The sequence below is a fragment of the Carettochelys insculpta genome, chromosome 9, assembly GCF_033958435.1.
Source record: "Carettochelys insculpta isolate YL-2023 chromosome 9, ASM3395843v1, whole genome shotgun sequence".
In the NCBI taxonomy this organism is placed as follows: domain Eukaryota; kingdom Metazoa; phylum Chordata; order Testudines; family Carettochelyidae; genus Carettochelys; species Carettochelys insculpta.
Genome location: NC_134145.1, coordinates 32,754,312 through 32,898,490, shown reverse-complemented (window position 1 = coordinate 32,898,490; position 144,179 = coordinate 32,754,312). Strand labels below are relative to the sequence as shown.

General features: G+C 43.0%; 2 protein-coding genes across 2 annotated transcripts; both read left to right on the top strand.

Annotated features, from left to right (window-relative positions):
- Positions 1-28,450: 28,450 nt before the first annotated feature.
- On the top strand, positions 28,451-125,726 carry LOC142017927 (putative ATP-dependent DNA helicase HFM1). Its single transcript, XM_075003283.1, has 34 exons — positions 28,451-28,535; positions 30,682-30,783; positions 31,189-31,301; positions 40,260-40,307; positions 41,660-41,730; positions 49,784-49,916; positions 52,463-52,614; positions 53,012-53,089; positions 53,235-53,396; positions 53,995-54,195; positions 54,281-54,369; positions 55,516-55,559; positions 55,637-55,738; positions 58,255-58,400; positions 71,510-71,604; positions 79,948-80,081; positions 86,490-86,537; positions 90,906-90,986; positions 91,481-91,572; positions 92,440-92,546; positions 92,637-92,684; positions 93,534-93,631; positions 93,714-93,845; positions 100,183-100,268; positions 101,760-101,843; positions 110,661-110,818; positions 111,717-111,820; positions 113,328-113,480; positions 114,058-114,153; positions 114,575-114,693; positions 115,769-115,854; positions 115,991-116,100; positions 121,963-122,205; positions 125,368-125,726. The coding sequence occupies exons 2-34, from the start codon at positions 30,713-30,715 to the stop codon at positions 125,724-125,726; spliced, it is 3,843 nt and encodes a 1,280-aa protein (XP_074859384.1). The 5' UTR covers positions 28,451-28,535; positions 30,682-30,712.
- A 3,345-nt stretch (positions 125,727-129,071) lies between these two features.
- LOC142017454 (putative ATP-dependent DNA helicase HFM1) lies at positions 129,072-131,075 on the top strand. Its single transcript, XM_075002320.1, has 3 exons — positions 129,072-129,159; positions 130,541-130,698; positions 130,995-131,075. Exons 1-3 carry the CDS (start codon positions 129,124-129,126, stop codon positions 131,059-131,061), a joined length of 261 nt encoding a protein of 86 aa, XP_074858421.1. The 5' UTR covers positions 129,072-129,123; the 3' UTR covers positions 131,062-131,075.
- Positions 131,076-144,179: the final 13,104 nt, after the last annotated feature.

The window sequence follows — 144,179 nt, the reverse complement described above, 5'->3', positions numbered from 1 at the left end:
ACACAAATGGGCTATAAGTAGCACAACCTCATGATGTTGATCAGAACAGAATTTAGTCCTGAATGTGTGTAAGGTAGTGCACAGTTCATTGTCAGATGTTTAGAACCATGAAGTTTTTCAAAAACAGCAATTCTTGTGTTTTCCTGTATAATTACTTGTTTTGAATTTATGCTCATTTTAAAGTATGTCTACTCATCACACTCTTTTTCAAGTACCAGCCTTATTTTACTGGGTTTAACAATCACTTTTAAAATTTAATTAAACTTTTAAAAAATAAAGGTTTTGGTGCTGCAAGCTTGTTTCTGGAAGGAATCTTGAAACTTACATCTGAGGACTGTTAGCTGAAATCCTTGGACAAAAGTGGAGCGCTATTGTTACCCTGAGTCTGTGCTTGGTCCTCGCACTGGATCTTGTCCTTGGCAGCCATGCTGCCTTCTGGGCCTCCTCCGAGCTCAGTGAGCATTCCTCCGGTGAGTGCTCTGTGTGTCACATGCCCGAGGGTGTGGGAGGCAGATGCAGATGGGGTGAGCTGTGGGTGTGGCTTGGCTGGCTCAGGTGAGAACCACATGCAGAGGTAATGTGTGCCAGCCACAACTAGCAGACAGCCCCAGGGCACAGGTGGCATCCTGCTGCCAGAATCATGAGAAGCCAGATGAATGTCAGGCCCTGAGGGGGGGTGCTTCCCTCCCAGCACTTGCCATGGCTGGAAGGGTGCCGGCCGGACCCCAGAGACACCAAGGAGGGCGGCACATGGCACACAGGCATGCCTGCAGGTGTGAGGCAACACCTGCTTCTGTGGCAAGCATTGCGATCTGTAGGTGTGTGAGTGAGCCCCGGGGAGGGCCAAGCTGCTCCCAGCACACCCACCACCCATGAGGGGACCCCCTCTGTGGCCAGATACTCCCCTTGGCCGCTAGCCTGTCAAGCAAGGGTGGGGCACAATGGTCAGCACAGTCCCGGAGGCACTGTGGAGACCCCATGAGGCAGGGCCCACTGTGAAGCTTTGCACGGCTTTGCTCCTGGGACATCCCTCTCGCTTGGCCTGGGGGGTGTTGGTCATAGTGTGGGGCACAGCCTGAGAGGCTGTGTTGCATGAATGACTCACCATCTCTCCCTCCTTATGTTCCATATTGCTGGACTTGTACCTACTGAAGGCGGGGCCATACCGAGCACACCACCAGGCAGCCCCTAGAGCTGCAGGACATGATGGAGGGTCCAGGAGGACATCATGCGGCAGCATGTTGATGTCCTCAAAGATATACGGAGAGCCCTCGAGTACACCCGCATGGCCCTCAAGAGAGCAGCCTCAAGGGTCCCAGGGTCCACACCGTGGGCACGTAGAGTAGTGGTCACATGTGTAGGACCAGTGAATGTCCTACTGTGATGCTGTCAGAAGCATCTGGCAGGACATGCTGGCTGAGTTGCTCACTGCTGCCCCTGCTGCCCTACACCCGCCAGCCCTCCCACAAGGTGCCTGGACCTCCCACCTGCTCCCTTGGGTGATGGCCATGCCCCCACCCCTTTTCCCCTCTGCCTCCCCTGTCCACCAAGCCTCCCATGCCAACCCAGACCCTGCTGCAGCTCCTCCTCATCCATACCTCCCCCTGGTCCTGGCCCCAGGCCACCCTGATGGGGGCTCTGAACCCACAGTGGGAGGGGATTCTGAGGCCAACGCCTCTCAGAGTCCCACTCTGCCTTGGGTTTGTGGCCCCCCACCCCTCCCATGTTCTAAGGCCCCCCCCACGTCCATGTTGCAAGGCCTCCCAACAAGCCACAGTCCCAGCCACCATCCCCAACGCACTGTAAAGAGTTCGCACATGACCACTTGAATCTTTCACATCACTTTTTTGTTAATGTTTTTCACAGTAAAAGCCAGTTAATTGGTCTCTACGAGAACATCTGTCTTCATTGTGCTGGGACGAAGCGGGGGTCATGGTGTGGATGGGCTAGGGCTGTGGGTCCAAGGCCCCCACTGGGGGATGCTCTGAAGAGGGTTACTGAGGTCCCTGGGAGAAGATCTCCCTCAGGGCCTTCAGGATCTGCATCCCATTCTGGTAGATGCTGGCTGCGTTTGGCTGCTCGCAGGCATGCCTGTCTCGCCCAGCATCTGCTCCCCAGTCCTGGGAGGAAGTCCTCCCTCTTCTACTCCACAATGTCGTGCAGGATACAAGTGCCCATAACCTGGGGGGGTGTTGCATTCCCCCATGTTGATCCGTGACTTGAGGCAGCTGAAGATGCTCTCAGCCTGCATCCCAGCGCGGTTCAGTTGCTTGTTGAATTGTTTGCTGCTTGGGTCCAGTTGTCCAGTATACAGCTTTATCAACCATGACATGAGGGGGTAAGCTGTGTCCCCCATGATACAGACCAGCATCTCCATATCCCCAACTGCCAGCTCACGGTGGGGGACGAATGGACTTGCCTCTAGCTTCCAGCATAGGCTGGAATTGTGGAACATGCAGGCATCACGCACCCTCCCAACCACACGATTGTAAATGTCTGTGAGCTGTCCACAGTGGTCGACCAGGGCCTGCAGCACAATGGAGAAGTAGCCCTTCCTGTTGGTGAACTTAGCTGTATGATACTCTGGAACGTAGATTGGGATGTGGGTCCCATCAATAGCTCCAGCACAGTTTGGGAACCCCAGGGCAACGAATCTGGCCATTACCTGGTCAGGGTCTCCTAGGCGGATGACCGTCCACAGTAGGATTAAGTTGATGGCCCTCACAACTTGCCGAGGGAGGCAAACAAAACATATGACAGGTACTGAGGGAGGGAGTACCTGGGCCCTTGGGGAGTCCCTGGCCCCAACCCGTCCATTCCCCCCTCAAGCTCTCCGAGAGCCCCCGTTGTGAGGCTACACCCCCCAACAGCAGGGGCTGTGTCAGGGTGGGATCGCACAATCTCCCTGGAGATGGAGATCCCCCCCTCCACCCCTCAAACACCCAACCCCACTTCCAGATGGTCACTCTTTAGAGGGATGCCTCCCCCCACCCAGTGTGGGGACTGCAACCCAAGGGCATGTTACCTCCATGAGGAGGGCCCCAATGGTGGACTTCCCCATGCCAAATTGGTTGCACACTGACTGGTAGCTGTCAGGGACAGTGAGCTTCAAGAGGGTGATTGCAACCTACTTCTCCACAGAGATGGCTAGATGTGATGTCTCCAGAGGGCAAGGGTGAGCCAGGCACAAAGCTCCAAGAAGATGGTCTTCCGCAAGCAGAAATTTTGGAGCCACTGCTGGTCATCCCACTGCTCTGTGACCAGCCAGTCCCACCAATCTGAGCTGTGCTTTGCGGGGGGGTGCAGGTATGTAGCTCCTCCAGCCGGGATGACAGTCCCAAAGATGATCTCGGGGTTGACCTTGCTGAAGAACAGGAAGGAAGGTGCCAAAAAGGTCAGCACAATCTGCAGCATGTCCATGTGGGGCCATCGCAAGCCCAGGGGCGGCTCTGGTAACATGGCACCCAGAGATCAGCTGTGTTGCCCACAAATGCAGGGCAAGCACATTGGGCACTGAGAGAGCTCTGCTGTCCCTCATAGGGGTAGGCAAGCTCGCAGCAAGAGCAGGGCATGGCTGTGCGGAGGGGTCCCTTTAAGCACGCATCTCTGCAGGGCTCCAGCACTGGCTCTCAGAAGGAGCTGGTGACCTGCAACCCTTGCTGACGTTGTGCTGGGTGTCTGGTTTGCCAAAAGAGTGGCTGGCCTGTCTGCCCAATCTCTGCTGACAGAGCAGATGGCTCTTTCTGTGCGCCTTGGTGTCTGGATGCACTCTGGCAACCGTTCTGTTGCAAGATATCTTCCAACACAAACTTCTGTCAACAAAACCCGGCAGCCTAGACATGGCCTGAGAGTAGGTAACTGTTATATAGCTTATTTGCAAGATGTGATCAAAACATAAAACAGAGCAACTGTAACACCTATTTATGATGCCTTTGACGGCATCTCACTGCAGATTGGCCATTTTTGCCATGGCATGAAAATTCTGTTTGCAAATGTACTCAAATGTTGACTCTTAGGAGAACTGTGGTGCCTTGTTTGGATAAAAGAGACACTGATATTGTGGTTTATAAGGAGAGGAGTACATGCTGAACATCTCTAATCTGGAATTCTCTTGTCCAGCAAACACCATAATCTGGCATTAGTTTAGTTAGTTGGATGACCACTTACTGTGGGTGTGGCCAAGTTGCCTGTGGTCTCATAGGCTATGGCTACACAACACACATACATCTCCTAGAACTGGAAGGGACCTCTAGAGGTCATCTAGTCCAGTCCCCTGCCCTCTTGGCAGGACCAAGCACCATCCCTGACCTCTATTTGCCCCAATCCCTAAATGGCCTCCTCAAGGATTGAGTTCACAACTGTGGGTTTAACAGGCTAATGCTCAAACCACTGAGCTATCCTCCCCCACTAGAAGCATCTGCCTACAGAAGCTACTGTCAGAAGAGATGTTCCAACAAAGCTGTCGACAGAGCCCATCTATACATAAAAGCAGATCGATCTTTTGATCTGCTCTGTCAACAAAAAGGCCTGTGTGCTGAACAATGTTTGATACATCACCTCCATATTGGTGCACATACCACAAGTCATTTCACACGTGGACACAAAAAAATTAGAGGGAACGCTGTCTGGTATATCAAGAAAGGAAAAGCCAGAAACTGTAGGAAGAAATCCAGAAAAAGAGCAACAGGGTCTGAGGGAAAGAGGATCACATTTGCTAGGTACAGGATGTCTGGACTGAAACTCAGAGTGGTGGGCAGATCTGGATTCCTCTCCCAGTCATGGGGAAGGGGCATAGAGCAGGCAGTGCAGTGTAGACAGATGGCCAGTGGGACTTTGGAACCTGGGAAGGGGAGGACTATAGCAACATGGCTGGAAGGCTAATCTTGGCGGTATATAGGCCTGTTTGGTGGCCTGGGATAGAATTTGAGATTGATTTTTGATACGTTTATTTTCTTGCTAATACGGGTGAATAAAGACAGTGTATGTTGCTTCTGCCTAGCCAGAGAGGACTGTTAGTATAATGGAAACAAGTAAGAACAGGTAAAATGTTACTGAGTCTGGTGAAAGTCTAATATATAAGCACGTGGTGAAATGCTGCCTGATTCTTCTCTCAAGCCAAAGTCAAGCAGCCAATCAGGAGGGGCAAGAGGAAAAAGGGAGGCATAAGAAACACTAAAAGCCAAAGAAATGCCTGCCCCGACCAGTACTCAACTTCACGCTTTATCCCTCCAGGGTATACAGAAAAGGTGGTACCTAGACCCCAGACTCAAAATGAAACATAAGTTGTAAAATGTGGGACCAGGGCAGGCACTACAGTTATATTTGGGTCTGCAAAGAAAGAGTAGGTGGGAATAGTGAATGAGTGACACACGTAAAGGCTCTATGGCATCAGAGCTGGAAACAGGAACACTAGGAAATAGGCTTTGGGGTGTCAGAACTCTGGATATGCTTGCTTGAAACTAAACCCAATAAACAAAGGCAATGTGTGGGGGGGGGTGTTCACAAGGGTCACATGAAACACCCTGTGACATTAACTCCGCCCCCACTGCTTCTGGTGAGTGTGGGGGCAGTCTCAGACAGACTGAGAGCAGCAGGAGCTTCTTAGATTGCACTGCTCTCGGACTGTGCTGGGGAGGGAGTGGATCATGCAAGAGGCATAGGTGGAGCAGAGGTGTGGGATGAGCATGGGCAGGAAGAGGTAGGGTGGAGCATAGGTGGGGAGGGGAAGGGAAGGGGCACGTGTTCAGCATGTCCCCCCTGTCCCCTGCCCCCCCGTAGAATCCCTGCTCTGTTTGCCTCTGCCAATAAACCTCACATTAGCAACACTTCCACATTCTGGTCTTTTGCTTGTTGTCTTTGTGACAAGAATTAGGGGAGAGGGTGACGTGAAAGTCCCCTAACATACCCTGAGTACCAGAGAGAAAGAGACCAATGGGCAGCAGGGTTGCCAACCTTCCTGGCTTTGTCTTCAAGAAGCAGCCCCTATCTCCCAAAGGCTACTTCAGCCACACTGGGAGATTTTGAGCTCATGACACTGCTCAGGCAGGCCCCCATACCTGCCTTGGCTCTGTGAGATGCCCAGAAGTGGCTGGCATGTTCCTGAAGCCCCTGGGGAAAGGAGGGGGGTCTCCCTATGTTGCTCCCAACCTGAAGGCCAAATCCATTGCTCCTATTGGCCAGGGGGCAGTGTCTGCAAGCAGTGGCACATGGAGATCCCCCTGGTTCTCTTTCCTAGGAGCGGTTGTCAGAGGGACATGCCAGTCGCTTTTGGGAAGTACCTGAAGTGAGCAACACATTCCTGATTCCCTGCCCTACCCACATGCAAACTCCCTTCCAGAGCCCAACAGCTCCTCGCCTCCTGCAACCAAACTCTTTTGCAGAGTGTGCTCATCCCAACATGCAAACGCCCTCCTGGAGCCCGCAACCCCTCCTGCACCCGTTCTTTCAGACACATGAAAGTGTGTGGGGGGGGGCGAAGAGTGAGCAAAGAAGGGGGGCATGGAGTGAGCAGGGATGGGGCCTTGAAGGAGTAGGACAGGGGCATGTCCTGAGGGAAGGGAGGAGACAAGGGTCTTTGGATTTGTGGGATTAAACATTTGGCAACCAAACTGGGCAGGGAAAGGGAAGTCAGACCAGAGGGGAACTAATGCCCAGGAGGCACCCTAGTAATGAATGTACCCTTTGTAGGGAGGGCAGGAGGCTGGGAGTGTGGGAGGTACAGGACTCAAGGCTTGGGGCTGAGGAGGGACACAAGGCAGGGGGTGGGGATACAGAAGTCACGGCAGGGGGTTGCGAGGTATGGGAGAAGCCAGAGGCCATGCTGACCAGCCACCAGCTGCTCCCCATTGCCAGCCCAGCTATGCTGTCTGACTGCTGGCTGCCCCTCTGGGTCGGCTGAGGTGGCAGGAACTGTACTGCCCAGCTGCTGGCTGCTCTGCCACTAGCCTTGCTTGCTTCCTGCCCCCTATGATCATTTTAGAATATTGTAAGGTCCCGACATTCATGAGTTTAACGTTTGTGAATTCAATTATTCGCGAGTGGATGCCGCTTCCCCAGGGTTCCAGGGCTGGAAGTGCTGGCAGATGCCGCTTCCCAGGGTTCCAGGCGGGGAGCGCCGGCAGCTGCTGCTTTCCCAGGGCTCTGAGCAAATGATATTCAACATTTGTGAGGGTTCTCAACATGGAACCCTTGTGAATATTGTGACCCTACTGTACAGCTGTCCCCTGTGCTTGATGGCCCCATGTGGTCATTCTGGAGTATAATTCTCCCTGCTATCAGAGCCTTCCTATTTTGTCTGATGAGAAACAATCACGTTCTGTGCACATCCCACTGTTCTGGAACAACCAAACTCTTTTCTTGCTTTTAGTTGTGAACAGAGGAAGCTGCATACCAAATTTGGTGATCCTAGCTCTTACCATTTAGGAGGCATTCTTGAACAAACAGATTCACAAATGGATAGACAGACATGCACAAACTCTTCCAAATATATAGGAGATAGTGTTTTGTGTCTGCATACTTATCTTATTTCCACTTCTATAACATTGCTCAGTTAAATACATTCTATGCTCCAAGTTATAAGTTGTTATTGATTGCATTAATTTATACAATATTATTTGGACAATGTGATATTTTACAAATTTATTTGTGCAAGGGATTATATGAATTATGACAATATTTGCATATTTACCACGCATTTTAAAATAGGTACTTTTTTTCAACGTGTTTCTATATTTCAATATTTTTTCTTCCATGGCATAAAAAGGTTCAATGGTGTGAAGAATCAGGTCTCTAATATCAATAAGCAGCAAAACTGACTACTAGAAACCTGTCTTTTACAGTATTTCTTAAACTTACAGGTTCCACGTTGTTTTCTTTAAAATAGGTCATCTCCACAATGAAATTATTTTTAAAAAACTGAATTTTTGCATAGCAGGTTCTACACATTACTGTCATAGCATATAATATGTGCTAAGTTTTTTTATCGTTAGATCTGGAGGAAGGTAGGCATATGTGATTGAAATGCTAACTGTTTTTCCCCTCACATTTGGCATGGCATGTAGCATCAAGATGCAAAATACACCACAAACCATTTTATAAATAAACGACTATAATAATAAACATTTAACCTACTGTATATTCTGCAAAACATTAAAATGACTGGAGTGGTTACAATCTACTCTTCCCTACTATCGCCCAGGAAAAAACTATTACCCTCATTTATGAACAGTACAAAAAATGTGATATTCCACTAAAAGCTTTTGTAGAAATACTGAGTTTGATTCACCTCTTATTTACATGAATTTTACCTTGGTTTAACTGCATTGACTTCTGTGGCATTTCTCCTGATTTATACCTGTTTAACTGAAAGCAGTATCAGACTCCTTGTTGGCTGATTATGAGACAGATACAGCAGAGTGCAACAAAGAGATGATGTCTATTTTCTGTTTGTGTGCCATACTTTCACTTCTAAAGAGCTAACAAAAGAACAAAGAATTACAGTTCATAAGAAAACTGTTTCATGCCCCTACACAAAAGAACAAAGACATATATACAAAGAAAACTGTGTCTTACCCCCAACTCTAACAGGCCTGACTGAGGTGTGCCGAAGTCCCAGCAGGCAGAGTGAACCAGTTATGGTGCCCCCAGCAGACAGCAGTGTTGGGGCCGTGAGACGAAATAATTCCATCAAAGAAAGAAATTTTGTACTGAAAGGAAAGTAATACATATATCACTTAAGGCAGCTGGCTTAAATATTAAAATAGTGCCACAGAAAGGGCCTTCCTTTTAGAAAACTGCCTGTTGCCTGTATTTTAGTGTTCAGGAGCCTCTCCCTGAAGCTATTTTAAACAATACCCAGTTTTCTCCAGTTTCAGAAGTACTAATGAGTCAGTGGCTGCAGAATCACATAAAGGTTCTAGACTCTGCTTATGCTCCCTCCACATGCCTGAAGCCCTGTTCTCAGTAAATGTTTCAGAACTATATAGCATTGTGCATATGTCCACATACACACAAACACACACACATGCATTAATGCTTCCCTGTTTTGAAAGTAGATGGCTCTGGGGGGCTCTATGTGGACAGTTTGCTGAGCTTCTCATTGGACATTCTGCCGAGAGAGCAGCCGGGCAGTCTGGCCGCTTTCTGTCGACAGAGTGGATTGCTCTTTTGATCTGCTTTTAGATGTTGTCTGTTGACAGAAGTTTTGCCAGAAGATCTCTTCTGCCAGTAACTGCTGTCGACAGATCTCTGTAGTATACACATAGCCTATGAGTAAGCACCTGAAGAAGAAATCTCATTTCACTTCCCTGTTCTCTCCGAAAGCCTGTTCAACTATCCTCATTGGCAGCACGCCCAAGAGGTGCAAAAATACCATGGTTAGTTACCTGTCTGATTTTCAAAAATGCTGAATGCTCAGCTGCTCACAGTATGTGCATGAGGATTGCGTTAGATTTCCAGAAGTGCTGAGAACCCAAGAAGTGCCTAAATAAGGACTTTGGGACTTGTTAGATTCCACTTGTAGAGAATAGCCAGTGAGGCTGGTGCAGATGCACAGGAGCCCAAACAATTTAGAGGGGTCTGGATGGTTTAAAAGCATGTATCATTAAGACGGCAGATTTGTCACAGCATGAAACAGAGTGATGGGTAGTATGTTTTTCCCATTTGTCTGGGTCTTTTTTCTGTCTGTTACTCATCCGGCTACAGTCGCTCCAGCAGCTCCTGTGCCCTGTGGGGCTGAGCTGGGCACACATGGTCACAGCACTGCTTAGGTTTGGCTCACCTGACCCTAATGAAGCAGGTCTTTGCCCACGAAAGCTTATGCCAAAATGTCTATAAGGTGCTACAGGCTTCTTGTTGTTTTTGCAGATACAGACTAACATGGCTACCCCTCTGATACTTGTTACCAACTTTTTAGTTGGGGGCTGCAACCCCTGCTCACTACACTCACGAACCCCCATGTTAACAGAGATCATGTTACTCTTGCACTGATTATTTAGAGAAGTGACGAAACAATGCTGTATGAAAAACTGTTTATTGATGTATTCCTGTCATCATGCATGCTATAATACTTCCTTAAATATTATGATTGAGATTTCTCGACTACCAGTAGTTAATATTTTTATATCCTGCTGGTTTCTACACTGAGAGAGCTTTGTAAAGCTGTCCATGTCCAAAGAGTCCCTGGCCACCAATGCGATTGAGGCTCTGTCCCTGTGACTTGTTAACTGTCCTGGCAAAAGCCAACCATGCTGAGAACTCAATCCTCCACAAGACAAATGGAATGTCAACATTGCTATGGATATCCAACTGCATACATGGGATATACCTGATTGCCCTGGGGCCCAGCTCCACCCCTGCTCCCTTACTGCCCTACTGGAGCCACCCACAGCAAAGCCCGCCCCCCCCACCCCACAAGCCTTCCCAGGTGGCAGACAGATGTCATTCTGTCACCTGGGAGGAAAAATTTTGTATAGAGAGGTAATAGATTTTACTCTTCAGGTGAAGATTAAAACAAACCTTTTAACCTTGTTCTCCTTTAGATATATACAATCCCAAATTTATTCTGGAAACAGACTCCAGTCTAATAACTTTTAGATAAACATTTCCTGTCCAAGGATTTTTCCTGCTTAAGCCCCACCCTAAAGGAAGATGTCAACAGTACTACTTTAAAACAATCTCATGCATGATTTGGTTACCTAGTATTATAGGGTAGATAGGCTAGAAAAAGGTTTCTAAACTTAATTTCAACATAGTAAATCTAGTCTATATAGACCATACAAATCATGCTTAATGTGAGTTAGCCTGATACATGTTTAAACTGAATTTTACAAGAGTCCACCTAACATGACTAAAGGCTTAAAGTAACTAGCCCTAAGACTTACTCTTCTTATAGAGATAATTCAGATAAATTTTAGGCTCCTATTCATGAAGATAGCATTAGTTTTATTCTGTTGGTCTTGTGCAGTGTAGCTGTGCTATGACTTGCAAGATAAATAAACATCATGCCAATTAAATTTTTGTGCGCTGTGTGATCAGACTATCATACAGATTCCCAGCTTTTTTCAAAGTACACCCATGTATACAGACTTTGTTTGATCTCTGGCTCACGTCAGCCTAGTTTTGAAACATTCTGTAACTAGAGAATATTTCTTTACAATATATGGAAGAGGAAGAAGATTTCTCCTGATGGTACATCAGCAGAGATTAAGTTCTTTCTCATCTTATTATAACACAAAAATTGTGAATATCTGAAATTTACATTTTTAACTTATTTAAGAACTATAGTTTCTATGAACACCAAAAACATTCAAAGTGTCATAGAAACTTCAGGAGGCCATCAAGTCCAACCAGATACTCAAAGCAGGACCAATCCCAACTAATCATCCCAGTCAGAGCTTTGTCTTTCTCTTTTTGACCAACATATTTGTAAACATATTTTCTAATTACATATTTTACTCTTTTATGATTGTTTTAATTTTTAAAGAAGGTTGTCTTTTGGGTAGATACTATGTCTTTCTAGGTACTGAGCTTAGTACAATACAGATCAGTCCTGATTGGGACCTTTGGGTATTAGAACTGTAAAAATATTACAAAAAGATTGGTGAAAGAAATACTTCATATATGAGGGGAAGACTGTAGAATATTGTAATATGCAACTCTCATGATTTTATACCAGATATCAGAAGAAATGATTAATTTATGTATAATAATACATTTTACTTAATTGTAGTAATACAGCAATCTACTGTGATGTGAGCCTCTTAAAGGAGCTAGGAAACTGGAACTCGGTACTTTCTGGTTACTGTGTGCATTTAGACTGTTTTTCATCCAGCTGGAGGGAGAGCAAGTACTAACTGGGAAAGTGGACATGCATCTTCTGAGTGGATACCTGACTATGAGATTTTATTTGATTTTATGCCAGGTCCACCTGTGGCATAAAACTCATTCAAAATAGGGGGATGAATCAAATCACTGTATCCTCCAGACATCCTCCCCTAGATGTCTTCTCTATGTGCCATAACTATAAGATAAAGCTATTCTGTAACAAAATGCAGAGGGAGGTTGGCAATATAAACACTATGTCTTGTTTCATAAAGATGAAATCCTATAGTAGGGCTCCAGTAACACCTGCAGATGCAGTTTGCCTCTCTGCACCAGTTGGGATTTATCTAGTTTATGATGTTATGGAAAATGCTAAATTTGTGAAGTACTGAAACAAGACACTGTAACCTCATACTGGTAATTACACTCATCCCTCGCTATATGAGCACAACTGGTTCCCAAATTTCTGCTCATAGGCGAAAACTCATGAGCAACCCTGAATTCCCATTAAATACATGTAAGTTTCCAATTCATTCCAAGTGCTTATAATTTGACATAACCCAGTTGAGTTTAGGTACTTTTCTGATGTATTTTAAATAGTTTGGCACCGGAAATAGGATGTAATGGTGTATGTAGAGCAGGGATTCCCAGCCTATGGGTTAGGACCCAAACATGGGCCCCATTAGATTTGTTAAAGGTCACCAGCTGGGCAATGCCCAGCTGCACCTGGCTGTTAAAGAAGCCACATGCAGTTTCTTAACACTGCTTCCGCAGGGAGATATCTATCAATAGAGATAGCTGTTGGAGATGACAGCTATCTCTTATCACTAAGGATAGCAATTACCTTATGCCTAGGTGCTGAAACCATAACACTTGAGTTAACTGCTGGGAGCAGGAGGGCTGGGGGAGCCACCCAGCCTAGCAGCCCCAGTGAAGAGGCTGCGGCAGGAGGAGGAATGTCTAAGACTGGGGCTGTTGAGGGATGCAGTGGGGGGGAGTCTAAGACTGGGGGAAGTTTGGAGCTGCAGGGGGTGTGTTGTAAGGCTGGGGGCAGTTTGGGGCTGCTAGGGGGAGCTCTAAGGCTGGGAGCAGTTTGGGGCTGTTGTAGGGGGTTAAAACCTGGCCAGGAGTGAGGTCTGTGCAGTGGGGGTGGGGGGGGTCTAATACAGTAAACCCTGCAGTTACCCAGTGGTTGTTCCTGCAACCCCTGCATAACTTGAATTTTCCTGCAAGGGGAGAGGAGCCAGGAACCACCAGGGCTGGTCAGTTTCCTGGCTTGCAGAATGACAGGAGCTTGGAACCAGGGGCAGGCTGGTTCCAGTCTCCCCATGGCTTGCAGGGCCGGGAAACTGATCAGCTAATGGCTGGTCATTTTTCCGTTCCCGCCATTGCAGGGGAGGGAACCAAGCTAAGAGCCTTCTCTGTTTCTTCCCCCAGCTGCAGGGCTATCAGACAGCTGCATGTCTGAGGGAAGGGAGGGAGAAGGCTACAGCTGCAGGGCTGCAGGTCTCCCTGCCCCCGACCAGGGACCCCATGGCTGAAGTGGAGCCAGCTGCAGGTCTCCCAGCCTCCTGGGACCCCACAGCTGGCTCCGCTCCAGCCATGGGGCTGTGGGTCTCCCCACCCCTGGCCAGGGACCCTGCTCATATAAGCGGGGGAAGTTCACTCATATAGTGAATAAAGGTAAGTATAAATGTTTCTCATTTTAGCAAGTGCTGATTTGTAAAGTACTTGTTAAATGAAGGATGAGTGTACAAGTTGTGATATTTAACTCTAATCTATTACTAAAGTGTGGCCAGCAAGCTGACGTTTTAGAAATCCATTTTCAGTTTCAACAATCTGTTTACATTATAACATGGACAAGAATGAGTTGTCCTTATCAACACGCACAAAGCAAAGTGATTCTACTGTGCAACTAATGGAAGCATGTGTGCAAAATATTTCTTTCTACCTTAGCTAAACTGGTATCAGTGTAATGCTAACATATGGTTGTATTTCAGATCCGCAAACCCTTAAGAAACAAGTGTAACTGAAAATTGAAAATAGTCATTTGTTGTATCTTGGATTGGCTGATGCCTCAAACATGTTCAGATGTTAGATGGGACACCTGGGCACTGCACAAGTTCCTACATGTAGACATCTGCAAGTAAACATAGAGAAATACAAAAAGAGCAGTGGAATACACAGCACTGAAACCCATACATTTAAGAAATTGTCTATCACCAGATGTGCAAGTTTCCAACAAGCAGTGGACTTCTGAACATGCTCAGGAAAATTCCAGATTAGAAGACAAAGGCAATAAAAAAATAGGGACTTCTCACTACACAGAAACATTTGAGTTCAAATTGCAGCTATGCCTTTAGCACAAAATGCTAAGGTTGTTTACACACAGACAGTCAATGTATCCTCAAAGTAGCACAACTGTCAGTGTGACAGCAAAGAACCTGAAATATCAACATGTTGCAAAGAAGCAGAGAAACTTCCATCACACTAAATTTTTGATAAAAATGGAAGAAAAAACAGCAGAGAACATAGCTAAAGAATGTGGTACCTCGACACACTACCAAAAGAAACAGAGTTGGAAACGAAACACTTTTATAACAAGCTGACTGCTGACAACCCTACAGAAAGTAGGTGACAGCATTTCAAAGTCAAGACATTCTACATACTTGTTGATGTGTTTACAACACAGATGAAAGAGCAGTTTCACAATTTCACAGAGAAATGCTGGCTGACACCTTTGACATTGATAAAGTTAGGAAAACACTTTCTAGTAGAAAACCATGCAGAAAAACTTTGTAATTTGCATACTCAGCCCAATACAGTTATTTATCAATCAACTCTTTAACTCCTTCACTTACTGAGCAAGGACTATTACATCAGTCTATGCTGCTTAATTAATAAGGATACTAAATAGAAGATTTTATATAATATTTTCCAAATATATTAAGAGAGATTATGTGGTCTCCAGTGGGCTGAGTAATCTCGGGAATTCTAATCGTGCAGCTGACTATGTAGCCTGGGCCAAATGATGTATGATCTCTGGATTAAATTCTGGCACCACCAAAAACAATGGCAAATCTCTTAGGCTATGTGTAGACTGGAGGGTTTTGTCAACAAAATGGCCCTTTTGTGGACAAAACCTGCAGAGCATCCAGATTCCCAAAGGTATTCTGTTGACAGTAAGTTGAAAGAATGCAGCACTTTTCTCGACAGCTGTACCCCACTCACCACGAGGCAGAACGCCTCTGCCGACAGAGATCTGTCAACAAAAAGCCGGTTTGGACATTCCGGGGGCCCTTTTGTTGACCGATAGGGCTTCCAGGACACCAGGCAACCCCGTCTGCTGTGCTTTCAGTTGACCATTTTGCCAACAGAGCATCCGGGCAGTCACGCTACTTTGTCAACAGAGCAGCTTGCTCTTTCGATTCACTTTGGCAGCCTGAATGCAATCTGTTGACAGAAGTTTTGTTGTAAAATACCTTCCAACAAAAACTTCAAACAAATTGCCCTAGTCTAGACATAGCCTTACTGATTTTAGTGCCACCAGATTTTCATCATACATCTCTTTATGGGCACAATGTTACATTCAATATGTGAACATATTACTGGGATGTTATGAGGTTTACTTAAGTAATGTTGGTATAGCTCTTTGAAAATGTAAATGCTATACAATTACTGATTATTATTATCTTTAAATCCACTATGTAAATAGTACCTCATATTTGAAGACTGCACATCCCAAATATGAAATCAACATACCATTTGTCTAAATATATGTTATGTTTAGGCAAATTAGGACACAATGAATAATATGTAACTGATCAGTACCACTTCTGTATACATGCCAAATTGAAAGACTTCTTGTCTCATGTCAGAAAATTTATTCTATTGTTTCATAGGGATATACATTCCAAATGCCTATGGCGGTCATATTGGCAAAACATCTGCCTTTTTAGAATCCTTGCGGCTGCCATCAATAAATGCGCTCAATGAGTGTGGGTCCCAATTCCACTCCCAAGGAAATCAATGAAAATTGTGTTACTAAAACTAGTAGGAGCTGGAACAAGTTGTTTGGCAACAAAAATAAATACCCTCTAAAGAAATTTGGTTCAAAATAATAATTAAAAATAAGAATTGAACCATTTATTATCTTTGTTAGATTGAAAAAGTATGTAAAGTACTATCATTGAGATATCTTTTATAGTATCAATAGTAGGCTTATTATTATGCATAGTTTATACTACTACAGTTAAGCTGTTTATTCTATACATCAGATTTCTTTTTGTTGCTGTTTAAATAATAATATATTCTCTTTATATTTACTATGAAAGGGCTCAGTCCTCCATCCATGTCTCCCTTAGATACACAATTCCTCTGAAGTTAGTAGGCAAAATTCAGACTTGCTGTGTGCAGGGATAACTACATTGATTTGGTCTGTGCATCCAATCAGACTCCCACTTCAATAGAAGTCTTTCTTCTGACTTCAGTGAAATTTGGATTAGACACAAAATGAGAGCCAAAAAGTGGAAAACATATTTTATTCATGCTCAAACAACTCACACTTGGACTTTAACATGGAACTAAGCATGAAAAATTATGGCTTTACCGGAATGTTTCTGTAAACGATATTAAAAATAGGAAGCTAAAAAGAATTGTTAGCTCAATCTAAATTATAGCATCACTGCACGATCTCCAACATATTGCATAGAAAATATATTTATTATTGCAGCTGAATGTGTTTACTAGATTCTTTACTCGTTATTTCCATTAATTTAAATGGTTGTCCGAATGCTTATATAAATTGCTTTCTAATTCTAGAATTTCGTCGTCTAATCCAGGGTCTCCCTCTCTATTCCTCTTGAAGTGATGACAAAATATATAACCTGAAAACACAATTGGTTTATATTTTGAGATGCTTTCTGATTGATAAACAATATTCTCTGTCTTATCTCTGCTACTGAGACAGACTTTTTTGTTAATATATATAACATCTCCTGTCATCTTTCCCCACTCTTGCTTTTCTGTTGTTCTTTTCCTTCATAGAGTCACAGTTCAAGAACAGAAGGCTCCATTAAATATTACATTCTGACTGCCTGTTTTTCACAGGCCATTACAACTCACCATCATCCTTAAATTGAGCCCAATAACTTGTCCTCTTCTTCCACTCTCTCTCCTTTTATCCTAAGAGTGACCTTTAGCCTATATTGTGAAGAAGCTTCAGTGACAGATGGATGTAAGACATCACCATCTCATTCGGCCATAGAAGGAGAAACAGGGAAAACACATTTGATTAAATTTCTTCTGAGAAATCATGACATCAGATGGTTCCTCCTAGCTTCTACATGTGTATCAAGAATATTTAATCATTGGTGAATGAGGTAGAGAATAAAGTTCATATACATATTGATCATAAGTGTTGTAGATAGAGTTTTCTCCATTTATTTCTTTGGAATAAAAATGTAAGGAAGTATAAGAATTTCAGAAAATAAATGTCAAGCCATTAAACCCAATGTCCATGCACTTTTATAGCACTTATTTATGGGTCTCCCAATCTGTGTACCTCACCTAGAAGCTTTGCTCCTCAGTTTGGGCACTACAATACTATTTTAAAAGGGAGAACAAAAAGAGGCATGGCAATGGCTGAGTTGAAGCTGTCCAATCCATCATCACAACTGGATTATCATATGCAACAGTGGTCATCAGTTCAGGGAGATAGAGCTTGCCGAAAAAAAAGCAGAAACATCACAGACAACATAAAAACTATCATCGTAGTTACATAGGCCCTCAGAGAGTGCAATCCAGAAATGATTGTACCAGACAATTCTGCCCTTTTAAAAATGTGACAGCACCCACATGAGCCAATACCCATGGAAGATCCTGATTCCAAGACTCGTATTAGATCAAAGGTGTTATGTATGTCAAAAGTAGAAGATAAGCTATTCCTTAGACTGCTTACTACTCTGGAAATTGTAAAGGTGATTAATACATTTAGTAACGTGTTCCAAAAAGGTAGATAGAGCATTACATTAGCAGTAATTTACAAAGAAGTATTTTTGTTAACTTATTTGAAAGTTGAAGGTCTAGCAAACACATGGCATCTGACGAAGAGCTCATGAGACATGCTTCTAGGTACAAATACAGACACAAAAGCATAGCAGATTACATAGTGGTGGAGGACACCAACTCTGTAGCAGACATCTTTGCACCCTTGGTACCTCATGCATTGCCTTTCTGCTAATAAAGACAATCAGTGAGACCAAAAAAAAATTGTGATCTACCCTGGCTGCTTTAGCTCCTCTGACTAAGACTATGTCTCCACTATTTGATAAAGTCAAATTTAAGGCAATTAACTCGATTTTACATCACTGTCTTCACTGATTTTAAGGAGCGCTAAATTTGATATTATAAAACTGTGAGAAGTGACTCGATGTAGCATTAAGTTCAAATTTAAAAGTTTGAATTAAGGCTAGTGTGGACATGTTCTGTCTTTTAATCAACTTTATTATCTTCCAGAGATGTCCCATATAGACCTCACAATGCTGCATGATTGTCCGCTCTGGCCGCTTCTATCTCCTCTGCTTTCCAGGTGCACAGGAAGTTGATAACAGGAAGCCCACAAATTTGAATTCATCACCAGCAACCCCAGGAAATTTAAAGGGTGCCCAGAAGCCTGAATTTCTTTTAGCCATCACATCACTAGCCATCACATCACCTCGATACTCATTACATTGCATCACATCAGTAGCCATCTTGCCCTCTTGGGTACTCAGGTTTGCGGTCTGAGTTCTTTGGGTCGCAAGAGAGCTCCAGCATAGACCCATCAGGAGATCATGGATCTCCTTGCTGTCTAAGAAGAGGAGTCAGTGGCAGGCAGACTTCGAGTGTCAAAGCAAAATGCGGACATTTATGAAAAGATTTCACGTGGCATGATCAACAGAGGTTAAGTCCCAGGATGTTCAGCAATGGCGTGTGAAGGTGAAAGAACTCCGGCAGGCTTATCAGAAAGTCTGAGAAGTCAACGGGTGGTCCGGGTCATCTCCAAAGACGTGCCAGTATTATGAACAGCTGGGTGCGATTCTTGGGGGGACCTGACCAGGTTCCACAATCTTAATTGGGACTCTTCAAGAGGCCCCATTCCGCAGTCAGGAGTGAGCTGAGAGGAGATGAGCCTATGTGGGGGAGGCGGGACAGGAGGAAGAGCCCAAGGGAGAGGAGGATGTGGGCAACCAGCAGGGGCCCAAGGAAGCTGCTCCCAACAGCCCGGAGCTCTTCACTCTCAACCTTGAGCCGGTCATCTCTAATGTGATCCCTGAAACATTGGGGCCCAGCTGTCCTGGTGAGTATTTTTTTCTGAATGGTACAAGCGGGTTGCAGGTGAATATAGGTATAGGTTTTCTATGAATCTATGCCCCTCAGAATAGCATGTTAACATTTCTGGGGATGTAGTGCTTATCCTTTTTGGAGATCTCCAGGCAGGCCTCATCCAGGTACTCATTTTTTGCATGATGTTTTTGGGCAGGCCTGACTTATTGCAGCTTCTATGATAGCACACTTTGCCATGCCAGGCAACAAGATAGCAATCTGGTGTCATGGTGCCACACAGGATTTTGACAAATTTTCCAGGCTTGAGCTCACTCAGGATGAGCATCTCTTCTTTTTTGCAATCTGTTATTCTTACAAGGGTGATTTCTTCTTTGGCAACCTAAAGAAGCATGGTTATTTGGTTTGGATTTCTCTGCAATGATCCCCGCCCTTTGACATTTCCCTGAACCGCGTTGCCACACCACGTAGCTGGCAGGCACTCTGTTTTCCCCGCTCTGCGTAGCTTGCAGGCTCTCCTGGTCTTTTCCCTTCCCACCATGATGCCGGCTTAATTGGGAGACAAGAAGAAATGTTTTTGCCTTGCCATGCAGCTGGAAAACTTTCTCCCTGCATTTCTTTGCACTTTACAGGGATCCCTCTCTACCAGCCATTCAGAAGGCTGCAATCAAACCTTTCCCTTTTGCCATGTGGCTGCTGGGTTCTGTGGACCCTGCTCGCAGACACTGGCATGCCCAGTACACGCAGGTTTTCCTTGTGGAGGATTGCATCAGGGAACAGCCAAAAAAACTTTTTCCCCTGCTCCCAGACACTGGCTGGCTTTCCCTGCTTTGCACCCCTCTCCCCTGCCCCTAATTAAGTGGACAATCGCTTACCATGTCCACAATTAAATGGTCTGGATAAGTGATGGGTTGTGCAATGCAGAGTTTGATTCCTTGTCATACTTAAGAAGCCAAAAGTGGCCTTGCAAAAAGAAAGTTTCACTGATTGTAAAGACAGAGACCCATTCATTCTATGGGTAAGTGCTTTGTGTGAATTGTATCTCAGTTTTGACCTTATCCTGCAGCACCTGGAGCAGGCTGAAACAACATCCACTGCCAGCCAGAGGGACACAGCACAGTGTTGGCAGACAGTCCTGAAGTTCAGGAAAGAGCATCGTTTCCCAAACTGGGGGTGTGCCCCACTGGGGGTGTGTGAAGAAATTCCAGGGAGGCGTGAGGTGACACAGTCCCCCATCATTCCCCCCAACCAAAGAAAGAGCCAGCCTTTGCTTCTGTCTCTCAGCCCCTGCCATTTTATGCAGGTGACCTGGTGCAGCCACTATAAAAAGCAGGCAGCCAGCAAAGACCCATTTGGAGCTAGCTGCCTCCTGCAAAGGTGAGTAAGTGTGGGTTTGGGGGGGTGGGTAGGAGGAGGAGGATGGGGTTAGATATGGGGCTGGGGGTGCCGGGCTCTCTGGGAGGGGAAAGACTTAGGCAGGCGGCTCGCAGGGCTTGCATGGCTCTGGCAGCCGGACAGCTTGCGGGACACGTGGGACTTGGGCAGCTGGCTCCAGCATCATAGGGCTCGGGTGGTCAGGGGCTTGGGTGGCTGTCTGCAGCAGTGCAGGGCTTGGGTGGCTGGCTCCAGCAGCGTGGGTGGCTGGTCCCAGCAGCATAGGGTGCAGGCTGGCAGGTGAGTGGCTTGACCCAGCAGTGTGGGGCTCAGGATGGTGGGCAGGTGGCTGGGCCTGGCAGCGTGGGGCTCAGGTGGCTTGGGATGGTGGGCGGGCGGCTGGCCCTGGCAGCACGGGGCTTGGGCAGGTGGCTCAGGCAGCTGGCCTGTAGCTGGGGCAGGTGGCTGGTGGGTGGGTGGGCAGCTGGTCCCAGTAGTGTGGGACTTGGGTGACCAGTGGGCATGCAGGTGGCTGACCCTAGTGGCTGGCAGGAAGGCAGGTGGCTGGCTGCAGTGGCACAGGGCTCAGGCAGGCAGCTCTGGCAGTACAGATCTCAGGTGGGCAGGCAGCTGGCGTGGGCAGCTCTGGCAACTGTCATGGGGCTCAGGCAGCTGGCCAGCTGGGGATGCACCACACACCGCAAGGGGCCAAGAAGAACTGTTTGTGCTTATTTTTAATTTTAAATAACATTTTATATCAAGTTTTTGTGTTTGTTTTAAATTATGAGTTGAATTTTTTGTCAAAATGGGAGTTGGATGATGGTAAAGAAGAGGTGAGGGGGCACGAGTGTTTCTCAAAAAATCAAAAGGGGGGCATGATGCCGAAAACTTTGGGAACCACTGGGAAAGAGCAATCTATGCACCTGAGAGAGGACACAGCACAGCTCATCATGGCTGTGACAGACCAAACTGAGGTCCTGCACTCCATGCTGGAGTTGCAGAGGGACTCCCTATGTAGCTTTCAATTTGTGGGCTCTGCTCCCTGCTGCCTGGACTCCCCTGAATCCAGGTCCCCAAATGTGGGGAGGGAAGGCAAGGACAGTCTGCTGCTCCACCCTCAAGACCCAGTGCAAAATGTCATTCCACCTCCCTTGACACATCTTCTTTTCCCAGCCCCTCAACCCTCTCCCCACCAAATAAACATATTCTTTTGAAGACAACCGTGGTTTGATTTATTGGTTCACATGCATGGTGGGGTGCACAAATCGCTACGGACACTTGTGGCAGAGGGAACTGGGCGAGAGTGGAGGGGGCTGATAGTCCTGCTGTCCACTGCTACGCCAAGGTCCACAGAGGGCTTGTGGCAGAGGGAACCGGGAGTGGGTGAGGGTTACAAAAGCTGATGGGGCTGATGAGACCCCAGAGGCAATGCCCAGAGTGCCAAACCTGGCTTATTTCATGTATGTGTGCACCTGAGCTAAAAAATAACATTAGCCTTTCCACGCCCCACAAAATACAAATATTCTTATTTTGAAAACAACCCTCACTTTACATCCAGTCTTTTTCCTGCACCTTATCCCCTTCCCCCAAATAAAAGTATTTTTTCTGTGAAAGCCATGCTCTGATTTATTGGTCATTGTGGGATGCACAAATCATTTTGGAGAGTGGGGTGGATGGTGGTATTATAATAGTGAAATACAGCAGAATCATGTGGCCGCCTGATCATTCATGGAGCTATTTTTCAAAGCCTCCCTGATTGCCATAGCCTCTGCATTCTCATTGGAGAATGCCCTTGTGGGCAGCTGTGAATAAGCCCTGTTCATAGCATAAGCCTGTGCACTCCAGGTGCTCATGAAATTCTCTCACCTGGATTCACAAATGTTGTGCAGCTACAGTGCACACTGTAACCACGGTAGGGACATTAGTTTCTGAAAGGTCTAAATGGGTCAATAGGCACCTGAACCTCACTTTTATACAACAAAGGTGCATTCCATCACTGTTCTGCACTTGCTGAATCTGAAATTGAAGTAATCCTCACTGTGGTCCAGGGCACCTGTGTATGGCTTCATGAGGCAAGGAAGCAGTGAGTAAGCAGGGTCACCCAGTGATACTACAGGCATCTCCATGTTGCCAATCTTGATTTCTTAGTCTGGGAAAAAAGTCCCATCCAGGAACTTTCTGTACAGCCCAGAATTTCTGAAGATGCACATGTTGTGACCCTTTCCTGACCATCCCATGTTGATGTCGGTGAAACAACCTTTGTGATCTACCAATGCCTGCAACACCATCGAAAAACATCCTTTTCTGTTTATATATTCAGAGGCCAGGTGTTCCCGGGCCATGATGGGGGTGTGTGTGTGACCTTTTTTGTCCCACTGCAGGTAGCAAATGCCCTGGCAGCAAAGTCATCCATTATGGCCTTTACATCTCCCAGGGTCACAATATTCCTCAAGAGATGCCAACAGATTGCATTGGCTACCTGCACTACTGCAGCCCCCACTGTAGATCTGCCCACACTGAACTGATTTGCCGTTTATCGGCAACTGTTGGGCATTGCAAATTTCCATGGAGTAATTGCCACTCATCTGTGAACCATTATAGCTGGTCTCATCCTTGTATTGCTGCACTTCAGGATGGGGGGGCCAGCAAATCACAAAGTTCCATAGAAGTGGACTTGTGCACCCACCTCTGGTCATCCCAGGACTCCAAAACTATGTGGTTCCACCAGTGTGTGCTGGTTTCACGTGTTCAAAACTGCCACTTCACTGTAAGCACTGCATCCAGGGTGGCCAACAATTCTAAGTTCTTGGCCTGCAGTTGAGCAATTTCCTCTCCAACATCTTCAGCATGATCTTCAATCATCATCTCAGCCCAGTGCCTTTGTAGTTGAAAGATAAACTGCACGACATTCCAGGAAGTTGCTGTAATAGTCTATGCAATGACTAGAAGCATTTGAGTATCTATGTTTGCGCTAGCACTGTGTTGGAGAAAATGGTGCGATTGCCCATTCGTTTTTCATGCAGTTAGTGGGTGCTCTGAATTCTGGGAGAGTGCTTTGCATTTTGGGATAGTGACATCAAACACTCACAAGTAACTGCAGCAGTTTTTTTCCCCACAACCCAGTGGTACAAAACCCCCAGAATGCAACAGGGCTAAGGCACTGTGGGATAGGTACCCACAATTCACTGCTTATGCAGTCAAACGTGGATAAGACAATGGAGCTGCAGTAAGTTGACACAGAGAAACGGTAGGTTAACTTACCAAAACATTTGTGGACAATTTGAATTTATGAGATCGAGATTAAAAAGTTGAATTTATTAAAAGTCTATTTTCTTTTGTAGTGTAGACATACCCTAAGAAGAACCAGAGAAGGTATTTCTTCCCCATCCATAGAGAAGGCTAAGCAAAGGAGACTGAGGCTACGTCTACACGTGCAGCCAACATCGAAATAGTCTATTTCGATGAATAACGTCTACACGTCCTCCAGGGCCGGCAACGTCGATGTTCAACTTCGACGTTGCTCAGCCCAACATCGAAATAGGCGCAGCGAGGGAACGTCTACACGTCAAAGTAGCACACATCGAAATAGGGATGCCAGGCACAGCTGCAGACAGGGTCACAGGGCGGACTCAACAGCCAGCCGCTCCCTTAAAGGGCCCCTCCCAGACACAGTTGCACTAAACAACACAAGATACACAGAGCTGACAACTGGTTGCAGACCCTGTGCCTGCAGCATAGATCCCCAGCTGCCGCAGAAGCAGCCAGAAGCCCTGGGCTAAGGGCTGCTGCCCACGGTGACCATAGAGCCCCGCAGGGGCTGGAGAGAGAGCATCTCTCAACCCCCCAGCTGATGGCCGCCATGGAGGACCCAGCAATTTCGACGTTGCGGGACGCGGATCGTCTACACGGTCCCTACTTCGACGTTCAACGTCGAAGTAGGGCGCTATTCCTATCTCCTCATGAGGTTAGCGACTTCGACGTCTCGCCGCCTAACGTCGAAGTTAACTTTGAAATAGCGCCCGACGCGTGTAGACGCGACGGGCGCTATTTCGAAGTTGGTGCCGCTACTTCGAAGTAGCGTGCACGTGTAGATGCAGCTTGAGAGAACAATATCACATACGTATCTCTCCACCTGGTTCAGTCTTGAGGTTTTTCTGCATCTAAAAACTTCTTATGTTGCTTTGCTCAATTTGTAACTTCCACAGAACTTATAGGCTATGTCTAAACTACAATGATCCTTCAAAAGAAGTTCTTCTGAAAGATCTCGTCTGAAAAAGCTTCTTTTGAAAAAGCATGTCCACACACAAAAAAGTGGATCAAAAAATCAAGCCGCTCTTTCAACAGAGAGTATCCATACAGCCCCTGCTCTTTTGAAAGAACGGGCCAAAAATTGAACAATCGGTGTCACCATGAGGACAGACTTGTATATGGCTGGGACATGTATAATTTTATTGTTGTTTGGGTCGCTGACCCCTGACATTTTTATGTTTGTGAGTTTTTAGTCAGATTTCTCCAGAATATGCAAGTTTATGACTTAGCAGGTGATCTCTATGAGCTGGAAAGACTCAAAACATATGGCAGATCAGATGTTATCCTTGGGGGAAATCAAAAATTAAACTCTCTTGGAGCTGTTGGGAGGCTGCTTTGCTATATATTTTATGTGATTTGTGTGTTTGTGTATTTCGGAGAGATGCCACCTAGGGAAGGGAATCTAAATAGAAGGCTTTAAAATGAGCTGTTTGTATTGTTGCTTTAAACTTTTAAGTCTGGTCAGCTACAAGCAGATGTTGCAAACTAAGATGGAAACTTGCCTGAGGCCAGCAGAATTGGAGATGCTTTCTAATAGTAAAAAGGAAAAATGCTTTCTGGACTCAAAATGCATTACATATATAAAATGGACATGAACTTTCTTCCTCTTTTTTGGACAGATTAGTGTACAATGGTAATAGTTTCCTAATTTGATTTCCATTCATCTTAAATTATGACAGGATTCTAAGTAGTCTACTGTGAAATCCTTCATTGTAAGAGTGTGAGAGGAAGGCCGGGCCTGTTGGTTCAATCAGCCTCCACCCCTGTTCACCTGCAGCCAGCGTCAGGCCTGGAGGTGTATAAAGGGAGGGAAGCTAGCCCAGTTTGGGGCTGACTAGCCAAGAGGCAGGATCTGGCTCTGAGGCAGCAGGGCCTGAGCTAAAGCTGCCACCCAATTGACCACCAGAGGGCATGGCCTCAGGACCTCCCCTAGGCACAGAGGTTAGTGGGGAGCCTCTCCCAGGGAACCTCTCTCCCATCAAAGGGGGAACTAGACTCTCAGGACCATGCCCCAAACTTATCCCCTAGACTCTCAAGTGGGGCTGAAGACCCAGGCCCCAGCCAGGGGGCCTAGCCAGTAGGCCACCCTGTCCCAGGTGGGAACTGCTCACATTTATTTTATTCTGCACTGACAAGCAAAGATTCAATTATCCTACTGGAATAGGAAATATGACCGAGCTTATAGCTTACCTCTGGCTGGCTGTCCAGTACTCAGATACAAGAGGGCTAGAAACTGTGAATACGTGAGTGTGGGTCTTGGCATAACTTCACACAACATATAGGTTTGATTCTGAGTCCTTCCAGGACAGACATTTCTGTGATGGTGACAACTGAAAAATGTATATGCCTATGTGGAAGAGTATTACCTTTACTGTATGTTTTTATCATGACCTGATCCTGTACAGTGTTCTGAGGATATACTTAAAATTATATAAATACACTCTAAGTCCTTGAAATGGAATGTAAAGTATTAAAGAATATTTTCAAGAAAGGGGAACCAAAATTTTGTTTGTAAATAAAAGAGAAAATACAGAAAGATCATAAATCTGTATTTGAGAAAAAAATCTTTTTCATCTACATGTTGAACCTCCCTAATCTGGAAATCTCTTGTGCAGCAAACTCCACAATCTGAAATTATTTTAGCTAGCTGGATGACCACTTATCATGCATGTGGCCAAGTTTCCTATGGTCCTATGAAGTTTGTTTCCAGCTATCAGTCCAGCTGTTGGTGTTCTGTGCTGTTATTTAGCTGTAATTTACCCCTAAATGTCTTCTATGAGCCCAGTAAGCAGGGGAAGTGTTGGTATAACTGCTAAACAATATGACCTCTTGTGGTCCAGCAAATTCTCTCATCCTGCACCCATCAAGTCCCAAGGGTGTCAATTAGAGAGGTTCAATTTATATTTCTGTATGAGAAAACACATTTTACAGTAGTTCCTACTGTAATATATTATTTGTTGGATGTCAAATATTTGAACCAGTTTATAATTTAGTTTGACAGGGACTATATAGCAATTAATTGTTATTTAAAAGGATTTAATGGTGAGGCAAGTGCAGTCTACAATATTTGCTAAAATGCCCAACTTTTGCGATTAAAGTATTTTACCTAATACTGTATCATTTTGTCAATTTTAATAAGAGATTCAGTGGTTAATTTGTTCAAGTTCAGCAACAGGAATAAATAAATAAAACCCTTCTTGGGTTAAATGAAAATATATTAGATCTTTGCGCACATCTCCCACAGACAAGCTATAGGTCAACCTATTGAATTTAATTTACTTTTTTTCCTAATGCAGCTAATACTATAGTGTCCAGGAATTTTTTGCTAATGCAAACATTCACAATGAAAAACATAGACTAAATTCTGCTTTCATGCACACCACTGTCAAAAAGGAGTTATTCAAGAATAGTTTCTGAATAATTCCATGTATAGACAAACCCTAAATCTACTCACATCAATTGAATTACTCCAAATTCACAGATTCGTAACTTTAAGCAGAATTTGTCCTTTCTTTGCATCCCCCTCTTATTTCATTGTTAGCACAATGTGCATATAGGTCTGGTTTTCAAAGCCTGTCCTAGGGACGGGTGATCTAGGCCATCACCTGGGGCTGCCAACGTCAAGGGGCTGCCAAAATGGACTGGTCCATGTGGGGCTAGAGCCAGTGGACACTTGCTGCGTGGGGACTGGAGAGGGGCAGGGATGCAGCTGAGTGGCCTGGTGGCTTGGGTTGCAGCATGGCCTGGTGGGAGGGCACAGCAGCCAGGAGGACACACCTGCCCCACAACCCCCATTTCCCCAGGGCCCATTAGGACCAGCTGTGCTGGTTGTGCTCTTCAGTTACATACCTCAGGGCGAATAGTCACAGAGATGTAGCCATGTTAGTCTGTATCTTCACGAAACAAAAAAGCAGTCCTGTGGCACTTTAAAGACTAACAGTGATTTACTAAGTGATGTGCTTTGATGGAACAGACCTACTTCTTCCGATCCAGCAATTCTGAACAATTGTTCAGGCCGTGAACTTGTGTGAAGGCTTTGAAAAGAGCCATATTTTCCATTTTGCCCTTAGGAGGATTGGAGTGGCTGGCCATTGTGATTTCTGGTGAAAAGGAATGGTAATAAGGGAGAGTTGATTATACAGCTGGGCCACCAGAGCTTTATGACTGGCTCCACTGGATGAGCACCTGACATACAAAGGTGTAAAAAAGCCCCCTTTGCCCCACTCCTGTCAATGTCCTCCATATCCCTGAAACCCACATCCGTGCTGCAGTTTCCAAGAGTGCCTGGTTATCCTCAGGCCTAGCAGAGCTAAAAGGAGGAAACAAGCCACCATTTAACTCCTCCTAATCTAAACATCCCACGAGTGATTTTAAAGGCGACACAGGACAAGAGCTCTGACCGTGATCTGCTGCGGGGCAAGTCAGACGCTATTAGAGGCTGAGTGGCCCCTCCGTTGCTCAGCCATTGCGAGGGCGCCCCCGATAGGGCCAAGCCCGAGCAACAGCCCACGAGGCTCTGACGCGCGTTCCTGAGGGGAGTGGAAGGCGAGTTTATCAATCGGTCATTCGGCTGGTCTGGGAGCCGGAGAGGGGAGTGCGATCGCTCGACCGATCGGCGCTCTCCGGGAGCCCCTTCGCGCGCTCTGCACTTGCTCTCGGTTCTCAGGTGCCGCCATTTTGTGCATGGGCGGGAGAAGCGGCCGGATAAGGTGTGATTTCGCTTCCCTTCGTAACCGGGGTCCGACGATGGCTTCGTTGTCAGGCCGTGGCCCGAGTGACGTCGTCGGAGCCCTGGGGGCATAGAGAGTCCAGGCTCCTTCCACCCTTCAGAGCAGCAGCCTCCCAAGGCTCTTGGTCTCCCCTCTCCGGCTGCAGCGGCGAGCGCCGCTTGTGCAGGGGGTGGGAGCCTGTGGTGTGTGACCGTGTGAGGATTGCGCTGGGGTGGGGTGGGGTGGAGCGGAGCGAGTGCCCCAAGTGCGCCGCTTTGGAGGGTTAATACGGCCACCTGCCCCTCGTTCAGGCTAAGCCGCATTGGCGCCGGCTCCTCTGTGGAGCTAAGTGCTAAGCTGTGGCAGGCGGCTGCGTGGGTAGAGCCAAATTGAGTGTCTGATGTTGATCCTACAGAACTAGGAGGGCAAAGGGAATGATTACTCCTCAGTCCCTTTCATTGCTGATTAGCGAAGCTCTTCGCACCTGAGATAAACTCGGCTAAGCCGTATTCCTGGAGTGGCACTAGGGAGGGTCCTTGGGTGTCACAGCCTAAGCCTAACAGAAGAACGTGTTTGTGTGTTGAAAAGGGAGGAGGGTTTAGGGGGAATCATAGTTCTGATAGTTTTAAAAAGCTGTGGTGTTGTGTATTAGCGGGAAGGAACAGTTCTTAAAACGTCATCAAGGTGTGTTGGCTCAAGCTCTGGTGAGAGAAGCTCTTGACTTACTCTGAGTTCTTCTGAGATCTCATCTAAATTGCCGAGAATTGTCAACAAAATATATGCAAATTGCACAGTGCATTTGTGTTATCTTCTGCCCCCAGTTCTGTTGGGAGAGAGTTTCCCAACATTTGGCCCATCCACATGGGGCCAAATGTCAGGAAAATCCCCTCTGCCAACACAACCCATCTTCCTTGTGGAATGAGGAAGGCCATGATGTCGGCAGAAGACTCCTCACGCAATCTAGACATAGCCTGAGTAAAGATACATGAACATTATTTTCTGACATAAAACATTTTTAAGATCAAACTTTTGAGACAACTGTCTCAAATTGAGGTGTCATCAGGGCTATATCTACACTAGCAGCTCCCTTTCAAAAGTGGAATGCTAATGAGACACTTTGGGATATTCATTGCAGCACCTGATTAGCATAAGGGCAGCGGCGGCGCTTCGACTGGGCCGCTTTTGATTGTGCGCAGCTTGTCTACATGGGGTCCTTTTCAGAAGGATCCCACACACTTTGAAATTTTCTTATTCCTATTTGATTATAGGCATAAGAGGGTTTTGAAGAATGCAGGGTCCTTTTGGAAAGGACCCTGTGTAGATAAGCTGCACGCGGTTGAAAGCGGCACTTTCAAAGTGCTGCAGTCTCCATTATGCTAATGAGGCACAGCATAGTCATTGCAATTCAGTTAATTTTTATTACTAGGTACAGATGCAAATTTGATCTTGCAGACATTGGCTGTGTCTACACGTGCCCCAGACTTCGAAATGGCCATGCAAATAGCCATTTTGAAGTTTACTAATGAAGCGCTGAAATGCATATTCAGCGCTTCATTAGCATGCGGGCGGCAGCCGCGCTTCGAAATTGACGCTCCTTGACGCCGCGCGGCGCGTCCAGACGGGGCTCCTTTTCGAAAGGACCCCGCCTACTTCGAAGTCCCCTTATTCCCATGAGCTCATGGGAATAAGGGGACTTCGAAGTAGGCAGCATCCTTTCGAAAAGGAGCCCCGTCTGGACGCGCCGCGCGGCGGCAAGGAGCGTCAATTTCGAAGCGCGGCTGCCGCCCGCATGCTAATGAAGCGCTGAATATGCATTTCAGCGCTTCATTAGTAAACTTCAAAATGGCCATTTGCATGGCCATTTCGAAGTCTGGGGCACGTGTAGACACAGCCATTCAGTGCATGCTTAACTTCAAGAACATGCATGAATGGTTAGAGTTTGGGCACATTGCATTACTGATAATAAATGATCATGAAATTTTGTCAAGAAATAGGTGGTTTCTGTTCACGCTAAGAGTGAATTTATTTTCAGAAACAAGGATGATAACCTAGAGATGAAAAGGTATGTGTACATACACTTTATTTTATTAAAACTGTTATGTCATCTTTGCATATGTATCTATACATCTATGTGCTGTTTTTACAGTGTAACAAGAATTCGTATCTGATACTGAGCAATGCTGAACCCTACAGCCACTGTCTTTTCATTGGATAATTTATTTTTTGAAAGACCAGATGCAAGTCAAAAGTGAGTTTGTTGAATAATCACTGATTCTCAACCGTTTCTATATCATGACCTCATGTTACAACACTTAAAGGTTTTGGGATTTCTCCCTCTCTAGCTGTACATAAAAAAGACAGAGAGGGTATAATCTCAATGAGGGTTGTTAGTTTCAAGTTGGGAACCCATAATATTCTGTAATGTGGGTTAAAGTGCACTGATCAGTGTTACTTTGTGTTTGTTTATGCTATATACAGTATGTGCTTCTGAATCATTGATTAATAGAAGTTCTGTTTTAAATTTATGATGTTTTAAAAATAATCTATAGGGGAAGGAACAATAAATATGTTACTTGTAAATAATAGTGTTGACATAAATTTGGTGGAAATGGTTAAGAAATACTTTTATGTAATTAACCTGTGTTATAAGCAGATATTTGAAGCATGAAGAGCCAAAAAATTGGTATCTTGCACCTGCTCCATCAGTTACTGGAATTCCAGCCACTCAGGAGTTACAGAAGGAATTGGAAAAAAATGACTGTCTTGGTAAAATGTTTAACTTTGTTTTTTTTTTCTAATTTGAAATACACTGGTGTTCATGTGAAGTATTTTAAACATGTTATTTAGAAAAATAATAGCTCGATTTCTGGGGAATGAGGCTGTGTCTACACGAGTCCCCTCCTTTCGGAAGGGGCATGTTAATGAGGGAGTTTGAAAGATGCTAATGAGGCATTGGCATGATTATGCAGTGCTTCATTAGCATAAAGGCAGCCATGGTGATTTGAAAGTGCTGCTTTCAAATTAGGCACCTCCTGTGTAGCTGGGGACCTTTTGAAATGACCCACCAGTCTTTGAAAGCCCCTTCTACCCAAAACAAATGGGAAGAAGGTGCTTTCAGAGTCCTGGGGGTTGATTTGAAACTCCCCCAGCTACGTGGGCGGCGTGTGATTCGAAAGCACCACTGTCGAATTGCCGCGGCCGCCATTCTGCTAATGAAGTGCTACATATTCATGGCAACACCTCATTAACATGCCCCTTCCGAAAGGAGGGGGCTCATGTAGACACAGCCTGAGTGTGCTTTTTGTGTTGTTTTGATGGTACCCGGGGGAGGGGGGGGAAGGCCGGGCTTATTCTCTCTGCTTGGAATTCAGAGGATTTGCTTGATAGATTTTGTGATTGTCATGCACAGCCCCAATGTAGAGATGTGCCAAGGTGTAAGGTTGAGTTTTGGAAGAGATGAACACATGACCATATTCTGTTTACTTAGGTTTGTGTTAAGGTGTTTTGGTAAGTAACTGTAACAGTATTAAAACAAAAAGCAGTCCAGTAGTACTTTAAAGACTAACAAAATAATTTATTAGGTGATGAGCTTTCGTGGGACAGACCCACTTCTTCAGATCATAGCCATACCAGAACAGACTCAATATTGAAGGCACAGAGAATAAAAAATAGTAATCAAGGTTGACAAATCAGAAAAATATTATCAAGGTGAGCAAATCAGAGAGTAGAGGGATGGGGGCGGAGGAGTCAAGAATTAGATTAAGCCAAGTATGCAAAAGAGCCCCAATAATGACCTAGAAAATTCACATCCTGGTTCAAACCATGTGTTAATGTGTTGAATTTGAATATAAAAGAGAGTTCAGCAGCCTCATTTCAATCTGTTGTGAAAATTCCTCTTCAGTGAGACGCAAACCTTCAGGTCATTAACAGAATGGCCCATTCCATTAAAATGCTGACTGAGCGGTTTGTGGATCAGGAGTGTTTTTATGTCTGTTTTGTGCCCATTAATTCTTTGTCTAAGAGAGTTTGAAGTCTGTTCAATATACAGAGAATCTGGGCATTGTTGTTTCATTATGGCATATATGATGTTAGCTGAAGAACATGAGAATGTGCCTGTGATTCTGTGAATAACCTGGTTAGGTCCAGTGATGGTATCTCCAGAAAAGATATGTGGACAAAGTTGGCAACGGGCTTTGTTGCAAGGAAAAGTTCCAGGGCTGGTGTTTCTGCGATATAGACTGTGATTGTTGGTGAGAATCCTCATAAGGTTGGGAGGTTGTCTGTAGGAGAGAACAGGCCTGTCACCTAGGGCCTTCTGGAGTGTGGCATCCTGATTAGGGGTAGGTTGTAGGTCTTTAATAATGCGTGACAGTGGTTTGAGTTGGGGGCTGTAGGTAGTGAACAGTGGTGTTCTGTTCTTAGCTTTTTTGGGCTATCTGGGAGTAGCTGGTTTCTGGGTATTCATCTGGCCCTGTCGATTTGTTGTTTTTTTTTTATTTCTCCTGGTGGGTAATTCATGTTTATGAATCTTTGGTAATGGTCTTGTCGTTTTCGGTCTCTGTCAGTAAGACCAGAGCAAATGCGATTGTACCTAAGGGCTTGACTGTAAACAATGGATCTAGTTATGTGTGCAGGATGGATGCTAGAAGCATGTAGGTAAGTGTAGCAATCAGTGGCTTTTTGGTTCAGTGTGGTACCAATCAGGCCATCCTTGATTTGTACTGTAGTGTCCAGGAAATGTATCTCTCATGTGGAGTAGTCAAGGCATAAGTTGATGGTGGGGTGCAGATTGTTGAAGTCTCTGTGGAATTCTTCTAGAGTCTCTATACCATGGGTCCAAATCATAAAGATGTCATCAATGTATCATAAGTAGAGGAGGGGTAAGAGGGGATGAGAGCTGAGGAATCGTTTCAGGTCAACCATAAATATATTAGCATATTGTGGGGCCATGCAGGTGCCCATAGCAGTTCCACTAATCTGGAGGTATAAGTTGTCCCCAAATCATAAATAATTGTGGGTGAGAACCAAATTGCAGAGGTCAGATTGGCTGTGGTTACATCAGGGATCAGGAATACCGTCTGAACATGAAAACGTGCCTCATAACCTAATAAATTATTTTGTTGGTCTTTAAAGTGCTGCTGGACTGCTTTTTTGTTTTGATAGTATATAGACTAGCACGGCTTTCTCTCTGTTACTATTTAACTGTAACAGTATGATGATCCAAACATACAATTTTGTACATTTGCACATGTTTGAGTATAACAGGCTAAATTGACCAATGTATTTTTTACATACAAAACATGACCTGAAATTAATGTAGGATTATGAATACTGGGGTACATTTTGCTTTTCTTACTTATTTTTATTACACATAACCCAAACTCATGGTGACTTTAATGAGAATTTTTAGTGTACGGGGAATGCAGGACAGAGTCCATAGCCTTTATTCTTACTGAAAATTTAAAGATTGCGCCATTGTGTCAAAAACGCTTTCTTTACTTCTGGCTGTTAAGCAAGCATTCAAACAGAAGAAATAACCAACCAAATAAAGTTCCTTAAATGCAATATTGGTAAAAATCATAGGCTGAATTGTCCACTGTGCATGAAAAACTCATTTGGGGGCTATGAAATGCCACACGAACCCAGTCAGAGGCTGCACCTCCACGTGCCGCCACTTCTGGAAGCGGCATGGTAATGAGCAGCCCAGAAGATGCTAATGAGGCACGGATGTAAATTTCCTGCACCTCATTAGCATATGGCCACATGATTTGGAGTACAGAAGAAGCTCTTCTGGACTCCAAAATACGTGTGCAGATGTGGCCTGTGGGGATCTCCTGGAAGGAAACCCTCCTTCTGGAAGCCTCCTCTTCCTCAAGCATATCATAATCAAGGAAGAGGGGGCTTCCAGAAGGAGGGTTTCCTTTTGGAAGATCCCCTTGGGCCCTGCATCTACACATTTATTTTGGAGTCTGGAAGAGCTTCTTCTGGACTCTGTATCACATGGCCATACTCTAATGAGGCGCGGGAAATTTACTTCCATGCCTCTTTAGCATCTTCTGGGCTGGTCATTACCATGCTGCTTCTGGAAGAAGTGGCATGTGAAGACACAGCCCTAGTGTTTCCTCCAAATTATTCTGCAAAAGGGAATGGGTTGAATGAAGTGGTTCTGTACTTCTGAATCACTGGAGTGTTCAGAATATGTACTACATATCTTTGGTTAGCTAGTAAAAATCTAGGGCTGACTGTAGAATCTTTGACTACTTTTACACTACAGACATCTATCAAAAGAAGCTGTTCTGGAAGATCTCTTCCACAAGAACGCATCCACACACAAGAAAGCAGATCAAAAGAGTGATCTGCTCTTTAGAAAAATAGCATTCACACAGCCCCTGCTCTTTCGAAAGAGTGGGCCAGGGCTTGAAAAATCTGGTGCCATGAGGACTGCTGTTTCGAAAGAAGCATCTACACACATTTTCTCTCAAAAGAAAGCATTCTTGCTGAAGCAGGAGTGAAAGAGTGCTTTTGAAAGGAGCACTGCATTCTTTCAATTTCTTTCAAAAGAACTTGCTCGTGTAGACAGAGCCTTTGTGTCTTCACACTTACTTTAACCTTATTTTATGCCAATCATATTACCAAATGATAGTTTGTGTATCTCTAGTAAGAGTCTGTCATCTTTCGAATGTCTGTTCAGTGTTCAGGTTTTGACAGTGTGAAAGTAGTGTCTGATTCCTCTAGGTCTTGAAGATCCTTATGTAGGAGGTTTCAAAGGTGTTTGGGGCCAAGGGAAATCTTTTGGAGGGAGGGAAGGGGCAATGCTTTCCAACTGCTATGTAGTTTTGGGTTTTCTAATCCATTAGAGTGTAACAAGTAGATCAGTTTTTATAAATGTTTGATTGACAGCATGTGACCTGTATCTTCGTCCAAAGACGGTATATATGATAGAATACTTACAAGAAAATAGCACTGTCCACAGAGACAATATATGTGAACTTTATGCAGAGGTCTAATGAACTGACTGAATAATATATAGGGAATAATGTGTTTAACTTTTAGAGATGAGACATAGAGCCAGAAATGTATGCTACTTTTTAGGAAGGCTGTTGAAGAACTAAATGATAAATTATCAGTAACTGTTCATTTTGACATGACCTCTAACAAGCAAGAAGTATTTAGATTAAGTTTAGGAGAAGGCGATACATATTTGCAGCATGGAAATCTGCAACTGATTTCCTCTTTTCCCTGTTCTGACCGCAGCTAAGATGAAAAATGAAATCAGGGCTTGTCAACAGTAAAAATATTTCAGAAAATAAAATATTAATTAACTTTCAAGAAGATGGTGATGATGAAAGTACCAGCTCAACATTGAAAAAAGTGTAGGTTTCTAGTCAATTATCATAATGCATCAACTATCAGACTCATATTATTAGTTTAGACGTATTTGTCAAAGGTTGAGTTTTTGATCCTTGAAATAAAAGTACTTAATAGAGCTCCAGGCACTAATCCTATTATTCTTTTTCATGTAATTAAAAGCAGATATTTCCTCCTGGCAATATTTTAGTACCTTAATTAAATTTGCCTTGAGCTCACTGTTCTACAAGAAAGTTAAGCATAGAGTTGATTTTGTTATTTTAAGGAAATCGATGGCTGCAAAAACCCGTAGGTATATATAGCATTAACTTGTGTATTATGGTGTGAAATCAAAAACCAGCTGGTAGACTACGAAGAACAGCCATCCATGCATCATCATTGTAGCTGGTGAGTTGAGGTCACACACAAAAACAATTCTCTGTCTAGCTAGTTCCAGTGCTCAGATCTTTCAATTTCACTTTCACTTGTGCTGTAAGTGGCAATCTACCATTACGACTGAATATTTCTTTTGCGTGGAAGGGTGGGAGCGTGAATTAAAAGCCTTTCCATAGTGACTGAGTTCTTAAAAATCTCCCTAGAAAAGAGAACTCCTTAGTAGGTAGGTGAATTGCAGTTGAATCAAGCAAACTTAGACGTGCTCATGAAGAGAAAAGCAGATTTTATTTCCTAGTATTTGCAGTTGTACAAACAAAACAATATATTATCAAGAAGTGTTTTAATAGCTATTAGGAAAAAGTGCAATAAATATATGAAATCTTTTGAAACTTTTGTCACGTATTTAAAACAACCGATTATATATGTGCAAATATAGAATACAAGGCTATTTCCACTGTGATGAAGGAAGTTGATATCTATTGTAAAACAATTAAAATACAAAAGAGATGAAAAAGACTTATGGAAAAATAATCTTAGTATGTAGATACTTCAGTGTTCAGAAATTAGTATAAAAGATTTTTTCCCCCTTCCAAAGATGAAGAAGTTAAAATGCAGTCATTTCGTGATGCTTCAAAGACTTTTGCTATGGAAGGTAATTATAATTATTCTTTGTAATATTTCAGAAACTATATTTACTACCCTTTTGATGTGATATATGTATTAATAATGTATATTCACTCTCTCAGATGAAGATGAATTCAGGATATGTACAATAAAAGTTAAAATATTTGAGTAAGACGAAGTAACGAGCCAATGGTATAGGTTGGGTGTGGACCACCCAATCAGGAAAAAGAGGTTAATAAGGTATTCCTAAACCACAGAAGACACGAGGGCTCAGTTACGAGGAACTCTACAGTGACAACAACACTACCGGGTGCTTGACAGACAAACATACATGATGACAGTGAAGTGGTATTTTAAACAGTTCCTTAGTGTACTCAGTAAAGAGTTTGAATTTGACATTCTGATACTTCTGTAATGGACAAACAACATAATATAGTACTTCAATGTTAAATTACTATTTTAGAGACATTGACTTGCAAAATGCACACCTCACTGTGGCAAAATAGAAATGCATCAGTTATTATCTGTACTTATTGTATACGCCTTTTAAGAAAACCAGATGGATGTAGAGTTCATGCCTATTTCAAAGAAACTTTAAATATTTCACCAGATGCTTCTGTATGTTGTGGTCTTTCATGATAGGCTCTTCCATTTATATAGTACAGTAAGGTCTCAGAGTACATGAGGGTTTGGTTCCTGGTAGCTCCGTGTAAGTTTGAATTTGCATAAATTGGGGTCTCCCCACAGAAGACTATTGTATACTACGATAAGACTTCAGAAAGTCTTATAGACCATGTATGTGTTCATAGGAATACAACTTCCACATTGGGGTACACAAATTGTAGAGACTCGGGATGCCCAGGAGCATTATCTATGATGAGCAGCACCTTGAATTCCATTCTCTTTGCAGTCAGATATTTTTCCGCTTCAGGGACAAAACACTTGTGGAACCAGTCCAAAAATATCTGTGCCATTGCTCATGCCTTCTTGTTGGACTGCCAAAATACAGGGAAGAGGCTTTTATTCTTTGCTTTCAATACTCTGGGGTTCGCAGAGCAATACAGTATCTCAGGCTTGATCATATGCCCAGCATCATTACCACAAAATAGGAGTATAACTGTCCTTTGCTGTCTTAAACCCAGGTGCCTGCTTCTTGGCTTTGAAATGTAGGTTCTACTGGGCATTTTGTTCCAGAAAAGTCTGGTCTCATCTGCAGTAAACACTTGTTCTGGCCTATATCCCTTCTCGTGGATCTACTTCTTTAGTTCTGCTGGGTGTTTTTGAGCTGCAGCATGGTCGGCAGATGCTGATTCCCCTGTTAAATGTTTGTTATCAGCGAGTATTGGGTTTTGAATCTTGCCAGCCACCCTTTACTTGCTGAAAATGTTTTCACGCATACTGTAGATCCTTGACCACCCATGGATTTCTTGAAGTGCTCATACAAAGAGAGAGCTTTTTCCTGTAACACCCTTCCATCACATGACACACGCTTTTTATTCATGTCTTCTAGCCATAAATTTAAGGCCTTCTCAGTCTTTATAAGAATTTTATCCCACACATGGATCAGTTTGGCTGTTGCTGGTGCACTTTCTTCCACTGCTATGCATATTTCCCTTTCACAGATTTTAATAGAACACACGGAACATTTGTTCATGTTGAACCGCCACTCAACCTCACAGTTCAATGCGCCATTTCTTAATGTGTCCTCAATCTTGACTTTTTCTTCAAAAGTTCTCACGGTATGAGCGTTCATCTTCTTCTAGTTTTCAACACAACTAGCTCCACAACTAATTTTCCTCTTAGGGCCCATGGTTGCAGTAAAATTCACTGATAAAGAAAAACTTTAAACAAGCGTAAGAGGGAGACGTTCACGGAATGAGAGGATTGGAGAGAAGGAAGATGCATAGTCCAAGAGTCCATAAGCTCACGCACTAGCATGTGATATCCTTATGTAATTTATTTAGGCAGCCCTTTCAGCAATAATCTCAACAGGATGAACTATCTAACTATCTAAAGTGTTTAGCTGATAAAAGTATGACATGATAAATACGTACAAAACACGCTAGTTGTGTGGACTGGTTTCTTATGTGGGGCAAAAAATGCTGGGTGGTAGTTGTCTTGCTTTTCTTATATGAGAAGGAAGATGCTGTGTGAGTAGACTTGCTTGCCAAGTAATACTAGTGACAGATGTTGGGGGTGATTACTGTACACTTGCTTCTCACCCCATGCATAGCACATAAGTACGAATCATGAGCATAAGTGTGAATTGGGGGGTCAGCCATGTAATAGCGCGGTCGCATACACTTGGTTCACGTACTTTGAGACCCTAATGTACCTATATTTTTAATCTTAGTACTGGTGCAAATGCATGTTCACAAGACAGAAAGGTATAGTACATCTTAATGTACAACTCAATTTTATTGTAATTTGTGTGGCTCTGAAGCTCTTTCTGCATCTTAATACTATGAAGGAAAGTATAGCTTAAAGAAAGTGTGCTCTTAATCCTGGGACCTGCACATTTAACCTCCAGTAAAACTGGGCAGGGTTTAGCACTGAAGAATAAAGGTCAGATATATGTGTTAGGGCCCATGAACAGATTACGCTTCGACAGAAAAAGTATAGGGGAAAGGATGTAGGAGGGTTGAAGCTTCAGAAGAGCCCAATACTCAAGACATAATAAAAACACTAGTTAAGTCCTTATGTAGAAGAAACCTAAGAAAATAAATAAATAAACCTAGTGTGTTTGTATCAGGGATATTTTTAAAAGTCTGCAAATGAAAAGGAAAACCTATAAAATGCACAAAAGAAATAACAGGCTATGTCTACGTAGCAGCATTATTCCTGATTGAGGTATTTCGGAATAGGTTATTTCAAAATAGCAGCCAGCAATTTTGAAATAGCATTTCTGGATACGTAACTCTATTTTGAAATAGTGCCATTGGAGCCTATTATGGCTTATTTTGAAATGGTACTATTCTGTGTCTTCATAGCACCTATTTCCAAATAACAATTTCAAAATAAGTTTTATTCCTCCTGCACTGAGGGTTACCAATTTTGAAATAATGCGCGCTATTTTGATTTTTTTTTCAAAATAGTTTATGCATAGTCTAAGCACTAGCAAAGTTATTTCAAAATAGTGGAAGTTATTTTGAAATATCTCTGTAGTGTAGCCGTAACTCTAGTGACAAGCCCATGACTTCACTCTTCCAGCAGGTAAAACCTCCCATATCTCCTAGTGCCCAGTTACAAGACTGCAATTCTCCAGAAGATATATATAAAAGATCTAGGAAAATAATTTTTAGAGATTATTGGTAGAAAACAAAGTCAAATTTTATAAATCTGTTTTTGTTTCTCTAGGAACTATGAAAAAAGATTTGGGTTATTTAAGAGCTGTTACAGAAATCCGTATCCTTTCACTTACTGTAATTAACTAGATCACATTTAAAATATAATTTAAAACACTGTGTTTGGGTTCTCTGTGTCTATGGAAACATATGATTTTTACAGTATTACTTTCGATTCCCAGATTTTTGTTGGGAATCAAAGGGTAAATTATTCTTTATGCTTGGTACCTCTAAAACATACTGAAGTATGGTCAATGGAATGATAATCATTCATTGCCTGAGCAAATTTTTTCTTGGCTCGTGTACTCATGCTTGTTTATAAAAATGATACATTTAAAATATCAGTATAAAATTATTTGCCTAATTCAAATATGAAATTTCAAATAAAGATGAAGAGAAATAGCATATAGGTGTTTCATTTTTGCCCTCGTTGGTTTTTTAATATTTGTTTTCGAATCTCCGGTAACACATTTCAAGACTAAACATTTTCAAAAATGAGTGCTTAAAATTAGGCTGCTCAAATCCCCATTTAGACAGCTAAGCAGCCAGACTTCAAAAGCACTGATTGATCTCTCAGTGGCCCTAACGATGTAAATGAAAGCTACTGGATTTGGAGTTTTTTCACAAACAGGTTGTTACATGACCATAGGTACCCATTTTTTTTAAATGTTGTCCCTTATTTCCTAAACATGCAATTAGCACTATATACTCTTCTTTACTCCATCTGTGATTATTTTTATATATTGACGAAGTTTCATTTTCTTTGGTGTTTTCCTTCAACTAGTTCTCAGAATAAAAACAATATTGGAAAAACTAAGCCTGCTATTTTTGTTGTTTTCAATAATGTAATAACAGTACCACTGCTGTATACACTCATCAGAGTTGAATTGCTGTTAGTTTGAGGCTTTTTCAAAAAAAAAGTGTGCACATATCTCTTTTGTGGAGAAATGTAAAGAAGCATAAAGTTAAATATACAGAATAAGAAAAGCAAAATGATGTTCATTCTTGTTCATGTGTTTTTTAAAATTGAAGTAGAGGGTTTGCAAGCTTAGTTTTTTAAAAAAATGTTCCACTTCACCCTGTTATATGTGTTTTGCGGCATAAATGAGAATGTCCTTCTTCAGAAGTATTAGCTCTGCAGTTTCTTTCATTTTCATTTAGTTCTTAGTCTGTTCTAAGATTCCCAATCTGTTTCTAAAAGTTAGTTATCTTGAGATTTTATAAAATGGACTCCTGTCCTTGAGGAATTGAACTGAAACTGTGAAATCATTCGAGTTTCATTTTTGGAACTACCTGACATGTTTACATCAGTGCAAATTCTTTATGTAGATTTTAATAAAACATCTATTATTTTCAGTTAAAAGAAAAGTGCATTTTATATTCTTAACTGAATGGTTTTAATATGATATCAAGCTTCTCAGTTTAGAAATATTTTCAAGGAATTCCCATATTTTAACTACATACAGTCCAAGGCTTTGGATGATGTAAGTAAGGAATATGTTAAATATGTTAAGTACATTAACACGCCCTTTTATTTACAATTGTTACTGACTCTATCTTATTATCAGTTTGAGTATTGCAGCAGTACATGTTTCAGGAGCAGGTAAGCAGAATAATAATGTAGTTCATCTAGAAAAATACCCAGAATTACATTTTTATCTATTTTTAATAGAATATTAAGGTAAATTGTGATTAGTATAGCAGCTTTACATATGGATTAATGTAATATTAGCAAATTTGGAAAAATAAATTTTGGGAAATCAGTAGTAGACAGCCTTTTCAAAAAGACTTTTGTATCCTGTATCTAGGATTTTCCTTTGTTTAGGGAGTCTTGCAAATTTTCAGTTTTCCCTGTTTTTAGGCTCTAAACCTCAAAGCCCTACATTGAAGCAACTGTCCTTCTGGCACAGAAGGACACTACAGGTGTTGCAGTCTTGAGGTTAAAATGAGCAGGGAAGCATGTATTAGAGGTTTAGGTCCCAATTCAGCAACCATTGTAACCATATACAGGTTGAACCTCTCTAGCACAGCACTTTCTGGTCTGGCAATATCTGTTGTCCAGCATGATTTTAGTTAGCTGGATATCCACTTATCGAGGGTGTGGCCCACTTTCCAACAGTCCCATAAAGTTTGTTTATAGCCACCAGTCCTGGCTCTCTGTTCTGTGCTGTTATTCAAAGGTGTCATTTCAGGTTTTGGTATGTGGGAGTAGTAGGAGTTACAGCCACACTTGGCCCCAGGGCAAGGTAGGAGGAGGCCTGGAGGCCTTGGAAGTTGGGGGTGAAGACAGAAGCAGCAGGGCTGACGGCAGTCAGCTCTCAGGCCCCCACCCAAGCTGGCAGAGTGGCAGTGCATGTATATGTGCAGCAGGTTTGGGGCTCCCCACATTCACGCTGGGTGGGTGGCTGGGCTCTCCCCTTTGGGGAGTGTGTGTGTGTGTGCGTGCTCTCCCCTTCCCTGTAGGTGTGTGGGCTTTCCCCTTCCCTCTGTGTGTGTGGAGGGGGGGGTTAGGTTCTCCCCTTCCCTGTGTTTGTGTGTGTCTGGGCTCTCCCCTTCTCTCTGTTTGAGGGTGGGGATGGGGCTGGGCTCTCCACAACCCTTTGGGTGTCAGGGGGCTGGGCCCTCCCCTTTGATCGGGGGGGGGCTGGGCTCTCTCCTTCCCTCTGAGGTGGGGAAATGGGCTCTGTTCCCTCTGGGTGTGTGCATGGCTAGGGGAGTAGCTGGGCTTTTCACTTCGGGTGGGGGGTAGAAGAGGGCTGGGCTCTCCCATTCCCTCTGGGGATGTTTGTGTGTGGCGGGGCTAGGCTCTCCTGTTCCCTCTAGAGGTGGCGGGCGGGGGGGGTGCGGCTAAGCTCTCTAAGCTCTGGGTTGGTATATGTGTGTGGCTGGGTTCTCCCCTCCCCTGTGTGTGTGTGGTGGGGGCTGGGGTCTCACCTTCCCTCTGTGTGTGGGGCGGTCTGGGGTCTCACCTTTCCTCAGAAGTGGGGGCTGAGCTCTCCCCTCTGGGGGGTGTGTTGAGGTAGCTGGGCTTTCCCCTTCACTCTGGGAGGTGTGAGAGGGGACCTCTCTCCTTCCTTCTGTGTGTGTGTAGCAGGGCTCTCTCATTCCATCTGGGGGTATTCCACACACTGTCTAAGAAATTGCGGAACCACTTGATCAAAATCCTTTGCAATAAACAAAAGATGATTAAAAATGAACTCTCTGAACTTGAAACATTCATCTCTTTTAACATACTTTGTTTTATCTAACTCTCGACTTCCCCACCCCACACCCCCTCCTGCCGCCCCTCTGCTCTTCTGATTTGTCAACCTTGATAACAATTTTTGGACCTCTGTGCTTAATATATTGAGTCTGTTCTGGTATGGCTGTGATCTGAAGAAGCGGGTCTGTCCCATGAAACCTCTTCACCTAATAAATGATTTTGGTAGTCTTTAAAGTGCTACTCGACTGCTTTTTTCCCTCTGGGAGTGAGTGTGTGCCTCCTTTAAAAATGCCTCCATTAGTATCTGATGGGTGCAGTACCGGGGTAGCATGCATCTGAACAAGCACATGTGACCTCAGTATTGATGCACAAGACAAAACTCACTCCACTTATGGGTGAAAAATCTGAGCGTGAACAGTGTCCCAACTGTAACCCCCTGCCTCCACACCCTTCCACCCTATCCCTCTGCCCTGAACCCTCCCGGCCTCCACCAGCACTTAAATTTCTTACATGCACTGTTTTATTGCAACACCTCTTCCCCCTGCCCCACCACCCCAGAAGCAGGGGAACAGGTTGTAACAATACACTACCCATAAGAAATTTGTTGCTTTCAGCCTGGTCCTGAATAAATACAAAGGATTGAAAGGAGGTTTCAATCTTAGTGTTTCTCTAAGGTCCCAAGAGTGCCGAAGTAGAGAGGTTCAACCTGCACTTTAAGATACTTTGGGGCTATAGGGAATGGCTATGCAAACTTCATACCCGTTAGTTATCAGCTTCCCTATAAAAATGTTGAGTTGCCTTTGCATGGGTAAAACTCTAACGTTTAAACCCTCTGGGGACTTAATGGGTGAACCTATAAAATCATGTGCTTGACTTATGTTTTTACATTTGCAATTTCATTACCTTGTTTTTTTTTGTTTTTGAAGTGCATGTCTGTTTTACCCATACCAGTTAGATGCACTATTTATCAGTAAGAAACCCTTCTTGATTAAGTCTGAGTCTAACGAGCTACATTGCACCATTTTTTGCTTATAACTTTCATGAAAATCAGATTTGCTTGTGGCCATACTCTGCCATTATTCAGCATACAGTTCTGCCATTGAAAATTGAAGTCAGTAGAACAATGCATAAAAACCACTATTTCTTCTTTGAGTGCTCTCCCTGTGGGTGCTTTACTTAAGATGTCTGTGCGTGCCAGCTCTACTAACTGGAGATTTTGGTAGCAGTGTTTGGTCACGTGCAGAAATAGTCTCATGGTATCATTGGAGTCTTCTGTAGCTTGCGATCTCTTCAGTTCTTTCTCAGCCATTCTCCTGAAGACAGAGGTCAGGGTAGTGTGTCAACATCTTCCCCTGCAGATTGAATAAAAGAAAAAATAGATATCTTAAACAAGGTAGTTTATATTTCATAATAGTTCAGTTAATCATTTAATTTTTTTCCTGTTTCGTTGCTCTATTTTGGAGCACTGTCTGAAGCATTCCCGGTTCCCTAGGCTTTAAAAGATGCATCTCCTGCCATGATGCAATGCCAAAATCAGATGGTTTCTCACAGCGTATGGGATGTCTCGGTTAATCTTGCATACTTTCAAAGTGTATTCAGATAACAATCTGGCTGGGTCTACACGAGCCCCTTCCTTTTGAAAGGGGCATGTTAATGAGCGGGTTCAAAGATGCTAATGAGGCACTGCAATGAATATGCATCGCTTAATTAGCATAATGGCAGCTGTGGCAATTCAAAAGTGCAGCTTTTCGAATCGTGTGCCACCTGTGGAGACGGGACCTTCGAAAAGGACCCCCCCCCAGTTTTCGAAAGCCCTTCTGCGTATCTGATGTTAGGAATCATCTTTTGAACCCGCTCATTAACATGCCCCTTTCGAAAGGAAGGGGCTCATGTATACACAGGGTCTGAGCGTGAGAGCCCAGAGTGACTGGAATCTACTTCTCAAGATGATCAAGATGTAATGGAGAAATCATTACCACTGAGCCCAGAAATGGGTCACCAAGAGCCCCTCAAAAGGATCTCTTACCAGGCCAGAACTGATGAAGAATAGGGCTCCATCCTGGAAAGAAAAGAGGAAGTGAGTCCTCTGCGAGATTCTTACCTTTGTACCTCACCATCTCTTCAGGGATGCTTCTCATAAGCACCTCTTGTGGGAGGAAGTAAATAATCTTTAACTAGGTGCCATGAAACCAGTATCTACATAATACGGAAAGAAGGGTTTCTATTCCCTCTATTTTCTGATTCAAAAGAAAAATGGAGGATGGTGATCCATACAGATTTAGGAAATCTCAACAAGCTCACCTCCTTCCAGAAGTTCAGGATGGTAACATTAGGCACAGCAGTCCTAGTGCTGGAATGGGGACTGGGACAATTACAGGATAGTTGAATGGAGGAAGAGAAAGTAATACAGTATATCATGAATTGTAAAACACAGTATTAGTGTAGTTAGAGATCATACAGTTAAAGTAGGTTGTTCATACATTTGTTGTATAGCTGTTTCAGTGTTATAATATTGACACACTGTCCGATTTTACGTGCATTAGACAGTGTAACAAAGTAACCCAAAAAGTGCATAAATAGTATGGTATAGTAAAAGCAGATATAGGCTATATATGGTTACTATACAATGTATAATATACATGATACATAGAGATTTTTCAGACATAACAATAGAACTGTGTCACAATGCTACAATATTGATGGAACATACAGGGCTTTTATAAGTACGCATAAGAGAGAAAGCTATGAAATTACAGTACAAAAACATTTACTACACTCGAACATTCTGCAAGTGCTAGCTTGGCAGTCGCAGAATGGGTGACGTGAAACACTCAAAGCTGTAAGCATCCAACTTAATTTACAAGAACACCTATGCCGACCCTAAGTAAAATAGAGAAAGCAGACTTACACTCAGGCTTTTAATGCCTTCTGACTCGTCCTGGTCCTCTTCGCTCTTCTTGCAGTGATAATAGCTGTTGCTGTTACTAACTCACTCCTCTTCAGATCTCCTCTCACAAGCCAATGGAAGGATCCTGCATCCAAACCTAGAGAAACTCCATCTGAAAGTGTTTCTCTGTCATGGTTCCAGTAACACAAATTGTTTGAAACAAGTCAGATATGTTATTGAACAGTAGGCATACATCCACACACAATATTTACCTAAAAAAGTAGAAAACATACTTTATGTGGAGTGCTACAATACCTATGATAGCTAACGAACACCAGATTTTCCACAAGCTGTATTAAGGTACATCTTGCAGCAATCAGCACTTTCCCTCAGAAAATTGATGGGTTTCTCAGTATTAGCATACCTAACCACAGAGTGATTTCTCACTAGCATACAGAATCTCTACCCAGGAGTACTTCAAACGATACCCACTTGGGAGCTAAACCTAGTTCTTGAGTGCATAAGTAAAAATACCTTTGAACTCCTGGCCACTTGTTCCTTGAAGCATCTGTTAATGAAGGTGACATTTTTGATCTCTTTTATGTCTGCAACATCAGCATGTGGGATAGGTACAAACAATGACAAATCCAGCATATACTGTATTCTTTAAAGACAAGATCACATTCTGACCTCATCCAAAATTTCTGACCAAAATAGCATCACCCTTCCATGTTACACACTGTAAATGCCAGAGCAATAGCGTTTTACTTGGGTAGAACAAAGATTTTCTGCAAATCCCCTAGATTCTTCATATCAAAACCAGAATGGTCTCAGGGTTCTGCTATATCCACACAGAGATTATCTAAGAGGATCTTGAGCTGCATTTGCTTATGTTATCAATGAGACAGTCACCAAAGAAGATCCCATTCTACTGAAGCATCCATAGTTTTCCTGAACAATGTACCAACCTCAGATATCTGCAGAGTTGCTAAATGGGTCTCAGAATATGCATTCTTTAAATACTATGCAATTACACAAGACACACAAGTTGATACCATACTAGGTCTAATGATTCTTAGCTCCATCATGAATATAATTCCAAAGTCCTCCCTAAATCATAAGGGCCACCGCTCTAGTCACTGAAGTGGCGCACCCACAGGAGGAGCACTTGAAGCAGAAGAGAGGGTTGCTTGTCTTGTGCAGGAGCTGAGGTTCCTTGGGTTGTGTCCTTCTGTGGGTGCTCCACTATTCACCTTCTTTTCTCTGCTTTGGAGCTTCATACAAGGAGTCTGTGGTAGGGAAGGTTATGAAGGGGGTCAGTGTTCATGCTGGATGAGACTCTAGTGATCTGCAAGACAGCTCCCTGCACATGCATGTTCTGACCAAGCATTGCTACTGAAAATCTCCGATCAATGGCATTGGGATGCGTTGCGGCTGGAAGTGGAACACTTGCAGGGACTCACATCTCAAAGAACCTGAGTTACTTCACAACCCTCTCTATTTATGAAGTTCATGGATTTGGCTTAGAACTTTTAATGATGAAAAGACTTAATTATAAAATAATGTAGTTTACTTAGCCTCATATATTTATAAGTTATAATATTATAAAAATATTACGTTCAACCAAAGAATAGCCCGTGGTGGGAGAAAAGCAGGCCAACAGAATCCCTGGTGGGAGGCCAATGTGGGGGAATGAGCGTGCACACAGTGTTCATAGTGAGGGATGCAGGGCATGTATTCCCTCTGGCAGAAAAAAGATGAGTGGAACACAAGAGGCTGGTACAATAAGGTGATTGTGGAGAAGTTCAGCATATCCTTAAAGTAGAGGATGATGGGAGGTGGGCATGCAGGGAGCTTGTGCGGGAGGATGTAGGAATACAAGTGTTTCTGGTGAATGTAATGAGGTAGGTCTAAGAAACAAAGTGTACAACATCCTAACTTCAAACTAGCAAGCAAGTTTTCCAACATTCATTTTTAGCAGCAAAAAATTAATTATCTTTTAATATTTTAAATGAATATGTCTAAATATGGAAGTATGTTCACCCTTTTTTTTTTTTTTTTTTAATAATACAGTAGACTCCCGACTTACATAGGGATTGCATTCTGGTAACCACTGCATTAGTCTAATTTCCTGCCTAATGCAGGGGAGCCAGGAAACTGATGAGGGCACCAGCCCTGGTCAGTTTCCTGGCTCCAGTGAGTGGAAGGGTACTGGGGATCAGGTAGCAGCCTGGCTCCCAGCTGCCCTTCACTGGTGGAAGTCTGCCCAGCTTCCCCCAGGTGGAAGAAGCCATGCTGGACAGACAGCAGCAGCTGTGTGGTTTCTCCAAGCCTGGGGGAGCCAGGCGGGCAGACGGCTGCAAGTTAAGCACTACTCAAACTCATGCATTTTGGGGGTTTACTGTATTTTATCCGTGAAAGTTGCTTTAAACACACAATTCTGTTAAAGGGATCATTTTATCAGTATTGATGTTAATTTATACAGAAATTATGTAAAGGTGACCACAGGAATGTCTTTGAAAAATTTTAACAGCAAAATGAATACAATTTTACAATGAGTTTTTCTTTGCAAATATTTGGACATTGACGGTGGTTCATTTGTTCAACTTTCATGTAAGTATAGAGCAGGGGTCAGCAACCCCTGGCACGGGTGCCAAGAGTGGCATGGCGACACAATTACCATCAGCCCTCCCTGCTTCCCCCATGCAGACAGGACTTTATAAAGTATCATCAGCACTTGGGCCATACATAGAGGTCAAAATGTCATATTTTGGCACTCCACCTCGGAAAGTTTGCTGAATCCTGGTCTAGAGACTGGCATTTCTCCTTTTGTGACAACAGAGCATCATCACATCATAGTTAGAGGTACAGTAAACTCTTTTGTATTCAGTATTCTATCATCCGGAACTCTCAAATAACCAGCATTTTACACATAAGTGAATTTTAGTTGCATTTTCCATAAATGCAGTATAGTGAAAGTAAATACAAATAAACGCAGCAAATACAGTATAAGTTTACAGTGTACAGTACTCATGTTGTTGGTAAATAAAGTGCTCTGCATACATTTTTGTTTGTTTCGTAATATCTAATCTTATTTTTCTTTAGTGTTATGTGTTGCTAGGTATACCTCTCTATTATCCAGAGTACTTGAATATCTGGCAACCTCCCGGTCCCGAGGCTGCTGGACAGGGAAGAGTTTAGTGTATATGGTACCGCTTTAATAAATATTTCAGTGGCCGACAGGCATAGGAGGAGAGTTTCTTTAGCCGTTATTTAAAGTTAAAATTCTCATCTAATGCTGTGTATCTAATCTTTAGAAAAACTGGGTTTTCTCTCTATATATAATAATAATACATCCTATGTAGTTCTTTCATGGTTCTGTCAGAATGTGTGATTAGATACATTTGAATGGCTTCATCGTATTTATTGCTTTCTAATTCTTTCCTAGATTCTTTACACTGATAGGAATATTGTGATTTGTGCTCCAACTGGTTCTGGAAAAACTGTAATGTTTGAATTAGCTATTACTAGATTACTAGTGGAAGTGCCAATGCCTTGGATAAATATTAAAATTGTCTATAGTGAGTATTATGCTAACTTTAAACAATTAATTATTAGCTAGTAGCAATAATAGAACATTGTTTCAATTTTTACATTTTATATACACTTATTTCTTGCCTTTAATAATGTTGAACTTAAATATGTGATGACAACTAATTGAGGCCCATTATCCATTTCTTCTTATCTAGTCAACAGGGCAAAAGAGGCATTTAATAGTTAATCTAATTATCGTATTTGGAGGCTGTGACACGTCAACTCTAATTCTGCTTTTCTTTTTGGAGAAAGGAATTTGTATCTTTACGTAGTTCAAATGAGACTGGTGATTTTTTCCTCACCTTGAAGAGTCCACATTTTTAAAGCCACAACCAGCTTGGCAGAGTTCAGCATATTTGGTAGTCTTATTTCAGATGGTGAGCTTTGCATTTACAAAGTGACTAGCTTTGTTGGGTGAGGTAATATCTTTTATTGTACCGGTTTGTGTTAGTTAAAGAGACATGCTTTCCATCTTACAGAGAGCTCTTTTTCAGATTTAAGAACTCTGTGTCAGCTTGAAAGTTGGTCTCTGTCACCAGTACAAATTGGTCCAATAAAAGAAGATGAGTCCACCCATCTTCTTTTTCTAATATCCTGGTCCCAACAAGCCTGCAACAACACTGCATTACCATAAATTTAGTACTTTTTGGATGTGGGTATTAAGGGTCTTCGCTGACAGTAGATGGAGGCAGAACACTTGAGGTTTAGAGTTATGATACTGTTCTTTTTCAGAATACCTGTGACTGTCACAGTCTGTGAAAAGTGGAATTAAACTACTTGGACACAGCCTGTGGAGAAGGAAGTTCTGTGCTGGTAGAGAGAGTTTTTCTGTGTTCTGTGCCATGGCATGAGTGAAAAGAGAGGATCGGGGCATAAGAGCCGTGGGATAGTTGTTCGCCTTGATGTTATCTGAGGGTGCCTGAGGACCAGGGAATCACCAGTGTCTCCTTGTCTTCCATTTCCCACCCCCTAGACGTGTATAAGATGGAGCAGCTGCCCCTCAGAATTGTTACTGATAACCCAAGATTTTCCTAGATTTGTTTGCTTGTGGCTTAACTGGAATTCAATTATAGTGATTTCCTAGCAATGCAGACTACTGACGTGCTGATCACTGAATCAGGAAATTGTGCTCACTGACGCTCCTTCCCTGCCTTGCCAGTTGATATATACCGTTGGTTGCTGTTTTCAAACTGGACCCTGACTACCTAAAACAGTCGCAGTAGGACAAACTGTATGATGCTTGCTTCAATGTCATTGATAGATCATTTCTTCTTTCAGTAGTTAAAGGTCCAGAGGTGCAGTATTATTTTCTGTGGGCAAACAATCCCTATAGGCTTGTATCTGTTATTTGTATGTCAGTGTAGGGAATCAGCGACATCACTTTTGATAAGTTAGAATGAGTCACCACCTATGGCAGACATGGGTTATGTTGGCATTTTCTGGAAAAATTGTAGGTGAAAAAAGGGTTTGAAGGCATGCATCCCTTACAGCTAACTGTATGTATCTATGTACATACAGTTTGCTTAGATTTGTTAGCTTTTCAGCAGATGAAGTGGTATTTTGCTTATTGTAATTAACTTAATTTGTGAACCAACACCTGCTATGTTTGTGTTAAATGCAGAGATAACCAAAATAAGGTTAGCAATGTTTTTAATTTTGTGGGACTACAGAAAAGTAGGACTGAACTAAATTTTTGCAAATGAAAGGACTTTCAGTTAGCAGAAAGAACCTTGCTAGGCAGTTGCTCAACATCGAGTGTTATCGGAGAGAGGCATTAAGGTATGTTGTTCTGGTCAGGAGGCTTTACGTCCTCCTCTGCCTAGACTGATTTGACTTGTTCCCTTCATCCCTTGTTGTTTAAAGAACAGAGCTAAATAGGTATCATTAGGTGCCTCTTTCTTATATTGTGTTGCAGAAGCCTTATTGTTTGACTTTGTGCCTGATCATGACTTCAAGGCTTGATTTCTTATACCTCCATTATTAGAAATAGCTCTAAAATGAGTCTAGATGGGATTCTACAGGAAACTGACACTAACTTCAGTTTGTGGATCATGTTTTGTGTTATGAAGGCTCTTCCTATGTATGTATGTATTAAAGAGTGTCACAGAGAAATGAGTGGTCTTTGTATAATAAGCTATATGTGGCTGGTAGGAGTGCTTTTTCTGTGTTTTATTGTGTTTGTGTGAGAGTCTGCCCCTGCCAGCTGGGTGTTTGTTCTCCGATGGGAGTCAGAAAACAACCAAAGATTATGAGATGGCAGTCAGCCCTTTGGTTTAGAGAGATGGGTTACAGAGGAATGTTGAAGACTTTTGTCTCTCTTTGTGGGCAGAGAAGAACTATAGCCCAGAGATCAGAATTGGTCTTGAGAGAAGGGAGCAATGTCATCGTTAACTCAATTGATAAATTTTAATTAAGTTCTTCTGGTTTTATCTCAAGAAATTTTTGCTAGAACTCATACATCAAAACTGTTGATGTTTTGTTTTAAAATAATTTATTTTTCTCAGTGTAATCTCTCAATTTTGTATAATTTTAGTGGCTCCAATAAAAGCTCTGTGCAGTCAGCGTTTTGGTGATTGGAAAGATAAATTTGGACCTATTGGGCTGAGCTGTAAAGAGCTGACAGGAGATACAGTGATGGATGATTTATTTGAAATACAACACGCTCACATTATTATGACCACACCAGTAGGTTTCATATATAACTTGCTTTTTGTTTTTACTATTTTTAAACAAAAAAACTAAAGAAAGATTTATTGTAGGTATAATTAGCTGCAAGAAGTGTACTAGCTGTGTGTATGCTTCCAGGATTTCCCCTTGTTTTAGAACAGGAAAGAGACTGGAAATTTTCAAGATAAGTTTAAAGTCTGTTTATTTGCCTGTAAACTGTCATGCATACTTTTAGTACTACATAAACATTAATTAGTGTTAAAATGATGTGACAAGTGAAAAATATGTAGCATTAGTTTATCAGAAGTTTACTGATTTTTTTATCTTAAGAATATGGTCATGATTAAGTCCATGTTACTACCCCTGGAATCTGTTTTTCATAATTTCTTCAGCCTCCCTCCCTCTCTCCCCACAGGAGAAGTGGGATAGCATGACTAGAAAATGGAGAGACAACTCTATAGTCCAACTGGTACGACTGTTTCTCATTGATGAGGTAGTGTTTTTATAGTCTGCTGTACTTGCTAATTTTTTTTTTATTTTCAAGCGCAGACAATATTATAAACTTATTTTAACATATTTGCAGGTTAGAATGTAAAAAAGCAATGTTGTTTCACAGATATCTTTAATTACTTTAATAGGTGCATGTTGTGAAAGATGAAAGCCGTGGTGCAACACTTGAGGTTGTAGTCAGTCGGATGAAGACTGTAAAGTCTTCCCTTTCACGTGTCTCAGGGAATCCTGATCCACTTCCTTCCATGAGATTTGTGGCTGTTTCTGCAACAATCCCAAATGCTGAGGATGTAAGAGTTTAATTATTTTTAATTAAATATTTTTGTTCAAGATCATTTGTACAAGCAGAGGTTCTTTGAAGTATTCACTTCGTTTGAGAATCCTGACAAACTTCATTTGAGAAACTTATAGAAAAGTGATTTAAAGCCGAAAAATTAGCTTGTCATGAGTTTTAAAATAAAGTTGTCATTTCTAGGCTGTGTGCTTTAGGCTGCTTTCTTGAAACACACAGATTAAAACATTTGTCCCGAACAATATGGAAATATCAACCAAAAATCAATACACTTCGAAAATGTTAAGGATGCAAACACAAGTCACAAAAGCCTGGGGACAGATTTTGATTTCAGTAGTACTGGTATAATTTGGAACAGACCTTGGACTGCACATTAGTGAAGGAATTATCTTCAAGTATATTAATTAATTTAGACTTGGCAAAAAGGATTTGAAGTGTAAACTCTTTTGGTCAGTATAGTACGGCATGTGGGGCAGTAAACGTAGTTGCCTTGACAGTTTATGATTATGTATATACTGTAGTTTGGACAGAGCATGTATAATATCAGAGGCATTGTTTTCAAGCATCGTTTTAAAATGTTTCCTTGTTCTTTAAAGATTGCAGAATGGCTTTCAGATGATGAGAGACCTGCTGTATGTCTGAAAATAGATGAAAGCCATCGACCTGTGAAGCTTCGGAAAATAGTTCTTGGATTTCCCTGCAGTAGCAACCAAACAGAATTCAAATTTGACTTAACTCTTAACTACAAAATAGCTAGCGTTATACAGACATATTCTGAACAAAAACCAACGCTTGTGGTATATGTTATTCTCTTAATGCTTTTGAAATTCTTGGGACTTTTTGTAGTACACTTCATACAGAAAGGTATTTTCTTATTTATAGTTTTGTGTCACAAGAAAAGGAGTACAGCAGGCTGCTTCAGTTCTTGCAAAAAATGCTAAATTTATTATGACTGTGGAACAGAAACAAAGGTATCTTTATTTTTTTTGCTAACCATAGAAATGTAGAGCTGCTAGGGATTTCAGTAGGTCTTCTTGAAGTCCAGTGCCTCGCACTAAGGCTAGACTATCCTTGATAAATATTTGTCTAACCTGTTTCTAAAAACTTCCAGTCACAGATTCCACATCCTTAGATAACTTAGTTCAGTGCTAAACTATTCTTACAGTTAGGAATTTTTTTTTTCTAATGTCTAAGCTAAATCTTCCTTGCTACAATTGAAGCCCAAGAGAACAATCTATCACTACTTTCTTGATAATAAGGGCTACGTCTACACGTGCACCCAACTTCGAAATAGCTTATTTCGATGTTGCGACATCGAAATAGGCTATTTCGATGAATAACGTCTACACGTCCTCCAGGGCTGGCAACGTCGATGTTCAACTTCGACGTTGCTCAGCCCAACATCGAAATAGGCACAGCGAGGGAACGTCTACACACCAAAGTAGCACACATCGAAATAAGGGAGCCAGGCACAGCTGCAGACAGGGTCACAGGGCGGACTCAACAGCAAGTCGCTCCCTTAAAGGGCCCCTCCCAGACACACTTTCATTAAACAGTGCAAGATACACAGAGCCAACAACTAGTTGCAGACCCTGTATATGCAGCACGGACCCCCAGCTGCAGCAGCAGCAGCCAGAAGCCCTGGGCTAAGGGCTGCTGCCCACGGTGACCACAGAGCCCCGCAAGGGCTGGAGAGAGAGTATCTCTCAACCCCCCAGCTGATGGCCGCCATGGAGGACCCCGCTATTTCGATGTTGCGGGACGCGGATCGTCTACACGTCCCTACTTCGATGTTGAACGTCGAAGTAGGGCGCTATTCCCATCCGCTCATGGGGTTAGCGACTTCGACGTCTCGCCGCCTAACGTCGATTTCAACTTCGAAATAGCGCCCAACACGTGTAGCCGTGACGGGCGCTATTTCGAAGTTACTGCCGCTACTTCGAAGTAGCGTGCACATGTAGACGCAGCCAAGGTTTTCCATACATGAAAATTTTTTTATTTTGCAGAATTCTTCTTTTTAAAATACATCAGTATGATTTCCTGTAATGTATAATTTAGTAAAAATAATGTACATTTGGTTTAGAAAATACTTATTGCTTTTGTCTCTTTTTATGTAGATTACAAAATTGTGCAAATTCAGTTAAAGATACCAAAGTGAGAGGTAAATACAACAGTGCTAATTTCTGGATGATTGCTTGATGAATAGTGGTAAAGTCAATGAATGTAATATTTTTTCAGATCTTTTAATGTGTGGTGTGGCATATCATCATGCTGGTATGGAGCTATCTGATAGAAAAATAATTGAAGGAGCATTTACCATGGGAGACTTACCAGTACTTTGTAAGTAAACTTAAACTTTTGAAAATCATAGTTGCTATATTTTCTCTTCTTTAAATATAGTGAGGGCGTTTGTATTTGGAAAAAGTTAAATGTTACGATTCTTTCACTTATTTTGGCATGACTCATAAAGTCTAGGATGATGGCATATATGGTTACGGCAGCCTGCATGTGAGTAGGTCAGTTTGCTTCAAAAAGCATGTGGGTATTTTAAGTGCTACTCCAGTATTAACAGTTCTAATACTCATGTGATTATTATTCGCATGCTTGGGCCTGTAGTACAGGGTTTGATCCTTCATTCCTCTTGCATTCATAGCTCCCATTAACTTCAGCTTTTTTTCCCTTCAAAAATAAATTCTAGTCAGAAAATTACTTCTTCATTGAAGAAGAATATTAATTGAAAATGGAACACCAGCTCTTTCGTTTTAATGATATTATGTTACTTTTCTTAGAGAAAATGAGTTTAATGTGAAAAGTATTATCTAAGTATGACCAAATTCTTCAGGTAAACCAATAAACTTCTTGTTACCTTCTGATCTCTCTTTTGTGTTTGCTGCTAAAGCGATGTGTTCCATGGCCAGACAGCTGCAGCCTAAAGTCTTAATTTACAAAACAAGAGTCAAGAATCTGTTGATTTGGGATACTGGCAGTTCAGAGTCAGGAGACAAAATAGAAATCATTACCACTAGTAGGGATCTAGGGTCAGTTTGGGTCAAAATACTAGATCTAAGGATCCATGGACTAGAACGCAGATCTGAGGATCATGGGACAGCTAACATTCTCCCAGTGCTGGTTTGAGAGCCACATCCAGGGGACGTTGTGGAGAACAGATATGCAAAAAGTACCTTCCAGAGGACCCAAATTAAGATTACTCTGTAGCTCTCTGATTGATTGGCCCAACATACTATTTTATCCAGGCAGATGTTCCACAAAGTTATCTGGGGAACCACACAGACCTCTGGTCTGTCACAATTCCACACTTCACTTCACCTTCTGATCTCTGGTCTCCAACTTCACCCTGATCCTTGTTTACTGAACATGGCTATAGTGATTTCTGTGATCCCTTTTCATTGACATCCATCCTTAACATGTGAATCGAGCGTAGCTGTGTCTTCTAGGGAAGTCCCCAGAGTGTCAGGAGCAAGAGACAAACTGGAGTCAGGAACCAACAGTTGGGTCAGGTCAGGCAGGTCAGAATTCCAGGATATCATAGAATCACAGAATCATAGGGGCGGAAGGGACCTCAGGAGGTCATTGAGTCCAGCCACCTGCTTCAAGCAGTACCAACCCCAACTAAGTCACCCCAGACAGGATTTTGTCAAGTCGGGACTCAAAATCCTCTAGGGATAGAGATTCTACCACCTCTCTACGCAATGCATTCCAGTGTTCACCACTCTCCTGGTGAAGTAGTTTTCCTAATATCCAACCTGCTCCTCTCCTGTAACTTCATGTCAGGGAAGCAGAAGTAGGTGATAAGCACTGGGAAGTATGAGAAAATGGGACGGAGCCCCATTGTTCAGTTGACTTCTTGCTACTCCTGCTGGCATAAGTAGGGCCAGCCTGTAGCAGTGAGCTTCATGGATCTGAAGGAGGCTGTTGCCAGAAGACTGCCATGTGTAGGGTTGGAGCCTGGTGAATTAAGGTTTTATGGGGCCTCAGGCCAGAGCAGGTGGGATCCCCTCCCCAACCCTTCCCCCTACATTCCTTGTCCCCTGCACTCCTGCCAGGTAATGGGGTCAGAGCTTAGGACTTCTCCCCAGCACTCTGGCTGAAAAGCAAGGTTGAGGCATGAGGTCTTTTTTTACTCTGTGACAGGCACATCTGGTTTAGTGGACCCACATCCTGACACCACTCCCCATCAGGAGAGCTGGGCAGGCAGAGAGGGTCGTGATATGGGGACTCCCAATTGGCTGGGGTCCCTGGGCACTGGCTCTGTTTGTTTAGTGGTTAATGTACCACTGCTATTATGAACCTTGTGGGATTGGATTCTGACATCAGTGGTTCATGAACAATTACTATTTTAATACTATAGATGTGCATATCATTTTAAAGGTAAATTAAAAGACCCAGAAATTGTCTGTAAGTATGCCAGTCATTACAAAAAAGAATGAAGTCGTCGGCATGATCAAATGATTCCTGAGCTGCTTACTTTGAATGATTAGAAATTACTTCAGTGTGCATTTTGACATATTCAGAATGGAAAATTGGACCTTGGTTTACCCGTAAATGTTAACAAACATTTAAATACAAATACGTTGAGTGTATTTAGTTTTTAAGGGAACATTTGATAATATAGAAATCATGATCAGAAACACTGAAATACTATATATGAACGTGTATGTTGATTTTGGGCCAGTCCTATGAGCTGCTCAGTGCCCTTTCCTTCCATTGTCTTCAATAGAGTTGAGAGTGCTTAACACATCACAGGATTGGGTCATGTATTTGCTGCTTTATTCAAAATGTTGCTAGTATACAGAATGCTATTAATTATTAAAACAATATGCTTTAATCTGATTTAGTTACTACTAGTACTTTAGCTATGGGAGTAAATTTACCTGCACACCTGGTAGTTATAAAATCTACAATGCACTATGTTGGAGGAATGTTTCAAGAGTACAGTGAAACTGATATTCTGCAAATGATTGGGAGAGCCGGGAGGCCTCAGGTAAGTTGGCTGTGTATTTTATATTGATGCTTTCTAAATCTGGATTAGTGAAAGCTACCATACACACTTGATAATAAATTAAAATTACCAACAATTTAAGCATTTTGTTTTTAGAAATTTGTAAGTGAATTATTGAGTTAAAATAATACTGAAGAAAGATAATTGGATGACATTGTAGAAAACTATATGCAACTGTAGTCCAGAAAGCAAACAGGATGTTAGATAACATAAGGAATGGAAAATTGAATAAAATGGCAAATGTTACAGTATCTTTTATATAAATCAATTATGCAGCTTCATTTGAAATAGTGTGTACAGTAGTTGTCATTCAACCTGAGACGTCATGGAGCTCTAACATATTTTCAAACAGAATTGGATTTTGAAAACTATCCAGATTGTGTTTTGTGTTTTTTTCGGACTTAATATTTCCAAAAGGATCCACATCTCTGTTAGAAAGTTTTAAGGGATCTGTAAATGAAAAAATTTGAAAATTACTGCCTGAGATGTTTCTAAATTGATTAAATAATGTATAGTTGACTTCTACACATTAGCTGAAATTCTTGTACCTGTGGGAGTATGATCTCATTCTACTAGAGCTGTGGCAGCCTCTTTTGCTTATCTTAAGCAAGTCTCTGGTACGGAAATTTGAAAGGCTGCAATCTGAAGTTCTTCTTTGAGGCCATTTCTACATAGGCCACTTCCTTCTGTTCTTCTGGACTCCAAAACGCCATGTAGAAGCGTGGCTGCCGGGGGCGCTTCCGGAAGGAAGTCCTTCTTCCAGAGGCCCCTTCTTCCCAAAAATTTTTGGAAGGAAAGAAAGTGGCCTTTGTAGAAATGGCTTGAGTAATTGCTCATTTCCATTCCAGGGCAGGTAGGTGTGTGCTTGCCACAGCATTGATATCTATCGGATCAGCTCTGCTGCCCCCTAAAGTTGCATGCCCCTAGTGCCAGTGTAAAGGGTCCTGCTAGCCCACAGCCCCTTCCGTTCCTTCTTACTGCCCATGAAAGTTCCTAAAACTATCTTGTCCTTGCAATTTGCAAATACAGTCTCAATGGACTTTTTCAACCCTACATTGTTTACAGTTATCTCCCATTTTTAGAAAGTTTGTTGTTAAATATATAAATAGATAGATTAGTGGAGATGGTCTCTTCCTGGTGCTGGGGCATGTCCCAGTCTTCAGGTGTTAAGCTTTGTGCTTCATGCCACAAGCCTGTTTCTCTGAGTGACACTTGCCGGTTGCCTTAAGTGCCTGGGAAAGCTCATCAACTAGAGCATTGTAAAATCTGTAAAGACTTGAGGCCCCATACCAAAAAAATTAGAGACATCAGACTGAGATTTATCCTAATGGAAATGGCCCTAAGACTCCATCAGTGCCAAACAACTCAGATTTTGCACCAGATACTTCACCTTCAGTTAGGAATACCTCAGCTACTCTTCAAGATCTTCAGTGCAGCTCTTCATCAATGGCACTGTGACACACTGCTGGCTGAGAAGAATGAGCCAGGGCTCTGCAGCACAAAGGGTAACTGGAGCTGACTGAGTAAACCCAAACCTGAGAGTTAAATGGGAAACAGCTGCAGGCCTTGTTAGCCACAGGGCTGCATAAGCCTGGCAGGAATACAGTAGCAGGAGAAGAATATGGGGAGCCAGGGAGTGGGAGGCTGTGCTCCCCAACTAGCTGCTGGAGCTAACAGTCCCTAAGCTGACTGTGCTAAACCTCTGTAATATAGAAGGTGGTGGGAACTGACAGAGACAGTAAAGGGCACAGTAGCTTGTACAAGAAGAAGGTCTCTTACTGGTTTATGGGTACAAAAGAGGCCCAAAGCTGAGTGGTCTCTGTGTGTGAACCTGCTACAAGCACTGAGAAAAGATGCTTCTTTCATTTCTCTGGAGCTTTGGCATCATCCCTAATACTGAAGAAGAGTGCTCTTGTAAGAGAACCTTGGCCTTAGTAGTGCTGAGGAAGAACAAGAAGACTGGTAGAGGTCCACCCGTGTCCTACAGGTCAGTGGGACAGGGAGACTTTATTGGATTGTGACCTGCATTGGGATGCACTGAAGCTCCAGTGACTATGCAATGCCATTAACTCCAACCCTGGAGCAGGTATGGTTGAATCTGGCACCAGTGGATTCACTACTGCAAGAGGGGCCAATGGTGCGTCTCTGTGTGGTCAGTACTGCCAATATCAGAGATGTCTGATGCAGATGTAGATACACTCTCACTGCCAGTAACATCTCCAGCGATGCAGGAGCTGACAGCACGGCCCCAGCAGGAATGACCTCAGTGGAACTAAGGCCTCACATGCCTTCTAAAGAGAAACTGGCCATGATGGCCTATCCATGATCTCCTTCCTCTCAGTACTACCCATTGGCACAGATCAGCACTGCTCCTAACTTGTCTTCAAGGGGAGAGCCTTTGGAGACAAAGTTGGAGGTTGAGTTATATGTGTCTCACAGGAACCTCCTGTGTCGCTCCCTTTGGTACTCTCCTGCCGTGGGCCCAAGGCAAGCCATCCCATCCACAGTGTGGTCCATGGGGCAGTGGCAGACAATTCAATGGCCATTCCAGAACTGTGTGGGTTCTTCTTTGAGTTGGTCCCCATGGGTGCTCCATATCAGGTGTTGCACCAGCACTGGCGCCACAGATAGGAGATTTGCAAAGCAGTTGCCACTTGGATCATGCATGTGCAGAAGTACATTGGGCCCTTCACGTGCTTCTGGTCATGTGTGTAACCCTTCTGTTAACGCCAGATGCGTGCCAGAAGGGCCGGGTTCAACTCTTGTGGGGTTTTCCTATCAAGGATACAATCAACCGGCTCGAGCCCCCACCCAGTGGCCTGGGACAATTTCACCCCCGTGCTGGGTGCCTGTAAGGCGGTTCTCCCCCCCCTCGCAAGCACAGAGTCAGAGATAGAAATGGCTTGTTTAATGACCGTAACCTACCCCAAGGTTACAGCGACAGATGCAGTATATCTCAGCACAGAAGAGACAAAACCCCTTTTACCCAGATACCATCCCCATATGCAGTAGAACCCAGTCTCTTGCTGGGGCTCTTGGCCCTTGTCCACACACACACAGTTACAGGGTGTACCCTCTGCGGTGCAGTCCCAAACTCAAAGCCCACAGATACATCACCAGGGCAAAACTAGCTGTCCACTTGTCTGTAGCCTCCCCTTGCTGTCACCAGCTGTCCGCCAGTCGCCATCGTCTACCGCCGCTGCCGCTCCTACCGGCCGGCCGCCGGTCGCCATCGTCTACCGCCGCCGCCGCTCCTACCGGCCGGTCGCCGTCCTCTACCGCCGCCGCCGCTCCTACCGGCCGGCCGCTGGTCGCCGTCCTCTACCGCTGCCGCTCCTACCGGCCGCCCGCTGGTCCTGCTGTTGTCCGCCAGTCCTAACCCCACTGCTTGGGACTGCCCTAAGGCAGAACCCAGTGATTTCAGCTCTGTGTGGCCTCAGCTGCCACTCTGTGATTTCAGCTCTTGGTATCTCTAGTGTGGGGTTTCACAAACACCCTAGTATCCAGCTCTATCTTTTAACAGGTGGGGAGGGTTAGTCAAGCCAGGCTTATAGCTATATGGCCAAGGCATAGGCAGGGCCAAGGCACTCAGCAAGCTGGCTCAACCCATACCCCTCCCCTTCTCTCTCACAATGCTTTAAACCAGGGAGCCCTGTGTAATCAATGTCTTACACAGCTAAGGCGACTGCCCTGTCCCCCACAACAACCCAGAGCATTGGTGAGATCTCACAACTCCCACCTTAAGTGTCAGCTTAAATTGTGATTTTACAACTACATGTTTACAATAGACCAAATCTCATGGCTTACTTGCTGCCCATTAGGCCTTGCCTGAAAAGGTATCACACATGCACACCTTTTGCATTCTCATGCAGATGACCTCTGGGAGACTCATTCCTCCCAGCCTTCAGCAGCACTGCATTCCTTCTGCCACATTCCCTACATGTGCACAATCTGGTCTGAGCCAGTTCCTCTCAACCGCCCTTGCCTGCAGATGGATTTCTCCTGCACTCCTCAACAGCACGTCTGAAAAGCAATTTTTGATCTGTTACTTATTGTCCATAGTTCTTAACAAGTTTTCTAATAGTAGTAGTTTAATAGTTATAGTAAAAAAAAAAAAAAAAAAAAAAAAAGTTGTATAACCGATTCTGTAGTAGCTAGTATGTTTAGTAGTTGTGTTACCGCCTTGTTTGCAATTCCAAGAGCTAAGCTGTTAACAGCTCCATTGTTCTGTTGAAATGCCTGCATCAGGTTTTGAAAAGTGTGACTCTTGTCTGGAGGCAGTGCAGGCCTCAGATGGCCACTCTTAATGTATATGCTGTTTAGGAGAGTCTCATGTGCCTCACAAGTGCCCACATCGCTCTAAACTTACAGCGCAAGCTAGACAAGACAGATGAGTCTGAGAATGATTCTCTTTGAAAAACCTCTCCAGCCTGATACCACAGACCAGTCAACACCTGAAGGCATGGCAGAAATGCTGAGTGGCCTCATTGGTCTCCCCAGAAGGCCATAAGAAAAAGGAATTATGTCTGACTCAATCTTTGCCCATTTCTTCTGGTGACCAGATGAGTTGTGCTGAGAGCCAAGATTCCTCACTAACTAAGGAGGACAAGCGACCTAAGTCTAAGAAACTGGTTCCACTGGTGCCGATGCAAGAATCCTGCCCCGAACAGATGGGTTCACAGAGCTCACCGGTGCTGACACACAAAGATTGATTGGCATCAGAAGTACCAGCAGCTCAATACTGTGACCTCGGCAGTGGCGGCACCTGAGCCAGTGACACTGACGGTCTCAGCACCCACTACGCAACCAGAGCTACCTGCACCAGTTTATCCAGCACCGCAGACCATGCTAATGGGCACCGACTCCTGGAGGGAACCAAAAAAGGTGCAGGCCAAGACTCAGCACTGTAGCCCATCACCTCATTCACCGATTCTGACATTCTCTCCTCAGCCTGTTGCCGTGTTCTTCTACAATACTGTCATTTCAATGTCCCATATCTCCTCCAGCGCCATTGCTGAGACCACCGCCTTTCTTAGAAAGGCTGCACCACACCTACAGCCGTGGTTACTGCAGGTCCCCTTCACCCCCACTGTCATACCTCCATACACTGTCTTCGAGGTTGTCATACCTGCCTTACTTTTATCACCATCACGAGTACAGGAGACACTCCATCTCTCGCTCCTCCTCCCCAGATACTCAGGCATGCTGCTACCCTCACACCTACAGGGGTCACCAGCAGCAATACCACTATCACAGCAGATCTCAAGATATCTCTCCCAAATCAGACAATGGTATAGACGTTCAACTACCCTTCCACCACTGCCATCACTTCCATCTCCATGGGCCCAATCTGTAATTCCTGCCCTATCGGAACCCATGGAGGATCACCCAGGGAACCTAGAGGAACGCATGGAAACTTACCAGGCAGACACATCCTCCTCATCCCTGGATGAGGTGGTTATTCCAGGCGATTCTTCCCCACCTGACGATTTAAGACAATTTCAAGAACTGTTTAAAAGAGTAGCTCAGAGTCAGGACATTCAAATAGCTGAAGTTCCAGAAAAACAACACACATCATTAAAGACCGTGAGACCTCCAGCACAATCAAAATCGCCATCCTATTAGATGATGTTATAACAGAGGCAGCGAATAACATCTGGCAAACCCCTGCCTCCATCACAGCCACTAATGGGGTCTGACAAAAAGTATTTTGTGCCTTCCCAGGGGATGGAATTTTTATTAACCATCCTCAGCCTAACTCGCTGGTGGGTAGAAACATCACAGCAGAGGTCTAAGGCGCCCCAGTATAAATCCACAGTCTCCAACAAGGATGCCAAAAGGCTGGACCTGTTTAGGAGAAAAATCTGTGCCTCTTCTACCATCTTATTGAGCATGGCTAAGTACGCTGTGCATTTGTCACCAGCCACCTGCAAAGCAGCTTTGGGGGCAGGAACATGTGCAGCATAGGAATGTAGAATACCATTTAACTGGTTAACCAATTAAAGGGAGACACGGCTGGAGGGCGTGCTGCAGACAGGGATGCTCCATCCTGGCCAGGGCAGCCCCTATACATGGTAGAGTGGCTGCTCTAACCTCCCCTTCCCTCCTGTCCCCATGCTGCCACAGTTAGGGGCTGCTCTGCCACACTGGAGCACCCCCCTTCTATAGCAGCCTTGCAGGGCTGGAGCAGCTCCTTGCCTGTGCTGGACCCAGGGACTGCTCCAGCTCCTGATTAACTGCAGCCAGTAAACCTCATCTGTTTAGGTAATCATTAACATCCCTAGTGCAGCAGTGGCCTTGCCTTGCTATCTTGTAGTTGCATAGTGTTTCATTCCCTCCCTCTGCTTTGTTGGAGGGGGGACAGGGGTATATATCACAGAGGGTGATAGCCTACCAAAGCAAGTTACAGTAGTGGAAAGAGCAGTTTCTTTGCCCAGCTGTCAGAGGTGCATGGCAAAAGGCACTTCTGGTCAGGGGCTTGGCTAGGGATCAAGGCACAGCACCTCTCTCCAGGGAGCTCCCTGAGGTCATCCATTAGGGTCAGCTGTATGCATCCTGCTGCAAGAACTGCCTGTGGCTGAAGGAGTGGGGCACGTTGACATCTTTCATTGTCCTCTGTGCCACTTCTCTTGGGCCCCACACTCTGGGGTGTCCGGAGTCAAATATAACAAGAAGTCTTGTGGTACCTTATAGACTAACAGATATTTTGGAGCATAAGCTTTTGTGGGCAAAGACCTGCTTCATCAGATGGAGCGGATCTTTGCCCACGAAAGCTAATGCTCCAAAATATCTGTTAGTCTATAAGGTGCCACAAGACTTCTTGTTGTTCTCGAAGCTACAGACTAACACAGCTACCTCTCTGATACTTGTCACAATGCACGGCGTCAAGATTGTGTCCATTCGGGTAGTTTACAGCTGTCATGAACCAAGTTCTTTCTAGGGCAACTCCCTCAACTGGATACCCACAATCCACCCATTAATGAGCTGCATCTCTCTACATTTGCATGCATACAGCTGGGAGTGGCACAGCCCTGCAGCAAACATTATTTTTCTACTACTTCTGTATGGTTTAAAATTGTGTTAAATTTATACTTAATTAAATTGTTTCTTTAAATCATTTAAACTTATAGGCTGGGTCTACACTAGAGAGTTTTGTCAACAGAAGGGACAGTTGCGGGTTCTGTCGATGTAACTCAGGGAGCGTCTACACACTTAAGGCATTCCGTCGACAAAGTCTTGACAGAACTCTGCATTTTCCTCAACAGTATTATCCCTCAAAAATTTGTGGCATAACGATCTCTGGACAGCGTACTATCGACAAAAGTGCAGTGTGGACACTTCTGTCAACAGAGAGGCTTCCAGGTGCTGGGCCGCCCTCTTTGCAGAGCTGCCATTCTGCTTTTTGGCTCCAGAGGGCAGTGCAGTCTAGCAGTTCTCTGTCAACAGAGCAAGTCGTGTGTAGATGCAATCTTTTGACAGAGGGTCTGTCGAGATTACCCTGTCAACAGTAACGTCTGTTGACAGATACTTCTAGTGTAGACATAGCCTATACTGTTTATGTATATAATGCCTTTTGTCTGGCAAAAAAAATTTAATTGAGGAATTAGTGCAGAAAGTACTGTGTTATTGTGGAACTCAGGTATTTGTGGCCATTGCAGACAAGATCAAAGGTCTTACCATCTCACTGCTGGGGAATTTTATTATGGATCACATCCTGTATTTGCACATGCCTGACAGAGGTCTGTCTTCCCCAGCTGCCCTGACAGCACATTTCACAAGGGTCCATCTGTGGCAACACTGTAGCATTATATTCTTATCCAGAATATTTGTAGCAGAGTAATGTGATCATCAGTTCACACAATCACTTTTCACTAACCCATCACCCAACAAGTGAAAGATTATGCTGGATTTGGCTGTGCTGTGTTACATTCAGAAGATCACTAAACTCCAAACTCTCCATCTGCAAGTGCTAGAGAGTCACCTATGTGGAAATGGATAAGAGCAAGTCCTCAAAGGAGAAAAATAGTTACTAACTTTTCTATAACTGTTGTTCTTCAAGATGTGGTGCTTTTGTCCACTCCAAGATCCTCCCTCCTACCTCTCTGTTGGAGTTGACCAGCAAGAAGAAACTGTTGCGGGGGGAGGGAGATGTGGGTTGGCAAGATCAGTTATACCAGTTCTATGAGTGTGTGATGGCAGGGGGCACCAGAGCTGACCCAATGAATGCCATTGAGGGAAAACTATCCAGTGGTGGTGCTCAGGGTGAGCAAACACCCACCTACTTTGGCCATGAATATATTCCACAATCCAGCCTCCTCCCACTCTGCTGTGGAGTCCTATATAGTTGGAATTCTGTAGTGGAGAAGAATGAAGTGATGGTTGGCCGGCTCTGCCCTTTTATGGTGTTAGTAAGGGACATGAGAATACTTTAGTCACATGGCTGCTAGTGGACACGGCTAGATGAAAGGCTGGTTCTTCTTTGAGTATTTGCTTATATCTATTCAAATTAGGTGTGCACAGGCCACATGCACTATTGTCAGAAAGTTTTAGCTTAGCTGCTACCTGTCAGTTCAGCTGTGGAGCCCCTGAAGTTGCACAGTGCAGAGTCTTATATATGACACTGCTGACCTGGCTGCCCCTCAATTCTTTCTTATCACCAGTGTAGACTGTTGGAATTGTAACTGAGTATTCTGTTGCTATGCCAGGACTCCCTAGCTCTTTGTTGCATAAAGAGTTGTAAATAGTTCTCTTTAGAGTAATTGATTGTTCTACTTAGTGGTAGGTAGTCAGCAGGTGGAGAAGGTTCTCCCGTCTCTCCCTGTGATCTTCCAGGAATAGGGGGATGAAAAAATCCCAGTCCTTCAAGAAGTGTAGCTCCTGCTTGAAGTCTATGCTAGTGAGTGACCCCCACGACACCTGTCTGTGTTGTTTGGGGGATGTTCATCAGGCTGATAAGTGCCAAACATTCAAGGCTTTTAAACCTTGGACCTCTAAGGACCATGACTTTTGTGTCTGTCAGCTCGTCATGGAATTGGCACTTCCACTTCCACAGCACGAGCCCACACCGGGTTCGTCAGTGTACAGCACGCCATCTTTGACCCTGGGACTGGTGATGAAGAAAGATCCGTCTCAGCACCGGAGGTCCCTGAAGCCACTCAAGAGCCAGGGATAGATCCCCGCATCCATGCCCCTCATCCTGGCAGTCCTCATCCCCTCCTCCAAGGAGGCACCATTTCTTGCCTCCGAGAGAGGGTCCAGAGTTAGTTATTGATCCACCCTGGGAACACCTGGGGGAGCAGAAGCAGGAAGCATCTGAGGAGCAGACAGAGGTATATCAGACAGATGCCTCTTTGTCTTCTCAGGATGAGGTGGTCGTCCCAGGAGATATATAGGTAGATATAGAGGACCGCGATACCACACCCATCACTCAGTGCCAATACGCATCTCAGCTCTTGTTTCACCACCGCCTCAGACCATTCTACTGGCAGGGGGAAAGTATCACCACATACAAATGGGTACTGGAAGTTATTGCTGTGGAATACATCATCCCATTCTGCACTGTACCACCACCAAAACCCCGTGTCCAGTCCCTTCTGAGGGACTCCTCTCACAAGACTCTGTTGAAACAAGAGGTCGATCTCCTCAGCTCAATAGGAGCGGTGGAGAGAGTCCTGGACGAGTTCCAGCGGAAAGGTTTCTATTCCCAGTACTTCCGCATGGAAAAGAAAACAGGAGGCTGGAGACCAATACTCGACTTGCGGGCTCTCAATCAGTACCTCCACAAGCAGCATTTCAAGATGATCACTGTTACTTCTACCGTTACGGACAATGGAGATTGGTTCGCAGTCCTCAACTTACAAGATGCATACTTCCACATAACCATTCACCCTTCACACTGGCGTTTTCTCCGTTTTACCGTAAGCACAGAACATTTCCAGTACATAGTTCTGCCCTTCGTCCTTTCTTCAGTGCCCAGAGTCTTTACAAAGATGCTCTCAGTAGTGTTTTCTTACCTGAATCATCAAGATGTATTCATCTTCCCATATCCGGACAATTGCCTCTTAAAAGGCACCTCACGAGTAGACGTGTTGCATATGATAGACATTACTACAAAGACATTCCTCTCATTGGGCCTCGTCATCAACTTCCAAAAATTGACGACAGAACCTACACAGGACATAGAGTTCATAGGAGCATGCCTTGATTCCATCACAGTGAGAGTGTATCTGCCTACTGTACGCTTTCATGCTATCCAGTCTCTAATACAGGTGCTGGTATGCAACCCCACAGTACAAGTATTAACTTGCCTGCATCTTCTGGGACACATGGCTGCCACCACATCTGTGCTGCAGAATGCCAGGCTGCAATTTCATTGCCTTCAGCACTGGCTGACGACTGGGTATGTACCAACAATACACACCATTCACAAAAAGGTATCACCTCCTCCAGAGATGCAAAAGTCTCTGAAATGGTGGACAGACCCCAGGAATTTGCCGTCGGGGTGCCCTTTAACCAGCTGCAAACCACAGTTTTTCTCATGACGGATGCTTCCCACATGGGCTGGGGAGCACACATGGGAAACAGATCAGTGCAAGGGCAATGGTCACACAGCGAGATGGCAGTGCACATAAATATGCTGGAACTATGGGCAGTGTTCAATGCATGGAAGCACTTCCTACAATACCTGCAACACAGAGTAGTCGGTGTCAATACCAATAACATTTTCACAATGTATTATATCAATCGACAGGGTGGGGCCAGATCCCGCGCATTATGTGCAGAGGCTGTCCACCTGTGGAACTGGTGCATTGCAAATGACATGAGCCTGAGAGCCTCATACTTACCAGGCGTCAGCAACATAAAGGCCAACCTGCTGAGCAGGCACTTTCCTCTGGATCACAAATGGGAGATCCATCCCAATTTGCTTTGCCGTATATTCAACACGTGGGTTCCCTCAAATAGACTTGCTTGCGACCTGCAACAACAAGAAGTGCCCTCAATATTGTTCCAGAGCGGGCATTGGTCCAAGCTTACTAGGCGATGCCTTCCTTCTATCATGGAAGGGCGCCTTGCTTTATGCATTCCCTCCCCCAGTACTTATCCACAAGGTCCTGGAAGAGGCAAGGATGCAGGGAGCACGCTTAATGCTTATAGCCCCAGTGTGGGACCATCAGCACTGGTTTCCCCTGCTACAACATATGTCATGCTGCCAACCACTCCCCCTCCCGATTGTGCCAGACCTCCTCACGCAGAACCGGGGAGTCCTGAGGCACCCTCGGCCTTGAACATTATGCCTCAAAGCATGGCTAATCCTTGGCTCAGCGCCCTGGAGGCTTTATGCGCAGAAAGGGTTAAAGAGGTCCTAGAATGCAACCGACAGGCCTCCACCTCGAAGACTTATATGTACAAGTGGAAGTGCTTTGCTTCCTGGTGCTTATCCAAGCAATTGACCCCCCTGGAGGTCCCAGTTCCTACAATTTTGGATTATCGACTGAATCTAAAACAAGGGGGATTCTCCCAGCTGTCACAAAAGGTCCACTTAGCAGCTATATTGGCCTTCCGGCACACAGTAGAAGGGTCAACTGTATTTGCCCATCCCATTACAGCATGGTTCCTGAAGGGCCTCACAAATTTATACCCTCCCCAGATGCCGATATCATACTCATGGAGCTTAGATCTGGTTCTAGGCATGCTGTCTAGGTCACCCTTTGAACCCCTAGGCACTGTTTCGCTTCACTTACTTATCTTAAAAATGACATTTCTTTTCGCTATCACGTCCGTTCATAGAGTAAAAGAGCTAGCTGCGGTAATGGCGATCCCGCCCTATACAACTTTCTCCAAAGATGCAGTAATACTACATTTACATACTGCATTCCTCCCAAAGATCTCTTCAGGGTTCCATCTCTATGAGCCGATAATTCTACCATCCTTCTATCCTAAGCCATATATCTCAAATACGGAAGTATGGCTTCATGCACTTGATGTAAGAAGGGCACTAGCTTCCTATTTAGACAGAACCAAACCCTTCCAAAAGATGGATAGACTGCTGATGTCTCTTGCATGCAGATCAAGAGGAGAAGGACTACCCTTGTAAAGAATTTCAAATATTATTACATCGTATATAAAGATGTGCTATGCATTGCATAAGACCCCTTTACCAACTCCGCCCAAGACTCACTCCACCAGAGCAATGGTGGCCTCAACATTCTTCTTTAGAGGGGTCTCCTTGAAGAATATTTGCAGTGCAGCAACGTGGTCATCCTGTGACACATTCGCCAAACACTACTCGATACATCGGATGCTGGAGGAGGATGCATGCTTACCGACAGCAATCTTCTCAGGGGCAAGCTACACATAATCCAGTACCCACTTTTGGGTCACTGCTGGGTAATCACCTACTGTGGAGCACCCACGGGGACCACTCGAAGAAGAAGTTGTTACTCACTTGTGTAGTAACGATGGTTCTTCGAGAAGTGTCCCTGTGGGTGCTCCACTACCCACCCGTTCCTCCCTGCTTCGGAGTTCTGCTTCATGTTTTTTCAGAGGCATCCGAGGAGGTCGTTTCGAGGTACTGGCATGGACCAGATTGCATGCATGACCAAAAGCACGCGAAGGACCAGTGCGCTTCTGCACATGCGTGATCCGATGAGATACAGCTTGAAAATCTCCGATCTGCTGGGCCCGGGCGAGCCCAACACCTACTGTGGAGCACCCACAGGGGCACATCTTGAAGAACAATCATTACAACACAAGTGAGTAGCTTCTCCTTTTCCAGCCATGCATTTGTCAGTTGGATACATGGGAGGTTCTTTTGTATATGAATGGTATTATTTTAACAGTGTTACAGCAAATAGGTTAGTAGCACCAGCAGCCCAACTGCAAACAATTTTTTTTTTTTTTTTAATTCTGGTACTGTTCAATATGCAAATAGATTTGTTAGGATTTGTCCTTCTGTTGTTCATGTCTTGGCACACCTCAACTGCTTAAACAGAACGTTTCAAAAAATGCATTGTGAATTGTTACCAAAGTTATGAGATGCACATTTTTTGTGTCTCCTGGTAAATCTTAAAGCTTTTTTTTTTTTTTTTCAGTTTGATGCTACAGCTACAGCAGTTATCATGACTAGGTTAAGTACGAGACAGAAATATATACAGATGTTAAATGGTGCAGATACAATAGAAAGCAGGTAATTAAATAATTTTGCCAGAAGCATACTGATAGAACCAACAGAATGTGTTTTCTTGTTTTTTTGGCCTATTCAGTGACTCGGAGAATACTAATCAATAAGAAAAGCAAATAACAATGTAATCTTAGAAGCTTTTTTCTGGTATTTTTAAAGAAACAATTTTTAATTGAGAATAATTAGATACAAGATGTAGAACATTTTTTAAAGTAAAAGCTCTTATGCCTAGCAGTAATATGCTGATGGCAAGGAGAAGCATGGAGGAGGGTGGCAGAAACCTGCTCAGGACTAGAGATGCGGAATTTTCAGTACGAATTGTACTTTGGTCTATCTGATATTCAAAGTGCCAAGTATTTGGGGGAGATAAAGTCAGATTTGCTGTTCTGATGGTAAAAGATTGGGAGGAGAGTATATTTGATGGACACTGAATCTGGGAGTGATGTAAGGAATACAACTTTGTGGTTCTGCTGTGGTGGTAGAAAGGGGAAGACAATGTATGAATCTGAATCTTAGGAGTGTAACTGATTACTAAAGGTGAGATTAGAAAGATCAGATATCACGAGTGGTCCTCTTGGTAATAAAATGGAATGCATCTGGGGTAGTGGTGTGGGATGGTGATGAGCAAGACTTAACTGCTACCCATTTATTTATGTAACAGCTATTCTAATGGATAAAAATAAAGTCTGTAATTTGGGCATCAATCTTGTAAATTAAAAACACCATGAATGTCTACCAAACGCTCCAATCGTGACCCCACTCACTTTCCAGTAGTCCAAGAAAAAAATAATTTTGCAGCGTTCCAATGTGTGATGGGGCGTATGGGCCCTGCTCTGGGATGGAAGTGATTAACCCCATGCCAAGAGCCAAGGAAGCCACACCCTGTCACCCCTGATGTCCATGTTCTGACTAAAACTGTAGTAAAGAAGCAGCTCAGCTATATCTGGGCTGACTTTAAAATTCAATATTTAATACATTTGATTTTTTAATCTCATGAATTCAAATCGTGTCCACAAAGCTTCTTGAAATTTGACCCACCGTTTTTCTGTGTTGTTTCTGCATCCCCATTGCCCTGTGCAAGTTCAACAGTGTGAGCAGTGCATTGTGGGTACCTATCCCACAGTGCCTTAGCCCTCGTTGCTTGTGGGTGTTTCATGTTTGAATCCCAGAATGCAAAGCACTGTCCCAGAATTCAGAACACCCAGTAACTGTGTGAAAATGAACTGGAGATCATACCGTTTCCTGCTGTGGCATTTTCTCTGCTAGTGCAAGCATGGATCCCCAAGTGCTTCAACTTGTAGCACACATTGTTTTGTCAACCACACTGGCTGTTGCGCAACTTTGCCTTCAGTTACAAAGTTCAGTATCATAATGATCATCATAGTGATGATGACAATGATGGTTTTGAAGAGCAAATCTCACAATGGTGGTGCAAGAATTCTCAGCTGCTGGCTGCCCTGAATGCATTTGTGATAGTGGAGCAGCAATTTTGGACTCATGAGACCAGCACCCACTGGCGGTACCACATAATTTTGGAGTCCTGGGATGACCAGCAGTGAGTGGAGAACTTTGGCATGCACAAGTCCACTTTTATGGAACTTAATGATGTACTGGCCCCTGCCGTGAAGTGCAGAAGCACAAGAATGAGGCTGGCTTTAACGGTTCAGAAGCAAGTGGCAATCGCACTGTGGAGGTTTGCAGCACCCGACAGTTACGGGTCCATGGCAAATCAATTCGGGGTGGGCAGATCTACAGTGGGGTCTGTGGTGATGCGGGTGGCCCATGCATTCTGTCAGCAACCCCTCCAGAAGACCGTGACCCTGGGAGATGTACAGACAATAGTGGGTGGCTTTGCTGCCCAGGGGTTTCCTAACTGCAGTGGAGCAATAGATGGCACACACATCCCCATCATGGCCCCGGACTACCTGGCCTCTGAGTATATAAACTGAAAGGGGTACTTCTCTTTGGTGTTGCAGGGGGTGGTAGATCACAAAGGTTGTTTCACCGACATCAACATTCGATGGTCAGGGAAAATCACAGTTGGTGATGTAAAGATGCCTATTGTAATGTTAGGTGACTCTGCTTACCCTTTGCTCCCTTGGCTTATGAAGCCCTCCACAGGATTCCTGGACCCCAGCAAGGAAAACTTTAATCATAGACTCAGCAAGCACAGAATGGTGTTGGAATGCACCTTAAAAGCAAGGTTCAGATGCTTATTGACCTGTATGGACCTTTCTGAAACTAAGGTCCCCACCTGATTACAGCGTGTGCTATTTGCACAATATTTGTGAATCCAGGCAGGAGACTTCCCCATCCATCTGGAATTTCAAAGCTGAGGCCATAGATAGGGCTTACTCACAGCTGCCTACACAGCCATCTACCAGTAACCACACTGAGGCAGCAGCAATAAGGGACACTTTAAAACATGGGTTCCCAAACTGAGGGGCATGCCCCATGAGGAGGGCGTGAAGAAATTCTAGGGGAGCGTGAGGCCACTCAGCCTCCCCCCGCTTCATTCTCCCCCACCTCAAGAAAGAGCCCACTCTCAACCACGGACTCAATTGGTGAACTACCAATTGAGTCCTCCTTTCTTCAGCATGCAGGGTGCTGTGAGCAGCCCCTGCCATTTTATGTGGGTGACTCTGCAGCCACTATAAAAAGGAAGTGGCTGTGAAGAGCCATGGGGAGTGCCCTACTGCAAATGTCAGCGAGTGAATGAGGGTTGGGGGAAGGAGAAGGGGAAGGAATGGAGGAGAGGAGAGGAGGCTGGGGGTGGCTGGCTGGGGGCAGGGGGCTTGGGTTGCCTAGCTTGAGGGGAGGGGAGGGGAAGGGCTCTGGCAGCCGAACCATGGTTCTGGCTGGTGGGCAGCTTGCGCAATGGGGGCTCTAGCAGCTTGCGCCTAGCAGGGGAGCTCTGATTCAGCTGGCTGGCTTGTGCACGTGGGTTGGAGGGGGGCTTTGGCTCAGGTGGCTGGCCCTAGCAGTGGGCAACTCATGGCTCAGGTGGGCAGCAGCCCTGTGGCTTGGGTGAGTGGCTGGCCTGCGGGGCTCAGAAGGTGGCCCTGTGGCTCAGATGGGGGCCCCCACGGCTGGCTGGGCTCAGGCAGCTGTCCTGCAGTTCAGGCAGCTGACCAGGGCTCTGGCAGCTGGCCAGCAGGTCACGGAGCTCAGGTCTGTGACTCCAGGGCTCCAGTGGCTGGCCTGCGCCTCGCGGGTTTCAGGCTGGAGGCTCATGGGCTAGGGCAGTGGGCTGGTGGGACTCCGGCGGTGGGCCTGCAACTAGGGCGGCTGGCCAGGACTCTGGCAGCTTGGGCCTGCGGCTTGCGGGGCTTGGGTGGCTCAGGCCCACAGCTGGCAAGGCTCGGGTGGCAGGCCTGTGGCTCAGGCACTTGGCAGGGGCTCATCATCCTTCCCATTAAAATGCAGCATCATCCTTCACATTAAATTCATTTTGTTTCTGCTGTTTCTGATATTAAATTATATTTTTATTAAACTCTTGGGCCAAGAAAAACTATTTGTATTTTTATTTTTAAGTAACATTTTTATCATTTTTTGTGTTTATTTTAAACTATGAATTGAATTTTTTGTTATAAGGGGGATGGATGATGGTAAAGAAGAGGTGAGGGGCACGAGGGTTTCTCAAGCATCAAAAGGGGGGCGTGATGCTGAAAAGTTTGGGAACCTCTGCTTTAAAACATAGCTTCATGAATGATCTGTGACACACATGCTACCTATGTATTTCTCTGTTATAATGCCTATAAATCATACTGTATCTTAATGAATAAATGCTTTTACTTGCTGGGAGGAGATTATGTTGCTGAAAGTAGGATGCATGTGGTGGGTAGTTGTGCCTTCAGCCCTTCTCTAACCTGCCCGGTTCCGTCAGCCACATGTCCACTGTGGACCTGGGCATATTGGCGGGCAGCTGTGCCTTCAGCCCTCTCCCAGCTCACCTGGTTCTGTCTGTCGTGTGTCTGCTGCGGACCTGTGAGTATCGGTGGGCGGCTGTGCCTTCAGCACTCCCCCAACCCTCCTGGTTCTGTTAGCTGTGCGTCTGCTGTAGACCTGGGTGTATGAGTGGGCAGCTGTGCCTTCAGACCTCTCCCAGCCCCCAACAATGGTTTGTGTTCCCTACCGCTGCTGCACACCACCATATCACACTGAGCTGAAAGAATTTATTTTATTTTGGTGAGAGCAGGAGTTTGTGGCAGGGAAAAGAAGCCTACTCAAGGGTTCTTGAATAGCCTTTTGCAGTGTCCTTTAGTGCTAGAGCAGCAGGCTATCCTTGTCTTCCCTCCCCAGATTCGGAGACTGCGACAATGGGGGTGGGCGACTTCTCTTCAGGGGACTCCGGGCAGCAGGTATCAGTTCCTGCAGTGCTGTGTTGGGAGTCCCTTTACAGCTGCAGCAGGGAGTGCTGGACCTCAGTTTGCTCCAGAACAGCTGTTATGAGCTTTGCCGCGGCCTCACTCTGCTTAGCTACAGCCTCACTGCTGAATTCTCTGCTGAAACTCAGCTTGATTCTGACTCCACTGAGTTGTACTATGATGCTGCTGAGCATTGTCCTTTGTCAGCTTAGAGTGTTCTTCTTCATTCCGCTCCATGTGCTGCAGGATGAGATCTTGCTTACACCTCTTTCTGATCCCCTCTCCTCCCACTAGGCATTGCATCTGGAAAGTGAAGGTCCAAGTTAAGATATAATTCACATAATGTGCTTTCAAATGGAATGAATGGGTCTCTGTGTGTACTATCAGGGAAAGTTTCTTTTTTGAAGGTTGCTAAAGGCTCATTAAAGATGTGATTCTAAGCATGCATTTCATAGTACATCATTTGCCATCACTTATCCAGCACATTTCTTTGTGGACGTGGTAAGATATAAGCAATTGTCCACTTTTCGGGTGAAGAGGAGGGCTGCAAAGCTAGGAAAGCCATCAGATGTCCTGGGGCAGAGAAAAAAAATTTTGGCTGGTCCTGGAGCCATGCAGCAAGAGGAGATGGTGGGGAAGGGTTTGATTGCAGCTGCATGGACACCTGCCTCGGGGAGATCCCTGTAAAATAAAAAGAATAGAAAATAAAATAAAAAAAAGAAATGCTGAATGGAAAGGGACATGGTAGGAGAGACACCTAGCAGAGCCCAGCAGTTGCGTGGTGCTGGGGAGTCCTGAAAAATCAAAGCAAATGCTGGATGGAAAGGGATATGGGAGGGGAGATGTCCAGCAGAGCTGACAGCTGCGTGGCACTAGGGAATCCTGAAAAGTCAAAAGAAATGTTGGGTGGAAAGTGACACGGGAGGTGAGATGTCTGGAGAGCCTGGCAGACTTGGGATTCCTGAAAAATCAAAAGAAATGCTGGATGGAAAGAGACATGGGAGGGCAGATGTCCCGGAGAGCCCAGCACCCACCTGGTGCAGGGGATTTCTGAAAAATCAAAAGAAATGTTAAGTGGAAAGGGACTTGGGAGGGGAGATGCCCTGGAGAGCCCAGCAGCTGCATGGTGTGCAGGGCTCCTATGAAATAAAAAGAAATGCTGTGTGGAAAGGGACATGGGAGGGGAGAAGCCTCGAAGAGCCTGCAAACCACATTGTGGGGATAGGGAGTGCCTGCCAGGTGCTGCAGGCAAAAGTAAAGGGTCAGGAGGCTTGTTAAAAAAAAAAAAAAATTCCAATGCAAATTCCCGTGCTTCTGTAAGTTGCCAAAGAAGACATCACCATCCAAAAACTAACAGATATGGACAAAGAGGACCTGCTCATGCTGTGTGATCACAAGCTTAGAAAATTTGCTAAAATGCTGTGGTGCCATGACACCAGGTTGCTATCTGGTTTCCTGGCATGGCAATGTGTGCTACCATGGAAACCGCAGCAAGTCAGGACTATCCTAGAATCTTGTGAAAAAAATGCAAGACTGCCTGGATGAGGCCTTCGAGGAAATCTCTAAAAAGGAGAAGTGGTCCATCCCAAGAAACATTAACACACTGTTCTGAGGGGCACAGAACAATAGTAAAGCTATATCCATAACAAACCCTATACCTACCCACTCACAGCCGGCTTCTAGCATGCAGAATAAATACCGAAACAGCTTGGTGCAGGGGCCTCAAGGACTGGCATGGAGGGAACCAGTTCCAGGTCTGTGGTGAAGAGATGTGGGCTATTGGGTATCCTTGGTCCCCTGCTCATTGCCCCCTTCCTCCTGTCTGTCCTGTCTTTTCCTCTGGGACACCTTGTTCCTCTCAGCTCACCCCGAATGCCAGAGCAGGGCCTTCAAAAGTGTCATAAGTAAGACTCGGCTCCATGGTGGGGTCATGCCCCATAAGCATGTGCAGCTGTTCATAATAGTGACAGGTCTGTGGAGTTGCCCCTCACTGGTGTTTGGCTTCCTGGATTTTTTGATAGGCCTGCCGGAGTTCTTTCACCTTCACCTGGCATTGCATAGAGTCCCAGGAGTAACCTCTGGTGATCATCTCGTGCAACATCTCATCATATATTGCCGTGTTTCTCTTGGCCACCCAAAGTTTCTTCACCACTGATTGGTCTCCCCAAATAGCAAGATCCAGAATCTCCTGGTGGGTCCATGCTGGGGCTCTCTTGTGAGATTGAGAACTACTAGGCAGATCACAATCCTGAGTGTTCATGATTGGAGTAGATGGCTACCAATGCAGTGTGATGCAATGTGCAAAGGATTTTTTTCATAATGAACACTTTATATTTGCAGGGCTGGGTGCTGCTAAATTCCAATTCTAATTCAAATTCTAATTTAGTCTAAAATTTGTGGGTTTCCTGTGACCTTCCTCCTCCACCCTTGGATGGAGAGCAGTGAAGAAGGAAGTAGACAAACATGGAGGGTCACCACGTAGCTTTGTGGGGTACATATGGGACACTTCTGGAGGCTAATACATTTGAATTAAGGATATGGCGCTTCCACACTAATCTTTATTTGAAATTTTAAATTCTAAATTGATGCTATACCCATCCCGTAACATCAACAATTTGTGATCAGTATTACAGCTCAATAAGCCAAGCTAATGGTGTTTACAGTGAAGACAGTGATGTTTTAATACCGAGCTAACTTCTTTAAATTCAGTTTTATCTCATAGTGTAGACACAGCCCAAGGATTCAGAAGCAGTGTCAGTCAGGCAGGAGATGGCCCGTAAGAGACTTTAAAAATACTCTGCAACTAAAGGCTTCTGCTTAAAAATTCCTCAAGGTCATAGATTGCTTGGTCTTGGGTGATACACTGTCATCACCCAAGTGTAAAAAAGTCCTTTGAGAGCCCATGAAGACATTTGGCAATTTCTTCCTGTGGGGGTACCCTCAAGTTCTTTAACCCTTCCTCTGGAGAGAAGGAATGGAAAATATCATTTAATTAGTTAAATGGTTAACTTAATGTTTAACCAGTTAACTTATTGAAAAGGGTCGGAGGCTCCGACTTTACCTCCTCAGCTAGGCTTGGGACTCATGTAATTGAGATGCACATCATCAAACACTCAAAGTGGAAATGAACAGTTACAAACCTTTTCAAAACTGTTATTCTTCGAGATTTGTCGATATAAAGTAATCAGGCTTGTTCTTTATACCTATGATGCTCCCTTTCTAGCATCCTGTTTTTGTTCTAGGGTAAGGAGAGTTCTTAAGTTATCTCAGTTTTTGTCATGTCTGTCTGTAGAAATGTAGATCCCTTGAAAACAGCAGTATGGTGCTGAATGACTTTTTTGAGTTGGAAGTTGAACTTCGTGTATTTTTCATCACCATGAAAACTATCTAGACTTAATGCATTTAAAAAAAACAAAAACAAAAAGAGAGAATTAGGTCTACATTTCTGACTTAAACATATAAAAGGAAATTGGTTGCAGATATATGGTGGAAGTATTCCAAAAACAGTGCACAGAAAGCTCCCAGGTCATGGGATTCAGGAAGCGCGAGCCTATAGAGTTCTATTGATGGAAGCCTAAGGACACTCTGAATTAAATTTAAATGCTAAAATTAAAAATCTTATAAGGTAAATCTAGTTAAGACTTAAACTCTGATATTTCCAAAAGTATCAAGATATGGTGCAACATGTAAATATAGATAATTTAGTTTCCTGGATGCCAGTGATATCTAGCATCCGAAAGCAAAAAAAATTCAGTTTCTTTCGATAAATAGATCCCATTCTGTCACAAATAACTTGAATTTTTGATCACTTAAATGTTTTTAACCTTTTTATACTGATTACAGTAAAAAGCAGCAGCAATAAGTGGACTATTTACTATACTTTATTATTGTTTGTAAGCATTTTAGGTGTTGTATGTTATTGATTTATGCTTATTGTAATTTAATTATGTGGTTAATTGATTTACATTTTGTCCCTTACTAGTTTGCACAAACATCTTGTTGAGCATTTAAATGCAGAAATAGTGTTGTACACCATCACGAATGTGAAAATAGCTTTGGAATGGATCCAGTCAACTTTCCTGTACATGAGAGTTTTGAAAAATCCCGTTCATTATGGTTTGTTGCTTTTAAATTTATTACAATGTGATATTGGATTATATGTCATGACTAAGATAAAGTAGGGTACAATAAACTACCTGCATTTTTTGGCAAGTAATTTTTTGTGTTGGTGAGAAATGATTTAAAAAAGGATTAGTTTTACTTGTTTTGTCTTGCCTTTTATGGACTGTCATTTCAGTAGGGAGTGAAGACAATGAAGTTGTTAAAAGTGACCTGGCACATCTTTAGGAAAAAGGGTTTCAACCATGCTGACGTAATTAGCAGACATTTCAACATATTTTAGAGTTGTACTACTTTTTCATTAACAAGTCTGCGGAATTTCAGCCTATGTTTACCAGCTTCCTACTGTGTTGAGGTATCATAGCACACACAAAGCTGGTGGGATATTACTGTTGCTTTTCAGCTGTGAGTATTGAGTGTGCCTCCAAGGAAAGGTAAATCAACTTTTATTTAATATTGAGTGGTTTTTTCTTTTTAATATCCTTATTTTATAGAAAATAAAATGAGGATATTAAAATTCAAGAAACTGCTTCATATTGAATAAAAACAGATCTATCTTTTGTCCCCAAAGGCAGATTTTCTCTTCAGCATTGATCATATAGGATGCTGTGCCAACCAGCATAAAGTATTCTATGGTGTTTAGCAGATTGGGATGTCTGTGATTGTGGAGCAGTTGCTTTTGTGGCACTGAAAAATAAAATAAATAATTAATAAATTTTAATCTTTTTGGTTGACATCTTCTCAAGTGATAAGTGGCTGTTCAGCAGCTGTTAGTAAGGCCACCCAGATTTCAATCTTTTGTTTCCTGGTTTGGTGGGAAGTGGGAACATCACATAAGAGATGCTCTTAACTTGTTGGGAGGAGCAAGATGAGGAAAGCTGCATATTGTTGGAGGACTACTAGCTAGGAAATTCTTGATTTTGCATAGTTGTTGGTGCTCTGTGGGCTTCCAACAAAAAAGTATTATGTTCCAGTGAAAGAGGCTTAATTTCTGTTCTTAAACTCTATATCTCAAATTCCCTGGTGTTCAGTGTGGTGCAAGAGAGAGGTTGTCAATACCAATTTCATGCTAACCATCCACACAGGGATTGGAAAGGCCTAGACTTACTTGAATGCAAGGCATAATCATGAGCCATGCTCCAGTTTTGAATCTCAAACTGCAAAGCTCAGATGACTAACTACTTAAACTGTTCCACATTGGAGGAATTCTTTCATGAGTTTTTGGAAGCGAAGAATGAGAAATTCCAATCCCTAATATTGGAAGGGATTGCTTCCCTTCTTGTTTGTAGAGCCCTTGAAGCCTTGTTGGGTGCTGTAGACACTGCTATACAGTTTGTTGCAACTACTGTGGTCATGAGGCCTACCTCATGGCTCCATCTCTCTTAGTTTCCTAAAGACTTACAGACCATTGTGGAAGACTTACCTTTTGAGGGCCAAAAGCTATTCTCTGGGCATGCAGATGATTCCCTGCACTCCTGGGAGGGCTCCCAAGATACACTCAGATCTCTCTGCATCTACACACCGGTGCTGAAGAGAGGTCCAGGAAAGCACCACTTCCCCGCTTGCTTTAGACAACTGCAATATGCTCCTTAATGGCACTGTGACACCCAGGGCTGAAAATAAAGGTCTCCCTCAAAGTGTAAACAACAGGGGATTATCTCTCGCACACCTCCGCCAAAACAACAATTTTGAAAGTATGTTCCAAGAAGCTTCCATCTCCTCCAGTCATTCTTTGAGGTCCTACCAGCTTGGTGATTTATTCTTTCTCTCCCAACCTGGAAACAAATTACATCAGAGAAGGTGGGTTCTAGATACCTATCCTCTTTGTATCTGTCTCACCCGCCATCCTCACACCATCTCTCTTCAAGGACCTGTCTCTCAAACTTGCTCTAGGGAGAGAAATAAATCATCTGCAACTGGGGGCCACAGAACCAGTCCCTTTCCAACATAGGGGACAGTGTTTCTTCTCACGTTATTTTCTCATCCAGAAAAAATCCAGCAGCTATCAGCCCATCCTGGATCTTTGTGATCTAAACAAGCTAATCATACTGCATGATTTGAAGATTGTTACCTTCTTTTCTTGTATCCCATTACTGGAATAGTGGGAGTGGTTCTCTGCCCTGGCACGCCAAGACACATACTTTCATATGGATGACTTTCATGGATGATTTTTCCAATTTGTCATGGGCAGCAATCACTATAAACAAAACAAGAGTGGGCAATACTTTTTGCAAGGGGGCCACTCCTTGAAATTGGAAAGTTGTTTGGAGCCAGCTCTGGGGCTTTAGGAGGAAGGAATGTGGGGCCGGGGCTGAGAGGAGAGAGTTTGTGTATCTAAGTGAGAAAGAGACTGGGTGTGAGAGCGAGCAAGCGAGCTATGGGGACTTGATACAGATTATATATGTGTGTGCCATAGGGACTGGGAGAGTGTGTGTGGTGCAGACTAGGTGTGTGACAGAGACTGTGTTTGCCAGCTGCTTCTGAATAAGTTTCTGAGACATGCCATGTGCTGCCTCTTTAAGACAGGGAAAGCTGTGCTTCTCTGTTGTTTCCGCTTTCCCCTTCCCTGCAGGGATGAGGTATGCTGAGGAGGGTATGTGTGTGAGAGAGAGAATGCTGGCTGTGCCTTATACATAGTGCACTGCCTCTTAGGACGGGAACTCATCTCCGGCTTTCATCATATTTCAGACTGGAGCAGCTCTGTTGTGCGTGTCCCTCTCCCCCATCTCTTCTTACAGAGATGGGATATAGGGGTAAGGGGACACCCTGCCTTCAGCACTCCACTCCACTCTCCTCCCCAACCCAACAGCTAGTAGTAAGGTCCTGGGAGCAGCTCAGCTGCAAAATGGAGCAAGGTTGAGGGAGGGGTAGCCAAACACACACTGCTGGCACACTGCTAATCAGTTGAGTCGGCTGGATAGAAATGCTGGGTGGGCCGGATCTGACCCACTGGCCTATTTTGCCCACCTCTGCAGTAAAAAGTACTGCCTTTTGGATTACTGATGGCCCTTGGGTATTCTCCAAGGTCCTGACAGTAGCAGCTGCTTACCAAAGGAGTCAAGGAATTATCTTTCAATGCTTGAACAGCTGTGTCCTCAAGACCCCATCTGAAACCAAGGCTGCTCCTACACATGCCACCTCCCATCGGAGGCGCTGGGGTACTGAGGCAATTCGAAGCAGGCTAATGAGGCACTAATGTGCATATTCAGCACCTCCTTAGCATAATGGTGGCTGCGTGAATTTCAAAGTGCAGATTTCAAATTGCAGATTGACCATGTAGATGAGGGCACCTTTGAAATAAGCGCACCACTTCGACATTCCTTTACTCCCACAGAACTAGATAGGAGTAAGGGAATATCAAAGTGGGGTGCTTATTTCAAAGCTGCCCCCATCTACACTGTGAATAAGCAATTCGAAGTCTACACTTTGAAATTCTCACAGCTGCCATTATACAAATGAGGCGCTGAATATGCACATCAGCGCCTCATTAGCCTGCTTCAAATTGTCTCATTACCATGGCATCTCCGACAGGAGGTGGCATGTGTAGAAGCAGCCCAACACGCTCTCAGCCCCCCACAACAAAGGACATGTTTATGGAGTTATGCTGCCTCAAGAACCCAGAAAAGTCCTCTTTAATTCTAGTACCACACCAGGAATTAATTGGCACACAACTGGACACCACACAAGCCAGAGCTTTCCCACCACTTCGCAGATTCTTGACTGTACTAGATCTGATATCCAATGTGCAAGTCTACCCCAAGATCTCTGCCAGAATGTCTCCAATTTCCAGGCCACCAGGCAGTGGCCATTTTCAAGGTCAGACACTCAAGATTGCACAGGCAATGTCTTCAGGCATGGCTCCATAAAACATACAGTATATCTCCCCAACAAATACAGCCTTCACAAACTCTTATCCTTGCTGATGCAAATCAAGGGCTCATGACTTTTCTGGACATGGCCCAATAATGCCTATGTTGGATTTCCTTTCCTTCAGTCACTACTGGCCATGATCTTAACAGACTATGCCTCTCTCAGTTGAGGAGCATATCTCTGTGATCATACAGTGCATGGCAAACGAATCCACTCTACAAATCAATCTCCGAGAGTTGTGAGCAATTTGCAATTCCTGCCAGTATTTCCTCCCTCTCCTCATGATCAGAATCATGACAATCTTGCCTATATGTTTTACATCAACAGACAAGGTGGAGAATGTCTGCTCGGAGACAACTCAAATTGTGGCACGGGTGTATCCAGCACAACATTACCATTTCAGCAGCATACCTCCCTAGATATCAGAACACCGACTGGATGCATTAAGTTAGAGATTCTCTTATGATCATGAGTGGGAACTGGATATGCATTCTCTTCAGCCCATCTACAGTTAATGGTGATGTCCTACCTTAGATTTTTTTGCTACCCTGCACAGTGTCCATTGCCTTCAGTTCTCTTCCAGAGTGGGACTGGGATGCAGATCACTGGGAGATGCATTCTTTATCACGTGGGATACACCACACCCCTGTGCCATTCTTCCATTTCCCTTCCTATTTCAAATAGTTCACAAAGTATAGGAGGACCGAACTCTCATAGTTATAATTCAAACATGGTCACAACAGGTTTGGTATACTCATCTCCTTCACTCAATAGAGTGATAACTGATTTCTCTCCAGTGCCACAGCTCCTTTCAGAGGATGCATGCTCCAACTATATGAGTGAAACCAGGTAATCACTATACTCCCAAATGAACTCTCATAGAAAAATGATAAAAGGCCAAACACCCTATCACAGAGGTTCCCAAACTTTTTCCAGTCGTAGAACACTTGGACATCACTGTGCTCTCTGCGGAACACTTTATGCTTTTTACATCAGCATGCTAACTATGAGGAACATTACTAACAGGAAATATTTCATAATAATATTAATTAAATTATTGTATGGTAAACACAACTCAACAAATAATAATTGAACCAGACATTAACATAACAAATATAGCGGGGACAACAGATAAAATGTAAATAAAATCAGCATATTTGCTTAATAAATTTAATGTGAGGGATGAGCCTGATGGCACCTGATATCCAGTGTGATAGCTGACAAATGAATCCGCTATTCATTCTCTGCATCCCGCTTATATCTGTACTTTGTTTTTGTGGTGATGTACCTGGAAAAGCCGATTTCACAAAGATAGGTGGTAACAAAAGGCAGGATTTTCAATGAGTGCTTGCTTAGTGATATCTGGGAACTTGTGCTGTACTTTTACCCAGAATTTGGTAAGATTGTCACTGGAAAATTCCAAATTTAAATCCCCATTACACGTGAGATCAATATACTGCTTCATGTCTTTACTACTGAAGTCAGGCGTTATGCTGTTAAATGGATTGCAAATCCAGCCACACTCACCAGTTTCAGCAGGCAAACATAAAAAGTGATGTGGAGTCCTTATATGCTGAGCATTATATCTCTTCCTTCACTGCATTATCAGTCTTGAGATTACACTCTGAGGAAATTTTCCAGGGTAGGAAGGAAACTAAGTTGACCCTTTTCTACACTCAAACACCAGAATTCAAGCATTTTTTTTGTTGCTGAGATTTTGTCACAAGCAGTGTAAAATCGAGAAAATTCCATCCCAAAATTTATTTTTTTCCCTGAGAATGGGGAGATCGATATTACTCAGTTTCAATGGCAGAACACTTTGTCATAGCTTGCGGCGCACCAGTGGTCTGCCCAAACATAGTTTGGGAACTGCTGCCCTATCACATCTGAGCACGTTTTTCTCAAACTGATCACTTTATGTCTGACTCCTCAGGCCTTATCATCAAAGGAAACCTGCGCAACACCTTCAGTAGATGAGCCTGAAAACTTTAATTCATAACTGCTAGATGCTAAAAATAGTGGACTTAACAAAGATACTGTTTACAGTTTAATGCATTTTGCTCCCTACTAGCCGTTTTTTATCCTAAGACTGATAAGGTATGTAGTGCAAACTTCATTTTAAGCGGTCTCCTAGAACATTAACAATCTGTATTTAGCTGTAGCACTTTGGTTACTATTTCCAGACCAGAGTAAGGAAGGCATCTGTGAAGTTCAAAAGTTTGTCCTTTTTACCAGCAGAAGTTGGTCCAATAAATGATGATATCTGATCCACGTTTCCTCTCTCATATCTGGCACTGACAACAGAAGTGCAATTGTAAAATAGTATCTATTTCAATATATGCAGAAGTTCGGGCCAATAAAAGGTATTATTAGCTCACTCACCTTGTGCCTCCATCATAAATGTCAATTTGTATGAGAGATCTGCTACTGTACGTAAATTGATATTTGTATCTCAGTAAATTGTTTAATAGACAGTAATATTGAAAAGTAAATGTCTGAGTGTTAATTGAAGGGCCACTTTGCCTTTTCCTACAGGTGTTTCACCTGGATTAGACAGAGTTGGAATTGAAGCAAAATTACAAGGTCAGTGCCTTTTCATATTTTTTGAGTACAGCATGACATTTTTGGCCAGATTCTTCCACCGTATCTAAGTATTTGTTCAGTGCAACTACTGATGGATACAATTCAGTGGGATTAAGTTTGGCTGAATCTAGCCTTCAGTGAATTGTTAAAGCAACGCTGGTAGTTTCATTTAGCTTGCATACTATTCAATATTGTAGATAGTTTACTATCTAAATGCAGTTCTTTAACAAGTCATGCTCAAATGCACACTTACGCAGCTTCTGGTATACCCTACTCATAAATCAAGCTTTACATAGTTAGATTCATTTCATTTTGAATGATTTTCATTTTCCTTTTTTCCCTCCACTGATTTGTCATTTGATTTAATCTCTTTTCCCATTCTTTTAAAATTTGATCCACAGAAATTTAATGTCAGGTTCCCTCTTTCCATCATATCTTTAGGCCAGAAAACAAATTGATGTAACTTAAATACCTACAGTTTATCCAAAAACAGTTTTAAAATTGTATGATTACTCTACGTGGAGCATACAGTACTTTTTCGAGTGCTATCCCCATGGGTGTTCCATGGTAGGTGTTAGGTTCATCCAGCACCACAGCAAGGAAATTTCCTTAATAGCACTCAGCGGGGCTGTGCTTGTGTGATCCTGGGTATGCGCTTGCATGATCCCAGCGCACGCTGTTCGCACTGCTGAGGACCGCGTACGCAACCTCACTCTTTCCTCAGTTCCTTCATCACTGCCTTAGGCTAAGGACGGAACTCCACTCCTCTCTCCTCAGCCTATAAAATAGAAAGATTTAAGTTTACAGTTAGTGTTTTCTTCATGAATTTCTTAGTTTATTTAGACACTAAAAAACCAAATCTTTTAGCTGTAGCTTACTTGCTTAGTCATTAGTGTTATCTATACTGTACATAGTGCATTGAAACTCAATTTACTTTTTAAAAGCATAAAAAGAGGAAGAAGGTGAACAATGAATCCTCCTTTCCTTGTGCCTGCCTCACCGGGGTTCAAGAAATGTTCTAAATACTGCAAACGCATGCCTGCCTCAGATGAGCATTCAGAGTGCATATGCTCCCTTGAAGAGGCACGTGTCCCACAGAAGTGCTCTCAGTGTCAGAGCCTTACAGCTCAAACCAGGAAGGACGTTTAAAATGCTCCTCTCTGACAAGGCTCTTGAGCCAGCACAGGAACATCAAGATATTGGAGAGAAAATCCCCTCAGACAGGAACTCCACACCCTTTTTGTGTGAGAACAAAGGCAAAACCCAAGTCTTCCCCATCACACGCCATTCTGCCAAGGGTGACCACGGGTGATAAGCCAGGTACATCAGGCATGCAGAAGCCTAAAGCTGCTCTCTGCATAAAGCAGTGCCGACTTCCACATCAGTGACGCCAATAGCAGCACAGCCCAATTGTACTGCCTTTGACACTGGCAGTGGCAGCTGCGGTACCAAATGCTCAAGCAGCATCAACCCCACAAGCGCTATTCCCGGTGCTGGAGCAGTACATGGTGCCATGTTGTGTCTCAGTACTGGGAGATCAATTACAGCAACCTCATACTGCACCAGAACACCCCCCAGCACCATGGAAAGCCAGAGCAAAATCAAATAGACTGGTTTCATGGGACCACAGCCCTGTCTCCACCATTAGATCACCAACAGCAGTAGATCATTCATCATCCCGTATGCCGCACTATCAATATGAAGGGATGAATATTGTTCTCTCTATAGGGCATCAAGGTTTTACCAGTTACCTCACCCTCGTTATATGGGTACCTATCAGTCTCATTCTCCTCTATATGGACAGGAGAAGGTCATTTAGAAAATTGCAAAGACTATTTTTGTCTGTCTCCAAAAGATCAAAGGGATTGCCTCTGTTATCCCAACATATATTGAGACTTGTGCCTGCATGCATAGTGCAATGCTATTCTATCCGAAATAAGCACCTTCCAGTAACTCCAGGAATATATTCTATGAGATTAGTAGTGACATCAACAACCTTCCTAAAGGGAGTGCCATTACAGGACATATGTTGTGCAGTCACATGGTCCTCTAACCACACGTTCATGACACACTGTGCGATACAATCTCACTCAGACAAAGATCGGATTGTGCATCTGATGAAGCGAGCCTGTGCTCACGAAAGCTCGTGCTCAAAACTTTTCTGTTAGTCTATAAGGTGCCACAGGACCCTTCGTTGCTGTTTCAGACAAAGATATGGCAGTAGCTAAAACAGTACTGTTTTCAGTAGTTGCACCAAATCAAAACCCACCATCCGATTGGGGGTAATGCTCTACAGTCACCTACTGGGGAGTACCCATGGGAACAGCACTCGAAGAAAGAGAAGTTACTCACTTCATGCAGTAATGGTGCTTCTTCAAGGTGTGTCCCCCTGTCTGTGCGCCACATCCTGCCCTCCTTCCCTCTACTCGGTGCAGTATAGATAGGGCGTCAGTGACGTAACGGAGGAAAGAGCATGGCTGTGTGTGTGATCTGTAGCATTGTGAATGGAGCGCTGGCATTGTGCATGCACAGCCCCACTGAGTGCTGCTAGGAAAATCTCTGTGCTGTGGTGCTGGGTGAGCTCAGCATGTACCGTGGATCACCCACGGGGGAACACATCTCGCAGAACCATTGTGACTGCACAAAGTGAGTAACTTGTCTTTATGTGCAGGGGTTCTTAATATTGCTCCTGAGTTTTAGAGAAATTTGCACCAGACATCATAACTCCGTGTGGAAGGTGGGAGAAAAAATTTATACAGATCAAGGGAATAGTATTTTATGGCCAGTGGGCATGTATCGAGTGAGTTATAGGGAGGAGAGCAGTGGGCCTTATATGCTATTTTTTCACATTACCTATACTAGTGGCTGTGATTTATCTATGTTTACAATCTGGCCAGTTTAAATGGAGGATTACATTCCACAACAGCATGAGACTTTTCACATGGAGCAAAGCCCTTTATTGCATATTCTGCTCTATGTCTAGAAATTTGGCATTTATTACTTGTTTTATTGATTCTGTTTAGGTATGCCAAGAGAAATATTAAACACCTTGCAAGATTTATTTGCATAAAGTTCTCCATACTTTATCCAGTTATATCTCAAATCTGTTTTATTTGTATGGTCTTTTCTAAAATTGTTCTAAGCTTGGTTATACATTTATATAAACAGCAGATACGTAAAATAATTCCAAGAAATAAGATAAGATTCAATGAAGGGATTGAGAGATCTTACATTCATTATTGTTGTTAGACAAGTGGGCTCTGACTGCAAATGCGAAAAGATCACCTATATTCAGCAGTTTTCAGGTCATCATACAGCAGTCTTCAAAATCATTTATTTAGCACTCTAAATAATAATAATATTTCTCTGTTTATGACACTGCCATCAAATTACCTAGATGAAACTCAACGATTTAGGGGTCAGTCCCTGCAATCTTTAAATGGTAGAAACAAATATGCTATGCTTTTGCATGTTGTCTTCAACATAGAAGTTATATGAAATGCAAAATAGGTATTATAATAGAATATTACTTGGTAAGATTTTAACCATACAAATCTGGAATTTCAGCTTTGTTATTCTTACAGATGTTGTAATTCAGCCTCCTTGCCCATATGCAGCATCTTTACAGTAATGTATATTCTGTTAATGATAATTATCTTCATAACTAGATGCACACGCACATATAGTGTGTATGCAGTATGTATGATTTGTGGTAGCTATGGCAACTACAATTTTGAGTTTCCTGACATTTGTACTGAAAAATCTCAACTTTGTATTAATGTCATTTTTGCACTTAATTTTCTTGGTTTTGAAAGAGGTAAGAACAAAGGAATCCCTTTGATCATCATTATTCAAATATCTAATGCTAGAGACTGTAGTTTTATTTGAATTTGTAATGATTGTAATAAATGCAGGTACAGTTCCTGTAATATACACATACCATTAAACATTTACCCATGCATGCATTTGAATACCATGCTTTGCTTTGTGGTTAAAATTAGTGACAATATTGTGTTTAATGGTTACTAGTGGACTTTCTACCCTTTCAGAGGTTAGACTGACAGTTTAGACTTCTTGCAGGTAGTTTCTTTCATACTTTGCTACCATTTTAAATTGAGTTTAGTTGGTTGATTTTTAAGGAATGTTTAGTAGAGCCTGAGCCTGCCCTAGTGAATTGAGTAAGAACTGTTACCATTGGCTTCAATGGGAAAAATATCATGTGCTTAGGCCATCCATTAAGTTAAGTGGGATTATTCGGGTTTTATGCTGGTATAAATTAGACCATAATCTTTTACTTGGCATGTACAAGCACAAAACATTTTTCCTGCGTGTTCTAAAGATACATTTCTCTTTTCACATGCTGTACAGAACTTTGTTTGAAGAATTTGACCAATTTATCATCTCTTGATTTGATCAAGATGGATGAAGAATTTAATTTCAAACCAACAGGTAACATTTACTTCATAATCTAATTTAGACTATAGTACTGAAAACATATTTAAAATATTTTATATTATAAGGTTTAAACTTATTCTTGATATGTGTATATCATAAGACATGCTAAGGGGCATGATGATTTGGGCAACGAACAGAAAACTGCAGGAGAAAGGTACACACATGTACCTGAGAATAACCTCTGGTGGAACTCTGCAGATGTAGCTTAAGGCAGAATATGACCAACAATTAACATATTCAGTATTTTATTATCTGAGCTGCAATTATTTTAGCAAATCATAGAAGTTGTGGTCTTAGGATCTGTATCCCTGTACAAATCCTATTAAATCACTGGAAATTCTCCTGCAGATCAAAAAATGGCCTGGTGACAGTGAGCTCTGTATAATAGTATAAAGAAAAGAAGAGTGCAGTTCTATTGCTTAAAAAAAGAAAATGTACTCACATGCCTTAAAAAGCACACTGAATATTTTTTTAATCTTCATCTACAGAGACTGGAAAACTAATGGCTTGGTACTATATTGCATTTGATACAGTGAAAAAGTTTTCCACCATTAATGGAACAGAACATTTATCTGAACTGGTAATTTAATTTTCCTTAGCATATATATGTATATATGTCTGTAAATTTAATACAGAATTGAAGATAGTTCATACAATTTCTGTTTACATCAAAAAGAATAACTATATAATTTTTTCAAGGATTTCATTCTCTGGTCTTTCTGTTCTCCCAACTTTTCCTTTCCTCAGTTACCTAGCACTGTGACACCTTATCCTTCTGCATGAAGAAATTTTGAAGCAATTGTGATTATATATAACATAATGTATTGTCTTGTGCTGTTACTGCCATTATTTTTACCACTGATAATTACATGAAAACAGAATCATTATTTTTGAGAGATTGTGTCTACTTTCTTTCTCCCTGTCCTCAGTCATTTATCCTCTGCTATATCACAGTTGGTTGACCTGTAGGTTATGATAATGTCCCAAACAAGATTCTGTTTTCTTGAGAAAAAATGAGCAAGAACAGATGACCTGTGAAGTAGTACTCAAGGCTGAGGAACTAAAGTAAAGGCAGATATACATATGACAATCAACCAAAATTGTTCCTGTTTTATATTGCATTTCCTAAACCATCAGCAGTTCAATATGCTTTTTAAATAAAGTCTAGTGGAGTATTAATCTTCTAACAGTTACAACAGAGGTGTTTGTAAACCTAGTTCAGTGCAAAAGTGTTACTTTGCTTTTCACTTAATTACTAACGTAGCATAGGAAGCTAAAATACAGCTGACCCATATCAGCAAGATCTTCTTGATCATGTTTGTATTGAAATAGTGTTAAAGCAAATGGGGATGTATCAATAATAGTGTTTGACAAAGGAACTGTAAGAAAAGGTAAAAGGACAGGAAAGCAACAAGGAAATTAATAACACAATGGTAAATTGTTACAGATCACAATGATATCCAGCTGCGCTGAATTTTCAGATATCAAGTTAAGAACAAGTGAGAAAAAAATATTGAATACTTTGAATAGAGACAAGAACAGGATAACTATCAGGTATAAAAAATCAATGTATTTCTGTTCAGAAAAAAAGTATAATTTTTAGTTAAGATGCATAGCAAAAAAACTGTGTGTTTTATTGTACAGGTTTCCAATGGAAGGGAAGATAAAAACAAGAGAAATGAAAGTAAACTGGTAAATATTTTGTGTTCACATCTCATTGTCTTTAAAATGAAAGCCCTGATCCAAACTCTTATTGACTTTTATTGTGTAGATTTGTGCCTATAAATAATTTTTTCCCAAATGGTGTTCCATGGAACCCTGGGGTTCCCCAAAGTGAAAATAAAGGTTCCGCAAGAAAATTCCATTAAAATAGCTGACTCCTCTGCAGCTACCTGCCCTGCCACTATTGAAAGAGTAGCGCTAAATGTGATTGGTTTACTGGCCAGCAGAGCGGTGGGAGGGTTCCAGCCGTTAAACCAACTGCATTTACTTCCATTATTTCAGTGGTGGCAGAGCAGGGCAGGGCAGGGAGCTACAGAGAGCCCCTGGCTACCCGAGTGGCCTCAGCCCTCCAGTGAGCATGGCTGACTCAGCCCTGACAGTAGAACACTTCTGTGCCAGCCTTCCTTCTGCTGGGCACATGTGACCACCTTGCATAGGCTCACCAGCCAACACCACAGATGGGTTAGTCCTGGGGGCTGGTCTGGCGCTGAGGCAAGTTAATCCTGGGGATGGGAGTGCAGGTTTCCAGCTGATAGGGATTACGTCAGGGGGTGGGGAGGTGGCTTTGCGTCTGAGAGGGGTTAAGCCTGGGGACTGGGGCTGGATTTGAGGGCTGAGGTGGGTATAACCAGGAAATGAAGGGTTGAGAAGGGTAGAGCCTGGGAACGGGGTTCTGCAAAATTCTTTCACATTTAAAAGGGTTGTGCGGCCAAATAAAGTTGGGATCCCAAACAGTGGTGCTTTCCAGGGTAACATCTGACTCATGTTTTACTGTATTTTGGTTGCTATTGTTATATACTAAGAAATATTACTTTTCAGTCTTATTCAGGCTCAATTAGGATGCATTCCTGTTCAAGACTTTACTTTGACGCAAGATATAAGCAAAATTTTCAGAAATGGCTTGCGAGTTACTAAATGTATGTTAAGATTCAATGCATTTTGTTATATTTAATAATAAATTGTATTATATTAAATTATTAATTACTTTTTCTTTTGTAGGGTTGTGTGACTTTCTGGCATCACGTAAAAACAATTTTTCTGCATTATTAAACTCTTTGATTTTAGCTAAGTGTTTTAGATGCAAACTGTGGGAAAACTCTCTGCATGTATCCAAACAGCTAGAAAAAATAGGTAGGTTTCAAATAGAAGCAATAATTATAATAATGTGTCAAAGGTCATCTTTAACTTCACTGTAAACATTTTGCAAATATGCTTTTGGGACTAAGTAAGTCTTCCATTTTTTCATTTATGGAATTTATGGTAGGAAAGACTGTTGAAAAGATAATTATTCGACAGAGCAGTACAAATTCTTTAAGAGTCATTGAATTCTTAATTCAGAATCATTGAATTCTAGTAACTAGAATGAAAATGTTGATCTTGGAATAAGAACAAACATGCCCTAGAAAAAAGCATTTAAGGAACTTTTTTTTTTTTGACAGAGAACTTGTAGTATCAGTTTAATGTTTATATATAAAGTTTAATTATCTATTCTCTTTGCAGAAACAATTGATATTTGAAATTTTAATTAAACTTTTTCTATTTTGCGATGCACCCTGCAAAATATTGACTTTCTGGTGCTTTGCTAATAACGTACAAAACCCAGTCCTATTGCAAAATTGTTTTCCTCAATGATAGACAGTCTCTTTCATTGAAAATCCACACACAGGGCTACTTTCAATGATGACATAATCGTGACAAATGTAGTAATGATATTTGGGAAAGTTTGTAAGATAACTTATTTATTTACCTAACAGCAGATTATATATAAAATAAATATAGGACTGATACTGCTTGAAATCTGATCTTTCTACCTGGATCTCTGCAGCTGATTCTTGGTGTTGTATGGCAGATGGGAAGCATGGTAGTGCACAGTCCTGCAGAATGTATACCAACCTTCTGCTACAGTTTATACCTTTGGGGGACACCCTCTCTTTTTAAAACAATTCACTATATTCTCTAAGGCCGTTTCTACACAGGCCACTTCCTTTGAAAGTGGCATGCTAATACATGGAGCGAAAGATGCTAATGAGGCACGGATGCGAATTCCCCATGCCTCATTAGCATAACGTCACATGATTTGGAGTCTGGAAGACCATTCTTCCGGACTCCAAAACGCCATGTAAAAGCGCGGCCCGGGGGGAGCTTCCAGAAGGAAGTCCTTCTTCCGGAGGCCCCTTCTTTCTGAAAATTTTTGGGAAGAAGGGGCCTCCGGAAGAAGGACTTCCTTCTGGAAGACCCCTGGGGCCGCACTTCTACGCAGCATTTTGGAGTCTGGAAGAACGGTCTTCCGGACTCAAAATCACGTGATGTTATGCTAATGAGGCACAGGGAATTTGCATCTGCACCTCATTAGCATCTTTCGCTCCATGTATTAGCATTCCACTTCCAAAGGAAGTGGCTTGTGTAGAAATGGCCTAAGAGTGCATCTACACTTGCATTCCTCTTTTGAAAGAAGTATGCAAATGAGTTAAATGCAAATGGGGTACAGATTTGCTTATCTGACACCTCATTTGCATATTCTTATTTCAAAATGGCTTCCTTTGAAAGAAGAAATCCAGTGTAGACACTGCTCTTTCGAAAGTACACCCATCCCAAAGAACCTTCTTCCTATTAAATAAAGGGTGGAAGGGTCCAGCTCTGTGGAGGACTTTTCATTTCAAAATGGCAGCCAGGGAGTGGCGACACACATTTAATGTCGAAATTAACAGTGAAAGGAGGCGTTATTCCCAAAATGGGAGTGGAATAACCATTTCAAAATGAATGCCTTTTAGTTTCGAAATTAATTTCAAAATGAGCAATTGCTGTGTAGTTGCTCTCCTGCTCATTTTGAAATTGCCCCTTATTTCAAAATAATTTTCTAAATGAGATGCTAGTGCGGCCACAGCCTCAGAGAATTTCCAGGTGGATCATCAAATTTCATCTGTTTTTTCTATGAGTTACCAGGAGTTCAGCTGTCTGTTCTTATTAGGGCTCCCTCCACTTGTGGTCCAGCCTCTTTATGGCCTTCCTTGCTCATGTCCCCACTCAAGATATCTGTAAGGCTGCTACATGGTCATCAGTCCACACATTTATGTCCCCTTACATCATCGTGCAGCAGGGGAGGAATGACACAAGCTTTGGGAGGGCTGTCTTGCAATTAGCATGTTCTTAATTAAACTCTGACATTGCTGCTCTGCAAGAGACGCGACTCGCAGCTTCGGGATCTCTAAGGGAAAAGGACTACACCTTTTTCTGACAGGGTAAAGCCCAAGAAGAACCCAGGGAGCATGGTGTTGGCTTTGCCATCAGAAACACCCTTCTACAAATGGTGGAATTAGTCATGGGCAGATCAGAAAGACTCCTTCAGGTCATACTTCAAACTTGCGCTGGTCCTGTCCACCTGATCAGCGCTTACGCTCAACCCTGTACACCACACCAGAAGTAAAAGACGAGTTCTGTGACGTGCTTAGTGCTGCCATAGCGCAAATACCTGCTCACGAACAAGTGTACATTTTGGGTGACTTCAATGCAAGAGTTGGAGCCGATCGTGACTCATGGCCTTCGTGCTTAGGCCACTTCGATGTGGGAAAAATGAATGAAAATGGACAGTGTCTTCTCGACCTTTGCACATGCCACAATCTGTGCATCACAAACACATTTTTCCAAACCAAGCCACAGCACAGAGTGTCACTGAGACACCACACTCGAAAAACTGGCATCAACTAGACGTGATCATCACTAGACGTGATAACTTCAAAAACATCCTTCTGACACGCAGCTATCATAGTGTTGACTGCGATACAGATGACTCGCTAGTTTGCACCAAACTCAGGGTGACACCCAAGAAGCTGTACCACTCTAAAACAACTGGAAGGCCCCGCATTGATGCCAGAAAGATGGCAAACTCAGAGACAGCCAAAAAGTTCAGAGAGACTCTCAAGGAGAATCTGCGCAGGAGCCCTGGGGGTGCCGATGTGACATCCAGATGGCTGCATCTGAGGGATACTATTTACAACACAGCCTGGTAGGTGTTTGAAAGAAGAGCTAGAAACAAATGACTGGTTCGAAGCTAACTCCAATGAGATGATTCCAGCCATCGAAAAGAAGCACGCTGCACTCCTGGAGCACAAACGCTCACCGAGCCAGAGTACCCTGCAAGCACTCAGAGCAGACAGAAAAACAGTACAGCAGACAGCCAGGCGCTGTGCCAACAACTACGGACTCGAGTTATGCAGCAGCATCCAGACCAGTGCTGACTCTGGTAATCTCAGAGGAATGTACGAGAGCATCAAGAAGGCATTAGGACCCACCCAGAACAAGATGGCACCTCTGAAATCCAAATCTGGTGAAGTCATCACTGACAAAGCCAAAGAGATGGAGCGCTGGGTCGAGCACTACTCCAAGCTGTACTCACGCAAGAACACTGTGGTTGTTACAGCCCTCAATACCATCAAGCTCCTACCAGTAATGGACGAACTGAATCAGGAACCAACTGTGGAAGAACTGAAGAAAGCCATCTACAGTATTGCAGTAGGAAAGGCCCCAGACCAGGATGATATGCCACCAGAGGTAATCAAGTGTGCCACAGACACCCTCCTGGAACCTTACATGAGCTACTGTGCCTGTGCTGGAGAGATGGAGAGGTTCCACAGGATATGCACGATGCTAACATTGTAACCTTTTATAAGAACAAAGGAGACAGAATCGACTGCAACAGTTACTATGGAATCTCCCTCCTAAGCATCACTGGTAAACTGTTCACTCGCATCATCCTTGGCAGACTCCAGAAGATTGCTGAGAGGGTGTATCCTGAATCCCAGTGCGGATTCCGCACGGAGAGATCTACCATTGACATGGTCTTCTCTCTGAGGCAGCTGCAGAAGAAATGCAGGGAGCAGAGGAAGCCACTCTATATTGTCTTCATCAACCTGACCAAGGCCTTCGACTTGGTCAGCAGTGATGGACTGTTCAAACTGCTCCACAAGATAGGCTGTCCACCATGGTTACTCAAGATGATCCAGTCTTTCCACGAAGACATGAGAGGAACCATCCAATATGACGGCACACTGTCGGATGTTTTCAGCATCAGGAGCGGCATCAAACAAGGATGCATGCTTGCTCCTACATTGTTCGGGATCTTCTTTGCGCTCCTCCTGAAGCATGCCTTTGGATCTTCAACAGAGGGCATCTTTTTGCGCACAAGATCTGATGGGAAACTGTTTAATCTTGCAAGGCTGAAAGCTAAGTCTAAGGTGTGGGAAGTCCTCATCAGAGATATGCTGTTCGCAGATGACGCTGCTGCAGTGTCACACACAGAAGATCAGCTTCAGAAACTGCTGGATCAGTTCTCCAAAGCATGCAAGGACTTTGGGCTTTCCATCAGCCTAAAGAAGACAAACGTACTTGGTCAGGACGTTGCTGAACCTCCATCAATCAGCATTGACAACTATACGTTAGAGGTCGTCCACGAGTTCATTTACCTCAGGTTCACCATCACTGACACCCTATCATTGGAGACTGAGCTAAATAGGAGGCTCGGAAAAGCAGCCACAACTCTGTCCAGATTCAGCAAGAGAGTGTGGAATAACATCAGGTTGTACACCCACACCAAAATACAAGTCTACAGAGCTTGCATCCTCAGCACTCTCCTTTACGGCAGTGAGTCTTGGACCCTGTACACCCTCCAGGAAAAGAGGCTGAACATCTTCCACTTGCGCTGCCTCAGGCGCATCCTTGGACTATCATGGAAGGACAGAGTGCCCAACACCGCCGTCCTTGAGCAAGCTGGAATCCCAACTATGCACACCCTCCTCAGGCAGCGACGGCTCCACTGGCTTGGCCACGTCCACAGGATGAATGATGGAAGGATCCCAAAAGACATCCTGTATGGTGAGCTAGCCTCTGCCAAAAGACCTCCCGGATGCCCCCAGTTGCGCTACACAGATGTTTGCAAGAGGGACCTCAGGGAGGTAAACATCGAGCCGGACAGTTGGGAGGAGCTGGCAGACAATCGCAGCAGATGGAGGCAGGAACTACACAAGGGCCTTCAGAAGGGTGAGATGAGGATCAGACAGCTAGCAGAGGAGAAGCGAGCCCACAGAAAGCACAGTAAGGGCCTGCCAGACACCCACTATACATGCAACAGATGCAGCAAGCACTGTCACTCTCGCGTGGGCCTTCACAGTCACAGTCGATGCTGCAAATGATGATCCCAAATGGAACTACGAAGGGCGCGATCCATAGTCTACGTAGACTGAAAGATGCCTACTACTACTAATTAAACTCCTCTCACCTCTTTTGACATTGCTTGGAGTCACCTATATTGAATGAACATGAGCAGTCACTCAAAGAAAAGGCAGTTGTCCATTTCCGTAACTAGTGTTCTTCGAGATGTGTTGCTCATGTCCATTCAGCCTCCCTCCCTCCTACCCCCATCACAGTTTCTTTAAAGAAGGAACTGAGGAGAGGCCACACCACTCCAGGGGTCATCTAGGCTGTCTCCTCTATGGGTACTGGTGAGGGAAAAGTCTTCTGGTGCCTGCACATGTAGTGAGTACACACACCTATGTTGAAAGGACATGAGCCACACATCTCAAAGAACACCAGTTACAGAAACAGCCATCTGTCGTTTACGGTAAATAACCTCAAATTTTCCCCAGTAAACTTTTCTGTTTAAAGTTGTTTGTATTCATTCCAGTAAGTCATTCCAGTTTCAAGGAGGAATCTCCTGATTTGGAATCTAAGTCCTGACTCTCAAATCCCAGAAGGGGAGACTGAGGAATTTGGAATACTAACTGTGAATTTTTTTTTCCGGAAATTTCTACTAGTTCATTCTTTAGTCTAGTACATCACAGAAGACTGCCTGTTCTTTTCCTGACTCTAAGAAGGTGTTTTGCTAAATCAGTTCAGGGACCATATATTTTCCCAGAAAATTTTGGAGACAAGTGGCTCCCCTTGAGTGAATTTAGTTATATATTGCCCCCAAAAAAGAGATTTCACGGGTATTTCTGTTATTTGCTTAAAAGACTTTTTTGGGTAGTCAAAGGAGTTTCTCGCATGGAAACTTGTTTTATTTCAGTACCATGCTGTTTATTCAGTTGTGTGTCCACTTTAGTTATTTACTGTCTGTCAGCATTTTTCCTGAATAAAGCTGGCAGGAACTGGCCCTTGATCTACCTTTCTTCAATTCTATAACTTAGCAATGAAATTGCCATTCTCAAATATTTTATACTTTATTGTTTCTATTATTTGTTTATATTGTTTGTATAAATTCAACTAAGCAGTTTTCAAATATCTGACCACCTGAAGAGAAATAAAATTGACTATTGTTGAAAACATTAACAACTTACTGAAAAAATGCTTATTTCTAGTTAAATCTCTAGTTAAAAATTACTTATGCTTTATATTTACTTGTCATAAGACAGTTGTTGAAAGTAATAATTTGGGATTAGGAATTACTATATAAAATAGCATTTTTCATTTTTTTCAGGTGTAACACTATCAAATGCAATGGTAAATGCAGGCCTGACATCATTTAAAAAAATTGAAGATGCAAATCCAAGGGAACTTGAATTGGTATTTAACAATTTATACACATTTATATATGGAGAATGCTGATGTTTTAATAGTTAGTGAGTTACAGATTCCAGTGTTTAAAGTGGTTTGTCCATGCTCAGTACACACTAAATGAAAAAAAATGCAGTTTTCTGACACAGATTGATTTTTCCCCTGAAGTTGATTTATTAATTTGATGTTCTATTTCAGTTATAAGCTACATATTAATTTTACTGATATTTTTGTATTACCACATGGCAGAAGATGGATTCACCCTAGAACTTTCCACTAATTCAAAGAATAGTAGTTCAAATTGAGAAATTTTATCATTATCCCTTTAATAGTGGAAAGTTGTAGAATGAAATCTTGACACCACTTAAATCAATGGCAAAAGTCCCATTGAACATCAGTGAGACCAGGATCTCACCACTAGTATGGAAAGATGTGGAATTAAATTTTGCCAGGCTTCTGATGTACAATTTATTTGGCATTTCTGCTGCTTAAGTGTGATAGCATTGTTTCCCTACTGGTTGCATAGAGCACTTTCAGATTGCTAAAAGATGTGGGTTTTATTAAGACTTTTGTTTTGCATTCAGGAGATTGTTGAATCTTAATTTGCCTTTCCCAACTTTTAAGACTTTCATCATTGAATGCATAGAAGTTTAGGGCAATGACGTAGGTGCTTTTTGTAGTCTGGCTGTAAACTGGAGAGGAGCAGCAGCTTTAAGTATTAGACATTTCTGGGCTTTTGGTTAGGTTGCTATTCAGGTTACAAATGAATGGAGGGAGATCAGAATCTTTTATTTTTGTTAGCTTGTTTCGATGGCTTATGTGGATTTACTTGGTTCCTTACCTTGGTTTTAAATTTATCTCATATTGTGTTTCTATATTATGTTCAAATAACAATAAAGTTGCAAAGTCAAACACTCCGAAGTTAGAAAATTCCAGAATTTAGATTGTACAAAATGACAATAGAGGCTATCAGTGCTCGCGAAACACAGTTGTATGACTAACATTACGCTTGGACATCCATGTGCATGCTATCACATCTTTTTCTCAAGAATAGTCCTTACGCAGGACTGAGTTTTTTCCTCCTCCCTCTGAATAGTATAATTTTATCAGGTAATGTTCATTCCAGCGTGTCCAGATGCATTTTTATCAGGGACAGTTTTGTTTTTTTTTTTAAGTGTGTGCCCTTGGAGGGAATTAAGGAGTTTAGAAGGTTCCAAGTTTCTTGCCTATAGAGGAGTCTGAGTGAGACTCATCCTCTGAGAGACTATTCTGCTTGTAGCTGAACTGTTACTAGATAGTAGTGAGCGACTGATGTTTTTTCTTGTCAGTTCTTTCCTGTTTGGTGAAAGAATAACTTCTTCCAGTTAAGACGTTTCTTCATCAGACAGCAGATGGATCTGTGCTTTCTGTTATTAAACTTCTTTATTTGAAAGTTACCTTTTTTTACTGGGAAAATACAATGAATTGTAATATATCAGAAATAAAACTAAATATTTGCAGATTTTAAATAGACATCCGCCTTTTGGGAACCAAATAAAAGAATCCGTGCTTCACCTGCCAAAATACGAAGTTGATATTGAACAGGTAAGTTCTTCCATTTTCTTTACGGCATATTGATTTTTATGATTGCTTTCCTTTAGAATTCTGCTAGCATAGTAAAGATAAAACAGTCCAATAAATATGTAAGTCCCTCATCAGGAAAAGGAAAACAGTCATGTCTCCTTCAAGTTAGCCATGTGTTGCTAAAGGCCTGCCAATTTAATTTAAACATACTGGCCACATATACACTAATAAGTTCTTTCGGAAAATGAGGCCGTTTTTTGAAAGAGTATGTGGAGCATCCACGCACTAAATGTGCTCTTGCAATCTGAAATAGAAAAAATGCGGCTCTTCTTCCAGAAGCCCTCTTCTGCTCCCAGGTCAGGAGGAGCGCCTCCTTCGAAAGCTTCTTTCGAAAAAAAAGCATGTTAGACACTCCACAGGCCCTTTTTTTGGAAAAAGTAGTACTCATGCCAGTGGATTTTTCAATCCGTGGCCCATTCTTTGGAAAGAGCAGGGGCTTGGTTGGACGCTCTCTATCGAAAGAGTAGATTGATCTTTTGTTGGCTGTGTGGATGCGGTCTTTCAAAAGATCTTTCGGAAGAGATCATCTTTCGAAAGGTCTCTGTAGTGTAGACATGGCCATTTTGTGTTCCTAAGATTGTTGTTCTTTGTGACCTCTTTTGGGCACACTCCACATTTCTAGGAAATATTGTCAAAAAATCGTGTTGTTGAAACATAAGTTCATTCAAAGACTTCTTAAGTCAGTTATCATTCTACACAGAATATCTGATCTCTTGTTTTCTGTTTGTCAGCTATCTTTTTATATTAAAAGATGTGAAAAGAGACAGCTCATCTATTAATCTAGCTCTTTTGAATATGTTAATGTGACAGTTCTCTTCCATCTTAAATATCAAACATGAGGCAAAAAGAGGTCAACAAGAGCTTTTTTCTGTTTTTAGATGTCAGATTCAGGAACATTCAGAAACAATAGCCAATTAGAATTGAGTATTTGATACCATGCATACCAAAGGAGACAAGATCTAATGCTAAGATCTAAGATAAGAAATCCTGAGTTCTGATATTCTTTCTGTGGCATAAGCCAAGTCACCTAACCAGTCTGCCTCACCTTTCTAATCTGCAAAGTGTGGATAATAATACTTAATTCCCTCATAGAGTTATTAAGAAAATTAGTTACAGTTTATATTTTGAAGATGAAAAATCTTGGCATAAGTATAAAATGTTATGATTATTATAATAATGATTCGTTTAGTTATAATCTGTTATATTGCAGATTAGCACAAGTGCTTGAATAATGTATTGGTATTCTAAAATTCTTTCAAAAGGAAAAGTTAGTGATAAATGCTGTACAGAAATCTTCCTGTATTATTAAAGTTCTTCCCTCTAAATGTGAAGTAAGTTGTACTTAGTTTTATTGCTTCATCCCCACACATATTTACATATTTATTATTAAGAGAGAAGCTTGAAAGCTTGTCTCTTGTACCAACAGAAGCTGGTCAAATAAAAAACACTACCTTATGCGCCCCTTGATTGGCAGTTGTGACTGTTAAGTCATTATTACAGGAAGGTTCTTTAGTGGTCTGTTGATTGTCTCATCTTAGTTTTTAGTAAAAAAAAAAATCCACTCTCAAAATTGCCATGATTAGCGCTTCACATTGCATTCTTAACATTCGAATGAGCACAGAGACCAAATTATCTTCACTCACCAGAAGTAGTCTCCTTCTAGACAAGACAGATACACATTGGAATGAGGGAATAGGTTAGTGTTGAAAAAGCTTCCATAATGATTTTCTGAGAGCGAATTGACTAGTTGATTCACTGGTATCATCAGTATGACATATTTTGAAAAATTCAGGTTTACTTATAAAGTTCTAGTAAAATAGGTATTTTATAAATAACACATTTCTAGGACAACAACTGGGGTACTCCTGGAGCCAGCTGGAAGTTTTGCCCCAAGACAGAGTGAAGTGGAGGAGACTTATAGATGACCTGTGGTCCATGTGAAATACAAGGGTTAAATAGTAGTAGTAGTAATAGTAGTAGTAGAAAGAACCAGATTTAAAGACTATAGTATATCTAAAAATCTAATATAAACAGGGCATGAATCTTTATTTCTGGTGTTTGAACTCCAGCCGTGGATACATGATGAGTATCCATATCTTTCTCTGGATCTTTGGATTTACTGGTAAACAGACTGTTCCACCACAAGTCACTAGTATGCATCTCTCAGGCTGTGTCTGCACAATGAGATAAATTTGACATTTACAAAATTCAGATTTTTAACTTAGTTCTTATGAATTTGAATTTAAGTGTCTACAAACCTTCTGGAAATTCGAGCCACTGTTTCTTCCTGTTGAGTTTCCATGTCCCCTTTGCCTTATCCAAGTTCGACTGTGTGAGCAGCACACTCTGGGGACCAGTCCCACAGTGCCTGACCCTTAGTTGCTTGTGGGTGTTTCATGTCAATATCCTGAAAGGCAAAGCACTGTCCCAGAATTCAGAGCATCCAGTAATGGCGAAAACTAACTGGAGCTCGTGCCGTTTTCTCTGGCATTTTCTAGAGCATAGTGCTAGCGCACGCATGGATCCCCAGTTGTTTCAAGTCACTGCACACACCGTTGCGGCAACTTCCCGGACTGTCACAAAATTTTGTTTTCTATTATTACAAAGCGCAGTAATTGTTCAGTGTGATGATGATGATGGTTTTGAAGAGCAAATCTTTCAGCTGCAGTCTGAGAACTCACAGCTGGCTGCCCTGAATGCATTGCTGACAGTGGAGTGGCAGTTTTAAACTCATGAGACCAGCTGGTGCTGATGGGACCACATCATTTTGCAGTCCTGAGATGACCAGCAGTGGCTGCAGAACTTTCACATGTTCCATAGAAGTGGACTTGGCACTTCTTGATGTGCTGGCCCTTGCACTGAGGTGGAATACCACTAGGATGAGGATGGCTTTAATGGTTCAGAAGTGAGTGGCAATTGCTCTGTGGAAGTTTGCAATGCCCAGTGGTTACCGGTCAGTGGCTGATCAGTTCAGGGTGGGCAGATCCATAGTGGGGTCCATGCTGAAGGAAGTGGCCCATGCAATCTGTCAGCGTCTCCTCAGAAAGACCATGACCCTGGGAGATGTAGAGGCCGTAGTGGATGGCTTTGCTGCCATGGGGTTTCCTAACTGTGGTGGGGCAATAAATGGTACACACATCCCTGTCAAGGCCCAGGAACACCTGGCCTCTGAGTATATAAATCAAAAAGGGTACTTCTCCGTGATTTTATAGGTATTGGTAGATCACAAATGTCATTTCATCAGCATCAACGTGGGAGGGTTAAGGTTGGGGAGGGTTCACAGCACGTGCATCTTCAGAAATTCTGGACTGTACAGAAAGATCATGGATGGGACTTTTTTCCCAGACCAGAAAATCCAGATTGGCAACGTGGAGATGCCTATGGTAAGATTGGGCAACCCTGCTTATCCTCTGCTCCCTTGCTTTTTGAAGCCCTAAACAGGAGCCATGGACCGCAGCAAGAAAACCACAGTCAAAGACTCAGCAGGTGCAGAATGGTGGTGGAATGCACCTATGGCCATTTGAAAGCAAGGTTCAGATTCTTATTGCTCCATTTGGACCTTTCTGAAACTAATGTCCCAACCATGATTACAGTGTGCATTATTCTGCACATTTGTGAATCCAGGTGGGAGAATTACCCATCCACCTGGAATTCTAAGGCTGAGATCATCAGCAGGGCTTAGTTGCAGATGCCTTCATGGCCATTCACCAATAATCATGCACAGGCAACAGCAATATGGGACGCTTAAAAACATAGCTTCATGAATGATCTGTCACGCACATGATAGTGTTGTATTTCTTTGTTGTACTTACAACCTAGCCCCACTCCCCAAACTGATTTGTGCTCCGCACCAAGTGTGAACCAATAAATCCAACCTTGTCTTACTGAATGAATGCTTTTACTTAGTGGGAGAGGGATAAGTTGTAGGAAGTAGAATGTATGTCAAGGGAGGGTTATTTTTCTAAAAAAGGGCACCTGTGCTTTCAGCCCCCCACACACCCAGTTCCATCTGCCACCAGTCCTCTGCAGGCCTTGGCTTAGTGGCGGACACCTGTGTTTTCTGTCCTCCACCCACCCCACCCACCATCCAGTTCCGCTAAATGATTTGTGTACCTTACCACACATGGCATGCCAAAAAATCACACCAAGCTCAAAAGAATAAGTTTATTTTTGGGGGAGGAGAGGTTTAAGTGGCAGGGAAAAGAAGCCTTGTCAAAGGTGGTGGAATAGCCTTTTGCAGTGGCCATTGGGTCTAGAGCAGCAGGCTCCCCTTGCCTTCCTTCCGCATGTTCAAGGACCACAACGCTGGGGGCAGGGAATATGACCTGTCTTGAGGGGACTCTGGGCAGCAGTTAGCAGAGCCTGCAGTGCTGTGTTGGGAGTCCTCTGTAGCTGCAGCATGGAGTGTAAGGTTGGTCATTCACTGTTGTTATGAGCTTTGCTGCTTGCTCTTGCATTTTGTGCAGACACTGAGCTGTAGTATGATGCCACTGAGCTGTACTTTGCTGCCACTAAGCTGTGTCCCTTATGTTACTGGTTTTTGACTCAGACTGCTCCATACACTGCAGGGTCAGGTCCTGCTTGTACCTTTTTGCTTCCTTGCACTATCTCCCATGTTGGGGATGGCAGCTGTAAAGTAAGTGAATCTCATAATTAAGATATCATTCAGATGAAGCACTTCTCCATGGAATGAATTGGTCTGTGTCTCTCGTATCAGGGAAAGTTTCTTTTTGCAAGGCCACTTAAGGCTTATTGTGCATTGCACAATCCATCATTTATCATCATTTATCCAGAACATTCTCTTGTGGACATGGCAAGCTATTGTCCGCTTTTCGGAGGAAGCGGGAGGGCTGCAAAGCAGGGGAAGCTGTCCAGTGTCCTGGGACAGGGGAAAAACTGTTTTCAGCCATTCTTGGAGCAGTCCCCTGCAATGAGCAAGGCCTGCAGAGCCAAGCAACTGTGTGGCGAGAGGGGATGGTGGGGAATGGTTTGATTCGAGCCACATGGATGGCTGGAAGCAGGGGGATATCCCTGTGTAAGGAATGTGCCAGCAGGAACTCAATGCTGCTGAAGGTTGGGAGAAATGTATCTCCCAGAGATGATTTGCATGAGAATGCAAAGGTGTGCATATGTGATACCTGGGAAACAAAGCCTGATGGGCATGAAGGAAGCAATGATTTTGTCCATTGTAAACACACTGTTGTAAAATCACAGTTTATGCTAACACTCAGTATAAGAATTGTGAAGTCTCACCAATGCCCAAAGTTGTGGTGGGGCAGTCATCATAACCGCATAAGACATGGATTACACAGGGCTCCCCTCATCTAAAGCATTGTAAAGCAGAAGGGGAGAGGTTACTGGTTGGACCAGCTAGCTGAGTGCCTTGGCCCTGCCTAAGCCTTGGCCATATAGTTATAAACCTGGTTTGACTAGCACCCCTCCCCCCCCAAATGCAAAGATCTTGCTGGATACTAGTGTTTGTATTTTTTATGAGATTCTGCTTTTGTAGACACTGAGAGCTGAAATTGCTGTGTAGCAACTGAGACCACTAAGAGCTGAAATCACAGGGTGGCAGCTGAGGCCATTAGGCCTGAAGTCACAGGGTTTTGCCTCAGGCCAAACCCACAGCAGACCGCGTGACCAGCGGCTGGCTGGTAGGAGAAGCAGTGGATGGACAGCACAACTGGTGGCCAGACGGTAGGAGGAGCAGTGGGTGGATGGATGGTGTGATTGGCAGCTGGCCGGTAGGCGGAGCAGCGGATGGGTGGATAGTGCAGCTGGCCGGTAGGCGGAGCAGCGGACGGGTGGACAGTGCAGCTGGCCGGTAGGTGGAGCAGCGGATGGATGGACAGCATGACCAGTGGCCAGCCAGTAGGAGGAGCAGCAAGCAACCAGCAGGTGGCAGTCGTCAGGAAGCTGCAGACAAGTGGCCAGTACGTGGCAGTCGGCAGGAAGCAGCAGGCAGCAGGAGATAGCTGGTGGAAAGCTGCAGACAAGTGGACAGCTAGCACCGTCATGGTGGTATATCTGTGGACTCTGGGTCTTGGACTGCACTGTGAGAGGTACACCCTATAAATGTGTGGGGGATAAAGGCAAAGAGCCCTCAGCAAGAGACCTGGTTTTATAAAGTATTATGATGGTACCTTGTTAATGGTGTTTTTCTCACCTTTGTTTAGGTATTGCATGTGTCACTGTGTAAACCTGAGTTAGGCTATTCTTATTAAATGAGCTGTTTCTATCTCAGACTCTGTGCTTGTGAGAGGGGAAGAACTGCCTTACAGGCACCCAGCAGGTGGGTTGAGATAGTCCCAGGTCACTGGGTGGAGGCTTGAGCAAGTTGGTTGCATCATTGACAGAAAATCCCTAGGAACTGAACCTGGCCCTTCTGGCAGGCGCCTGACATTAATAGAACGGCTACACCTGTAAAGTAAAAAGAAATACTGCGGCGGTCATTTTGTCTCCCAGGTTATGGGAAAAAATTTCTCGGCACTCACTGGAGCAGCCCTCCTCAGGGGAAAAAAGGCCATTTAAAGGCGGGCAAGCCCACCTGCTTTGCACATGTCATTTTGCAGTAGCCGGGTCCACAAGAGTGTGGTACCCACATGGCAAGGGGGAAGGTTCGATTCCAGCTGCATGGATGGCTGAATGGGGGGGATCTCTGTAAAGTAAAAAGAAATGCTGTGGGGTAGGAAGGGTTTCGTTCCATCTCCCAGCCTGCGGGGGAGAAGTTTCTCAGTGCTCATTAGAGCAGCCCTCATCAGGGAGAAAGGCCATTTAAAGAAGGGCAAACCTGCCTGTGCTGCACAAGCCAGTTTGTGGTAGTAGGGTCCACAGTGCCTGGCAGCTGCGTGATGAGGGGGAAGGGTTCAGTTCCAGCTGTATGGATGCCTGGGTGGGGAGGGATTCCTGTAAAGTAAAAAGAAATGCTGGGGGGAAAGGGACATGTGAGGGAAGAAGGCCCAGAGAGCCTGCAACATGCATGGATGGGGGAACAGACTGCCTTCCAGCCACATAGTGTGTCAACGTGCTTTAGGGAAATTTAAAAGGGCAGGAAACGGGGAAAAATATCCAGTCCAAAGTCACGTGCCTCTTTAGGTTGCCAAAGAAAATAGCATGCTCCTAAAACTAACAGATATCAACAAAAAAGAGCTGCTCATCCTGTGTGACCACAAGCCTGGAAAGTTTGCCGAATTGCTGTGTGGCACCATGAAACCAGATCACTATCTGGTTGCCTGTCATGGCAAGGTGTGCTACTGAGCCACACTAAGTCAGGCCTGTTCAAAAGCCTTGTGCAAAAAAATACAAGAGTGTCTGGATGAGTCCTTCGAGGTGATCTCCAGAAGGAGAAGCGCTCCATCCCCAGAAATATTAACAAGCTGTGCTGATACCCACCCGCAGTCTGCTTGTAGCATTCAGAAAAAAATAGTCACCAGAACAGCTTAGTCCTGGGGGCTTGAGGACTGGGTTCCAGATCTAGGGGAAAGAGCTCCGGGCTGTCAGGAATAACTTCCTTGAGCCCCTGCTTGTTGCCCCCTTCCTCCTGTACGTTATCCTCTTCCTTCTGGTCTTCCAGCTCCTGTTGGCTCACCCCTGACACCAGGACAGGGCTTCCACTAGTATTGTAATTAAGACTGGGCTCCATGGTTGGATCAGCCCCAGTAAGCACATGCAGTTGTTCATAATAGTGACAGGTCTGTGGAGCTGCCCCTGAGTGCTGGTTGGCTTCCTGGACTTTGTGATAGGCCTGATGGAGTTCTTTCACCTTCACCCGGCATTGTGTAGAGTCCTGGGAGTAACCTCTGGTGGTCATCTCGCGCAACATGTGATCATAGAGATCCACATTTGTCTTGGCTACCTGAAGTCTCCTCACCACTGATTCCTCTCCCCAAACTGCCGGAAGATCCAGAATCTCCTGATGGGTCCATGCTGGTGCTCTCTTGCGAGCCTGAGAACTTCTGGACAGATCACTACTCTGAGTGCTCGTGATTGCAGGAGATGGCTAACGATGCGATTGCTACCAACATGGTGTGTTGGCTACCGATGCAATGTGATGGCAATGGCTAAAAGAATTTTTTCACTGTGGGCACCCTTTGTATTTGCACACCTGGTTGCTGAAGAATTCAGATTCAAATTTTATCAAAAATTCAGAGGCTTCTTGTGACCTTCTTCCTGCACATCTGGATGGAGAGCAGCAGAGAAGTTAGTGGCTATACTAGGTGAGTAGCTGCGTAGCTTTGTGGGATACATATGGGATGCTTCTGGAGGCTAATACATTCAATTTAAAGACATGGCACTTCCACACTGGCCTTTAGTCAAAATTTTATATTCAAACTTGATGCTACATCCACCCAGTTCGAAGGATATTAGTATATTAATATTATATTGATATTAGTGCTCCCTAAATCGAGCTAGTGGTATTTACAGTGAAGAGAGTCACTTGGTACAATGGATCTAACACCCTTAAATTTGCATTTATCTCACAGCATAGACCCAGCCTCAGAGAATCAGATTTCTGTCCTTGGAAGTGAAGAGAAGGTTTTTTTCTAAGCTGTGCCATTCATCTTTGGCTAGAAGAGCAGAGCATCTTTAAACAGTCATTTAAATTTAATAGCTCTTCTTGGTGTGTGAACAAAACAAATCTTATGTTCTGTTGAAATTGCCCTTGTTGAAATTGAGCCTTTGTTTCTGTGTGCTGTATTATTTCATGAAAATGTGTGTGGCTTAACTGTGAAGTGTTTTTACTGGTTATATCATTTTGTGTGTGATTTATTTTTCTAGCTTGCAAAATACAGTGATAAAGTGGCTGAAATCTTAGTGACCATTAAATTAGCAAACTTTCAACAGCTTCAGATGAAGAGAACTGCACCAGACTGTCACTATGTAACCTTAATTATAGGAGATGCTGATAATCAAGTGGTTTTTAAGCAGAAGATTATGTAAGTATGATCAATCATGTTATTTACATACTTAGGAATGTAATTTTGTATTTCTATGAAGAGTCAAATAAAATCTCTATCTGCCATAACATGTTCTTATATTAATGAGCTTAATAAAATATAATTTTAGTGGAAGTCCCACTGTAGATGGATTCCGTAGGCCTGATTCTCTGTTGCTTTGTGCAAAATTGGTATAAAGTGCTTCCTGATTTCGAAGCATTTTACAGTTGCTTTGTGCTGGTGTAAATGGTTAAACAAGGTGTAGGGCAGTATAGTCAGTCCCCTTGCATATATCGTGCTATTCTAAATATTTGTACAATTGCGTTGTCAGTTTTATTGATTATATTGAAGCCAAATGCATCCAGCTTTAATATAAATATGCAAAAATTATGTCACCCAATACTTATATAAAGGGAATTTCTTGAACTGTGACTCATGAAATTTGGATACTGAATTATTTACATAGGCAACACTTGCCTGCCTTCGCTACACAGATTTTTTCACCTGGGTGAGAAATTCGACGCACTCTCCAATGGGATGCATTATACTTGAAGAGAATGAGAAACGGAGAGTAACTAAAACTTTTCCAACTACATGACCTGCATCGTGGTCCTGATGAAGTCCTCATGAAAAGGAAGGTTTTCTCTTTCCATCTTGTGAAATTGGAATCTCATCTTCAGGACTCTGACAGTCTTAGGGTTGCAGGCCCCAAGGGCACATTCTACTGCAAATGTTTTTGAGAGGTCCCTCCTCAATTAGATCCCGAATCAAAACTGGTCTGTGGTCTTTTACCAGATATCCATATCAATAGCATTACAAATAATGAGTACTTTTAATAACATTTATACTACTCTCTTACTATTTTGTATACTTAATATCAGTATATTATATGTTGCAGGGATTCTGTCTTGCTGAAGGGTGGAAATTGGACTAAAAAAATTGAAGTGAAGAGAGCAATTAAATCTGAGGAACTTAGCATAAATTTAATTAGCTCTGAATATGGTAAGCTCATTGATATGATTAGGAGTTCAAAATATACTTTTATGTATTTCCTTTCTTAGTTTTCTTTAAAATAAGATACAAATTTAATAAACAACATACATTTTATCAAAACAAGGGATGCCAATTACCTAGCCCATTATAAGGACTCTTTTACATACTTCGTTTTATCTGACTCTTGACTTCCCCACTCCTACCACCCCTATTCTCTTCTGATTTGCCCACATTGATTACAATTTTTCTGATTTGTCAACCTTGATAACAATTTTTGGACCTCTGTGTCTTAAATATTGAGTCTGTTCCGGTATGGGTATGGTATGAAGAAGTGAATCTATCCAATGAAAGCTCACCACCTAATAAATTATTTCGTTAGTCTTTAAAGTGCTACTAGACTGCTTTTTTGTTTTGATAGAATATAGACTAACACGGCTATCTCTCTGTTACTATCATTAATTTTAAAAGAGCATTCTGTTCATTGTTTTATTATATGGTATAGTACTACACTAAAAGCATGTAGACAAGTAATAGAGGGATAGCTGAGTTAGTCTGTATCTTCAAAAGCAACAAGAAGACCAGTGGCACCTTACAGACTAACACATACTTTGCCCACAAAAGCTTAAGCTCCAAAGACCCGTTTCATCAGATGCATGAGTGGGATGCTCCAGAGGAGGGTTTAAAGAAGGCGTCTCGGTCAAGATGAGGGCCAGAGTTGACAAGGTCTGTTCGCTCACAGAGAATGTGGCCCATTATCATCAGTTAATGTGCAGTTGTGAACATCCAGAGAGGAGAAATCAGGTCAGATCAGTCAGGAAAGATGTATTAGCTACTGATAATGGGTCACACCCTCCCTGACTGAACTGACCTGATTTCTCCTCTCTTGATGTTCACAACTCCACATTAACTGCTGATAATGGGTCACATCGTCTGTGAGCGAACAGACCTTGTCAACTCTGGCCCTCATCTTGACTGAGACTCCCTCTTTAAACCCCGCTCTGGAATCCCCCACTCATGCATCTGACATAGCGGGTCTTTGCCCATGAAAGCTTATGCTCCAAAATATCTTTTAGTCTGTAAGGTGACACAGGTCTTCCTATTAGCATGTAGTTGTTCTTGCATAACTGCAAGTAGTGCTACTAACATTTTCCAGCAGCAGCGTGTAATGGGAAATTGTGCAAAATTCCATCAGACGTGCCAAAGGCACAGTCCCACTTTGTAAAACAAATGAACATATACATGTTAAAGTGAAAGTGCCTATTTTACCAAGTAGCCAAATTATTATTGTAGGAACCATAACTTTAAACAGCCTGAATTATTTTGTTCAAATCTCAACCATAATATTAAATACAAAATGCTATATTACTGTAATAGTAAATTATGAAAACTCCTTGTGGCCTTTTAATAGCCATATATACTGTATCACACTATTCACTATAAAATTTGAAGTGTAATAAATGGTAATATAATATATTTTAAAATGTACATAAACTTTTTTGTGTTTCATTTCTAAAAGTTGGGAAGGATATTCAGCAAAACTATAAAGCCTTTTACTTAGGACCAAAAAAAATCAGAAATGAAGTGATTTTACAAAGAAAATTAGAAGCTGCATCTTCACCTGATACATATCATGCCTTTTCAGTAACAGCAGCAGCAAGAAAGGATCCAGGTAACTAACACTACTCTAAAGAATAGAATGCCACATCCTGCTGCTCTTGAGGTCGATGGAAGCTTCCTTAGTTACTTGAGAAGGATGGGACCCCATTCACTTTTGAGTAAAATGCATGAAAACACAACAGAGTAGAATATTTTAAGGAATTTAGTGTGCTGTGGCTTTGACTCTAGCATGGACAATTAAGGCCATTTCCATGAAGTCACAACAAGGGCTTAGTGTTGCTCCATTAGCTCAACAGGTAGGGCACTACATTTCCATAAGGAACTGAATTTGGGAGAGAAGTGGGACATCTGGTACCTCATGCCTTCAGAGTTTTAGAGTTGTCTTGAGATGATGATTACGGTCTTTAGTGGGGACAGTAAATATTTTGCTGTGAAAACCGTCTTAGCAATGCAGAGATGAAGTCTCTCTGACAAACAAAGCAGCTGATATTTTTTAACCCAAAATTTTTATTGGGGGAACGCAAATCTAGTATGCTGTTGACTTTGTTCTTATTTTCTCTATGAGAAACCCTCAACATAATCAGTGAAATAGAAAAAAGTCAGCATTTCTTCTTATTGTGTTACCTCAGGAGAAGCCTGCAACCGAGGGATGACCTACATAAAACCTGGGAACAGAGAATGCAGCCACCACTGTAAAAATAAAGATGTATGTGGACATGACTGCTGTGAGTTTTAGGAAACCTCATTATTTCTAATATATAAATTCAAAGGACATAATACCCTCATTTACACAAGTGTAAATTAGGATTAATTTTTTTCTATTAATGGTTACATTGGTGTAAAACTGTGCAAAGCAAGAGAATCATGCTTAACATGTAAATATGATGCAATCTAAAATGTAAAAATTAATAAATAACTTCAGTATAATTATTCTGTAGTGAATACCATGAAGAGTAATTTTTACAGAATTTAATGGCAACATCAAGCTTTTCATATCTTATATGAAAACAAGTGTATCACATTGTCTTTTATAAAATATCTAAAGTGAAATCTGGGCCCTGTTTGTCAGAATTCCTACTGACTCAAATGGGGGCATTATTTTACCCATACAGTTTAATCTGAAGAATCTTCGATTCCTTTTCTTAGGCAAAATTGGAGTTTCACAGAAGTCTGAGTTAAAGAGAGATTCAATGTTTTCTTCATATCTAGCTGATTTAAGGAACAGAAACTCAATTTCATCAGTTCCTCCAGTAAAAAGATTAAAGGTTTGTTTTCACACACATACACACGTATACACTCTCCTGAAAAGATATTGTTTCTTGAATATATGTATGTTATTTGTAAATTGAAGGCATTTGTATACTCAAAATAAAGTGATTTTACAAAGAAAATTAGAAGCTGCGTCTTCACCTGCTATTATATCATGCCTTTTCAGTAACAGCAGCAGCAAGAAAGAATCCAGGTAACTAATAGTACTCTAAAGAATAGAATGCCACATCCTGCTGCTGTTGAGGTAAATGGAAGCTTGGTTAGTTACTTCAGAATGATCTGATGGGACCCCATATTCTTCGTCCTCACTTTTGAGTAGGGTAAAATATGTCCGTTTGCTTTGAAATATGGAAGAGAGCAAAGAAATACAAAAATGAAAGGAAAGACCGAGAAATCTTGGAAGGGTGTAAGTTTCAAATCGTATGCTTCCCATGAACCTGTGGACGCCTCACACACGGCCTGATTTGTACTCTGCAAGTTTAGGAGAATATGGTGGGCTGAGTAGCAGGCATAGCTGAAAGGCACCACTCTGTGGCAACCCAGAGAAATAGGAACTTAAATGATAAGTAAAAATTAATACTAGAATCCTGAGGTAATTATGCTGCCAGGAGAGGTTATAAGAGCATATTCATTTTAGATGCACAGTGTTTCAAGACTGAGCACTTGGCTCCCAAAGTGGGCCTCTTCCATATACAGAGAATATGGCATCTTGAGGTTTTTCAAAGCTTATTTTCCCTTCCCTGCGAGTTTTTCTGCAGGGGAGGATGATTTGGCCCATACATAACAGAAACAAATGTGGTTAACAGATCAGATAACCAGCAGTCAGCGCTTGGTGAGATATTTCCATTACTCCAAGATCTCACTAGCTAAAATGGGTAATCCCAGTTATAAAACTTTTCTAAAAACTCTGTTAAATTAGATATCTGTGCAGTAGGAACATTTTATGTTTTAACTCTACAAAATATCAATAATAACTTTGTTCCTACATTGGCTTCCCTATTCTACACAAAGTGCAAGTGGTGTGATCCAGACTATTAAAATACACTAATAATCTGTATTAATCCTTTTCAGATGCAGATGCAGTTAAATAAATCTCAAAATGTGGATCTGAAACAATTTGTTTTTACACCTAAACCTTTGCTGCCAGAATTGCCAAGGTACTATATTATTGCTATAAGCATAATAGAATTTATAACCTGCTGAGGTATCATTAGCACTGAAGTCCTGTTTCATGAATTGCATTATTTTTATTTGCAACTTTTTGGTGACTCTGTTTTACTGATTTGTATGAAGGTCTGACTGTGCACAGTCTTCTGCCTCAGATTCACTTGAATATTGGAATAAAGTTAATATCCTCAGTAGACCTCAGAGCCAACTGCAATCAGAAAGTTATGAAAAGAGTAGTAAGTTATTACTAATGTATGAGATTTTCTGTGAGTTTTCCATTGTTTTTAATTAAATGATTCTTTCAAAAATCAAACCTGTTGAAATCACAGCAGTAGCCAACATAGTGCTGCAGAGAACTGCATATTCAGGGCAATACAATATGCTCTGTAAAAGCAAGGTCAGGCTGTATTGTTTACTTCTAATACCTTATGGCCCACATCTAAACACTTCTTACTGAATTTGATGCTTATTGATTGTGCTTATTCCCACTGATGCCAGTTGTAATACCTCAGCTAGTTTACCTCTATCTCCCTCTGCTTTTGGCACTCCTTTCCCATCATCAGTGGAGCACCTGAGTGAAAAGTGAGTATTTATTGTTTCTAATATTTGCTGGATCATGCCCATAAACAGTTAAATTAATGTTTAGTAAAATCTCTCACTCTATCTGTATTAAAACTGAAGTTTTGTTTTGATATCTTTCAAAGTACTTGTTTCTCCATACACGTGAGTGTATCTCAATAATCAACTAAATTTTGCTGCTGCTTTCTATCACTCTTGATAAAGGTCCCAGTCCTACTAAATAACATATGGTATATGTTAATGAAAATAGCTGAAATGATTTCCATTTCCAATGCGCGCACACAGTATAGAATTGTTCTCTTTTCCATGTTCAAAAGGTAGCAAAATAGATAGAAAACACTACTAACATGAATGTGTATCTCCAGAATTGTACTCCCTCCACATCTGCTTATGCTTATTTCTTCTATTCATGCAGTGAAGGGAAAGGAAAACCTTTCCAGCTTGCCTGGTTCTCTCAAAAATGTTACAGTACTGCTATCTTGGCAATCAGAATTCACTGTCTCCCTTGATCTCTGAAATCACTATGATAATAAGACCCTTGGGACCTGTAATATATTTTATTGTTAGTAATATTTATGTATTGTCCAGTTTCGCATGTATGTGCCATATTCTGTAATTAAATGTTTTTGAAATTGAAGGTGTTAAAATATACTTAATTACACCTAAAACTGAAAAAATCCAGAAAACACAAATAGCGTGCCTATATCCACTGCCTTTTTCAATGCTGAGATTTTGAACATTAATCTGCTAGGGTAAAATGGTGCTGTCTTTGGTCCTAGACCTCCTGAAGTATATAGGATGGGAGACCCTCTTCCAAACACTTTATGAAGACTCCATGTATTGTGTAGCATCTTAACTCTAAATTCTGCAGCAAAACTCCTTGGTTTCTGCAGCACTCTGGTATAGCAATCTTAAAAATCTATGATTCAGATATTAATAATAATAATTTTATTTGGTAAATTAAAATAGCATTTAGTAAATGAAATATTAAAATAATATAATCAATACAATATCCCTTGTAAATTATATTGATATTAAACTTATTTTATTATACTTTTTCCAATTTTCAGTTTTCATTTTTCTGCAGAAAATACATCGAAAATGCATAACTCCATTGTAGAACATATTTAGAAAAAGCTAGACTTATTAAGAGCTGGGTAGGGAATTTGGGGCTCTTGACATCCAGGAAACTGAGGGTATGTCTACACTTGGAAATTAAGTCGAATCTATTAAGGTTGACTTTATAGCACCTGATTTGATGAAGTTGAGGGTGAGTTTCCACACTTGTTCAGGAAGTCGACGGAGTGTGCCCCGATTAAGTTTACCAGGTTTCAGTGTGTCAGCTTGACATTGTGGATGCATATCCCACAGTTCCTGCTGCTGTACTGCATTCTGGGCCTTATGGGAAAAACCTGCTGGAAGTGGTTGTGGGTGTGTGATGTCAGCATCCCAGAATGCATTGTGCCCCTTCCCTTCCCTTCCCCTCGAAATCTACCAGCAAAAAGCTTTTTCATGTCATTTTTACTCAGCCTAGCACATGCCATTACAAGGCTATCATGGAGCCAGTGAAGCTTAGAGCGCGCTTGTAAAGTGTTATGATCCCACACGCATTGTGCTGCAGTATGTTCAGAGCCTAAGGAGCTGGGAGACTCTGGAGGACAACCCTGAGACACTGGATAGGATGAACATGGAGATGCTGGCTTCACTGGATGCATTATACACAGAGGCATGCAGGTTCTGGAGCTGTGAAACAAGCACAGACTGGTGGGGCTGCATTGTTCTGCAGGTCTGGGATGATCAGCAGTGGCTGCAAAACTTCCACATGTAAAAGTCCACTTTCATGGAACTTTGTAAATTGCTTTCCCCTGCCCTGAAGCACTGTGATAACAAAATGAGATCTGCTTTGACAGTTCAGAAGTGTGTGGCAATTGCTGTATGGAAGCTTGCAATGCCAGACAGCTACCCGTCAGTGGGCAATCAATTTGGAGTGGGCAAATCTGCAGGGAGAGCTGCTGTGATCCAGGTGGCCAAGGCAATTAATACTCTTCTGCTGTGAAAGAGAGTGACTTTAGGAAATGTGCAGGACATAGTGAATGGTTTTGCTGCAATGGGGTTCTCCAGCTGCATCAAGGCAATAGATGGAAAGTACATCCCCTTTTCTCAGAGTATATAAACCATAAAGGTTACTTCTCCATGGTGTTGGAAGCATTGGTGGATCACAAGTTTCATTTCATTGGCATCAGCGTGGGATGGTTGTGAAAGGTGCATGATACACACATCTTTAGGAACTCTAGTCTGTTTAGAAAGCTCCAGAATGGGACTTTTTTCCCAGTCCAGAAAATGGCCACTGGAGACATGGAGCTGCCCATCGTGATTCTGGATGACGCTGCTTCCCCTTTCCTTTCTTGGTTCATGAAGCCATACACAGGCACCCTGGACCACAGTAAGTAGCTCTTCAGCTACAGGCTGGGAACGTGCAGAATGGTTTTTATTTCATCTTGCAGATCTGTGAAAGATGCACAGATGGAGATTGGAGCTGAACTTTCCTGACACTTGCTGTTGCAGAGCCTGGAAGACAGTGAAGGTCAGACTTTAGGGAGATACATTTTAATGTAGATGTGTAACAACACACAGAGGCATCTAATGAATGGACATCTGTTTCAAACTGAGGACATATTCTCTACAAGGACACTTTTGGCCTCTCATGACTGAGATGTGATTGATTTCCACAGAAAGATTCTCTCTCTCCTGCTGTGCACGTTTACCTTCCAGTCATGGTAAAATGCTGGTGGGTAAGGGAGGCAGGAGGAAGCATTGCAGGGCCCATCTGTTTTGGGAGGTGACTCAGAACATCCATTTGCTTCTCTTGTCTTTTGGTACCCCTGTCTGAGTTCCTTTATTTTCATGCAGTACTGCTGGATGTCCCAGATGTACTCTCTTTGCTCCGTGCCCAGTGAGATTTTTGCATGTATGTCTGCGTTTCTTTTTGCTGGTTTGTAGCTTCAGCAGGACAAATTTGTCCCCACCACCCACAGCAACGAGTTCCTGGATCTCATGCATGCTCCATGCTGGGACTCATCTGCAACCCTCAGAATTCATGGCCAAATGTGAGGCTGAGGTCTGCTGCCTGCTCCACTTGTCACACGGAAATGAATTTAAAATTCCAGGGCTGCTTCCTGCACACCTGAAGAGCAGTGGAGCTGAAAGCTATGGCCAGAGTGAACACATCGAGGCATTGTGGGACACATCAGAGGCTAATAAAATACATCTACACAAGCCTAAGGTCGACTTTGCAAATTCTAATTTGGCATTACTCCTTGTGAAAAGTAAGAGTATGAAAGTTGACCTTAGGATTCCTAAAAATCGACGTAGTGAGCCCTGTAGTGAAGACTGATTCATTATAAAATCAAGCTAAGTCACCTAAATTTGAATTAATGTCCTAGTGTAGACCAGCCCAGAGAGAGCTGATTTGGGTTTATGGTAACCAGGTGGGAGCTTCTTTCCCTTCCCTTATTTTGGACAGGAAGAAGGTGTCTTTAAATGTTGGGGTCGAAGATTGAATTTATCATTCTTCTCCCATCAACCCTTAAAAGCAGTTTCCTGCCACACTGCACACAATTTGCCAATGTGTTCAACAGCTATGGGTGAGTACATTCATCTGTGTTTCTGTTTAAATGATCAGTGGCAAAATAGGTAACACTCAAGTTTTAAATCGGGGTGGGGAACCTGTGGTCCAGATCCAGACCGTGGCTTGTCTGGATCCGAACCCCTCAGCTTGGGGCTCCCGTCCATGGCATCTGGTCCACTGGTGGAGGGTTTGGAGGCCTGAGCCTTACAGGCTAGATCAGGCAGGTTGGAGATGGATCCAGACTGTGGGCTCTGCCGGGGGACAGGGGGCTTAGAATTCTGGCCAATCACAGCAGTGGATGGTGGTGTCTGGGAGCAGAGCCATGTGCATCCGGGGTGCTGCCCAGGTAAGCTGCAACCCCGTAGCCTCTGCACCCTTTGACCATTCCTGTGCCCCTGCATCCAGACCCTCTCACCCACTTCCTGCACCCTCCTTCCCACCTCTCACCTCCACCCTGACCCTTCTCTCCCAGACCAAGCATGTCCCTCCTGTCCAGACTCCACACATCTCTCCAGCATTCCCCTACCACCCAGACTCCCCACCCACACCCTGCTCCTGCTCCCCCCAGACCCTTCCTGCACCTCTTCTTCCATGTAGACCCATACCCCCAGCCTGCTCCTGCAACCCGTCCCACCCAGACCCCACCCTCAGCCCACTCCATCCCAGTTCACCTACCTCCCAGCCCTCTCCTTCACCCTCCCACCCAGACTCCCCAGTTCCCAGCCTTCTCCTGCTCCTGACATTTCCCTACTGGATGGGAAACTTCATTAGCTGTAGTATTTGGAAAAGAGGCGTACATTCTAATAAAAGAAAAATTCAGAAACATTGTATGGGAACTTTGAACAAGTTGCTTAAAGTACCGTTGAGTCCTGTTTAAATCACTTATTTTGAGGAGTCTGGGTTGTATGTTAAAACAAGAAGCGAGGAACGAAAGCCAGGTTGTAAAACTAAATGATATTTCATATGAAATGGAAACTCATCATACTCAGATCATCTAGAAAACACTGAGACTGGGGTAACAAAGCCCCTTGTTTTCTCTTCAGCATGTGCCTATCCAGCTGTTACCCAACAGACTTTCTTTGTATAGGATTCACTAGTAGCACTCAGCAAGTGCTCCACCGCTGCAGAATGGGAGCTTTGATTTGGACTCCCTTGCTCTCCATGCTGTGGTCTCAGAGCAGGAAGAGGAACAGGAATCCAGATCATTGCAATACAGATCATTTGGCCTCAAAGATCAGTTAGTTTGTGGCTAGAGTGGAGGAGTGAAGATTTTAGTACTAACCCCTCAGCCTGAAAGTGGATGTGGGAGGGAGAGAAATAATAGATGAGGGGGAGTGAAACACTGGAGAGAGAGAGAGAGAGAGAGATGATGTTTGAAGAGAAAGAATTGGCTTGAGGAAGGGGGGTAGAACTGGAGTGGTAGAAGAGGGACTGAATGAGGAAAGGGCAAGTAAAGCTTTGCCTAGCCTCTAAAAAAATATTTTTAAAACATATTTTAGTAAAATATTTTTAAAATGGTTTAAAATGTGTTAGTCTGCTGTGATTAGTTCTTGAAGGGTTGAATTTGTAAGAAAGAGAGATAGTGAGTGTAGGGTGAATGAAGAACAGATGAGTGGGGTGGAAGAGGTAAAGGAACTGACCTCGTCACTGTTAAACATGTGCTCCATTAGATCATAATGCTCACACTGGAAAAAAACTAAATTGGGGTGACTTGAAATATTCTTTGTGAGGTCCTTTGATGGATTTTGGAGTGAAGATGACTGTTTTCTTAAAATAATATTTGAGGCAAACTATATAGCTAACAAACTCTGCTTTTTTTTTTACTAGTTTGAATAAACCGTCTTATGCATGCAATCCAGTTATTTACACCACTATTATAATTGTGTTACAGGTTTTTCTTGGGAACATTCCATGGCTGTAAGTGAGGAGAGCTATCAGATGATGACGTCAAAGAAAACTCTTAAAGAATCTTTAAGGCATAATTTGACTGATGCAGATAAAAGCAGCTGTCGGTTTTCAGAGTCTTTGAATGTAAACTTTGATTTGGGAGATGAAGTTTGGAATGATTTTGATGATGACATATTAATACATGCTAGCAGCTTTTTCACTGGTATGGAGAGTAAAGAAGATTTAGGTAAAATTATTTTGGTGTATCCCATTGTTTGTGATTGTCACTGTATGTACCAAATGGACAGTGCACCAGATAATCTTCAAATTAATTCTTTGCCCCTTGTTGAGTAACTGATTATGATAGAAAACAAAAATTAAACTTAAAATCTATGGTTATTTGACCATCCAAGTTAGGACTGTTGTTTTAAAGACAGATTATTTCATTCGAGATTATTACAGCCTAATGATCAAAGATGGTTTTCTGCTGAGCCTTCATTCACAATTTCAAAATGTGAGTATTCGTTAAAATGATGAGCAGGGAAATAACTAACAAATTGTCACCAATTTGGTACAATTAATTATGGGCCTTATCCACAAGTTATAGACTCAACACATTCTAGCCCTCTGAATCACCATAGAATTCAGAGGTTTTAAGATCAGCGGATATTGCCTTTTTCCAGCAGGCAAGTCTTACTGTCCAAATGCTATGAAATGATTTTGCAACTGGCTCATGGACCTGCTTCCCTGTTTCACAATGGCAGTCTGAAGCAGCTTCTTCCTGGTTGAGTCAATAACCAGTCTCTCTCTCAGAGAGAGAACTGGAAGAGCTAACCACAGCACTAGATTGGAATACAGATTGAGAGAAGCAAAAGTTCTTCTTTGGGTTCTTGTTCCTGTTCATTCCATGTTAGGTGTGCGTCCTTGCTGTATGCATCAGTGCTGGAAGTTTTTCCCTCAATGATGTGCATAGAGCACTGGCTCTGGCATCACCTTGCGTGGTGCCTATACAGTGTGGTATAAAGAGCACTGCTGGCTCCCCCCACCCTCAGTTCCTTCTTACCACCAGTAATGGCATAATGAAACTCTCCTTTGTGGTAGCAGAGTTTTTTCTTTGTAGCTCATACAAACTTTCTTGTATATAGTTGTCAGAGCCCTATTTTTTTCCTTCCTTTAATGTGTTAGTTTAGAGTTTAGTGTCCCAGAAAGGAACTTTGTCTTGGGACAGGGCATGTCCTGCTCTCCAGAGTTTCAGCTGCAGGCAGTTCAAGAAATATATACCAGTCAGACTATCCTCAGTCTACACTACATGATAATGTCAAATCTAAGGCAGTTAGTTCAGTTTTACAAATGTCACTGCCTTCACTGTAAATACCGTTAGGTCGATTTTAGAAAGTGTTAAGGTTATTATTATAACACCATGAGAAGTGACTCGGTGTAGTGTCAAGTTCAAATTTAAAAGTTCAAATTAAGGCTAGTGTGGAAACTCCATGTCTTTTAATGGACTTTATTAGCCTCCAGAGGTGTCCTCTATGTATCCCGCAATGCCCCACAGTCCGGGCGCTTACATCTCTGCTGCTCTCTAGGTATGCAGGAATTAGGTAACAGGAGGCCCACGGCAGCTAGGCGGTGGGGTCATGCCTGTATGAGAGGCTGAGAAACTTCTTTTTTTACTAGCAGCGTGGTGAGTGCATCTACCCATTAAAAATAGCCCCAGCACAGAGTTCATGGTTCTGTCTCTACCTTTATAAGCTGAGCACTTGGATTTTTTTTTTCAGTGCTGGTGTCAGCCCCTGCCCCTCCACGCTCCGTGGCAGCTAGGCTGTTGGGGGCAGGGAATCGTGCTTGTATGAGAGGCCAAGAAACTTCTTTTCTGTGGTTTACATTTGTACAGGGGCTCCCCCACCCCTCACAGGCACCACACAGTAGCGGTCTTTCCCGTGCCCAACCACATCATGTGGCTAGCCCCTGAACTATTGGTTCAGGGGCTAGCCACATGATGTGGTTGGGCACGGGAAAGACCGCTACTGTGTGGTCTTTGAAAGGACATGCCTGCTGTTCAGTGCGACCATGCTGCCAGGCAGCACCGTGTACTGGCTTGTGCGTGATGAGGGCTCCAAAGGTAGCAAAGATTTTCAGGGACTTGCTGCCACTGGAGAGAAGTCTACCCCACCAGTGCCAAAGATTTTGCGGTGCTTGCTGCTGCCAGGGGGAAGTCTCTCGCCATGGCAAAGATTTTTTGGAGCTTGCTGCCACTGGGGGGAAGTTTTCCCCCCCATGGCTAAGTTTTTTGGGGGCTTCCCCACCACCACCTGAGGAACACTGGAGGGAGCATTTCAACTGCCCCTTCAACCATGGATCCCCTGAAATTCACCCTAATGAGATGAAAGAGACTGGCCCCTCAACAGTCAATTGGGACTGCCTCCCCCATCTGAGCAACACTGAAGGGACCACTTCAACTGGCCCTTCAGCCACTGATCCCTGCCAAATCCCCCTAACAGTCAATCAAGGCTGCCCCCCTCCTGAAAAACACTGCTTTCTTGAAATTTGGTGAGCTCCATTCCCCGTATTGGACAACTCTGTGTGGTGTAGTGGGAAGCCAAAAATCTTTTTCCGAGCCTTTTCTATCCTTTTTTCTTTAGCTTTGGCAAATTGCTTATCAAATGGCTCCCTTAAGACAGGGAAAAGTGGTTGGAGGGCCATTTGAGAAGACACAGACAGCTGCTGCTTTTTGTTAAATCTGCAATAATTCAGTTATAAATGCAAGAGATTCCAGTTAATTTGGTGATCTTTGTTGATGTTTTCTTTCCAGTCTTCGTTGCTTTTGGCAAATTCCTTATCAAATGGCTTCCTTAACACAGGTCATACCATACCAAGGGGGGGAAAGTAGCTGAGGGGCCAGTTGACATGGCATAGTCATCTGCATGATCCCAGAACACATGGACACTTCTGTTCCTTCTTTTCTTCTGGAAAAATGGCTGTTTGCTTTCCACAGGAGGGGAATGAGTGTAATGCAATGTGAGAAGATGACATCACATGCCCACAACCACTTGTGGGGCATTTTTTTCCCATAGTACACCAGCAAAAATACCCAGAATGCTACAGGGCTGAGGGAACTGTTGAATGGGTTCTGAAATGCACTGTTGCAGCAGTCGAAGTTTGGTGATTGTGTGTGGCAGCAATAAGTCCATTTTGTGGGGAAATTGTGTGGAGGTGAGGACACTCACGTTCGAATTTATAAAATCCTGTGTTACAGAATTGATTTTAATAAATTCAAGTTCATCTCTTAGTGTAGATGTAACCTCAGTGACCCTCGCTCCAGCTGCTTACTCTGTTTGGGGGAGACAAATATTAGCGACAACTGTTCCATTTGTACAGGCTTTAAGCCGTGCACCAAAAAGGATTTAAGGCTTAAAGCTCTATTTACAAATTGGTACTGAACCCAGCAGTGGAGTAGTCAGACTTGGTCTTGGCACACAGCATCACCATGTCAGTGCAGAGCACTCATTCAGGACCATTGTTAGAGTGGAGAAGATCAAATTCCCCAGCACCATCCCTGAGAAGAAGCAGGAGCCCAACAGAGTCTCTTGCCTTTCTCGCAAGGTCAAAGAGAGGTCTGGAGGTGAGCAAAGTCAACAAGCATTTGGTGTTGATTGCCAGGATACCAACATTGATCCACTGAATGCCACTGCCAATCACCAAGATCCTGATGTAGTGGATCAGCCCCGCTGTAGCTCCTGTGTGGCCCACAGTGAAGAATGTAGCTGAGACCAAGACACTTGGTCTACTTTGCTATGGTCTCAGTTCCTGGACTGTGGCACCTCCTCTTAGGCTGTGGAATCTGATCAGTAGCTGTGGCAGTCTGGTCAAGGGCTTCTGTCCATAGCACCACCCATCACAAATGGTACTGCTGACCTTTCCACAACCCTAAGAGCAATTGACAGTACTGTGGATTGCTTGTATTCCATGGGGATTTATGTAACACCCACAAGGGCACCAGCAGGTGTTTATGCAGTTGGATAACACTTGGCGATCGTCTCCTGCCCACAGGAGCTGGAGACTCACCTTCTCAGAACTCCTCGTAGACCCAACTTGGGGAAGAGTGCACAGCAGAGCAGACCACAGACACAGTTCCTACTGTACTAGCAGTGTCATTTTCAATCCCAGAATTAAGCTATTGTGGGGCCACCATTGGCAATTCCACAGCATGATGGCACAGCTCATCAGGAGCTATTAAAGAAGGTTGCCTAAAACCTGGAGTTGACAACAGAGGAGCTGGAGGAGTACTAGGCGCTTTGTGTAGTGTCCTGAGTGCAGCAGCTTCATTTGCAGTGTCACTGTTTGAGGGGGTGATGAAAATCCCCAAGGCTCTTTGTCAAACTTCCTTTTTACTTCCTACAGTTTCTAAATGGGTGGAGCAGAAGTATTTTCTGCCCTCAAGTGAGTATAAGTATCTTTATACTTTCTGTAGTATGAGGTGGGGGCCTCTGCGACACAGCTGAGAGTCTCAATTCAGGTTGTCCACTAAAAGTCATGCCAAGGGAGTGACAAAAAGCAAGTCTGTTCCACCATTTCAGCTAACAAGAAACCATACAAGCAACTCCCTTAGGCACTCCAGTTCTTATGTACAACGCTCAGTAACGCTCTTCGTACAAATGAGAGGTTATGAAAACCAGTCTCACCAAATAAAAAGGTCATCGGTCCCCATGTTCATGGTGCATTATGCCATCACCTATTAGGCCAGAGAGGATGCTGGTTTCAGTAGAGCTGTGCTTCAGACTTCATGTCCCAGAACTTCTCCCCATATTTGATACTGCCCGAGTGTCACTAAACATGGAATGGAAATGAGTAAGCACCAAAAGAGGAAAAGACAGTTACCTGTTCTATAACTGGTGTTCTTTGGAATGTGTTGCTCATGTCCAGCCAGGATATTAATTGCCAAGTGAAATTCCAATGCCTGTTGTTAGTAGAAGGCAGGAACAAAGAATTGCATTTTACAGTGCTTCATAAACCTAGAGAGATTCAGGCTCAGACAGATTCCTGGCAAAAGTGATATCCAGAGGCAAGAACTTGTCACTGAGAATGACCTGCCCCTCTGTTCCCTTGGAACAGATGGAAGAAACATGCGAATCTCAACAAATGAAAATCAGGTCCTGTCCCTCCGTCCTCACTGTTGGAGTTTCCGGTAAGAAGTAACTGAGGATGAGGGGATCTGGGAGCACTCCCTTATACTGTGCTATACAGGTGCCACCACAAGCAGCATCAGACCCAGCGCCCCACAGATACCATTGAGGGAGAAACTTCTGCACCAGTGCATGTGGTGAGTACATACACCTTACATGGAATGAATATGTGCAACACATCTTGAAAAACACCAGTTACAGAACAAGTCACCGTCTTTTTCCTTTTTTCCCGCGTCTCCATGTACATACTCACTTTTTAGGCCCATTTCTGTAAGGTGCACAGCAAAATAAAGCAAACGGAATTTTGCAGAACTGGGCCTTTTGTTTGTTCTCTGCTCACCAGGGCCTAGATAGGATAGCTCTATCAGTATGCATGCTTCAAGATGGGAATTGTTCCTGAGAATCAGAAATTGCTTAGGCCTTCTTGCTTTCTATTTTTCCATATGCAAATATATTTTCTTAAAAAACAATCTTTCCTATATTACATATTAAACGTTCATTGGTCTCATGAGTGAATGTAACCAGGTGTTAAAGTGCACTTGGATGAATTTCCTTCTGTTCTTCTGCAGCTGTATATTAAGATCAATAGAAAAAGATCTAAGAAAGCATGCTAAGTCTCCAAATTATCATGAAAGTCAAAAGATAGATCAATTCAGAATTCTTGTGATAATTTTTTCAGTATGTAAATTTATTGGTTTTTTTATTTATGCTGTGGTGTGAATAAATGTTAGCTTTAAAATTAATAATCTTAACAGACAAAGTATTAGAAAACCCCTCTCTCACAGCTGTCCCAGTGCTTATCTCCTGATTTTTATAACCTATTTACATCTACATTGACAGAAACATGACCCTTAATTCACCCTGTTGGTAGCAATGGCAGGAGCTGTACCATAGATAGGGCTCAGTGTGGCTAAGCTGTTTTCTCTACAATTTTGACTAGTTTCATTCTCAGCAGAATTTGACAATACAGTGGTAAAAATACCTATGTAAATTAGTCACAGACAGGTAGCCATGTCACAGACAGGGGTCATGTAGCACTTTAAAGACTTAACACAATAATTTATTAGGTGATGAGCTTTTGTGAGACAGAGACACTTCTTCAGATCCGGACATAAACTTCCAGTTTACTTTCATCAGAATTTCCAGATAAGAAGAAGTTATTTTGTTAGTCTTTAAAGTGCTTTGGGAAACATTGAGGTCATAGTTTTACACCAGCAGCATATTTGGCCCACTCTGGTTTTTTTCTGTAGTGGTGCAAGACCAACACTAATTGTATAGAAAGAAAGAAATAACTTTGAATCTTTTGGAGGATATGTGACTTCAGGTTTGCTAGTTTGACTGTTTTCTTTAATATTTTAAAATTAATCAAAAACCCAAATAAGCATTAAAACTAAATGAATATCAAAGTTCTGCTGCCTGAGACTATACCATCTGGAATTCCAGAACGGATTCATAGGGAGAGGGATTTTTGGCTATTTTGTCACTAATTTTTAATTATCATTCTAATGTAGGATCTGGAAACACCAGGCTTGAAAATACAATAGAATGTAAACCATTGTTTCAGAATTCAGAGAAGAAAGTCACAAGTGACATTTCAGAAACGTAAGTATAATACCAGTTGTTATTCAGTACAGTAAAAGCATTGTCTATATTTGAGGGACATATATACTACTGAGTTTGTATCAGTGTGTCCCTGAGATTTTGGGAAAGCGTAAGGCCCAAGTAGCTGGAATACAAGCTCTAAGTCAGAAGTTTAAACATTTTAAAAAATGACTTTAAATAGTAAATTTTTGAATAAATTTAACCTTAAAATTGAAGGGATAGAAACTGAAAGTAAGGAATTTTGAGAAACCCATTAATGGTTATGCACAAATATCTTAATTAGCCAAACTTTTTACCTTTTCAGTTTTTGCATGTTACAAGATGAACCCAGTGTTCATTTACAAAATTCTACTTTTCCTACTGTAAATGCACCCTCAGAAATGAAATTACCTATACATTATGGAAATACAAGTACTGTAAGTAAAAATATATTTATTACAGGATTTCTTGAAATGGAGTGAAGTGATCTTTTTAGAACCTATTTGCAATATTTGATTTATTCAGTTTTGCTGTGTTCAGTTCATGATAGATATTTGGATGACTGTGTCTTTCACATGTGTTTTTATGTAAGTTTTCTTGATTGTTAAAGTGTGCATATTCATCCATTTTTGGGTGTGTATGCCCTTCGCTACAAAATGAACTGGAATCTGAATCTGATGTATAATCTCCATTCTGTAGTATTTTGGAATTGATTTCAATAAGACTTTCGGTTTTTTAGGCTTTGATTCCAAGAGACACTAAGCATGTGCTGAAACTTAATTAAGCACCTATCCCAGTGACTAGTGTAATTTCAATTTTATATATAGAATCTTTATTTTTAGAGTATGATTGCATACTATTATGTATACAGTAAACTCTTTCATGTCCAGCAGCCTTGGACTGGGAGGTTGCTGGATATTCAAATTGCAATACTAAAACAAACGATTAAACATTAAGAAACAAAAATGTATGTAGAGTACTTTATTTGCCAACAACAGTAGTATTGTACACTGTAAACTTATACTGTATTTGCTGTATTTATTTGTATTTACTTTCACTATACTGTACTTAGGGAAAATGCAACTAAAATTTACTTATGGTTAAAATGCTGGTTATCTCAGTTCTAGATAATAGAATGCTGGATGTGAAAGGACAGTAACAGAGAAGTAGATGTGTTAGGCTGTATTCTAACAAAACAAACAAGTACTTATGTAGCACCTTAAAGACTAACAAAATAATTTATTAGATGATGAGCTTTCATGGGTCTGCCCCTCAAGAGCTCATCACCTAATAAATTATTTTGTTAGTCTTTAAGGTGCTACGTGACTGCTTGTATGTTTTGTCAGGATATGAGTTTACTGTACAGTAGTCCCTCAAGTTATGTGAGGGTTGCGTTCCTGCACATCCTTGCATAACTTGAATTTCACATAAGTCAGAGGGCGAGGCAAGGGAACCAGGAACCAGCAGCACCCTGGCTCCTGGCTCCCCTGGACTTGTGGGAGCCAGGCACCACTTCTCCCCAACTCCTCCAGTGGGGGCAAGCTGGGGAGAAACTGCATCACTGAGACTGTCTGCCCATCCAGCTCCACCAGCTGTGGAAGCCCGACGGGGAGCCAGCTGCTGTGTGGGCCTTCTCACCTGCTTCCCCCAGCTGCGGGAGCTGGGGGCTGGAGCGCTTTTGATTTTCACTTAACTAGCATTAATGTGAGTTAAGCACAAATTGAAATTGTGCATATGGGGTATTACTGTATTACAATGTACAGATTTGTCTTAAAGTTAATTATTTTTAATTATCTATTTTTAACATTTATGTTTTAGTTCAGCTTTCAAGAAAGAAAACATCAACATCCCCCACAAGAGTTGAAAAACAAAGAGTTTTCTCCAAGATCAGAAATAATTTCAGGTGCTTCGCAATTTATTGGACAGGGGGATTATTTTATTTGCAACAAAGAAAGGAGAAAAGAAATTGATGTCAGGTAATAAAAATAATTTGTGTGTTTTGTTGTAGAATCTTATTCTTCAAGGTACTGATTACCTCTGGATCTTCTTCCATAGGCAATGCTCTTCTTTCCAACTTCAAATATTTCAAAGCATTATGAATTTTCATTTTACTGGTCGTAATTGGCTTTTCATGCACAGAAATAGACTTTGAAATTATTTTTCAGATACAGATCTGTCCTGCCTATATTATAAATAATATTCTAATTTTGTGGATTTTGATATTCGGTATTATACACAATTTAATTCTTTTTGTTTGCTTCATTTTCATTAGATATCTTTCAGATGATGAAACCAATGACATTAAGCCTTTTCTTGGAATATTTGATGGCATTTTCTAAAACATAAAGAAGATGTATACTAAGTGCTTTCCAAAATGAAAACTTCAGGATTTTTAATAGCCGTCTTTGCTACACAGACTGGATAATGACAAAATTGGTAGCTAGGTTAGTTACAGAATCTCAAGTATGTTTTATCTTTTTAAAAGTTATGCAAATCTTTGTTTATCTAACTTGCTATTCTTAGGACTGGAATGATAGACATTTTACTGTTTCTTGTTAAAGAGGAGGGTTTTCAAGCTAAGCCTTTTTTGGATAAATCATATGTAATTTTATCATAAAACTAAAGATGCTGTTTGTAACCTGCATCTGCTCACAAAACACGTTTCTGAGTAACTGAAATATTGTTCATTAACATTTTTTATTCTGTTTGTTTTTATTATGTCTGTTAGGTATTTCATTTAGACTGGATTTTCATAATACTGATTTTCTGTGAAGCAATGAGATTTACAAATAAACCTAAATAGACTGAATTATTTAATTCATTCTGTACTCCATATTTCTTTATAAAGTGCTATAAACCTGTAATGTATTTGTCAATATTTAAACCTTGTATAACACTTTCTGAGCAAAATCTATCTCAGAATGCATCACAAGACAGTTTTAAAATATGTTTATGAAAGATGTCTAGAAGTGTAATCAGGTGTTGATGTTGCGAGTTAAACTTTTATAAAATGGATGTTTGTGTATTTAAGTCTTATATCTACATCCTAATACCGGTTTTAGCATCCTATTAAAACACCAGTGCTTGAACATTAGGTTTCTCCAAATTAATACAGTTATGGAAATAAATAATAGTACATAAAATCTGTATTAAGAAAATGTCAACATTGTACAGTTAAATACTCAAAAGTAAAGAAATACCATTTATTTTGAATTTTTGATTTTCTTATCCTTCATAATATTCAGAATAGAAAGGGTTAGGAGAATAAATCAAAACAGACCAGGAATTGGAAAACTCAATCAAAGCAAGCAAACAGAAGCTACAAAATTGAAAATCAGAATGCAAAAGCTCTGCTATTTAAGGCAGAGTGAGGATTTGATCCTAGAATATATTGAGCACTCTGAATGGATAATTTCAGTGGGAGTTAATGGGCTTAATGCCTGAGCAAAATTAACAGTATGTTTTCTAATTTTTCCCCACCAGTAATTTATCTTTCCCCCGCTGTTGGCTATGTTGGCCACATTTGCATTTTGAGTGAGATATTTCCATTGAGTTGTCATCAATGGCGCCTAGATATTAGTTTATTTGTAGGTCTGAAAGTGCTTTAAATTAGTTTAGTACATTTAGATTTTTGGTTAATATGTGTTTTTGTTTAGATTCTGATAGTGTATTATTTTAACTGAATTTTTTTAAATAAACGTTTTATAGAATTATAGTAATTCTCCTTATCAGGAGACAATCAGCAGTAAAGGAAGGCAAAAGAGCTTATGTGGTAAATTTGAACTGACAATAACAATTCAAAGTACTGTCCAACCTACCAAATATTAGAAAAAAAATCTAGACCAAATAGGAGACTTGGTAATACTGTCCTCCGGAAGGAGGAGATACAGAAAGAGCATTATGGTGAGCTGTGTGTGGTGCAGGATGAGTCCCAGACAATTTCTCCTTTGGAAAATTAGATGTGCTAGTATGTACCCCAAATTTGAACACAGACTGAATCCTTTATACTTTACCTACGGTTGATAGTTATATATTGGGAGTGCTGTCTTGAAAATATCTCTGAAGTTATTCTCTTTTCCCCTTTAATTAACACTTACCAAAGGGTGGGAGATTGGTAATTGTTATTGGAACTTATATATTTTCAATCTGATTAATTTTCTATAGTCAAAATTCAGATTTCTCCTGACAGGTTTTCCACCCCATATGATTTTTTCGTTTTGTATTCAGTTCATTAATAACTTATCCTCTATGCTTTGGGGAATATCATCAGTTTGTTTGTAACTCTTGGTCATTTTCTTTTGATAGGAAAGGACTTTAATTTCCATTTTAGTGTATTATTGGAACATGTGGTAATAAACTCATTTTATTACCTTCAAGACTTTTGTGACTATTTTTCACCTACTTTATTAAATCACTTCCTGATTTTCCTTCCTTACATAGCAAATCAATATCTTATAATGTGCTTAGAAAATAAAAATAAAATATTGTTGTTAACAATAACAGTATTTCACAGATCTCAAAAGATAAAAAATCTTTTTTATACTGCACTGACCTTTTAATAATGCTGAACTGGGTAAAAAGAAAAGCTTGTACTATTTCATTAGATTACTGTATTTCATTTGACACTGTTTTACTTCATTATTCATTTTGTTTCTGTGACTCTTTAAAGTGTAATTTCCTTTCAGAAAAAGAGTTTGGAAATATTAATACATGATGAAACGTTCTGAAGTGTCAAGAGAAGGAAACTTTTCTGAAATATGCTGACATCTGTTTTCTGATTGTTCAGCTTTTTGATTTATAAATAGTTTCAGTGCCTGATCAACATCAAAGGTGATAAATGTAGGATTAGTGCATTTTATCAGGAGTATTTAGGTCCAATTAGCATTCAATAATTTCATTTTAAAGGAATTAGAAGGAATGGGTTTGTTGCAGTATCGGCAAAACTAAGCCGAATCTAAGTAAAATTTATCACATGGTATACGTATCAAATGTGTGTTGGTAGTCATTAAAACCACTGGACTCTTTATTTTAAATACACAGATCTTTAAGAACTGTGTAATATTTAAAACTTCCATAGCCAATATAAGTAGTGGCATTAAGTCCTGGACACATTCTGATTGATACATTGGAACTGCTCAGGGCTCTAAGATGGTTTTTAGGAAATTTGCTATTTTGTTTTTATGAGCTGGCGTACTTTCCCTGTATGTAATTTTGCCATTATGTGGCTTCTTTTGAGGCCACTGAACACCTTGTGAAATGTACAGCCTCTATGAACTATCCTGTTGTAACTTTGTTAAAGTAAGTAATTAAAATTCCTGGTCTCATTCTGCCCACACACACACCTCATGTAATTTCATGTAAGTAACCAACACAGAAATTACTTTGTTAATTCAATAGAAATTTTTATAGAGTTCTTTGATTTTAAATTGTTACTATTTCTGGAACTATGGCTGGTGCATAGATAAATGCAAAGTATAATTGCATTTGACAGGGAACACCTCTGTTTAATTTGAAAAATACTAGTATCAGCTTTCACTTACATAGTGCCTTTCACCTCAAATGTCTTTACATACAATTAATTTTAAAATTATCTCACATACTTGTGAACTGCAGCCACCCATATGGTGACTGTAATGCGAGTAGCTGCTTGATGAGTTACTTGACTTAACCCCTGGAACTCCACATGGAGCATAGGTCATCTGCAAGTCTCCTCCACTTCAGTCTGTCTGGAGACAAAACTTCCAGCTGACTCCAGGAGTACCCCAGTTGTTTTCCTTCAGTCTCAGAAGATCTTGTCCACGTTATCTGAGGTCTTCCTCTCTTTTGCATTTTCCTTGCAAGTTCCATATGAGAGCTTGATGAACAATCTCCACTTTCTTCTCTTGATTTGAACGTCAAGAGGTTCCTGTCCTGCTCTGTTCCAAACCTTCTCATTTGTGATAGTTTTGCCATTTGATGTGAAGGAAGAATCTCAGGCATCTGTTTATAAATGTCTGTAGCTTGTGATCTGAAGACCCTTTAGTACACCAGGTCTCACATCCATATAAGAGCACACTCTTCACAGATTTGCAGTTTTGTCTTGTCAGATGTTATTTGTGAACTCCATATGGGATGAAGAATCTTGAATGCTGCTGTTGCTTTCCCTATCCTGGCATTGATATTCTTGTCTGTTTCTCTGTCTCTGCCCATAATACTCCCCAAGTAGGTGAACTGCTCCACATTTTCTAGGTCGTCCCTTCCCAGTATGATAGTGGTGGTGTTGGACTGGTTGATCCTCATTGTCTTGGTCTTTCGCATGTTAATGCTCAGTCCAGTCATTGAGGCAGTTTTGTCCAGTTTTGTGACATAGTTTTCTTCCATAGCTGTTTTATAGGACACACAGATTCTACATAATAGTTTAGGACACTAACTGAAGAATAAGCTTATTTTTTATACTGAATGTGGATTTTACATAGGTCAAATATAATTGTATTGGAATTAAGCAAAGGTATAGGGATTAGAACACTTTCTTACAACAAGTACGTTGGCTTGTAAGGTATTGACAAATGGACCTTGGTCCTACACCTTATTTAGAGAGACCACCTCTTCCAGCAGCAATTTCCTCCCACCAGATGACTATTATGACATTGATCCAGTGAAGACTGATTGAAACCTAAGTATCAATGTATATACTGTGTGGCAGATCACAGACTGCCACTGACAAGTGCCTGATGGAGAGTGAGCATTCTGGGTGCTGGCTGAACTCCTTTTTGTTTCCCTTCGAAGTTCACAGAGGGTGCGTCCTGCAGGCTGGATAGGCAGCTGGGGCTCGTCAGGAGCCATTAACAGGATGTAATCAAACACCTGCAACCAGTTAAGGACTCCAGGTTCCCTATAAAAGACTTTCCTCAGGCAGCAGGAGATTGGTGTGGAGTGATGCCCAGAAAGAAGGAGGCTGGAGCTTTTGAGAGCAAAACAGAACAGAACGGAAGAAAGCAGAGCTCAGTAACACCAGAAACAGGGTTCAAGGCTAGAAGATACTAGAGGGAGTTGGTGGGTGAAGAGGCCCAGGGAAAGGTCGCTGCCATGGGGTGGGGCAAAAGTTTCAGTAGCTACCTTCTTTCCTAGGATCCCTGGGCTGGAGTCCAGGGCAGTGGCTGGGACTGGACTCTTCCCATCATTTCCCATGGAGGGCTGCCCAACTGGGGCAAGACCAGAGCAGCTCAACACCAGTGGAGAGGGACCTACTTCACCTCCAATTAGGACTGGCCTGTGATGAAAATGACTCAGTAAAGGGAGACCCTTGCCTTCGGGAAGACTCAGAGCAACAAAGGGGCCTCTGTGAGTCTTTGAGGCACACAAGGAGCTACCTGAAAGTGCAGAACCCCTAAGGAGCTGACAAGGGATTTCTCACAACTGATATAACCCCCATCACCATACCTGAGTATCTCATAAATTAATTAATTTATTGTGACAATACCCCTATGAGGTAGGAATATATCTTCCCAGGTTTGTAGATTTTAAAATGGTGGCTTGCCCTGTGGGGTAGAGAGTCTACTGATATGCCAACCTGATTTCAGTCTTACCTCCACCTGGGGGAGTCAGACTGCAGTAGATAGAAGAGACAGGTTTTTCAGTGATGGCAAAACTTGGGTAGGGAAAGAGCCAGGCAGGAACAAGCTCAGATCTGTAGGAAGGTGCTCCAGGCAGGAAGTCCTGAAAGCACATTGATTAAGCACTGAAGAGACTCAGAGGAGAATTTAAGAGAAAGGGTAGGGACTGAGTCAGAAAAACTAAAGCATGGGTAAAGGAGCATGAAGGATCTAGCTATTCAGTATAGGGTTCTGGACTGTAACCTAGAGTAGAGATTGGAATTGAGGTCCTTTGATTGCCCCAGGAAGGGGGCATACAAGCTCATCACAAAGGTTACCCAATCTAGTGGAGAGGGCTGCAAGACAAGGCCCCAAAACAGACTAGGAATGGCCCTCATGATGGTAAAAAGATTTTGTTTGTTTTAAAGACATTTTTGGACTTTTATGTTTGTCTTCCGGGATCACAACTATCCAATGACCCTGCTGAAGAACTAAGTCACTTAAGAGAAATCACTGGAGCACCCAACTGCAGGGCGCATTAGAGGAGTGAGCAAACTGTTACATCATGCCTGACCACGAGGAGGCCATAGCAGTAAGTAACCTCTGTTACATAGATAAAAAGCTGAGTCAAAGGCCAATAAGTAATCTGCGTCACACTGAGAGCCTGTGCAGAGCTGGCAACTGAATGCAGTTTTCCTGCATGCCAGTCCAGTGTCTTAAGCATTCTAATTTTCCTCTGAAGAGTATGGTCCAAAGCCCACTGAAATCAAAGGAAAGACTCATCTGACTTTAGTGCACCTTGGACCAGACCCATGTGGACTAACCAGTGGTAATTCTGTAACACTAAGGGCTTTCCTGCTAAGTATTGGCCATGCCTGATCTTGCATTGCTTTTGAAATCTGACACAAACACAACAAAGCATAAAATGGTTACATTCTTACACAAATCACTACATACAACTTTCTTGCAGATACTATTGGAAATAATAAGCATGCTGATTAAATACAACCAATGTAATAAGGCAGTTTTACTAAGCTGTTAAACAAAATACAAGCTTGATATACAATGATATAAATTCTAAGTGAGTAAATTCAAGTCTTCTGATTTATTTCTAGTACAGAAATGTAGCATTAAAGGAGTAACTGGGCTTGGATAAAAGGGACAGAACAACATTCTCCAAGGATACAGGAGAAAGCAATGGTCATTATTTATGGGAATATTATGTGTAACTTATTACAATACCACTTCCTATAATGGAATAGTGAAAGGACAATTCAATCTGAAAAGAAGTCAATTTTACTGTTTTACCATCAAAACAAAAAGCAGTCAAGTAGCACTTTAAAGACTAGCAAAATAATTTATTAGGTAAGCTTTCGTGGGACAGACCCACTTCTTCAGACCATAGCATACCAGAACAGACTCAGTATTTAAGGCACAGAGAACCAAAAACAGTAATCAAGGAGAACAAATCAGAAAAAAATGATCAAAGTGAGCAAATCATAGAGTGGAGGGGTGAGGGGGGAGAGAAGGTCAAGAATTAGATTAAGCCAAGTATGCAGACGAGCCCCTATAGTGACTCAGAAAATTCCCAACCCCGTTCAAACCACATGTTAATGTGCCGAATTTGAATATAAAAGCCAGCTCTGCTGTTTCTCTTTGAATAGCGGTGCGAAAGTTTCTTTTCAGTAACACACATACTCTTAAGTCTTTAACAGAAGGCCCCATTCCATTACAATGTTGACTGTTTTACCAGTTTGAGAAGTACATACTGACACCCGTTTTTAATTTAGCCTCAACTTCCATATATGCAGTCTTTTCCTGTCATATATATTGATTTCAAAATATAAACTAAGGTTTACAATATCTGTACCTGAATTCTAAGAAAACAAAAGAAATTTACAGTATGCATTTGAAAAGTGTAATTCTCAAAATTGTAAGTGGAGGAACATATTTAAGGCCAAATTCACACAAGGATTTATGTGCCAAACTGCCATTTCTGGAGCCTAAATCCCAAAATCAGACCCCACTGGGGGTTCACAAAATCCCAAATCCTGCAAGTGCCTAAATTCAGACAATGCCTATATTTTACAGTAAAAATTCCATAGGTTTGCAAATCTCTGTTTGTGGGTATTTGCAGTGCTGCCTCCTCCTGGACATCTGGGCATCTGTCACCTGCCTAAACCATAGAGTGATCCACAGCCTATAGCGAAGATAGATGATCTATTTAATTCACTGGCAGAATCCAGTCTGGTAAGTAGGCACCTCAGAGCTTGACTACTTGATCAGGCATGGTATGCAAACTTGCTCAAAACAATTGGGATGCGGTAGGGGGAGAAGGAGGATCTTCTGCTTAACTTTTAACCCATTGATTAATGTAATCACTGGGAGACCCTTGGTTCTAGTCCCCTCTCTTCCTGAAAGGGTGAGGGGGAAGGGCTTTATCAAGGGATTTGATATTTTTATTTGATATCCTTCAGTTTCGTCTGTTGAAGCTGTTCTACTATTGATAAATAGAGTCACTGAGTGACTGACTTTGTATCTGGTGGTCAGAGCTCTCATCTGGGAGACCCAGGATCCAGCCCCCCTGTTCTAATCTTAAATTCCTTCATGAATTTTGTCTCCCAGGCTTTATACATGCTGCCAGTTGATGTTTATATGTATATGTATATAATACAATCTGTGAATGTAGAGGGATGTGCCATTTTAATTGAATATCGGCATCTTATATTTAATTTCAATTATTATTTTGATTTCCTACTGTTTTAAACATTGTATTGGGTGAAAATTACTTTTTTATTTTGTTGTAATTGCAGAAGTTGTTAATGTAAGTAGGGTTATTGGAAGTACTTAAGGATGGTCAAGCATCATGTAAAATCAGTTCTTCTATGAGTGTCCCCGTGGGTGCTCCACAATGGGTGTCAGGCTCGCCCGGCGGCACAGATCATAATTCTTCCAGCAGTTTCTCCTGGATCGCACATGCGCCAGCGCGCGCTGCTCCCTTGCGCGTGCCCGGCCACGTGCGCGATCTGGTCCCTGCCAGTTCCTTCTCAACTGCCATCGGCTGCAGACGGAATCCGCTCAGGCTGCGGCCAGAGTCAGATTAGCTAGAGTTTTACGTGTAAATTGTTGTTTTTTTCTTTCTTAAAAAAATATATATATATATATATATATATAATAAAAAGAGAGAGAGGAGCGGAGAAGACGCGTGGACGTGAAGGCCAGTAGGCCTCCCGCCGCTGCAGGCCGGTGTCCGCGACAGGTAAACAGGCACGAATTAAGTGCTAAGTGCCCTATTAACAACAAAAAGACTCACCGCGATGTCCTCTTCAGGCTTTAAAAAGTGTGAGTCCTGCCGCGAAGCTATGCCGGCCTCCAATGGGCATAGCGAATGCATTCGGTGCCTGGGGGAATCATACGTTACCCAGAAGTGTTCCCACTGTGCTAAGCTCACAGCCAGGGCCAGGAAAGACAGAGAAATGCGGCTAAAAATGCTCCTGTTTGATAAGGCTCTCCACCCTGACTTGCCGGAGAGGCCTCAACCAGAAGGGCCCTCTGGGCTCCACAAAAGGAAGGCGGCTTCCCTCACCCCCTCGGTGCAGAAACGGAGGAAGCTCTCTCCAGCCCGATCCCTGCCAGCAGTCTCAGCGAGCGGGATGGGCGGAGCACACAGCCCCCGGCCGCATACTCAAACAAGCGGCAGTGCAGCAGCGCACGTGGCAGAGGCTGAGCCTCCGATTACCAAACAGCTGGCACGCACGGCACCTAGAGTGGCGGCCAGGCAAGCGCCGGAACCGGTGGCACCGCCACAGGCGGCACCGACCCCTGCGGTGCCAGCGGTGCAGGGCCAACAGGCACAGAGCTTGCAGGCACCGGAGGACGTTATCCGCGCAGCACCGCAGCTGAGCGGGCCGAGCGCAGCGCCGACAGTGGGGCCGATATCCCCGGCACGGGAGGGGGCGGTGCCAGCCCCACAGGGGAGGGGAAAGGCAAGAGCAAAAACAGGGCACTGCAGCCCTTCTCCGGACAGGGCTGCAATGCTGCTATCAACAAGCCCTCCCCTTATGCTGCACACGCCACCCAGAAGATCTGGGTCTTCACCGGCCTATCCAGAGCCTCCTTCTCTGTTCCTCCAACCTACGTCACCATGGCTTGGGCCACCTTCTGGGATTGGATCCCTTGGAGTACTATCACAAACCAGCTTCACCGTTATCTGTATCGTTGCGGAGATCTCGCTCTCTCAGACATCGGGGGTACGCACCCCGAGAGTGGTCCAGGTCTCCATCCCCGGACCCGTGCCCGTGCTGCCATGGTCGTTCTTATCATGCTGGACACAGACACCCCAGGCCTATACCTAGGGGCAGGTCCCCCCTGGCCGTCCAATACCCCCATGGACACTCCCGGCCGGGGATGGAAACACAGCTATCTCAAGGAGAGTTAATTTTAGAACCCCAAGACTTTCCTTCGCAATCCTCCAGCGAGCGGGTGTACCATCAGCCACAGGAACCTGGGAGTTTGAGGGAGGTTTACCCTAGTGGTTCCTCCTCGTCCTCCCCTGACGAGGCCACGGCCCCCAGGGACGTTGCTCCCCCGGACGACCTCAGACAGTTTCAAGAGCTGTTTAAAAGGGTGGCTTTCACGCAAGGCATCCAAACAGCAGACGTGCAGGAGAAACATCACAAACTCCTGAAAAATTTGAGACCCCCGGCTTCATCCAAAATCACTATCCCACTCGACAAAGCCATTATGGAGTCAGCCACTACCATATGGCAGACCCCGGCCTCTGCTCCGTCTATGAACAAGAGAGCGGATAAGAAGTACTTCGTCCCGGCGAAGGGCATGGAGTTCCTTTTTCGTCACCCACAACCAAACTCATTGGTGGTAGAATCGTCTCAGCAGAGATCAAAGACTTCTCAGTACAAATCGGGGGGTTCAGACAAAGATGCCAAGAAGCTAGAGCTGTTTGGCAGGAAGGTATATTCCTCCTCCACCCTGCTATTGAGAACGGCAAACTATGCAGCACATCTAGCGAACCATAATTTTGATAATTACTCCAGGCTTACTTCTCTCATGGATTCGCTTCCGAAAGATAAAAAGCCGGTGCTAAAGGCAATTGTGCAAGAGGGCTACGCAGCTTCAAGGACGGGAGTCCAGATCGCACTGGACGTGGCGGACACAGCGGCATGCTCAACGCCTACAGCAGTGGTCATGCGTAGAGAATCCTGGCTCCAGACATCGGGTATCCCGAGGGATCTGCAGGCGAAGATTGTTGATCTTCCCTTTGACACGCAGAAGTTGTTTGCAGACTCAACCGACTCGGTCGTCCACTTGAGTAAGGACTCCAGAGCTACACTTAGAACTCTGGGTATTTATACCCCTCCAAATAGGAAGAAAAAGTATTACCCTCAGCAAAGACGATACCCGTACCAACGGGGCTACGACCAAGGGCGACATCAACAGCAGCAACAGTACAGAACTCCCAGGCGACATCCTCAACAAAGCCGTGCATCCTCGGGGCAGGCCCAAAGGCAACAAGTTTGACGGGCATGTCGAGGGCTGCACTATCGCTACCAACGCACAGTGCCATTCCCAGCTCATGTTCCATCATCGCCTCCGACCGTTTCACTCCCAATGGCAAAAGATCACCGCAGACAAATGGGTACTGGAGATCATAGCCACGGGTTACGTGATCCCTTTCCAGTCGCTCCCACCGCCGAAACCTCCTCCCAGGCCCCACCTCAGGGATGTTTCCCACGAGGCGAGACTCAAACAGGAGGTGGACCATCTTATGTTCATAGGGGCGGTGGAACGAGTGCCGGAGCAATTCCAGGGGAAAGGCTTTTATTCACTCTACTTCCTCACAGAGAAGAAAACAGGAGTCTGGAGGCCCATCTGAGATTTTCGGGGCCTCAACTGGTACTTGCGCAAACAACGTTTTTGGATGATCACAGTTGCCTCCATACTCACGGCACTGGACGATGGAGATTGGTTTGCAGCCCTCGACTTACAAGATGCTTACTTTCATATAACGATCCACCCGGCACACAGGCGCTTCCTCCATTTTATGGTCGGCAAGGAGCATTTCCAGTACAAGGTTCTCCTGTTCGGCCTCTCCTCGGCCCCCAGAGTCTTTACCAAAACCCTGGCAGTGGTGTCAGCCTACCTGCACAGACAGGGGGTATTTATATTTCCATACCTGGACGACTGCCTATTGAAAGGGGCTTCAAAGGCAGAGGTCCTACGCATGATACGCGTAACAGCAGACACGTTTTCTTCGCTGGGCCTAGTCATCAACCTCGCGAAGTCAAAGACCAACCCCACACAAGACATAGAGTTTATAGGGGCACGTATAAACTCTATTACAGCAAGGGTGTATCTACCCGACGCCCGCTTTCGCGCCATCAGTTCGCTGGTGCAAGTCATTACATACAGCCCCATGGTGCCGGTCTTAACGTGCTTGCAGCTGCTGGGCCACATGGCGGCGGCGACGTTTGTGGTGCAAAATGCCAGATTGCACATGCGCAGCCTACAACATTGGCTGGCGAACATCTACAAACTGGCATCCCACACTGTCCGCAGGGTGGTATCACCCACGACAGAGGTGCGCAGATCCCTGCAGTGGTGGGTAAACCCCAAGAACCTGCTAACAGGGGTACCCTTTCACCAACCACAAATCTCTATTTTTCTTACTACCGACGCTTCCCATATAGGATGGGGAGCACACATCGGCGACAAGGTGACGCAAGGACTATGGTCCCCTGCGGAACAGTCAATGCACATAAATGTACTGGAGCTCAGAGCAGTGTTCAATGCCTACAAACATTTTCGAGACCACATACAGGGCAAAGTAGTCGGGATCAATACAGACAATACCTCCACTATGTTTTATATAAATCAACAAGGGGGAGCCCGATCCCGTGCCCCATGTGCAGAAGCAGTCCGGCTGTGGAACTGGTGCATCGCCAACAATATAATGTTGAAAGCCTCCTATTTGCCGGGCTCTCACAACGTGAAAGCAGACCAGCTGAGCAGGCGCTTCGCACTCACGCACGAATGGCAGATCCGCTCCGATCTGCTACGACCAATCTTTCACACATGGGGGTTTCCCCAGATCGACCTGTTTGCCACTCAGCACAACAAGAAGTGCCCCCAGTACTGCTCCAGGGCAGGATTGGGGCGGGGGTTCCTGGGGGACGCATTCGCGATTCCATGGAAGGGCCCCCTACTTTACGCATTTCCCCCCACAGTGCTCATCCACAAGGTCTTGCAGAAAGCCAGAAGGGAGAGAGCCTGCATGATTCTAGTAGTCCCAACGTGGGATCGACAGCAATGGTTCCCCTTGCTTCTGCGCATGTCGGACTGCCCACTGCTCCCCCCTCCGGTGGCGCCGGACCTACTCACGCAGGCCCAGGGGTCCATAGTGCACCCACACCCTCAAGGTCTGCGCCTACAAGCATGGCTAATCCATGGCTCAGCTCCCTAGAAAGCACATATACGGAGGGAGTACAACAAGTCCTGGAAAGTAGCCGAAGGACCTCCACCAGGAAGACCTACAAGCAGAAATGGACTCGATTCACTGCCTGGTGTTCCGCCAAGCAGTTAGCTCCCCTTGACGTTCCTATACATGTAATACTAGAATACTTATTGGACCTCAAGAGGGGCGAGCTTTCCCTATCCTCGCTAAAAGTCCACCTTGCCGCTATATCTGCTTTTCGGCATGCAGAGGAGGGGCCCACGGTATTTGCCCATCCTATTGTTACCAGGTTCCTGAAGGGGCTGGTAAACCTGTACCCCCCTTGGAAACCGCTTCCGCCATCGTGGAACTTGGACCTGGTGCTCAGCACGCTAACGAGCCCACCGTTTGAACCCTTAGCCACAGTTCCCCTACG

Coding starts and splice junctions, on each gene's coding strand:
- LOC142017454 (XM_075002320.1), top strand. CDS start 129,124: ATGAAATTACCTATACATTATGGAAATACAAGTACT. Junction 129,160..130,540: donor ATTATGGAAATACAAGTACT/GTAAGTAAAAAT, acceptor TTTATGTTTTAG/TTCAGCTTTCAAGAAAGAAA. Junction 130,699..130,994: donor AGAAAAGAAATTGATGTCAG/GTAATAAAAATA, acceptor CATTTTCATTAG/ATATCTTTCAGATGATGAAA.
- LOC142017927 (XM_075003283.1), top strand. CDS start 30,713: ATGCTGAACCCTACAGCCACTGTCTTTTCATTGGATAATTTATTTTTT. Junction 52,615..53,011: donor ACATTATTATGACCACACCA/GTAGGTTTCATA, acceptor CTCTCCCCACAG/GAGAAGTGGGATAGCATGAC. Junction 55,739..58,254: donor GGGAGACTTACCAGTACTTT/GTAAGTAAACTT, acceptor AATCTGATTTAG/TTACTACTAGTACTTTAGCT.